Source organism: Oratosquilla oratoria, chromosome 13 (genome assembly GCF_046742065.1).
Source record: "Oratosquilla oratoria isolate Oo_2021 chromosome 13, ASM4674206v1, whole genome shotgun sequence".
Taxonomy (NCBI): Eukaryota; Metazoa; Arthropoda; class Malacostraca; order Stomatopoda; family Squillidae; genus Oratosquilla; species Oratosquilla oratoria.
This window is the reverse complement of record NC_134789.1, coordinates 44,008,625-44,131,411: the sequence shown is the minus strand read 5'-3', so window position 1 is coordinate 44,131,411 and position 122,787 is coordinate 44,008,625. Positions and strand designations below refer to the sequence as shown.

General features: G+C 40.3%; 3 protein-coding genes across 11 annotated transcripts in view; 1 reads left to right on the top strand and 2 right to left on the bottom strand.

The window, feature by feature from the left end:
- The first annotated feature begins 15,642 nt into the window (after positions 1-15,642).
- Positions 15,643-76,518, top strand: LOC143032419 (DNA repair and recombination protein RAD54B-like). Of its 5 annotated transcripts, none has more exons than XM_076197169.1 (18): positions 15,643-15,775; positions 19,455-19,562; positions 23,063-23,366; positions 26,431-26,530; positions 32,684-32,788; positions 35,687-35,929; positions 42,852-43,070; positions 48,780-48,920; positions 49,391-49,615; positions 51,486-51,615; positions 54,074-54,149; positions 55,070-55,340; positions 56,311-56,530; positions 60,018-60,177; positions 64,246-64,372; positions 66,353-66,476; positions 70,617-70,723; positions 76,384-76,518. In XM_076197169.1, exons 2-18 carry the CDS (start codon positions 19,457-19,459, stop codon positions 76,459-76,461), a joined length of 2,736 nt encoding a protein of 911 aa, XP_076053284.1. In that variant the 5' UTR covers positions 15,643-15,775; positions 19,455-19,456; the 3' UTR covers positions 76,462-76,518. The 5 variants fall into 5 exon arrangements, 4 of the variants coding, with proteins under 4 accessions (XP_076053284.1, XP_076053283.1, XP_076053285.1 ...); XM_076197168.1 differs by lacking the exon at positions 15,643-15,775 and adding an exon at positions 17,219-17,261; XM_076197170.1 differs by lacking the exon at positions 15,643-15,775 and adding an exon at positions 18,634-18,655.
- Positions 76,519-79,169: 2,651 nt separating this feature from the next.
- Positions 79,170-95,166, bottom strand: LOC143032420 (large ribosomal subunit protein P2-like). The gene is made up of 3 exons (XM_076197171.1): positions 95,031-95,166; positions 82,673-82,851; positions 79,170-79,370 (listed from the first exon to the last, which is right to left on the bottom strand). The coding sequence occupies exons 2-3, from the start codon at positions 82,839-82,841 to the stop codon at positions 79,210-79,212; spliced, it is 330 nt and encodes a 109-aa protein (XP_076053286.1). The 5' UTR covers positions 82,842-82,851; positions 95,031-95,166; the 3' UTR covers positions 79,170-79,209.
- A 15,094-nt stretch (positions 95,167-110,260) lies between these two features.
- LOC143032417 (uncharacterized) overlaps positions 110,261-122,787 on the bottom strand; it is a 229,565-nt gene continuing 217,038 nt past the window's right edge. For 4 of the 5 annotated variants that reach the window (XM_076197162.1, XM_076197164.1, XM_076197161.1 and 1 more), the window contains exons 2-7: positions 114,494-115,436; positions 114,220-114,376; positions 112,779-113,841; positions 112,103-112,240; positions 111,884-112,003; positions 110,261-111,769 (exon numbers count right to left, since the gene is read on the bottom strand). In XM_076197162.1, the coding sequence (XP_076053277.1) occupies positions 111,474-111,769; positions 111,884-112,003; positions 112,103-112,240; positions 112,779-113,841; positions 114,220-114,376; positions 114,494-115,436 (2,717 nt within the window). In that variant the 3' untranslated portion in view covers positions 110,261-111,473. Of the gene's footprint in view, positions 111,770-111,883; positions 112,004-112,102; positions 112,241-112,593; positions 112,631-112,778; positions 113,842-114,219; positions 114,377-114,493; positions 115,437-122,787 lie in introns of those variants that run through there. The other variant, XM_076197165.1, reaches the window with a different exon arrangement.

Sequence of the window (122,787 nt, the reverse complement as noted above, 5' to 3'; positions counted from 1 at the left end):
TCTTGATATTTGTGAGTTCTCAAAACACCCAGCCATGAGGTTTAGGATCTCCTCCCAAGAAGAAAAATTAACTGCTGCCACATCACCTTTTAATAATGTACCCTGGGCTCAACTCCTATCAGAGAAGTGTTATGGCTCAGGCTGGAAAGATATTTGTTAACCACAATGGCATACCGAGTGCCCAAGCCACAACAAAGTTAGAAGGGGGATATAGAACGTATCAGACATTTGGTGTGCCAAAAGACAGAGGACAGTATCAACCATTTAATATTTCAGTATGAAATATAATCAAACATACAACATAAATTAACAAAACGATAATAATATTAATCCTAACACACTATAAGAATAAACGGGGAATGAGATATGTAGAATGTTTGAGAAGGAGTAAGACTGAAACCTGGCATGTCGAGTCGTCGGCTGTCCAAGCAATGATTACTTCAATCCAGAGGGGGCGAAGCTGGCAGCTAGCTAGAAGCGAGTCTGTTGAGTGTGGGGAATGCCTAGCTTTATGTAGGGGAACTAGGCTGACGTCTTGGCCAGTGATTGGCTGAGGGCAGTCATTCAGACATAACTGCTGAACTACCGCTTGGCTGCGGAGCGAACGAAGTGGGGGGGTGGAGGAGGAGGCTGACTGCTTGTTTCTTCAGAGTAGGATGGCAGTGTAGTAGGAAGGGTGTCATTTAGGTAAATGGGTACTTTGACACCCGGATGGGGTACCATGTCACCTGGCTAGAGGTAATATCGTGACAGAAGTCATTGCAGTGTTACAAAAAAGATGTAGACACTATTTGCATGGAGCCTGGGCCTCATTTTTTATACTTGCCTATCCTTCAGCCCACACATCAAGAACCTACCAGTATATACATACATATACCAAAGGATTTTTTCCCCCATAGAAGGGAGGTAAAAAAAGAAAGAGAATAAGATAAATGACCATACTAAGCACAGGTTTTGTTCAACAAAAGGGAAGTCTAATCACAGTTTATAAACAGTTCTTAAGAACTATGCTCAACTACATTTCCACAGCACAGTTTCCTGGTGTTAAGAAAATGCATTGACACCTTACAAACTACATATATATATACCAAAGGCTTTTTCCCTCTTACAAGAAAGGTAGCCAAAAAACAAAGGCATAAAACCACTCCCACCCTTTCCATCCTCAACATACTCTACTCCCATCCACCCCCCTTCCCTCCCTCTTAGCACTTCCTGGATGACAGGTCATCCCTGCATCTCACCCACTGCCCTGAGTCAGAAGCACTGTTGCAAGACACAGCACATCCACAGCAAGGCTGCTTCATTGAATCAGTGACCCACCCTCCATCCCCTTATGCAGAAAAGAAGACAGGGAGAAATCCCTTCAGGCTGCATCAATTTATTTTTCACACTCCCTCACCCCCCATCCCCTACCCACTCCCTCTCATGCATCACAATATTATCCATACACAACCATTCTCCATTCACAACTAACTTCTGACCTATCCTGTCCTTCCTCAACAGGCATGCCCCTTTTACCCCATCCATCTCGTGTTCACTCCTTCCACACCTCTTTTACTAATCTTTCTTCATTCATTCTTTCCGTATGTCCAAACCATCCCAATACTCTTTCATCAACCCTATCTGCCAACCCCCTTTCCACCCCCATTCTCTTCCTCACCTCCTCATTTTTCACTCTGTCCAACCTAGTGACCTCTATCATACTTCTCAGGCACCTCATCTCAAACACATTCAAACTCCCCTCACTTCGCTTATGCTCCATGTTTCTGCCCCATACAGTGCTGTTGGCACAATCACCTCTTCATACAATCTTGTCTTGGCATCCATTCCCAAATGTCTATTTCTCATTACACTTTTTAATCCACCAAAGCATTTACTTGCTTCTCTCAATCTACATTCTACTTCCACTCCCTTTCCCACCACATTCCCACCCAAATATCTAAAACTATCCACTTCCTCCTGTCTCACTCCCTTAATACTCACTTCCAGTGTGCTGCCACTCCCCTTGTACACCTCATCACCTTACTTTTACCCACATTTATTTTCAACTTCCTTATTTCGCACACCTTTCTAAATTGCCACTAACTTCCTCAATCCCTCCTCTAATCCTGCTATAAGCAGTGTCATCAGCAAACAATAACTGGCTTTTCTCCCACTTTTCTCCATTTTCTTTAACCATCTCCAATCCCTAACCCACTACCCTTGAATTTACCTCTCACACCACCCCATCCATGTATAAATTGAACACATAACACATCCCTGTTGAAGTCCCACCTTTACCTCAAACCACTCTCCATTTCTAATCCTAACACAAGCTCTACTACTCTCATAAAAATTCTTGACTGCTCAGAAAAGCTTTTCTCCTATCCTATATATCTGCAATACCTCCAACAGTGCCTTCCTGTCTACCCTGTCCTAAGCCTTTTCCAAATCCATAAAAGCCCAAAAGACATCCCTACCTTTCTCTAAAGCTTTCTCACATATCTGTCTTACCACACAAATCTGATCTACACAACCCCTACCTGTCCTAAACCCACACTGTTCCTCATCAATTACTTTCTCTGTTCCTCTCCTAATTCCCTCAATCAAGACCCTTCCATAAGCCTTCCCAACTACACTTAATAAGCTTATCACTCTGAAACTACTATACTCACACTTGTCCCCTTTTCCCTTGTAAAGAGGAACTATACAGGCACTCCTCCAGTCATCTGGGACTCTACTCACTCCAAAAATGTTGAATAACCTCACCAGCCAGTCCACCATAACTGTACCTCATTTTTTTCAGACATTCTGCATGACATCCATCCAGACCAGCTGTCTTACCTGCTCTCATCATCTTAACAACTGCCTTCACTTCATCTTTCTTTATTTCTCCTCCATTTTCTTCACTCATCACAGTCATTTTCTTAGCGCTTCCCACTGCAACTACCTTTCCCTCCCTATCCTCCTTCACATTTAGCAACTCCCTAAAATACTCTGCCCATCTTCCTCTCACTGCCTTCTCTTCCATTATCATCTCTCCATCTGCACCTTTTACTTTTTCTTCTCTACTTGATTCACCTCCTCTTTCTTAATTTCCTTTCAAAACATCCCTACAACTAAAAAAAAGAATAAAAGCACCCCAATGGAACATCTATACATTGAAACCAAAATCCTCCCCATGGAACATCACAAGAAAATGATGAGTACACAGTACTTTTCTGTAACCCAGTATTTCACATCCATCACATTGCATAACACAAGGTCTACCTGCTGAATACTGACACTGGTGGCTTATTACTCAAATATAAACAGCCTTCCACAAGCCCCATTAAACACAACATTGTCATTTTCAATTAATATTGTAAATTAAACTTTAACTTACAATATTTTTGTAACAATTATTGTTACTCATTTACCAGGAAAACAAAAAGGCAAGTAGACAATATGAATAAGATTCAGTACTGATAACTAACCCATAGTTTTCCCTACAATCATATTTTCATCACCCATGTTCCTCTTGTTCATTTGGTTCTAGAACTGGACCACCTGTTGACTGAGAAGCAATTGGATGACACCAGGTGTGTACATATGTGGAGCACCACTCTAAAGATTTTCACTGTAGCAAAAAGTTTTTCATCCCTCCATCAGTTACAGATGTAGACACTATCTATATACCAAGAGTTTTTCCCCCTTATAAGGGAGGTAGCCAAGTCAAAGATGTGTGCCCATTCCACTCCCCTCCACCACCCTTTCCTCCCTCTCATCTTAGCTCCTCATGGATGATGGGTCATCCCTGTATCCTGCCCACTGCCCTGAGTCAGAAGCAATACAGCAAGACACAATATATCCATAGGAAGCCCACTTCCCTGAATCTGCAACTGCCCTCTCTGTCCCCTCATGTAGAAAAAGAGAAGATGGGGAGAAATCCTTTCAGGATGCATCAAAATATCATTCACATATAAGCACCCCATCCCCTGGCCCTCCCATCCTAAAAGTAGCATCTATACATAGCCACTCTCCATTTGTCCCCATCTCCTGCCTTCTCCCTTCCTTGCTTAATGCCCCACTCACCCCATCCATCCATCTCATCCTCGGTCGTCCCCTCAAGTTCACACCCTCTGCCTTCAACACCTATTTTACTAATCTTTCTTCGTTCATTCTTTTGATGTGTCCAAATCATCCCAATACTCTTTCATCAGCCATATCTGTTCTTGGTGTCATGAATCATCAACTCAAAGGTTGAATAAAGGAAACTCATAAGTTACTAGAATACACCAGGGAATTTTCTCTCATTATTGAATAACTAAATCTAAGAATAAAAAATAACACAAGGATGACTTAAATCACAACTGAACAAGAAAACTAGCTACGCACATGAAGAGGTGAAGCTATAGAGAGGGAGGGAGAGAACTTCAAATTGTAGAGAAAGAAAATGATTATGTGAAATCGCATTGTTGGGCAAAGGTGGGATTTTTAGCTCTGAAGTCTTCATCTTAACGAGTTAAGACTACAGGTGATTAGGGGAGAGGGGGAGTCAAAGAAGTTGTAACTACAGTCCTGGGGAGTGCAAGGAATTTTTCCCATGATGAATTGACTTTGTAATTACTCACTTGTGGAAGTCAAAGGTTAGTTGATGACGATACCAGCAATTTCTGTTACAATTCTCATGTACAGTCACCGACATCAATAAACAACCTTACCCCACTGTAGCCATTGCTATTTCGTGGTTATCCATCCGAGAATAAAGGGAAGCTCCATTGATATGCCTGTGATGTAAGGGTGTTTTTTACGGTGCCATGGTTCACAGAAGAGTTTTTTCCCACAGGCTTCATATAAGCCCGCCCTGTGTGCGTATGTGCATTTCCCTAACTAGTATACAGGAAAGGAGCATCGCTCTTTGGGTCCCAACTCCTATTCTCCAGTTTATTATAACTAGCCTCAAGTTCATGTTTGTGTGTGTGTGCGTTTACCTAATTGTAGTATACACTGAAGAAACAACGCTCGTTCAGTACCATTTCCTACATTCATCATACCTAGTTTCAAATTGAATCTCTTCTTTTGCGTGAACCTGCAGAGGGCCGCTCACAGGCGGCACTGAGCTCGGGAATTAGGGGTTGGGGACAGGATTTGGAATAGGAATGGGGTTAGGATAAGGGTTAAGGGTGGGATCAGAATTAGGGTCAGGACTGGGATTAGGATTGAGGAGAGGGAGGTAGTGATGGGTGATCTTTGGTCACACACTCCTTGTGGTGGAGAGAGGAATTCTGCGTGGTTAAGTGAAACACCAATAGTACGGTCGAGATATTTTCAGTTATTATGTTTAGTCTGAATACTACAGGAGTTGAACACCAACTGCTCTCAGGCATAAACCAGGGGCCTGGCATAGGGTAGGCATAACATACTGACCTACTTGGTAGAAAAATATAGAAAGGTATATATATATATATATATTTGTGTAGCCAGGTAGGATATTTTCTTGTAGGCAGACGAGGTTAAAAGCTATTGAAGATTCATTTTTTTATTATCTTCTTGTGTATAGTCTCTATACGGCGAATATTTGACTTATCATTTTCTGTAAGTCTGCTTAGGAGATCTCTTATATTGGCCGACGTTTCGGAACTCTCTTGTTCCATCTTCCAGGGCGAATTCTGGATTCTGGATTCCTAGGAAAGACCACCCGCTTGCGCGAGTTCGTTTTTTGTGGGAGGGGAAGAATGTCTGTAAGAAAATGAAAAGACAGTAGCGTATAAAAGAGGGCTATTGCCACCGGGCGACTTGCCACCAGGGCGAAATGTTGTGTCAAGTTTTCTGTGTAGATTATATATGTGATGTACGGATCATGGACACTGTATCGAGGAAAATTTGGATGCTTATTGGTGAATGGTAGCCAATGAGCGTGTGTTGTTTCCACTCGCGGGGGGGTCTCTCCCAGTGGGCGAGGCGATGGGGTTAGTTGACCGCTTAGCACTCATTCTTTTGACAGATGGCTGTTTTGCAGCTGCAATAGTGAGGAGTGTGGACCTCACTCTTATATTGGTATGACAACAACAAAGCTTACAAGACGCCTGACATGCCATTTGACTAACGGATCCATAAAATCCCACCACACTGGCAAACTTAACAGACCACTAACTAGAAAAGATTTGGATCACAACACAACAATCATTGACAGAGAAAGAGATCGCCGAAGGTTGCTACTCCTTGAAGCACTCTATATTCAAGCAAAGCAGCCATCAATTATTGTATTGCTTTACGAACCAATGTCCCTGGAGTAGCAAAAGAAGATCCCCCACATCAAATCGCCACCTGTACTCGAGAACTGCTGGTTAAGGAATACGCAGACGACTTCAAGATCTTCACAGACGGATCGGTACTCAGTGACGGCAGAACAGGAGCAGGACTGTTCTTCGAGACCACGCGAGAGCACTTCGAAGTGAAGCTCCCGCCCACCACCATCCTAACTGCCGAACTCGTCGCCATCAGAGAAGCTTTGAATAAAGTCAAAACTCTCCCCCGTTCCCCAACGCAAATAGTCATCCTATCGGACTCCCAGTCCAGCCTAAATGTAATACAGAGTGAGTACTGCAAAACAAGACCGGAAATCCTCAAGGAAATCCTAATCCTTTCAGAAGAAATCGCACGACGCTGACTCCGTCTTCGTTTCCAGTGGGTGCCCTCCCATGTAGGCATCCATGGAAACGAGATGGCCGACCGAGCCGCCAAACGAGGGGCCCTAACCTCTGAAGAGGATTGCATCTCGCTCTGCTTTTCAACAAGTGATGCCAACAAAAAAATTGACCAAGCAACATGGGAGCTCTGGTCAGAGGAATATGCCGGGACTGCCGCTACCCGAGGCTGGCCCATCAAGACATGCAATAAGGGAACCCTCTGGACCCACCCTCATCCACTTCCAACCCACATTCTTCACCTCATCTCAAGAATCCGTGTCAACCACTGGAAAACCCGCTATCTGAAGACCGTCTGTGCCTGCGGGACGGAGCTGATCTCTTTCCTCCACTGCCCCATCCTTCGTAACCACTTCCAACCGCTGCTGAACCTCCTTGGGAAGAACCCCCCAAGAATGTTATATTCAATCACCGACCACCACAGCATCATCATGGCAGCCCACCTAATCTCCACCTCACCAGTTGGACACTTATTATAGCGCCACTGGCGCTCGACATCTTCCCGGAGACGAATTAGATATACTAGATGTAGACACAGAGCTAATATTGAGAAACTAACAGACAGTCCCTAAATCGGATCCCTCCGCTGGGACTAATTTTTAAAGAAAAGAAAGAAATTGCTTTTCTGTACTTTTGAAAATGTCTTAACAGACGAAAACGTTCGTTATCTGTTTTTTTTTTTTCAATTTCCTGGTGGTTTCTGTAAAAATATTTGTATATGTCGTACTTAATCCCTATATAGTAATTGTTTTATGTATGTAGTCTGTATTAGCTTACGTAGTTACTAATACGTAGTCATCACGTAATCGATCTACGTGCGTCATTGGATCTACGTAGTTTAGCAGCAGTCCTAATGTACGCACCCATCATTGGCGCTTTTGCCATATTATATTTCATAAGCATTCATGTATTTTGAATAACGTAATCCCTAATCATTTTGCATGCAAATTCCTCATTTATAGGTAAATGTTTCCTTTACCTTATTATGTCTTTATGTTACAACACAGCATTAGCCACAGATTTGTCATGTATAAGCTTTGAGCTCTCTTCCGGGAGGAAAATAGCTGTCGATCACGAGTCCAACACGTGATCCAAGACTATGGTGAATCACACACACACACACAGCACACGACTCGGTGGCGCGGTTGTTAGAGTTCCCGACTGTCACTACGGCGGCCGGGTTCGAATCCTGAACAGAGCTGGTCATTTCAGTATCGCTGCGCTTCGAGTCGTTACTCCAACTCTCGTGGGCGAGGAATTTGGGGTGTGTGTGCATGTAAGGTCCCAGCACTACGCATAGATCGTTCATACGGGCTCTGCTCTCTCTGCCGGGAGGGAAATAGCTGTCGATCACGAGTTCAGCACGTGATCCAAAGCCCAATGTGAACACACACACACATGCACATATCTCGCCATATTTGGTTTGCTCTGAAGTTCGTGTGTTGTGTTTGCAAAAACAATACACGGATTGAGAAAGCTGGATATGGCGAGATTTTGAGACGAGACTCCACGAGCGTAGCTCCCCATACCGTAGTATACAACTAGGTTAATACAACTAGGTAAATACACACACACACATATTCTTTTTCTTTTCTTGTCTTTCCGTTCTTGTTTTGTTCTTTTTTATTATTATTATCATCATTCGATTTTTCTTCTCCATTTCTTCTTCGTCCTTTCTTCTTTCATCCTCCTTTACTCTATCGTGGGCTGCAATGTCGAGAAAATTACATTTCCAGACACAAAAAAAAAAACCTAAGCGTGTGTATAAAGATAAAGTTATCCCTTAAACAAGCTATGTTTTGTTTTCTTTTAAATAACAAGCACCCGGACCTGGCTTCGCCAGGTGTGCTTGGCCTACGGCGTAGCTCGCTTCGCTTCACTTGGCAATATTTCGTAAAGATTCTCTTAGCAATATTTCGTAAAGATTCTCTTGGTAATATTTTATCAAAATTCTCTTGTTAACATTTGGTAAAGATTTTCTTGGCAATATTTCGTAAATATTTTCTCATTAATATTTCATAAAGGTTCTTTTGTCAGAATTCCGTAAAGATTCTCTTTTTCTTGTTAGCACCACTTTCTTTTTCCATGGTAATATTATTAACGTATTAGAGAAATATTTATTTATGTTAGTGGAGTGGAGATTCTCTTGGCAATATTTCGTAAAGATTCTCTTAGCAATATTTCGTAAAGATTCTCTTGGTAATATTTCGTAAAGATCCTCTTGTTAACATTTGGTAAAGATTCTTTTGGCAATATTTCGTAAATATTTTCTCATTAATATTTCGTAAAGATTCTTTTGTCAGAATTCCGTAATTCCGTTTTTATGTATAAAGATTCTCTTGGCAATATTTCGTAAAGATTCTCTTAGCGTTATTTCGTAAAGATTCTCTTGGTAATATTTCGTAAAGATTCTCTGAGTCTGAGTGAGATGTGTCCCCGGGAGTTTGTATTTCCGGTGATGACTCATTTCCGGAGTAGGAGGTTGGAAGGTTTAATCTTCTTCACATCAGTAACCCACTTCCAGAAATGCCGATTTCTTCGTACCTTCTCCGCTGGTGCCTCACCCTTGGCCTGCGGCGCTGCGCCTTAGGCGCGGGCGCTGCGCGCCTTGGGCTACGCCCCTTTTTTGGAAAATAAAGTTCTTCTTCGAGTTCTTCTTCGAGTTCTTCTTCGAGTTCTTCGAGTTCTTTTTCGAGTTCTTCTTCGAGTTCTTCGAATTCTTCTTCGAGTTCTTCTTCGAGTTCTTCGAGTTCTTCTTCTTCGAGTTCTCCTTCTTCTTCGAGTTCTTCTTCGAGTTCTTCTTCGAGTTCTTCTCTTTCGAGTTCTTCGAGTTCTTCTTTTTCGAGTTCTTCGAGTTCTTCTTTTTCGAGTTCTTCGAGTTCTTCTTTTTCGAGTTCTTCGAGTTCTTCGAGTTCTTCTTCTTCGAGTTTTTCGATTTCTTCTTCGAGTTCTACTTCTTCTTCTTCTTCGAGTTCTTCTTCTTCCTCTTCTTCGAGTTCTTCTTCGAGTTCTTCTTCTTCTTCTTCTTCTTCTTCTTCTTCTTCTTCTTCTTCTTCGAGTTCTTCCTCTTCTTCTTCGATTTCTTCGAGTTCTTCTTCTTCTTCGAGTTCTTCTTCACCGTAGTTGGCGGTGTAACCGATTTACCACCAAACGCGAAGGTGTGACCGAATTACCACCGGACGGCGTAAGCAACCATTAAATTTTTTTATATTAGAATATACACCCATGTTGTTGTGTATAGTAACCGTATAAATCGTTTTCTTCCAGGTGTGCTTGGCCTACGGCGTAGCTCGCTTCGCTTCGCTTGGCAATATTTCGTAAAGATTCTCTTAGCAATATTTCGTAAAGATTCTCTTGGTAATATTTTGTAAAGATTCTCTTGTTAACATTTAATAAAGATTCTCTTGGCAATATTTCGTAAATATTTTCTCATTAATATTTCGTAAAGATTCTTTTGTCAAAATTCCGTAAAGATTCTCTTTTTCTTGTTAGCACCACTTTCTTTTTCCATGGTAATATTATTTACGTATTAGAGAAATATCTTTTTATGTTAGTGGAGTGGAGATTCTCTTGGCAATATTTCGTAAAGATTCTCTTAGCAATATTTCGTAAAGATTCTCTTGGTAATATTTCGTAAAGATTCTCTTGTTAACATTTGGTAAAGATTCTCTTGGCAATATTTCGCAAATATTTTCTCATTAATATTTCGTAAAGATTCTTTTGTCAGAATTCCGTAATTCCGTTTTTATGTATATAGATTCTCTTGACAATATTTCGTAAAGATTCTCTTAGCGTTATTTCGTAAAGATTCTTTTGGTAATATTTCGTAAAGATTCTCTTGTTAACATTTGGGAAAGATTCTCTTGGCAATATTTCGTAAATATTTTCGGAGTAGGAGGTTGGAAGGTTTAATCTTCTTCACATCAGTAACCCACTTCCAGAAATGCCGATTTCTTCGTACCTTCTCCGCTGGTGCCTCACCCTTGGCCTGCGGCGCTGAGCCTTAGGCGCGGGCGCTGCGCGCCTTGGGCTACGCCCCTTTTTTGGAAAATAAAGTTCTTCTTCGCGTTCTTCTTCGAGTTCTTCTTCGAGTTCTTCGAGTTCTTCTTCGAGTTCTTCGAGTTCTTTTTCGAGTTCTTCGAGTTCTTCTTCGAGTTCTTCGAATTCTTCTTCGAGTTCTTCTTCGAGTTCTTTGAATTCTTCTTCGAGTTCTTCTTCGAGTTCTTCTTCGAGTTCTTCGAGTTCTTCTTCGAGTTCTTCGAGTTCTTCTTCTTCGAGTTCTCCTTCTTCTTCGAGTTCTTCTTCTTCGAGTTCTTCTTCGAGTTCTTCTCTTTCGAGTTCTTCGAGTTCTTCTTTTTCGAGTTCTTCGAGTTCTTCTTTTTCGAGTTCTTCGAGTTCTTCGAGTTCTTCTTCTTCGAGTTTTTCGATTTCTTCTTCGAGTTCTACTTCTTCTTCTTCTTCGAGTTCTTCGAGTTCTTCTTCTTCCTCTTCTTCGAGTTCTTCGAGTTCTTCTTCTTCGAGTTCTTCTTCTTCTTCTTCTTCTTCTTCTTCTTCTTCTTCTTCTTCGAGTTCTTCCTCTTCTTCGATTTCTTCGAGTTCTTCTTCTTCTTCGAGTTCTTCTTCTTCACCGTAGTTGGCGGTGTAACCGATTTACCACCAAACGCGAAGGTGTGACCGAATTACCACCGGACGGCGTAAGCAACCATTAAATTTTTTTATATTAGAGAATACACCCAGGTGTGCTTCGCCAGGTGTGCTTAGCCTATGGCGTAGCTCGCTTCGCTCGCTCTTCATTAGAGTACATATAATTTTTGCTATTTCGTAACATATTACAAAGGAGTCTTCAAAATCTCCCGAAGGAGTCTCTAGTCTCCAGAAGTAGTCGTCAAAGTCTCCCGACGTCAAATTCTCCCGTCGTGTGTCTCTCTCTCTCTTTCTCTCTTTCTTTCTCGTTAGGTCAATCATAAAGGCAATACATTTTTTTAATCGTTTATGTTATGTCACATAGGACCCGCGGAAATTCCACGGTTATTCAACTTTGAAGTATTACGAAGGAGTCTTCAAAATCTCCTAAAGGAGCCTTCAGTCTCCAAAAGGAGTCGTCAAAGTCTCCCGACGGTGTCGTCAAATTCTCTCGCTCTTTCTCTCTCTCTCTCCTTCTCTTTTTCGTTAGGTCAATTATAAAGGCAAAAAAGATTTTTGAATCGTTTATGTCATGTCACAATAAACATTTATAGACGTTTGAATACTGTTTATTTATTTGTGTATTTATTTATTTATCTCCTTATTTTCGTGAAGTTCTGTTAGGAGCTCAGAAAGCAACGCGACATGACGTCACACGTTAAGCTTTGAATAAATGGAAATTCCACGGGATTTACGAAAGAGTCTTCAAAATCTCCCGAGGGAGTCTTCATGTTGTTGTGTATAGTAACCGTATAAATCGTTTTCTTCCAGACCGTCCCCGCGCCAGATCACTGTTAAAACACTCACCCCGGTCCACGACCCCCTGTTACCTTTTGTTCGGGTCACGCACTTTCGTTCAAAAATTTCAGTTTTGACCATTTTCATTTTTATATATATAAAATGTCTAAAAACGAATTATATAGAATATATATGTAAATAAAACATATATATATATAAATTTTAAAATAGATTTTGTTGCATGATAATATCATTGTTGTTTTTGCGTAATATTGTATTAAAATTGACTTATATGTGAAATGTGTTGATAAATTCTTATATAATGAAGGGAGTTTCTTATATCTATGCAAGTTCAAGATAACAAACAAGTTTGATTTTGGATAGGTGTATAATACACCTTATGATATAGGAACTGTTCAAAGGTGAATATATTGCGAGTTAGAAGGTATATTACAGGTACTAAATATTTGATTAGCTATGGTATCTGAACACTACTGTATGTACATGGAGTTACTTCTAGAAAGTTATCTTGAACTTTTCCATCACTTGAAACAAATCATTGGGGCACACGTACACCACGACTCGGTGGCGCAGTACCATAGCGGTCCGAGTTCGATTCCTGCCCAGAGTTGAAATACAGTATCGCTGCGCTGCGAGTCGTTAATTCAGCTTTCGCGGGCGGGGAGTTAGATGTGTGTATGCTTGAAAGGTTACAGCATTACCCATAGATCGGTCATATATGAGCTCTCTCCGGGAGGGAAATAGCTATCAATCACGAGTCCAACACGTGATCCAAGACCATGGTGGTGGTGAATCACACACACACAGATTTGTGTGTAATTGTCTCAAACGACTTGTCCAATGACAAACAGATAAACAAAATTGCCGGAGAATCCTACAGCATGCTAGGATCAATAAAAGTGCCATTTACATATTTGGACGAAGAAATTATTAAAAAAATATTGGTCACACTGATAAGTCCTAGACTAGAATATGTGGCGACATTGTGGTCACCCAGTACCAAAAAGAACATAAAGAAAATAGAAAGAATCCAGAGACCAGCAACAAAAATGGCACCTGCACTTGAAAATTTGTCATATGAGGAGAGATTGGCTAAACTGGATTTACCGACTCTGGAACAAAGAATAGAGAGAGGCGACCTACTGACCATCTAAAGAATCATGAAAGGTACAGAAATACTCGATAGAGAGGACTTGTTAAACTGGGACAGAAGCACAAGAGGACATGGAAAGAAAAAAAAACATAGCTACAGAAGAGATCTGAAGAAAAACAGTTTTCCACATAGAACGGTAGACACTTGGAAGAAACTGGACAATGAAATAGTGTGCGCAAAAACCATTCATGAGTTTAAGAGCAAACTCGACTCAGCGAGACACAAAGGCGGAACACCACGAACGTAGCTCCCCTTCCCGCAAAACACAACTAGGTAAATACACACACACACACACAAATAAATGTCGATCACGAGTGCAACACGTGATCCAGGACCATGGATCCCACACGCACATACGCTGTATATATATAAATACATACATACATACATACATATATATATATATATATATATATATATATATATATATGTAAGTCTAAATAGAAATATTCTTCTAAAAAACGCTGTGGAAGTCGGGGACAGGTGGTATTACGGTGACACTTTGTCCTAAAAATATTCTTGAAAAAGCGCTTGGGTAAGTCGGGGTCAGGTGGTATTCTTCTTCTTCTTCTTCTTCTTCGCGTTCCTCTTCTTCTTCTTCTTCTTCTTCTTCTTCTTCTTCTTCTTCTTCTTCTTCTTCCTCGCGTTTTTCTTCGCGTTCTTCTTCGAGTTCTTCTTCGCATTCTTCTTCGCGTTCTTCTTCGCGTTCTTCTTCCTCGCGTTCTTCTTCCTCGCGTTCTTCTTCGCATTCTACTTCGTGTTCTTCTTCGCGTTCTTCTTCCTCGCATTCTTCTTCGCGTTCTTCTTCGTGCTGGGGATCCCGTGTTGGGGTTCCGCCCCGAGGCCGAGGCCGAAGGGGAAAACGAGGGATTAGAGCGCGGAAAGCTGCGGCCGTAGGCCGCTGTTTGCGCAGCCAAGCTCCCGGCGAAGCCCGCGGCTTGTGTATATATATATATATACATATGTATATATATATATAATATATATATATATGTATATATGTATATATATGTATATACAAGTTTCACCTGGTAATAGGGTGCCAGAAGTAGGTCAATCATACCCCTACCCTGTGCCAGGCCCCTGGTTTACGCCCTCGGAGTAGGCGTTCACCTCTTCTAGCATGCAGACTGAAAAAAGTAAAATCCGTGATATCGCAGCAAACGATGTTTCACTACCACAAACACTCCTTTTGTAGCTTGTTCGGGAAATTGCCGCAACCTTAGAGGTTGGTGCTGTTATATGAAATTAAGATTAAATTAAGGCAAGGAATGTCTCCCGCTTACTCTTCTTGGGGGTATGAATTATACATTTTCGAATTCTATACTATTCTTATATATTAATCCGTTAATTTCCCTTTTTCTTTCTTTCGAGAGTTATGACGGCTTCTAAATTTTCCAGTCATGCCATATACCCTATAACACATCTCAGTGGAAGCTACGGCAAACCAGTCCCTACCGAAATTTGGATGTTTATGTAGTGACAGTACTGGGGTCAAATGAAGAATTGTCACCCCAGAGTGTCCACATGAAGAATCGTCACCCTATGAGATCCCACCTGAAGAATTATCACCCCAGTACGCCGAATATCAACAGTGGAATAAATATTAGGTTAGGTTGAATGAGGGTTATGCTTATGGTCATAAACTTTACAACCGAAGAATCGTAAACCCAGAATGAAGAAGTGTCACCCTAGGATAGCCCACATGAAGAACTGTCACCCTGTCGAAGTCTGGGGTGACGATTCTTCATGTCTGACATAACTAGGCTAATTCTCCCCTTGCCCCGTTTTGATTGAACATCAGACCCCATCCAAACTCGGAAAATTATTGAAACACGTCTACATTCACTCACTTTTTATTCTTAGATTTAATTTTCTTCTTCACGTTCTTCTTCCTCGCGTTCTCGTTCTTCTTCGCATTCTACTTCGTGTTCTTCTTCGTGCTGGGGATCCCGTGTTGGGGTTCCGCCCCGAGGCCGAGGCCGAAGGGGAAAACGAGGGATTAATCCTTGGGTGGGAGAAGGCTGAGGGCGGCTATAAGCCCATTTGCTTCCATTGATTTTTTTTATTGATAACTTGATGTTATACCCCGTAGACTTTAACAAAATATTGTTCGGTCAACGCCGTGTTTTCCTTTTTATGATGTAGCGATAGGGCAATTGACATTTCTGTGTGTTCTCCACCACTCATATTTATAAACACTAATTATAAATATTCAAAAAGTTAACTTTACACTAGTAAATCTTAGTATTGTAAAATAGCCTTGCTGAATTACAGAATGAAATCTAGATTAAAGAGAGCATGCACTGATAAAGATACCTGCTCATCCTTACAAAAAAATATTTAAGGGTCTGAGGTGAGGTTGTTTATACAATAATACAATTGTTAATACAAAGTCAAGAACTTGGGATATTAAACCGTAACCATTGCCAACAATTCGAACAAATCGCGCGGGTGTTTATCCAAAACTTTAGTAAGATGTGAAGTTGAACTTCGAAGTACAATTACCCAGGTATGTATGTTATGAGAAGAGTCAACGTTAAGCATGATATCAGTGAGTTAGATTAGCTTTAAACAACTTAATTCCAGTGTATAGTTGTGCAAGTTCCGTAATAAAATAGATGTACATGGTTGATTAATTTGTGCATCGTTCAAGACATGTACTGTAAATGTTACAAAATGTAATGTAAATGTTATCAGGGTCTGGGATTAAAATGAATTTTCCCGTGAAAAAGCTAATATTAACTATTAAGCATATTGTTGGTGGTGGCAGTTGTACGGTAGTCCCTGTTACATGAACCCTCATGCAAATTCTGTCACTGTTTTGACCAGCAGTCATGACATGTACATTGTATAGTAGACGTAATCTCTGATTGTATTATTATTGATAGTTACAGTGCAAGTTATAGGAATATTATAATAATCGAGAGATTGTGAACGGGATTGTCACTGTGGCCGAGAGTGCTCTCTCATATTTCTTTTCCAAAGATGAAGTAAATTTTATAGGATTAGGTTAGAATAGGAAGTAAGTGTAAAGTAAATATTAAATGTCACATGTGGTGGCTGGACGATAAGCAAGGCCAAGGCCAAGAGTAATACCCAATTGATTTATTCAAGCCATTGGCCCGGGTCCTCCAATCCATTCAAATTTCAATACCTAACCCCCATACAATACACGTTACCTCTTTTGTTCACAATTGTTTCATAAATAGTAACAATCCAGTGTAAGGTAATTGGTTCATTTATAACAGTTTAAATCAAATGTGTAAAATATATTAATATTACATGTATGATGTATTTTATTTTCATACAAACAATTAAGTTTGTATATCTTAGCATAGATCAGTAAATCAACTGATTGTAAACTTACAATTTCCTAAACAGGATTTCGCAAAAAATATATAAGACAAACGGCCATAAAGGGGGAGAATGGAATAAAATAATGTTTTGTTCAAGAATTACCACGAGGTCAAATTCAGAAATTATATATAATTTTGGTGGTTTTGGAATGGTGGCAGCAATTTTTACTAAAAATAATTAGAGTTAACATAGGGTTTTTCCAAATCACCATTATATAGATATATTTGACTAATTGTCATCATATATGATACTCTTGATGGAGCATCATTTTACGAAGGCATACTATAAATCTTGCCCATCCATTCATTGTTACAATTATAGTAGTCACTGTGGCACTACATATTCTGGTTGTCAGAGGTGGCACTACATAACGTTTAGAAATTTTAATGTACATAGAATGATTTTTTCTTTTCTTTTTTAGAAGTTGACACCTACATGATATAGAATTATGAAATTAAATATTAATTTTATAAATTATAATACATCAATGTAATAAATATTTTTCTTGGCAGAAATCAATAACAGAAAACTGCTAAAAGCTATGCACAAACGAATGAAGTCACTATGACTCATGTAGACGCCATCATTCTTTTGATAGATTCAGTGGTTGAAGACAATGATGACCCCTAGAATTACAGGTACCGCATTACTCAATGCAGGTTAGGTTAGAATAGATAAACTTATCATACTTTAATTACTTGGACCTCTGCATCTTCCAAAACAAAAATGACATCCCAAGCAGTCAAAGTGGCTACACTTGTTTGTGTATAGCTTTTAGTAACTTATTCTGACACTGATTTCTGCCACCAAGAAGTATACTACATTGATGTATTATGATTTACAAAATTATTATTTCATTTTCTATTACTATATCACATAGGTGTGCAGTTCTAAAAATTTACCAATTATTGTCCTAACATGATTGGTGTGATGGCAGCCTTTGCCAGTCATGTTCAACAGATTTCAGTCATAAATGGTAACAATTAAGTGAATGTTTACCCCCAGTGAATCTCGGATAAGCTTTGCTTTGGTCAACATTTGTTTTGATGAATATTTTTAAGTATGCAGTATGAGTACAGTATATATTGATTTGGCTAATTCCTTGTAATTTTATTTTAACTTCAGTGGACCTTTCAATGATACTGAACTCATATGTCTAGATCATCATCAGAGCTCAAAATAAGGCCACATAAAAAAAGTTGTTATTGACCTTGTTTCTGAGTGGAGGCAGGTAATTATTTTTTTTTTTTTTTTTTTTTTTTTTTTTTTTTTTTTTTTTTTTTCTCCCTCCCATACAGATACCTTGTTGTCTGCATCTCTCTCTATGTGGACAGGCACCTGTACAAACTGGATGAATGGCTCTAACAGACCCATCACAGATATTTTAACATTTGGTGAAAATTTAGTGAGAGCTGTCATGGTTGCCTCTGCAAATATACAAAGATGAAAAAGATATCAAATATATGTATTTTCCCATAGCAAAATTTTACTGTCTCAAAGAGCCTTCAAACCACTTTTTTATGTAAAAAAAAGAGTCTGTTTTGGGGTATATTAAAAAGTAACATCAAAACCACTGCATGATTTTGAAATGACATAGATATGGCAGTATTGTATAAACAAACCCAAGGAGTACATCAGCATCCAATCAGATCACCAGAAATTGGTCATGTGATATTGTTTATCAGTATCAGTATATGGGATGGTAGCAACAAATCTTTGATCATCGGCCCCACCAAAACCTCTAGTACAGATTTATCACAAGAAACATTGTGCACACAACCCACTAAATTATAGCTCAGTATCATTGACCAGCACAATAGTGTAATTATGTGAAAGGATTGTGAAAGATTGATGGGTCAAATATTGTAAAGAGATGAACATTTTGACAAACAGACAGTTTGATTTTAGATCTGGAAAGTTACATGTGTCTAACCTTTTAAACATTTACTCCGGAGTGATTGATGTGCTACAAGAGGAGGAGGACTGTGTGGACTCTGTGTACCTTGATAGGATAGATGAAAGATTTTTGAAGGTAAGATTAATGAGTACAGATAAAATGTCAGGATGGAGAACAGTGACCAGTGGAGTTCCTTATCTATGTCAATGACACAATGGAAGATACAAGAAGCTATACTAGTGTTTGCACATGATGCAAAAGTCATGAGAAGAGTCAAAAGCAAGGAGGACTGTCAACTATTACAAAAAGATATTCGCATGGCTGAAGAATGGGAAATTAATTCTAGTACCAAAAAATACAAAGTACTGGAAATGGGTAATAGTTGCAAAAGACCATTTTTGAAGTATTTCTCTTAAATATCTAGTTCTCACCTTACATGTCTTGTCATTTACATCAAATTCATTATACAGTGTGGAACCATTTCTCTCACAGTTTTATGGTAGAAATGATGTTGGGAATAATCACCAGTTCTCAGTCTTCCAATGAAAAGATGGAGGAAATATAAAATTAGTCAAAATATCTTGGGTTCAGCTAGAGACTCGGATGCACCTCCATATGGAGGTGCGAGTATTGATGGATTCAGAAAAACAGCAAGTCAATTCTCACATCCATTTGGTTGGTAGGTCTGCTATTTGCAGGTACCAGTTGTCAATCCTTATCTGTTATTTGATGTGAAGCATGTGTTTCAGTTAGTTTTCTCTTGTGGTACATATGTTTTTTTATTTTAGATAGAATGTATACTTTCAGCCAGAATAATACTGACAGTACCTTTGCCATGCTTTTTTATGATCTTTTTATATCTAATATACTTCTGATAGTAATAGTTTATCAGTCATGTAGACAGTTTTCATATAAAAACCTTTTATTTTTACAGTCATGCGTCGCTCAGCTGCACCATCTCAACTCCACAAGACCCAGCCTTTCAAAGCTCCATTTATTACAAATAAGATTTCCAAAGCAGTACATACTCCAGAATTACAAGGTGCTTCAAGTTCTTGAAGAAGACTATATCTGCTGTATTTTTTGTTTGTTTATTATTATTATTATTATTTTATTCTATATTTTAGTTATAATTATTTTTTGGTGCTGCTACAAAGTTTTTTATTTGCTTACAGTGTATATTATATATTAGTGAAAGGTGTATGGAAGGCAGAGGTGGAAGGAGTGAACATGAGGGGACAACCAAGGATGAGATGGATGGATGGGGTAAAAGTGGCATTGGGAAAGGGGAATATCTGTTGAGGAAGGAAGGGAGAAGACAGAAAATAGGGATGAATGGATAATGCTGTGATGCATAGGAGTAGGGTGGGGGATGGGGTGAAGGAGTATGTGTGAATGATGTTTTGATGCAGCCCAAAAGGATTTCTCCCCATTTTCTCTTTTTCTGCATGAGGGGATGAAGAAAAGGGGAGGGGGATCGGTGATTAAATGAGGCAGCCTTGCTGTGGATTTGCTGTGTCTTGCTACACTACTTCTAACCTAGGGCAGTGGGCAAGATACAGGGATGACCCATCATCCAGGAGGAGCCAAGATAAGAGGGAAGGAGGGGGTGAATGGGAGTGGAGTATGTGGAGATAGAATGGGTGGGAGTGGATCTTATGCCTTTGTTTTTTGGCCACCTCCCTTGTAAGGGGGAAATAGGCATTGGTTTATGTATGCATGAATATATTATATATTCATAGTTAAACCTTGATTTTTGCATGTCCAAGTTTTTGTGTGATTATTTTTTTTTTTTATTTTTTCACATTTTTTGTAAATTAACTCGGTTTTCAAAAACTGGGGAAAAATTAAACAAAAAAGACATCAAAACTAAATTGAAAGAAAATTAGGGTATACAAAAACAGGTTTGACAGTGTGTGTGTATGTATATATATATATATATATATATATATATATATATATATATATATATATATACTATATATATAAAGTTGGAGTCCGGGAACCATAATGATGGAAACATAGAAAACACCAGACTCAGTAGGTAATTTATTCCTGACATTTCGAGTCCTGTCTGGGACACATCCTCAAGGGATACAATGGAATACAGAAATCACATGGTCTAAATATACGAGTAGCCATGCCCACAGGAGGGACGTGGCAACCTGCACTGGGCAAGAGCACGTGGTGGTGGAGGTGGGGGGAGAGAAAGGGGATGCAGTAACCTGTGCCAGGCAAGAGCGTGTAGTGGTGGAGGGGGGGGGGTGGCATTTACCCCCCGCTATTGTTCGTGATACTTTTCCACCTCTCTCTTGCCCCTGCATATATGGGGTTGAGTGTTATGGACCTATTTATGCCTCCTTTCCTGTTGTTGTTGTTGTAGAGTACCTTTGTGCCCTGCCAGTCGAACTCGTGTTGGTGCTGGTCAGTATGTTTGTACACCAATGAACTCTGGTCTTTTCTATTTACTGCCCTTTGGTGCTCTTGTAGTCTTGTACAAGCCTTTTTTCCTGTTTCACCCACATAGCACGCTGTGCAATCAGAGCAACTGACATTGTACACCGATTTAGACCATGTGATTTCTTTATTCCATTGTATCCCCTGAGGACGGGTCCTGGACAGGACTCGAAACGTCGGGAATAAATTACCCACTTCTGAGTCTGGTGTTTTCTACATAGAATTTGATGAAGCGAGCAATCAGGTTATGGCTCTGATGTAAAATTCGCTTGAATAGAGCCAGGTAGATGGGTTGTTCAAGGCTGTTGTAGTGGAGAGTTTGTCTTCAGAGGGCACTTTGTAGGGGTTTTGTCTTCAGAAGGCACTTCATAGGTTCAGATCTGAGGTGCTGGCACCACTTTGTTGGATGCCCATTTCAGGATGGCCAAAGGTGGGTTGGTTTTTCCAGTTTAATTTTTAGTCCTGATCTGATACAAAGCTGTTGGAAAATTCAGAGGAAAACTCAGGAGGTTGCCATTCCTACCTAAAATTTACAGGAAGCAAAAAGGACTGTTCCCCATGAGGAGGGGTTGCCAGAAAAGTCATGTATGAAATGGTGGTACTATTGAGGGTTGCCAGTAAGAAATATATATATTGATGTGAAGATTGTTAGGTCCCAGTCCCACGGCAGCTTTCCCAGGCATCCACACGGCTGCCAACCACAAGTTTATTGGATTCTGGCCTGCACCTTGGTCCTTTCCTGATGTATGGCCAATAAAAGGGTACCTGGCAAGCGATGTCCTTAAGTGCCTGGCTGTAGGGACTTTGGAGAGTTGTTCCTTCATGCACGAAGTGAAGTGCCTGGCTGAAGGTCCTTTTGAGAGTTGTCCCTTCATGCCCAAGATGAAGGAAATCTCCTGGCATCTATCACAATGAGTAGTTGACCCTTGCACCTCGTGTATGAGGAGTAGTGAAGATCCTCATTCAGTGCTTTTTTCATAGTCGCCACTCCGATACCCATCTCTCTCACCAAGGTCTGCATTACCTTGCCTGGATCTTGCCACACCTTTTTTTTTAGCAGCTTCTTGACAAATTTCGTTGTGCAGACAAAGTCAGAATGCTGGTTATGATCCTTACTGCTAGCCACTGCTTCCACATTTCCATTGCAATTCTCCAGCTCACATCTCATGGCCTTCACAATATTCAAGGAGCTCTGAGCTGCAGCTAAGATTTCTGAATTTTTTATTCCAGCACGAATCATTGTGATGTAGGTCACTCTATTCCAATATTCTGGTGCTTTCCAGTTGTCCATGCTCTCTAGCTCTCACATCTACCAATAGTACACAGAATCAGCTATCCATTGCACTTTACTGCTATTTAATCCTTCAAGTGGTTCTGAAAAGACAGAAGATCAAAATATCAAATTTATCCCAAACACCATGTATATATATTTTTATTTTTTGTAATTGTACATGAGTTAACCTTGGGTTACGTGAACTGGTTTGATCATGTTTTCTGTGTGTGTTTTCATGGTAAAAGAGAATGAGTAATACAGCAGTGACTTTATATTTTATAATGCGAGTAGTGCTATGCAAATTACATAAGGCAGCTGATGCTGAGTGTGAGAATTTGAGTCATACTGAAGTAGTTGATAACTGCTTTCACCTCATCTTTATTTATTTCTCCTCTCTTTTCCTCATTCATCACTGTCATTTTCTTAGTGCTTCCCACTGCAACTACCTTTCCCTTCCTATTCTCCTTTGCATTTAGCAACTCTCTAAAATACTCTGCCCATCTTCCTCTTACTGTTGTTGTGTCTTATATTATCATCTTTCCATATGCACCTCTAACTTTTTCTTCTACTTGATTCACCTCCTCTTCCTTTTTTAATATCCTTCCAAAACATCTTTTTATTACTTTCAAAATTTTCTGTCATACTCTCACCCCATTTCACATCTGCTCTCCTCTTTGCCTACTTTATCTTATGCGTTACTTCTCTTTTCTTAACTTTAGTTGCAGTGCTAAGATTATTTTGCCCTGTCAGTCAGTTAGTCATTAAGTCATTCATGCTCATTCCTACTTAGATATCGTATGTTACCTCCTTAGATGGTGGTGCCACAGGGGAGGAAACATCTCAAGATACGAGTGTCAGAAGTGCAGCAAATGTTTTGTCTCTTATAAAGAAAAAGGATACTGTAGCAAGCCACCTTGAGAGAAATGAACAGTTACATTCATTGGAAGAGGAAGATGTCAAAAATATCAGAACTTCAACAGCAACCAATGCACAAAGACCTTTGCAATTAATGAAAGATACCTCAAACCTTCCTACCTCCAAAATGCCAATGCCTGAAACCTATGGCAAACGTAAAAGAGCATACCTAGAAGAAAACATGGAACCATCTAATTGCAAGTAATTTTTTTTTTTTTTTTTTTTTTTTTTTTTTTTTTTTCTCTCTCTTTCTCCATTTGTGATTGTGTCAACAGCACTGTATGGGTCAGGAACATGGAACATAAGAGAGAAGTGAATGTGTTTGAGATGAGGTGCCTGAGAAGTATGATAGGGGTTACTAGGCTGGATAGAGTGAGAAATGAGGAGGAGAATGGAGGTGGAAAGGGAGTTGGGAGATAAGGTTGATGAAAGAGTGATGGGATGGTTTGGACACATGGAAAGAATAAGTGAAGAAAGATTAGTAAAAGAGGTGTGGAAGGAGTGAACATGGGGAGGGCGACCAAGGATGAGATGGATAGATGGGGTAAAAGGGGCTTTGGGAAAGGGGAATGTCTGTTGAGGAAGGATGGGAGAGGACAGAAGATAGGGATGAATGGAGAATGATTGTATATGGATGATGATGTGATGCATGAGGGGGAGTGGTTAGGGGATGGGGGGTGAGGGAGTATGTGTGAAAAATAAATTGACACAGCCCGAAGGAATTTCTCCCCATCTTCTCCATTTCTGCATGAAGGGACAGAGAGGGGGGTCACCAATTTAATGAAGCAGCCTTGCTGTGGATGTGCTGTGTCTTGTGACACTGCTTCTGACCCAGGACAGTGGACAAGATGCAGGGATGACCCGTCACCCAGGAGCAGCCAAGATAAGAGGGAGGGATGGGAGTGGAGTATAGGGATGGAATGGGTGGGAGTGGTTTTTATGCCTTTGTTGTTTGGCTACCTCCCTTGTAAGGGGGAAAAAGCCTTTGGTATATGTATGCATTTATTTTATATACATGTGCAGGTTTTCATATATGTGTATGCAGTTAATGCAGAATACCCATTTAGGAAATGCATAGAGGCTTATTTCAATTGTCATGGCAAATATATGAGGAAAGATCAAAGATATTTGAAGTAATGGACAAAAAAATAAATGAGAATAAATCAAAAGACCAAGTAGGACAATAGAAGGGAAGGAACAAATTGCCACTGGAAGTAATAGGAGCCCAATATAATGGCAGTGAATCAAAAATGTTGTGGTTAGGGTTAAATTAATTATGAAAGTCATGAGACATGGAAAAAAAAAAAGTGTATTTACTTAGTTGTATTATATGGGAAAGGGACCTATGCTCATGTTGTATCTTACAACATCTAGTTTGTTTTTAAATTCATGTATGGTGTTTGCACACACTATTATTTCATCCAATTTGTTCCAAACATCCACCACTCTTTGTGTTTTTTTTTTTTTTTTTTTTTTTTTTTTTTTTTTTTTTTTCCTCCAGATATCTTCTATAACTGTCTTTTTTTAGTTTCTTTTCATGTCCCCTTGTTTTTCTTCTATCCCAATTCAATAAGTCTTCTCTATCAAGGACTCCCATGCCTTTCACCTCTTCCTCTTCTTTGTTCCAGGGTTGGTAGTTCTAGTTTAGACTATGTTTGCTCATATGTCAGTTTTGAAAGTGTTGAGGCCATTTTTGTTGTTGCTCTTTGGATTCTTTCTATTTTCCTTATACAGTAGAACCTCTACATACGAATTTAATTCGTTCCAGGACCTACTTCGTATGTTGAAATGGTCGTATGTTAAATATTCCCATAAGAATACACTGTAATTCGTTTAATTCGTCCCACAGCCCAAAAACCTATGATAACTCCTTAATAAATACTGTACTGCAGATAATTACACATAGCAATAAAACAAATGCATTACTGTATATAAGAGAGATGTAAAAAAATAATTTATAAGGAAATAATCAATAAAAAGGGGTTTTTATTGTCACTTTACCTTAGAGACAGGTGAACGGAGGTGTAGGCTTGGCGATGCAGGAGATGGTAGGTGTGGGTAGAGAGGTGGTGACTGAGATACGTATCGTAACTTAGGCTACTCTAACTTACACTAGGTGAACTTTAAACTAACTTAGCTTATATATGCGAAACTTTGACGACTTCGTATGTTGGAAATTACTTCGGGTGTAGAGTCAAATATTAGATCAAATTTCACATCGTATGTTGGAAAATTTGTATGTTTAGGCAATCGTAAGTAGAGGTTTCTACTGTATTCTATTTTGTAGTGTGCAATCCAGTCTTTGTTCATATGTCAATTTGGAGAGTGTTGGTGCCATCTTTGTTGTTGCTCTTTGTATTCTTTCTAATTTCTTTATATTCTTTTTAGTGTTAGGGTAAGGGTAGGCAACTGTGAGACGCTTCTTTTAAATTGATTCCCAACAAGCATCTCACATTTGCCTACCATTACCCTAACACTGTACATAAACAAATTGTTAATGTTCATCAAAGGTTAAAGAGAAATGAGGCCCTAGGAGTGTATAGCCTTCCTTGTAAAGATTGCGATTTAGTGTACCTTGGTCAGACCGGAAGGGATCTTAACACCAGGTTAACAGAGCACAAAAGATCCATTAGGTATGCCCAAGAAAATTCTGCTGTGTTCCAACAGTTCCAACACATCAGTACCAAAAATCACAGTCTTGACTGGGACAAGGCCAAAAATTTTGTTTAAGTCCAACTGTAGCTTTAGAATAAAAATTGTTGAATCAGCCTTAATTGAAGAATGTCCGAACTTGAACATCTTCAAAGGTCAGTGGTCCCCGGGCATAATCTCACAGCTAGTTGTGAGCCGCTTGATTAAGAATTATCACCCTCCTGACCCCACTCCCAGCCCACTTCTCTCCTGACCTCACACCTCCACCCACACATTCTCTCACCTCTGACTCTGCCCTGTTTGACGGATTGTCCTGTTTTAGCTCTGCGTGTTCCCCTTCTACTCACATCTCAATTGTACTTATGTCTCTGCAAATTCTTGTAATCTGTACTTTCCTGAAGAGGGCTATAGCTATTAGCCGAAATATAGAAGTTATACATTCTTCTAAGTTTCCTTTTATTCTGACTGTGAGTTCTTCGTGATTATATATGTATATATTATTTATTTTATTTATGTTTTTATTTTATTTTATTATTATTTTTTTTTTTTTTTATTCATTTATTATTTTTTTTTTTTATCTATTTATTTATTTTTTATTTTTTATTTTTTCCAGATACTATTCTGCTGTGTGGTGCAAATTATCCAAGAAAAAGCATAAAAATTGGGAAGGTGATGCTGTACTCATAGTCAAAACTAGATCAGTCATATTGAAGGTAATTCATACTACCCCATACTAATTCAACACAGACAACAGTCCAAATTTTCTTCCCAGAGTGATCTGTGGAAGAGCTTGTTGCCAGTCATTGGAACTGCAGAGTTCCAGTCAGTGAATCTCCAGGCAACAAATATTATTATTGTTATCCATTCTTTAATCCCCCTCAAATGTGTTGTGTGTGTTGGGGGGATGCTGCCATGTTCCATGTTCCAGTGCATATTGTAGAATGTAGAAGGCAACCAAATGGAACAGACAGGATGGGATTCCTGAATTTGTATTTTCTTCATATTAGATGTCAAAGCTGTCTGGAAGGAGGACTCAAAATAAAACCCTATTACTTGGGTGAATGAAATGACCATGAATGTGGTACAGATAAGAGTAAAAGGGAATAGATTGGGAGTAAGTTTGTGATAAGAAAGATAAATTAACTGAGTAAAACTGGAGTTGAAAGGAGAGATAAGTTTGAGTTTGGAAGCATTGTGGGTAGGGTGTCAGAAGTGATAGGGCAAAGGAATGGCTAGTATGTGATGAAATAGGCAAGTGCATGGTGGAGTAATGGGAAGTGTCTTAAGGATAATGTGGGAGATGGTGAAACAGGATGAAAGTTGAGTTTTTGTGAATGCATAAAGTCCTGTAATGAGGAATGTGAAGAGGAGAGGGAGGTTTCATGGATCGAATTAATCAAGTGAGTAGAGTTTTATGATGAATGTAAAATCTCAGTGTTAGAGAAAGAGGTGATCTGATAGTAGAGAAGTGGCAGGTTAGAACTATAGTGGTGAGATGTTGATATGTGTTTAGAAAGGGAGTTGATGATGGCAAGTACAATACAGTACTACCTCTCATTAACGGACTAAAAGGGGGTAACGGTGTCCGTTGATGTGAATAATCTGTTGATTTGGAGTGGTTTTTGGGTGGCATAGTGATTACACAGCACAAAACAACAGCATCAAAAACACCGAAAACACAGCAAAAACATTGCAAACACAGCTAATTAATGTCCGTTAATGAGAGGTAGTACTGCAAGAAGAGATAAATGCAGGTGTGTGTGGGAAAGGATGGTAGAGGGGAGAGTAGTTGAGAGGGCATTAGTGGACCATGTAGTGGTACCCAAAGATAGGATTAGAAGAGTTCTAGATGTAATTGTTTTCAAGAGAAAGAGCAGTGGATTGTGAGATCATTATCTGGTAGAAGGGAAATTGAGAGTAAATAAGTGGAGGATGAAGAAAAAGGAGTCAGAAAAGTGCTGAAAGTGAACAAATTAAATGAGGAGGTGAAAGAAGAAGCTAAGAGAATTATGGGAGGTAGTGAAGGATAGAAAATGAATTGGAAGTAGATTAATGGGTATGTTTCAAAAGGGAAATTATAAAGTGTGAAAGTTAATGAGATAAGGAGGATGGGAGTGAGCAGAGGAATATGCAGTGAATAGTGGGATGAAATAGTAGTAGTGGATGAAAAGAAGCAGATTTATGAGGATTGTTTAAGATCACTCTTTCTCTTTTGTCCTCTGTGTCTATTTTGCCTTCTCTCTTTTGTTCCCATTTATCTCTCTCTTTCTCTGTTTCTTTTGCTTTCCTTTCTCCCTCTCTTTTTCTCAGTCTTTATCTTCTTCTCTTTTCTCCCCTCTTTTCTTTCTTATCTTTTCTCCTGTCTCTTTTTCAGGATGTAAACTACAGTCTATAACAACCTCTCTCTCCACTCCCCTTTATCACTCTCTCCCTCTATCTCTCCATCTATATCTCCCTCCCTCCCTCTCTCTCCTTCTGTCTCTCTCTCTCCCTCCTTCCCTCCCTCCTTCCCTCTCTCCCTTACAAAGGATTACAAAGGCAGAGCATGCCGACAGGAGACCTTTTGATCCATAACTAGGTCGGATGCGAAAAAAAAAAACATATTAATAAAAAAAAAATGATAATGTAAATAACAAATAAAATACATAAATAAATGCATAGGTATAGCTAAATAATAAACAAACAGGTAAATAGTAAATAATAATGAATTGACATATAACTAATAATAAATAAAAATCAGACAGACAAATGATAACAAAACAAAAACAAATAATATAAGATAAATTATAATCATTACAGCATCTTACTTAGGTATTTATCTAAATTATTCTTAAAGCTTTGAACTGAACTACATTGCACTACCTGTGCAGGAAGTTTATTCCATTCATTAACTACACGGTTGGCAAAGTTGTTTCTACCTACTTCCAAATTGAATCTATTTCCGGACAGTTTGAGACCATTGTTTCTTGTCTGATTCTCATTCAATGTAAAAATTTGGTCACTTTCGATGTTGTCAATTCCCTTTAGAATTTTAAAGACCTGTATCAAGTCACCTCTGAGTCCACGCTTTTTTAGGGAAAACAGATTCATATGTTTTAGTCGATTTTCGTATGATTTATTTTTGATATTTGGAATCAGTTTTGTGGCTCGCCGTTGTACTCTTTCCAATCTGTCAATGTCTTTAATGAGATTCGGTGACCATACGGAAACAGCATATTCCAAATGTGGACGAACTAACGATTTATATAGCTTGTTAATGAGTGATGGACTTTTGAAATCAAAAGATCGCGCAATCAGTCCTAGAATCTTATTTGCTTTCTCAGAGGCTGAAATACACTGCTTGGATGATTTGAGGTCGTTACTGATAATTACGCCGAGATCTTTTTCACTATCCACTTTTGTTAACGAATTTCCAAATAACTTGTAATCGTACTTACTGTTATTTTTACCTATGTGCATTACCTTGCATTTACTTGTGTTAAATTTCATTAGCCACTTTTCAGACCATTGCTGTAATTGATCTAAATCTTCTTGAATATCTAATTGGTTTGAGTGATCATTTGCCACTCCGCACAGTTTTGTATCATCAGCAAATTTGGAAACAGTAGATTTTAGTCCATGGTCTATATCATTTATATATACTATGAATAGAAGTGGCCCAAGAACGGAACCCTGAGGAACTCCACTTGCAACACTTTTCCATCCAGAAGTTTGTCCATTTAAAACAACTCTCTGTTTTCGATCATTCAACCAATTACTAGTCCAACCTAATAGGCTACCACTTATTCCATGCAAAGCTAATTTAGTAAGTAGTCTTTCGTGTGGGACGGTATCAAAAGCTTTTGCAAAGTCTAGATATACTAAATCTATATTGTTTCTTTTGTCATAATTCGAGATAACTGTGTTGTAGAATTCGAGTAAGTTAGTCACGCAAGAACGTTTCCGTCTGAAACCATGTTGGCTATCATTTATCAAACGGTTACTTTCTAAATGATGTTCGATAGCATCTCTGATGATAGTTTCCATTATTTTTCCTACGATTGAAGTCAAACTTATAGGCCTATAGTTATTTGGTTTCTTTTTGTCACCTTTTTTGAATATGGGAGTAACGTTAGCTAGCTTCCATTCTCTTGGGACATCTCCGGATATGATTGATTTCTTGAAAATAATTTCTAATGGAACAACAATCTCATTTTTCATTTCCTTTAAGATTCTTGGATGCCAACCGTCAGGCCCTGGTGTTTTATTAACTTTGAGTTTGTCTATACACCTTTTGATTTTTTCTTTTGTTATATTTACCGTACCGAGTAAGTTTACCCTAGACTTTTCACAGGTTTCAGTTTGGAATTCACCTTGAGGTGTTTCGTTTACGAATACCGAGCTAAAATAATTGTTTAAGATATTACACATTCCTTCATTTGAATATTCAAGTTGACCGTCAGCAGATAATAGTGGACCAATGTGATTCCGAACAACCTTTTTATCTCTAATGTAACTATAGAATTCTTTGGGATTCTCTTTGGATTTCTCAGCGATGTTCATTTCGTATTGTCGTTTTCTTTTTCTTATTGTCTTTTTTAAATCTCTCTGTATTGATACATAACTTTCATAGTCATTAGATACACCCGAGCACTTATATTTCTTATAAGCCTGTCTCTTTTTAGCAATACTTTTTTCAGTTTCTTTGTCGAGCCCCTTTCTCTTTCTATCCATCTATCTCTCTCCCTTTATCTCTTTCTCTCCCTCTCTCCATCCCTCTCTCCCTCTTCCTAAATCTATTTCACTCACCCTTTCCTTCTATCTACCTCTCTCTCTCAATGTTTCCCTCATGTTGTATTTGCTATGTCACTTGTTAATTTCTTTGCTCCATATCTCCACCTACCTACAGAAACTTGATAATTTCTTTAAAAGATAATTTTTGACTTTCCTGTTCTACCCTCCACTGTTACTTTATTTCTTGGAAGTCATTTTCTTTGATCTTTTCTTCCACTTTCTCAGTCACTGCCTGTATTTGATCCTTCATCTCTTTCTTTAACCCCTTCCATACGGTGCCGCACACGTAGGCGTCATGGACTTAGATCTCGGTGGCAGCAACCAATGCCAGCCGTACGACGTGTCGTAATAATACTCGCATCATAAAATATAGTCACCGCTTATATCGATCGTTCTCTCTTCACCCGTGAATTTTGATAACCATAGAAAATGCGATTACAAAAGAATTAGAAAGAATGTCATTATGGAGGGGCGACTACAATAAATATAATCAAGACGCCGATATGGCAGCCTCGCGAATACACTCGCTCCCCATGACGCCTACGTGTGCGGCCCCGTATGGAAGGGGTTAATGCCTCATTCCTATTCATGTCTTCATTTTTCAATCTTTTATTTTCTCCCTATATCCTATTCAGTTCCATTTTCAATTCCTCTATTTCCCTATTATTTTCTTCATTGGCCTTTCTTAATAGGGCTACTTCTTTGTATATACTTTTGCATTCACTTTTCAGTTTGATTATTTCATCTAACAATTCATTGGGTTCCCTATTTCTTGTTATATTTTTAAACCTGGGTTCTCTATCTGTGTCTATCCCTCTATATATATTGCTATTGTCCCTGTTAAATCCCAAAAAGACATTTCTATTAAACCTTTGGTATGTCTTTGGGGTCTCGTTCAGACACTTTTTTAAATTACACCAAGTGGGGAATCAATTATACTTACGACAAGACATCTCTTTGCAGTTTCCTTTTCTCAAAATCCTTTGTTTATTTCATCCATTGTTGGCACTGATCATGCAAAAAGAATAATTGAATGAAGATACAAAGACTACATTTTCGGTCACATTAACTACGATATTCCCTTCCCGTTTGTAAACAATCAGGCAGCGGTGGATGGTTCCAAAATAGTATTGGCAACTCGCTAAATAGCAATTCGGAGCGTACTTTTGGTACGTCCTTCTTCGATCGCTGCTCGTTTGTGTGTGTGGAGTGATTGTGCCCACAGCACTATATGGGGCAGAAACATAGAAAATGAGAGAGGAAGAGAGGAGGAGTTTGAATGTGTTTTGAGATGAGGTGCCTGAGAAGTATGATAGGGGTTACTAGGGTGGACAGAGTGAGAAATGAGGAGGTGAGGAGAAAGAGAACAGGGGTAGAAAGGAAGTTGGGAGATAGGGTTGATGAAAGAGTATTGGGATGGTTTGGATACGTGGAAAGAATGAGTGAAGAAAGACTAGTAAAAGAGGTGTAGAAGGCAGAGGTGGACAGAGTGAACATGAGGGGTCAACCTAGGATGAGATGGATGGATGGGGTAAAAGGGGCTTTGGGAAAGAGGGGAATGTTTGTTGAGGAAGGACGGGAGAGGACAGAAGATAGGGGTGAATGGAGAATGGTTGTATATGGATGATGCTGTGATGCATGAGGTGGAATGGGTGGGGGATGGGGGGTGAGGGAGTATGTGTGAGAAATAATTTGATGCAGCCCAAAAGATTTTCTCCCCGTCTTCTCCTTTTCTGCATGAGAGGACGGAGAGGGGGGATTGCTGATCTAATGAAGCGGCCTTGCTGCAGATGTGCTGTGTCTTGTGACACTGCTTCAGACCCAGGGCAGTGGGCAAGATGCAGTGATGACCCGTCATCCAGGAGGTGCCAAGATAAGAGGAGGGAAGAGGGTGGAGGGTAGTGGAGTACGATAGGGATGGAATGGGTGGGAGTGGTTTTTATGCCTTTGTTTTTTGGCTACCTCCCTTATAAGGGGGGAAAAAGCCTTTGGTGTATGTATGTATGTACTTAGTTTCCATTCATTCCAATTCCACTCAGTGGACCAACCAAGTTATGTAAATTGAAATATAATAGATTTCATTTTCTTTTCAGGATATGGATGGCAAAGATATTGGCAAAGGGACTGGTTACAAACTAAAAGATCTGTCTTCATTGGAAGACGGTAACACTTTGATAGTTGGAGGAAAAGAAGTTGAGGTAATGCATATATTAGTTGTTTTAGTGATACAGTATTTAGGCAAACATGACAAGTTTTTGGCAAAAGTAAGGATATTTTTGGATGATTTTATGGATCTGGAGATGGCTTATTCCATGTACTGTGGTATTGACTGCATGATAACATGCACCCAGTGCATTAGGGACTATTTTGATGTACCCATACAGACTGGAGCCTGATATCACAAACACACAAAGGAAGAACAAACAACAGCAGGTCTACTGGCCCTAACAAGGTTGTTTGTATTAACTAAACTAAACTACAGTTAAGAAAACAGGGCAACTCTGTTAGAGTAAAATCTCTACTTCTAAAAGAATGCTGATACTTTTGTACTACAACTGTCCCTCCTTAATTGCTGTTCCCTTGGAACTGTCACTTACCCTTTTCTATGACTACCTCTTCCTAAGCCCTGTGGCAGTCGTGTTGGGAGGGGAGAGAGAAATCTGCCACTATTTTCCAATGTGTCATAAAAGGTGACTAAGTGGAATAGTCATGGGACTAGGGATCCTGCTCTCTGTATGTTCATCCTATGAGAAGTCAAGGCATAAGAGAGACTGGGAAGAGAGCTTCCAGGACCCTAAAACTTAGGTCATTAGATATGCATGGTTGTGGCACAGATGAGAGTAAAAGGGAAGAAATAGGCAGTATATTTGTGAGAGGGAAGATGGACAAGTTAGCATTAAATGAAACTAAGTTGAAGGGGAGTGGTAATTTTGAGTTTGGAAATGTGGTAGGGAGAGGGTTGGGAGTGATGAGGGGGGTGAGGGAGGGAAGGAGTGGCTCCTCTGGTAAGTGATGAGATAGGAAAGCAAATTGTAGTGAGCGCTGAAATAACTGGTTGTTTTAAGAGAAGATTAGATAACATTATGGATAGGGATGACAGGTGGAAAGGGACAGAGAACTAAAGTGTAGGCCTTATGATCTCTTGCAGTCTCCTCCATTGTTGAATTCTTATGTTCTTAACTGGGATGGAAGATGTGGGATTTTGTGACTGTATATACATGAAGAGAATGTTTACTGTTTGTCTAAGAGAGGGTAGAGTGCCAGAGGACAGGAGGAGTGCCTGTATAGTTCTGCTTTACAAAGGAAAAGGGTACAAATGTGAGTGTAGTAATTTCAAAGGGATCAGTTTGTTGAGTGTAGTTGGGAAGGCTTATGGGAGTTTTGATTGAGAAGATTAGGAGACGAACAGAGGGAGTAATTGGTGAGGAACAGTGTGGGTTTAGGACAAATAGGGGTTGTGTAGATCAGATTTTTGTGGTAAGACAGATATGTGAGAACGCTTTGGGAAAAGATAAGGATTTTTTTTTGGGGGTGGGCTATATGGATTTGGAAAAGGCTTATGACAAGGTAGACAGGAAGACAATGGGAGGTATTGCTGATATATGGGATAGGAGGAAAGCTGTTAAGAGCAGTCAGGAGTTTTTACAAGAGTAGTAGAACCTGTATTAGAAATGAAGAGAGTGGGTGGTTTGAAGTAAAGGTTGGACTTCACCAGAGATGTGACATGTTGCCCTGGCTATTCAATTTATACATGGATGGGGGTGGTGCAAGAGGTAAATGCAAGAGTAGTGGGCCTGGGATAGGAGATACATATACCAAAGGCTTTTTAACCCTTACAAGGGAGGTAGCCAAAAAGAAAAAGGCATAAAAACTTTCCCACCCATTCCATCCCTAATACACTCCACTCCCCTCCACCCTCTACCCTCCATTTTATCTTGGCACCTCCTGGATGACGGGTCATCCCTGCATCTTATCCACTGCCCTGGGTCAGAGGCAGTGTCGCAAGACACAGCACATCCACAGCAAGGCCACTAAATTAAACTGGCGACCCCCCCCCCCCCTCTGTCCCCTCATGCAGAAAAGGAGAAGAAAGGGAGAAATCCCTTCAGGCTGCATCAAATTTTTCTCACACATACTACATCACCCCATCCCCCCTCCCATTCCACCTCATGCATCACAACATCATCCATATACAACCATTCTTCATTCAACCATGTTTTCTGTCCTCTCCTGTCCTTCCTCAACAGACATTCCCCTCTTCCCCAAAGCCCCTTTCACCCCATCCATCCATCTCATCCTAGGTCACCCCCTCATGTTCTCTTCCCCCACATCTGCCTTCCATACCTCTTTTACTAGTCTTTCTTCACACATTCTTTCCATGTGTCCAAATCATCCCAATACTCTTTCATCCACCCTATCTCTGAACTCCCTTACCACCTCTGTTTTCTCCTCACCTCCTCATTTGTCACTCTATCCAGCCTAGTAACCCCCATCATACTTCTCAGACACCTCATCTCAAACACATTCAAACTCCTTCTCTCTTCCTCTCTTATGTTCCATGTTTATGCCCCATACACTGCTGTTGGCACAATCACTCCTTCATACAGTCTCCTCTTAGCATCCATTCCCAAATGTCTATTCCTCATTACACTTTTTAATCCACCAAGGCATTTACTCACTTCTCTCAATCTACATTCTACCTCCACCTCCACTCCACCTTTTCCTGCCACATTTGCACCCAAGTATCTAAAACTATCCACCTCCTCCAGTCACTCTCCCTTAATGCTCACTGTTTTACAGAAACAAATAAAACAGCTTGGTAGCAACTAGAATAAAAAGAAAAGTACCTCTCATTATGGAAGAGGTGAATGATCTTATGAAAAACCAGAAAAAATCCTTTCTATAGCCAGTTTATGCAGCTCAATTTTTTGTGAAATTGTCCCCACATACATACTGCATGAATGTTACCTGGCTGTCATTTACTGAATATGATTGTGTGATATCATGTATTTGTAAATCACAAAAGTATATGTAATATTATTTTATTCATGTTTGTGTATTTATATATTAATTTTTTGCATTCAAATTTTTCCCAGATCCAAGGTCCAATCACCCAAGAGGAATATGAGTCTGGAAGATGTTTTGAGGGCCACACAGCAGTGGAAGTGGAATCCACTACTAACACCATAGTAGCTCCTCCATATCCAAAACCCAAACCTTTCAGAGTGCCAATGAGAGGGTCAGTGCCAACCAAAGTAATTTCAAAAGAAGCCAGTTCTCTTTATGATGTGTCTGATCCCAATGCCCTTGTTATGCCAAGGCCATCAGCCCAGCACCAAGTAAGTCTATTTAATATGTCAGGTGAAGATTCTAATGTTTCGCATGCCTCCACACACACACACACACACATATATATATATATATATATGCAGAAAAAACCACTGGGAAATAAGAAGCTTAGTCCGAACGTTTTCGTCTATTTAAGACATTATCAAGGAATACACAGTTACAGAGACAAAGGTGGATATATATACATAAAGTAGAAGACAAGCTAGGAACATGGGAAGGACACACAAGATGCTTCACAATCAGGTAGAGCCGATGTTTACATATACGGACGTTTGGTCCATGACGTTAGACGTTACGTCACCCCAGCTTAGTAGCACTTGGAGAAGTTCTAACAATTTTATCAATAACAAAATCATCAAGCTTAAATAATCCTAAACTTAAATTGATATTATGGTCAAAGGTTTGTTTAATATGACTGGATTCAATAATGTTTCTTTCTAATAAGGATCTACAAGAAATTATTACATTAGAATTATCCCAGTCAGTAGGATGATTGTGGTCTCTTACATGGACAAAAAGGCCACTGGAACTTTGCCCACTCCTTACACTATATTTGTGCTGATTTATCCTAGTTTTTAAGTCTTTACCAGTTTGGCCGATATAAAATTTGTTACATTTAAGGCATGGAATAGAGTAAACACAACCCTCATTTACTTCAGGTGAATTTTTAATGAGCTTACTTTTTATAGTATTATTATTTTTGAAAACCAAGTTGATGTTGACCAACTAATTTTAAGCTTCTTATTTCCCAGTGGTTTTTTCTGCATATTATTTTCACGTGTGCCTTGTGAATTACTGCAATATATATATATATATATATATATATACACACACACACATTTTAACAAACACAATGCACTTAATTCTAAGCCATCAACATCGGGAGACCCAATGGAGGCTGACATGCAGAAATTGAAATGCAGTACTGCCAAGGACTCGACCCAGGCAATCACATGACAAGTGCTGTAGTGACTTACCAACTACGCTATCAAGAGATGGAATTGCAAATTGCATACTGAAAGAGTGTATAGACAAACTGATGGACAAATTATAAAAGATAATAGACTTTTCATTCAAAGAAGGAAAGGTACTGCAAGCTTGGAAAGATGCAAACATAGTACCAATATACAGTACTACCTCTCATTAACAGATGCTAGTTAGTGGTTTTGGTGTTTTTGATGCTGTTGTTTAGTGCTGTGCAATCACTATGCCACCCAAAAACCACTCCAAATCAACGGATTATATATTCACATCAATGGACACCGTTACCCCCCTTTTAGTCTGTTAATGAGAGGTAGTACTATATAAAGGAGGAAACAAAGAAGATCCTACAAAGCGCAGTAGCAAAAATATGCAAAAAGTTTATCAGAAACAAATGAATTGGAAGAGATTAAAATATTAAACCCTAAACAGTTTGGAAGATTGTGTACCACAAACTTAATATGCTTTTACTCGAGATTAATTGAGATAATACAAGAAAGAGATGGCTAGGCAGGTTGTGCCTTCTTGGACTTGCAGAAGGCTTTTGACAAAGTACCACATAAAAAGCTAAAAAGAAAAATTAAAATTAGAGGAGGAATACAAGGTAAGCTACTGGAATGGATGAAAGATTTCTTGAGTGGAAGAAGAACGAGAGTGGTACTTAACCCCTTCCATACGGTGATGCCTGCGTAGGCGTCATGAGCAAGTGGGTATGCGAGGATGCCGACGTCGACGTCTTGATTATATTTATTGTAGTTGTACCTGCGTGACCCCCATACTCTGTAAACTGGCTTCATCATATTTTCTATGGTTATCAAAATTCACGGGTGAAAGAGAATGAGCAATAGAGCAGTGACTTTATTTCTTATAATGCGAGTATTATGACGCAACAACACATGTCTGGCAGCATTAGCTGCCAGACGTGCGATGTGGCCCATATTGAAGGGGTTAAAGACAAGAACTCGAACTGGGAAGATATGATAAGTGGCATCCCACAAGTCTCTGTATTAGCTCCTTTAATGTTTGCCATATAGGCTATATATAAACAATATGGATGAAGGAGTGAAATGTTATATGAACTTCTTTGCTGATGATGCCAAACTACTTAAGATAGTAAGCACAGAAGAAGACTGCAGATCACTACAAGAAGATCCGGACAAAATATGGAAATGGAGTCAGAAGTGTGAAGTGAACCTTAAGAAAACCTTAAGAAATGCAGTATAATGGAATTTGGAAAAAGCAAAAATAGAATATCGGGTCAATATAAAATTAGTACCAAGGAAGTCAAAAAAGTTTACTCAGAAAGGGACCTTGGAGTAATTATCTCAAGTGACTTGACACCTGATAAACATGTCAACAAACTAATTGGAGAGACTTTTAACTTATTAAGATCAATGAAAGTGGCCTTCGACTACATGGATGAAGAAATGGTAAAAAAAATTGTGGTTGCACTAATGAGATCTAAATCGGAGTATGCTGCAACACTATGGGCACCTAGTAAAAAATAATAATAATAAATAAAGAAATTAGAAAAAATTCAGAGCAGTGACAAAAATGGCGCCTACACTCAAATTTGACATACAAACAAAGATTGGATAAATTACATCTATCAACACTGGAACAGAGAAGAGAAAGAGGTGATTTGCTGACTACAGAATTATAAAAGAGATGGAAGTTCTTGATAGAGATGACTTATTAAAATGGGACAGAAGAGAAACAAGAGGACACAAGAAGCTAAAGAAGGACAGTTACAGAAGAGATTTGAAAAAGAATAGCTTCCCACACATCTAGAACAAACTAAATGGGGAAACAGTGAGTGCCAAAACTATACAAGATTTTAAGAACAAACTAGGTGCGGAGAGATACAAAGATGGGTCACTAAGAGCATAGCTCTCATACCATTAAATACATACATACATACATATACCAAGGCTTTTTCCCCCTTTCAAGGGAGGTAACCAAGGGGGAAAAAGCCTTGGTATATGTATGTATGTATGTATTTTACGGGACGAGAGCTATGCTCATAGTGACCCACTTTTGTATTTCTCTGCATCCAGTTTGTTCTTAAAATTTTGTATAAAATACAACTAGCTAAATACACATGCACACACACACACACACACCATGTACTGTTGGAAAATACAAAATATGAACTAATTTACTGAAAGAGGAAATATAGTAATTATGGGTGATTTTAACTCAAAAGAAATATTTTGGGAAGAAATGACAGTGAAGGGTGGAGAAGACCTCTGGGGAAACACTACTTGATATGACTATTGAATACACAATGACTCAGTGGGTAAAGGAAAATGCCAGATACAGAAACAATGAGGAACCATTGAGACTAGATTTAGTGCTTATGTCAGAACATGAAATTGTGGACAGAATTGATTACAAAAGTCCAATAGGGAAGAGTGCCCATGTACTAATAGAATTCGAACTAAAAGAGCAAATGGACTTAAGAAGAAATGAGAAACATAGAAAAGGAAGACAAATGTTCAACAAAATGAAGTGAAGTGAAGGATAGAGTAGAACTGGGGATGGTTCAATGAGGGAGTCACAAGATGTGCAAAGATGGTATGTGGAACAAGGACAATGGGAGGAAATAGAAGGAAGGGTAGTGAGTGGTGGGATGAGGAAGTAGAGAAGGTTGTAGAAGAGAAAAATGGAGCTTTCACATATTGGTTACAAAATAGGATGAGGGAATCATGAGAGGTACAAAGAAAAGAGAAGAGAGGAAAAGGACAATAGGTAGGAAGGTGCTTAACCCCTTCACTCCGGGCCAAAATCTCATGGGCAGCATTAGCTGCCAGACGTGCGATGTTGCGTCATAATACTCGCATTATAAAAAATAAAGTAACCCCTGTATTGCTCGTTCTCTTTCACCCGTGAATTTTGATAACCATAGAAAATATGATGAAGCCAGTTTACAGAGTATGGGGGTCTTGCAGGTACAACTACAATAAATATGATCAAGACGCCGATATGGCAGCCTTGGGTACCCACTTGCTCCTCATGACGCCTACGTAGGCGTCACCGTATGGAAGGGGTTAAAGTGAACTGCTTAAATGAGAAAGAAAAGGAGGAGTACAAGAAGAAGCTGAGTGAGGAGTAGGAGGGAGTGAAGGATAGAGTAGAACTGGGACTGGATGGGGATGGTTCAACGAGGGAGTCACAAGATGTGCAAAGATGGTGTGTGGGACAAGGAGGATGGGAGGAAATAAAAGGAAGGGTAGTGAATGGTGGGATGAGGAAGCAAAGAAGGTTGTAGAAGAGAAGTGAGCTTTCATAGATTAGTTACAAAATAGGATGAGGGAATCATATGAGAGATACAAAGAAAAGAGAAGAGAAGTAAACCATAAGATAAAGGAGGCAAAGAGATCAGATGTGAAATGGGGTAAGAGTAGGACAGAAAATTTTGAAAGTAATAAAAAAGTGTTTTGGAAAGAAGAGAGGAAGAGGAGGCAAATCAAGTGGAGAAGAAAAGGTAAAGGTGCAGATGGAGAGATGATAATGGAAGAGAAGGCAGTAAGAGGAAGATGGGCAGAGTATTTGAGTTGCTAAATGTTAAGGAGGATAGGGAGGGAAAGGTAGCTGCAATGGGAAGCGCTAAGAAAATGACAATGATGAGTGAGAGAAATGGAGGGGAAATAAGGAAAGATGAAGTGAAGGTAGTTGTTAAGATGAGAGCAGGTAAGGCACCTAGGTTGGATGGATGTCATGGAGAATGTCTAAAAAAAAAATGGAGTTCCAGTGATGGTGGACTGGCTGGTGAGGTTATTTAATGTTTGTTTAAGAGAGGGTAGAATGCCAGATGACTGGAGTGCCTGTATAGTTCCACTTTACAAGGAAAAATGGGACAAGTGTGAGTGTAGTAGTTTCAGGGGGATCAGCTTGTTAGGTGTAGTTGGGAAGGCTTATGGGAGGGTCTTGATTGAGAGGATTAGGAGAGGAACAGAGGGAGTAATTGGTGAGGAACAGTGTGGGTTTAGGACAAGTAGGGGTTGTGTGGATCTGATTTTTGTAATAAGACAGATATGCAAGAAAGCTATAGGAAAAGGTAAGGATGTTTTTTTTGGCTTTTATGGATTTGAAAAAGGCTTATGACAAGGTAGAAAGGAAGGCACTGTTGGAGGTATTATAGGTATATGGGATAGGAGGAAAGCTGTTAAGAGAAGTCGAGAGTTTTTATGAGAGTAGTAGAACTTGTGTTATAATCAGAAATGGAGAGAGTAAGTGGTTTGAAGTAAAGTGGGGCTTCTTCAGAGATGTGTTATGTCACCATAGCTTTTCAATTTATACATGGATGGGGTAGTGCGAGAGGTAAATGCAAGGGTAATGGGTCAGAGATAGGAGATGGTTAAAGAGAATGGAGAAAAGTGGGAGATAAGCCAGTTGTTGTTTGCTGACGACACTGCACTTATAGCAGGATCAGAGAAGGGATAGAGGAAGTTAGTGACAGAGTTTGGGAAGATATTCAAGAGAAAGAAGTTGAAGATAAATGTGGGTAAAAGTAAGGTGATGAGATGTACAAGGGGAGAAAGTGGTAGCAGACTGGAAGTGAGTATTAAGGAAGAGAGACTGGAGGAAGTGGATAGTTTTAGATATTTGAGTGCGAATGTGGCAGGAAAGGGAGGAGTGGAGGTAGAGATAGAATATAGATTGAGAGAAGTGAGTAAATACCTTGGGGATTAAAAAGTGTAATGAGATATAAACATCTGGGAATGGATGCTAAGAGGAGATTGTATGAAGGAGTGATTGTGCCAACAGCACTGTACAGGGCAAAAACATGGAACATAAGAGAAAAAGATATTAGGAGTTTGAATGTGTTTGAGATGAGGTGCCTGAGAAGTATGGTAGGGGTTACTAGGCTAGATAGAGTGAGAAATGAGGTGAAGAGGAGAATGGAGGTGGAAAGGGAGTTGGGAGATAGGGTTGATGAAAGAGTATTGGGATGGTTTAGACACGTTGAAAGGAGGATTGAAGAAAGAATAGTAAAAGAGGTGTGGAAGGCAGAGTTGGAAGGATTGAACATGAAGGGTGGATAGATGGACAGGATAAGATAGAAGATAGGGGTGAATGGAGAATGATTGTATATGGATGATGCTGTGATGCATAAGGAGGAGTGGGTGGGGGATAAATTGACACAGCCCGAAGGGATTTCTCCCTGTGTTCTTTTCTGCATGAGGGGACAGAGAGGGGGTCACCAATTTAATGAAGCGGCCTTGCTGCAGATATGCTGTGTCCTGTGACACTGCTTCTGACCCAGGGCAGTGGGCGAGATGCAGGGATGACCCATCATCCAGGAGGTACCAAGATAAGAGGGAGGGAAGAGGATGGAGGGGAGTGGAGTATGTTAGGGATGGAATGGGTGGGAGTGGTTTTTATGCCTTTGTTTTTTGGCCTCCTCCCTTATAAGGGGGGGAAAAGCCTGTGGTATATGTATGTATTAAAATTAAGGTAGTTAATTAGATTAGCAAGTGTGAAAAATATGTACAGTTGACAATGCATAAATGTGGTGCTCTCTTTTGTGTTAATTATGAATAATACCAGCCAAACTTTTTTTTTTACTGATTCTAATCGCCAAAGCTTATGCCTTCATTTTTCTCATATATATGTGCCTCACGATGCCTACATAGGCATCATTGTATGGAAGAGGTTAGTATTGTTATATGTGATAAGACATTTTGAACAGATAATTTCTACCTTACCTTTAAAAGAAAAGATGTCATAATTTCTGCTTATTTCTGTTATTAACTCCTGAGATGTCTGATTATGTGTTTGGAAGTCAGAATAAGATAGATGTCATTCTAGTATCACCTGACAATGGTTATGTCAAGGAACTTTGCAGATTGTATTATTTTTAAAGCAATAAAACTGTATTTTAAATCTTCTTAATTTCCATACACTATAATCTATTTTCTTTTATAGTGGAGCCACAATCCAGATGGTCTTCCTGTTGTGGATGTGGTTGTGGAACCAAACTTGGGTATGCAGTTACGGCCACACCAGAAAGAAGGTGTTGTCTTTTTGTACAAGTGTATAACAGGGAGTCAGCTCAAAAATGGTTGTGGGGCAATTTTAGCTGATGAAATGGGTCTTGGAAAGACTCTTCAATGTATTGCCCTCATCTGGACAGTATTGAAACAGGTTTGTATTAATCTTTTTATTTTGTTTCCTTTGTCTATTTTGTTATTATTATTTTTATTGATTTATTTATTTATTTTCCCTCTCTGGAGTGTTGGCTTCAAGTTATTGTGGGGTTAAAAGCTGCTAAGTAATATGCAGCTGATACTTTAGGGTCTATATTGAGTGCCCCTATGGACCAAAGCCACACACAATTTTGCCAGTGGTAGAGGAAATCTATTCATAGAGAAATGATGATACTTTATTATACTGCAACTGTCCCTCCATTATGCTGCCCCCCCACTCTTGTTACTGTCCTGTACCATTTCTCTGAATATTTATTTCCTCATTTCGCTGAACCCTGTGGTGGGGGGAAAAGAATATGGCCACCAATCTTTCCACTTGAGTCGTTTGATGTGACGAAAACAGAATGGGGATATGACTAGTAGTAGAGTTTTTGTTAGAATCAGAAATAGAGAGAGTTAGTGGTTTGAAGTAAAGGTGGGACTTTGTCAGAGATGTGTTATGTCACCTTTGCTGTTCAATTTATGCATGGATGTGGTGGTGTGAGAGGTAAATGCAAGGGTAGTGGGTTGGGGATTGGCCTGAAGGTAAGCTGACTTCACATCCAGGCTGTGACTCCCAACCAAATGCAGAAGCCATTGCCAGAGCCAATCAGATGGATTCTTTAGAACAACCTGGGGAGTCCTTTATAAAGCTGGATGTGTCCTCCTCAAAACCCCTTGCTACAAGGCATGCATTGATTGTAGGGCTTCCATCTTTCACCTTTTCTGTGATAACCCACTGCACAGATATAAATTCCTGTCCTCCACCTCCTCATAAACATATATATATATATGTGAAGACATCCTGACAGGTTGTAAGAGGAGTAGAGGGAAACACACAAGTAGAACGGGAGTTTATTCCTTGACTAGTTTCGCACAGTGATGCTTCTTCAGAAAGAAGCATCACTGTGCGAAACTAATCAAGGAATAAACTCCTGTTCTACTTGTGTGTTTCCCTCTACTCCTCTTATATACATATATATATGTATATATATGTACATACATATATATATATATATATATATATATATATATATATATATATATATATATTGTAATTCCAGCTCCTTTGCTTTTATCACTTCATTTGAGTAAAACATGAATATCTCCACTTTATCAGGAATCGCTTCCAATTCTATAACTTCTGAAAAATCCACACTATACTCCCATCAGAATCTTTTTGGAAGTTGAAATTTTTTTTATATTTTCCTTTAGCTTTACCCCCTCTGTTCACTCTTCTTCCAGACATGTGCTCACCAGTTTTTTCATTCAGTCCTTGGATCCTTTGGCCCACTAACAGTTTTAAAGGTCTTGTTTCTCTTCGAGAGTTCTCTGGCAAATCAGAGTTGCTTACAATACCATTTTGTCCTTGTTGTACATCACCACTATCATTTACTTCCTCAGTGTTTTCAGATGTCGAACCCCTCTTGAATCCTCATCCACTTCTTGATTACATATGCCCTCCATATTTCTCATTGCCTCCTGAGTGCCAATGGATGATCCACCACAAGTTTGAGGACAATCTGTTTGAGATCTCAGGGAAAGTTTAGATATAATCAGCAAATATGGGCTCTGACGTAAACACCCCCATGACAAACCAGAACCTGCTTGCCATCCCTGCCAATAACTATGCCCAGACCATGCCATCGCTGATTATCATTACATTTAAAGTATGCCTCATCGCCATTGTGAAGGTTACTTATCTCTGTTGCGTGCACATTACAATGCAAGGCTCTATTGATCCTTTCACTAGATTCATTCTTGAGGTATTCCTTTCAAGCCAAGTGCAGAGCATTCAAGATTTGTTGCACAATATCTGCGCCAGAACCTGACTCTAGAGCAGGTGACAGATGGTATTGCAGGATTGACACCAAATACTAATTGGTTTGGGCTAAAGCCGGAATTGTTCGCTGATGCATTATGGGCTGACACCACCCAAGCCAAGGCTACATTGTTAACACACTTATTCTCAAACACTTTTAGCACTGTGTCACCAATTTTAGCATTCAATCGTTCACATGTGTCATTGCTCCACATACTTTCTGCAGCAGTGGTTAAAATTTTCACACCAAACATATCACGAAGCTCTCTCATATTATTATTATTAAATTCAAGTTCATTGTCAGAGAGAAGTATCCTCAGAGCACCAAACAATTAAATCCAATTTCTGAAAAAGCTGTCAACTACTGTCATACTAGACTTGTTGGTGATGGCTGATGCCACACAATATCTTGTAGCAAGATCTACTATGACAAGAAACAGATGTTGCCATACCTGTTTTAGAACTATTACAATTACTTCATTAAATTTTTCTGCTATCTGCACACTAACAACTGGTCTAGGTTTTGGGCTTTTATACTTTATACACACTTCACATCTTTCAGTAACACCTCTAATCTGTTTCTCCATGTCCCTCTCCAACACTTCAGTATTTCGCAGCATCCCTCTTAATCTCTCTACACCCGACTGGATGGCCAAATTGACAATGAAGTTTTAAAGCAGTTTACTGCTACCTGGTGAAGCCAGCAACACATTCTGGATCCCTGGTTCTAGTCGCAAAGACAGTGGCAACATGGTAGTGAGATGATGCAACCTTTAACTCCACCCACCTATTCATAATCTTCACTGAATCCCTACCAAAATCAATAACCATTTTCCCTTTTTCATTGACTGCTTACTAATCAGAGGTGGAAGATTACACTCAATAACATCAGTTGACAGCTCCAATCTCACACCTCCAATCCAACATGGAAGTAATACACTGAATGGATATCTAGGTTGAACCATCATCAAACATAAATGTACAGCTAGATTTTTCTTCTCTCACCATAGCCAACTCTTGATCACATAGGTTGTTCAAGTAACTATACAACCACTGTTGACTGGTAACTGTAGTTGAACAATCGGTATCCAAAATACCACAATTTTGAGACTCCTTAACCAAATGCATACTCTTAGTCTGACATTTTATCACTGGTATATCCAACAAATAATGACATTTGTATCATATGTTCCTCACTATTACCACCAGTATCTCATTCACCAATACCCCTGAATGACACCTCATTATTCTTGTATGAATACAGACAATATCAAGCCCAATGGTAATGTGAATCACATGTCACACATCATAAAACTTGGCCATCACGACCCAGAGGATTGAGTCTTCGATTAGTTCCTTGATCACTCAAGTCGAAATGTGTTGACATTGCTGTTCCTCTTCCTCTTCTTCGAAATCTGTATTTCTGTGATGATCTATGTGGTTGCTGTCCATAGATGGCATAATAGACCTCTTTATTATGGCCACAAAAAAAGGCTCAGCTTTAATGCTTCAGGGGCACTCTGCACCAATGTCCATATCTGACTCCTGAGTTGAGTGCACACTCAATTGCTGATCAAGGACATGTTTTAAAGTAGATTTCATATTAGTGTAGTTGTTGTTGTTGTTGTCGTTCCCTAGACTGTCTGTCCGAGCAGTCCCGTCTCCCCAAGGAAGGCCACAGCCGAAACTGGGTTTTCCCACAAATCCTTTATAGAGTGTATGTTGTGTTGTTTGCGTGCATGATTGTGTATAATGCAGTCTTCCATTATGTGTTGTATGGTATGGGGTGAAGTGTTACATCCTGGGCAGCTGTTCACAACACGGTCGTCCAGCCTCTTCTGGTAGCTTAGAAGTGCTGGGTGGTGACCGCATCGCAGTCTGGCCAAGTGGACTCTGTCCTTTTGTGGGAGAGAGGATTCAGAAGGGTGGATATCAGGGGGTCTGGCATGCAGCAGTGTGTTGTCTTTCAGTGTGTTAATGGAGCAGTGAGTGATATGATTATGAATATGTTTCCGGAGGCTGGTATTTGGTGGTTGTGGAGGAAGAGAAGAGAGTATCTGTGCGTAATAAAGGTCTTTGGGTGTAGTTTTAATGTTTCTTGGTGTGTGTGGGTGTTCTGCTATGTAGTGTAGCGGGTGTGATGTGTTTGTGGTGGCTGCAGCAAGTGTTTGTGTGCCTCTCATGTCGAGGTGGTCCTTGACTTTGAGGACTTTTGTTTCATAGTGTAAATGGTCTGTAGGTGATGTATTTGTGCAGCCTGTAATTGTTTTTAGGGCTTTGTTTTGTATGATTTGAAGGGTGTTGTGGTGTCTCACTGAGATTAGGAGCCCATGCAGGACTCGCATAATTCATCACTGAGCGTATGCATTGTTTGTATATTGTTATATTAGTTTCTTTGTTTTGTCCAAATGTTGTTCCAGTGATTGACTTAAGTGCGTTAAGTCTAGGTGTGCATTTGTTTTTTATGTTTGTGAGGTGTTGTTTGAAAGACATGGATGTATCGTATGTTACACCAAGAATTTTCGGTGTGTTTGTGTGTGGTATTAGAGTGTTGTTGATGTAGAGATGAGGTATGTATTTGTGTTCTTTTGTCCAGTTGGTGAGAAGTGTTGCTGTAGATTTGGTTGGAGCTATTTTGAGTCTGTTTGTGATGAACCATGTGTTGAGTGTGTCAAGGTAAGGCTGGATTATTTCTGCAGCTTTGTCTGTGTTACGATGTGTGCATGTGATTGTTATGTCGTCTGCGTAGGAAGAGATTTGTATTTCTGAGGTGTCTGGCGTGGGTAAGTCATGCATGTATAGATTAAATAATGTGGGGGATAGAACTGAGCCCTGTGGTACTCCGTTCTTAATGTTTCTGATGTGCGATGATTGGCCATTATATGACACATGAGCATTCCTGCCTGCCAGATAATTGGCCAGCCATCTTTTGGTGTTATTGTGCATGTCTGTGTTATATATTTTATTTGTTAGGTTGTGGCGGGGGATAGCATCAAAAGCTTTACTAATGTCCAATGTTATAAGAAGTGTTCTGTGGTGGGGCCTATCTGAATTGATGCCATCAAAAATTCTTTGTGTGAGGTTTGTCAGAAGAGTGTTTGTGGAGTGTAGTGGCCTAAAGCCGTGTTGTGAGTCAGCAAGGGGAATATATTAGTATAGTTGATTTCGGAGATGACTGACATCACAATTTGAGTCACACGCTCAGCCAAATTGCTTGAAGCAAGAAGCATAAAAGCCATCACAGAGTCCGGCAGTGTCATTCCCTCCTGTGTAAACTTAAAGTATCTATGTTCAAACTTACATTTTCATTAATATTCTTGTTATTTCTTCTGAAATTATACAAATTATGAAATGCTGCAAATTGACGTCGACCTTTATCAGGCAAGAACAATGTGTCCAGTTTCTCAATAATGCTCTTTACACCATCTTCACTCTTCAGAACTGTTAATTCAATTTCAGAAGACGCCATCCTAGCCCAGCCAGTTAATGATAAGTATATAGCCAATGCCTGCTCATCATTAGCTAAATCGAATAACTCACTCCATATGTTTATATCCTTTTTCCAATTTTCATGTTCAGGTTCATTATCAAACTTAGCAGGGCACTTAGAAGAGGCCATTAACTATGCTTTACTACCAGTATTAGCTCTAATCAGTCTTTTTCCAACCCTGCTCCAGTTACCTCTTCCTTTACACTAAAGACCCAGCACTTCACATAGCAGCTCAACAACACTGCCACTTGGTGTCTGTTTACTGAACCACACAAAATCCAGTATGGCTGTCCTCAGCCAAATGACAACAAATGAACACTCCAACAATTTGCTTACGCATTTATTATTTTTTTAAGGGTCCATATGGTCGCCAGCCTATAGTTAAAAGAGTACTTATAGTGACACCTTCAAGCCTCACTGTAAACTGGGGCAAGGAGTTCACTAAGTGGCTTGGCAAGAATCGCCTTCCTGTCTACATTGTGGATCTGAACAATAAGGTAGAATAATTGTATAAGATTTGCTCTCTGTAACTCTTTGTCTCTCTCTCTCTGTCTCCATCCCTTTTTTTCTATCTCTCTCTCTCTCTCTCTCTCTCTCTATATATATATATATATATATATATATATATATATATATATATATATATATATATATATATATCATTCATTTCCAATGTAAGCAAGCTTAAAATGAGCATATCAATTTGAGTTTATAAAGGTACTCATTAACCTGTCACTTCTCTTGGTCATCTCTTACAAGAGGGACCAATGAATGTTGCTCCTTTCCTGTGTACTACAGTTAAGTAAATTCAACAAGAACAGCAGTCCAGAGTTTCTTCTCAGAGACTGTGGGAGGGCCTAAGGACTGCTACCAGTCACTATGGGGCTGCAGGTTTCCATTCAGTGCAACTTTAGATTACATTGATTATCATTATTATTATTATTAACACAATATTTGTACCTTGCAGGTGGAGAATTTCAAGGAAGATTGTAGTTATCCGGTTTTAGTGGTTTCATATGAAATGTTGATAAGGTCAATTGAGGTGATCAACAGCATAACCTTTGACCTAATGGTGTGTGATGAAGGTCATCGGCTAAAGAATTCAAACATCAAAACCACATCGCTTTTGTCTAAATTGAGCTGTAAACGAAGAATATTACTAACAGGAACTCCAGTTCAAAATGATTTACAGGTAATGTTATGTTTTTCACTAATGTTTTCCAACTGTTTATGTGCTATTTAGTGTTTGTATGATATAATAATTGTTGCCTCAAGCACCATGACAGTTAGCAGGACCCCTTGGCTCTTCCCATATATCTCTATGGGAAGAAATGTTGGACTACTGTCTGTGTTTTTTAAGTGTCCTTATATAATTGTAGTGTACAGGAAGGGAGTTACATTTGTGAGGTCCTGTCTCTTAATCTCCAAATAAATGGTTTTGTGATGAGTGTAGGTTGTGTTTATACTCTGACTACCACTTTCCATGTAAGTGGGAAAAGGGTTTTTGGTGTGTGTGTGTTTGTGTGTATGTATACACTCCCACAACACAGTACTATTAAGGAAACTATCCCTCATATGAGTGGACATATAAATGTGTAGTGTGGACAGGCCTACTGCACTACCATGATATCCATCTATACATTCTGGGTTCCACCCACCTTTCAACTTTCATCCACCTTTCTCTACTGTTAATCCTATCAACTCTTGCAGTGCTTATAGATATAGTGCATCACATATTTTAGTTTGTAGGCCCTGTTGCCTCCAATCATTCCACTTTGTCAAGTTTTAGACTGTTACTTAGAGTCTTTTCGTTTCTAGTCTTATTTCTTTCACTTCACTATATTTTCTGTCTAGGAGAATGAAAATGTAAATCTTTTTCTCCTTTATCTTTCCTCAGTTACTTCTTATTCAGCATACTCCATGGGAATTCCCAGACAGCATGTATAAAAGATCCTACATGAGCTTTGTAGTGATGTAGTGATTTCTTTAGTCCAATGATCTTTAAGATCCTCCCCAAAGGGTGTGATCTTATCATCATGAACCAATTGAATTTTCTCCTCCACGCTTTCACCAATCAGATTCATTGTTACAAGTGTATATGGCAATATTGTTTACTTAATCTCGAATCTCTGCATATCTCAGGTTACAAATGATACTACATACATATACCAATGCTTTTTCCCCCATACAAGGGAGGTAGCCAAAAAGGAAAAGGCATAAAATCATTCCCACCCATTCCATCCCTAAATACACTCCACACCCCTCCACCCTCCCTCTTATCTTAGCACCTCCTGGATGACGGGTCATCCCTGCACCTTGTCCACTGCCCTGGGTCAGAGGCAGTGTCACAAGACACAGCACATCCATAGCAAGGCCGCTTCATTAAATCGGCGACCCCCCCTCTCCATCCACCCATGCATAAAAGGAGAAGATGGGGAGAAATCCCTTTGGGCTGCGTCAAATTTTGCTCACACATACTACCTCACCCCCCATCCCCCGCAGTTCATTCGGGTCCCTGGCCATTGTTTATAAACACAAAGAGGAGAGTGAACTTATGCAGCTCACTTACTTGCTGGCTATATTGTTTATAAACACCTAACTCATAAAATGTAATACCTGTCCTCTTCCCCTCTTCTACCAGCCTCTTACACTGGGCACAAAGGGGTTAAGTGTCCTTGAGCCTTTCCTACTATTTAGGAACAGCCCCACATTTGCAGAATATAGTGATATTTCCTTTTGGAATGATCTGTGTAAGATCTTAACCTCTTCAAAACAAGTCAAATTCTTGCGCACAGTATCAGATGTCTGAGGTACAATGATTGATGCATCACAATACTCACAAGGTGCTGATACCGGCATCTTCATATACCCACTCGCTCCTCATGATGCCTGCATAGGCATCTTTGTACGGAAGAGGTTAAGGACTAATGATATCTGCAATTGAGTTGCATGTTACCTGTAAGAGAAAGTATGCTACAATTGGTTGAGCAGGAATTGTAATAAGTGAAATATTTCTGTTTTTAGATATTGTCTTACTTATTCATAATCTTTCCCATTTTCAGGAACTTCTTGCATTAGTCATGTTTGTGAACCCAGGAGTTTTTGGCAATTCTGCAACATTTAGAAAAGTTTTTGAAGAACCTATACTTACTGGACAGCAACCAAATGCAACACAAGAAGAAAAACAACTTGGTAAGCTCAACAACATGAGTAGATGCTGAGATTTCAGCTCATTTTGGGCTAAGGCCATTAGGAAATCACCATAGACATTATACATACATACATATACCAAAGGCTCTATCCCCCATACAAGAGAGGTAGCCAAAAAACAAAGGCATAGAAACCACTCCCACCCATTCCATCCCCTACATACTCCACTCCCCTCTACCCTCTTCCCTCCCTCTTTTCATGACACCTCATGGATGATGGGTTATCCCTGCATCTTGTCCACTGCCCTGGGTCAGAAGCAGTATCACAAGACACAGCACATCCACAGTAAGGCAGCTTCATTAATTGCAGTGACTCCCACCCTCTCTGTCCCCTCATACAGAAAAGAAGACAGGGAGAAATCCCTTCAGGCTGCATCAATTTATTTCTCATACATATTCCTTCACCCCCATCCCCCACCCGCTCCCCTAATGCATCACAGGATCATCCATACACAACCATTCTCCATTCACCCCTATCTTCTGTCCTCTCCCATCCTTCCTCAACAGACATCCCACTCTTTCCCAATGCTTCTTTTACCCCATCCATCTCATCCTAGGTCGCTCCCTCATGTTCACTCCTTCCACTTCTGCCTTCCACACCTCTTTTACTAGTCTTTCTTTAATCCTTTCCATGTGTCTAAACCATCCCAACTTCTACATTAGAGTAAAATCTCTACTCCTAAAGGAATAACGCTATTTTTTGTACTATGCCTATCCCTCCTTTATGCTGCTCTCTTGAAACTGTCCTTTACCACTTCTTTTGCGTATACCTTTTCCCTTATGTCCCCTGTGTCCCCTTTGGTAGAGAGAGGAAGTATTTGCCACCATGATTCCCATGTGAGACATGAAAGGTGACAAAGTGGGGTGGAGTGATGAGACTAGTTTCCCTGCTCTCCACTTGTTCATCCTATGAGGAATCAAGGCGTAAGGGGGTCTGGAATAACTCCAACCAGAACCCTAAAATTTGGGTCATTAAACTGTGGTTGTGGCACTTATGAGAGTAAAAGGTAAGAGGTAGGCACTGAGTTTGTGAGAAGGAAGATGGATGTGTTAGCATTAAGTGAAATTAAGATGAAAGGTAGGGTAATTTTGAGTTTGAGAATGTGGTGGGGATAGTATCAGGAGTGATAGCCAAGTCAAAAGGCATAATTCCACTCCCACCCATTTCATCTCCACACATTCAACTTCCATTCACCACCCAGTAAATCGAGAGGACACGAAAAGAAACTAAAAAAAATAGTTACAGAAGAAATGTAAAAAGGAACAGCTTCCCACACAGAGTGATAGATACATGGAATAAATTAGACAATGAAACAGTGTGTGCAAACACTATACAATATTTTAAGAAAAAACTTGATGCTGAGAGATACAAAGATGGGTTACCACGAGCATAGTTCCCTTCCCGTATAATACAACTAGGTGAATACAACCCCTCCCTCCCTCTCATCTTAACTCCTCTTGAAGGAGGAAGTGGATAGTTTTAAATATTTAGGGTTGCATGTAGCAGGAAATGGAGGAGTAGGGGTGGAGGTAAACTGTTGATTAAAAAGAAGCTAGTAAATGTCTTGGGGAATTGAAAAGTGTCATAAGAAATTGGTATCTGGGGTGGATGTGAAGCGAAGACTGTATGAAGGGATAATTGTGTTTACAACACTGTGTGGGGTAGAGTCTTGGAATTTAAGAGAGGCAGAGTGGAGAAACTTAAATGCATTTAAGAAGTATGGTGGGTTTTACAAGGATGGATAGAGTAAGAAATGAGTGAGTGAGAGAGAGTGGGATGGAAAGAGACCTGTAAGATAGGACAGATAAAGAATAAGGGGATGGTTTGGGCACATAGAATGAATTAAGAAAGATTAGCAAAAAGAGTATGGAAGGCAGAGGTAGATGGAGTGGACCTGAGGGGTAGACTAAGAATAAAATGGATGGGGTGAAAGGAGCTTAGAGTTAAGGGGAATGCCTGTAGAGTGGGGAAGGGAGAAGGCAGGTGATAAGTGTGAGTGGAAAATGGTTGTGAATGGATAATAATTTGATGCGATCCAGAAGGATTTCTATTTGTCTTCTTTACTTCTGTGTGAAGTTATGTGGGAGGGTTGTCATGTAAATAAAGCAGCTGGCCCTGCTGTGGATGTGTTGTGTTTACCTGCATTGCTTCTGACCTTAGCAGTGGGCAGGGGACTGGGATGACTCTTCATCCATAAGGAGACAAAATGAAATGGAAATGATTGACAGGTGGGAGTGGGATGGGTAGGGGTAGGTTGCCTTGGTTGGCAACCTCCCTTGTAAGGGGAAGAAGTCTATTGGTATATATATATATATATATATATATATATATATATATATATATATATATATATATATGTGTATTAGATCCTCACTATCTACTAATACTTTGTTACTGCATGGCAACATTGTCACTCTTTGATACATTTACTCATTTGCAGGAGACAGAAGAGCAGCAGAATTAAACCGTTTAACATCACTTTTTATTCTTAGAAGAACTCAGGATATAATTAACAAGTGAGTGTGACTTTGAGAATCTATCTATATATCAAAGGCTTCTTTCCCATTAGAAGGGAGGTAGCCAGCCAAGATCACCCATCCCCACACCATCCTTTTCCCATCCATCACCCATTTGTTTCCCTTGTATCTTAGCTCCTCATTGATGAAGGGTCTTCCCTACTACAAATTTCAAACCCACAACTGCAAAAAATAGGTAAATGAATACATACATACATATACCAAGGCTTTTTCCCCCTTACAAGGGAGGTAGCCAAAAAGAAAAAGGCATAAAATCATTCCCACCCATTCCAAGATGCAGGGATGACCCGTCATCCAAGAGGTGCCAAGATAAGAGGGAGGGAAGAGGGTGGAGGGGAGTGGAGTATGTTAGGGATGGAATGGGTGGGAGTGGTTTTTATGCCTTTGTTTTTTGGCTACCTCCTTTATAGAGGGGGGTAAAGCCTTTGGTATATATGTATCTATGTATTTCTCGTGATTTAATTTGTGTTCAGGTTTATTTGGGAATGTGGTGTATATGTGCGTTGGAGGTATGTTTCTGGCTACTTAGCCATTATCACACACTGATCGTGTGATGGTTGCCCGCCTTAGGGCGTGGATGGGTGTTCATTTGTATATGTGTTGTAATGTAGTTTTCCATGGGTGATATTGTAATATGTAAGATTACAGGCAATGGTTACATACAGTAATTTACCAGATTTTGTATATGATTATTGTGTAGGTGTATGTTCAGAAAATCAGATTATTAATTAGATGTATGAAACTAAGGTCTTCAGGCAGGAATGCTATAACCTTCAGCCTTTTCCACAATGACATCTGACATCAGGAACTATAGTAACCTTCATAATCCATTCATTTTGTGTATTTGATCACTTACCTATATCCCGTAGACATATAGAAACCAGTATTTATATTTGCAGGTATTTACCCTCTAAGATTGAGATGGTGGTGTTCTGCCAGCCAACAGAATTACAGAGAAACTTGTATCTCAACTTGGTGTCTGGTAAATTTGTACAAAGATGTTTTTCTTCACGAGAAGCTGGGGATCACCTAGCAGCCATATCAACATTGAAGAAACTTTGCAATCATCCATCTTTGATACTTAAGTCTGAAGATGAGGGTTGCTCTGCTATTGTAGACGAAATCCAGCAGTTCTTCCCTAATGATATGGATCAAATGTCATTAGAAGAGGTAAGATAGATTTGAATTACAAAGTCTTATCTGTCTTACTTCAAGTTATTAGTTATGCATGGCAGCCAACAAAAGTTCAACTGGCTGAATCTGCTAAATACATAAAATAAAACATTAGGAATAATACATACATACATACATATACCAAGGCTTTTTCCCCCTTACAAGGGAGGTAGCCAAAAAGAAAAAGGCATAAAATTATTCCCACCCATTCCATCCCTGCATACACTCCACACCCCTCCACCCTCCCTCTTACCTTAGCACCTCCTGGATGACGGGTCATCCCTGCACCTTGTCCACTGCCCTGGGTCAGAAGCAGTGTCACAAGACACAGCACATCCACAGCAAGGCCGCTTCATTAAATCAGCAACCCCCCCTCTCCATCCCCCCATGCATAAAAGGAGAAGACGGGGAGAAATCCCCTCGGGCTGCGTCATATTTTGCTCACACATACTACCTCATCCCCCATTCCACCTCATGCATCACAACATCATCCATATACAACCATTTTCCATTCACCCCTGTCTTCTGTCATCTCCCGTCCTTCCTCAACAGACATTCCCCTCTTCCCCAAAGCCCCCTTCACCCCATCCATCCACCTCATCCCAGGACGTCCCCTCATGTTCACTCCCTCCACATCAGCCTTCCATACCTCTTTTACTAGTCTTTCTTCACTCATTCTTTCCATGTGTCCAAACCATCCTAATACTCTTTCATCAACCCTATCTCCCAACTCCCTTTCCACCCCTGTTAATGACAGAATAAATTGTTTATTGTACCTTCAGTGTTTGGATATGGTATATCCTTAGCTTAATTAGATTGTCTGGCATTATCCAGAGTAATATCTTTAAAGTATGCCAAAATGTCAAAGTGATTAATTTAAAGGGATAAATAGAATGAAAGTTGAAATATCTTGTTATTACACTTTACATGTATAGAATATATCTTAATGGTTCTCTGTATTTTGTAGAACAGTGGGAAACTATCAGTAGTCTCCTGCTTACTGTGGTCTTTAGCACAAGATGGAAGAGAAAAAATTGTACTGGTGTCCAACTACACAACTACTCTAGACATGCTAGCTACACTGTGCCATCATTACAATTATTCCTACCTTCGCTTAGATGGTTCTACACCAGCAGCCAAGAGGCAAAATCTTGTAGATCAGTTCAACAGCATCCACTCAACAAAGTGTAAGTTTGACTGTTGTTATGTATTGTTATTTGTGTGTTAATTGGAGAGAAAGTTGAGACAATCAGTTTAGAGAATAGAATGATCAGGAGGTTTAGCCCTGAGAGGCAGGCACTGGGTCTCTGAACCAGGCCCAAGAGCTCTATCTATCAACTTCAGCTGTATTTCTCAAATTTTCACTCATGGAGAGCTGACAGCTGATGACAGTTCTCCTCTCCCTACAAATTTCAGCCAGTAATATGGAAATGCTCCCACACAGATATAACTTCAGGTAGTCATTGATTGATTACTTTTAAGTTTTATTAAGCAGAAAACCCACTCCCCCACAGTGGCTGGTAATATTCATGGAGTCCTCCCACAGATCTCTCTGGAAAGAAACTTTGGATTGATATCTGTGTTTTAATGGTGTGGGACTTTCTGTGTCACCTGTTGAAAGTAGTAGAATGAGGGAGCAGTTACCAGTTGTCAGCTCATCATACGTGAAAGTTTGTAAGAAAAACAGTTGAATTTGATAGAGATTTTGAGCCTAATCCAAAGAACAAGTGTCAGTCCTTCATGGCTGCACCTCCTGTTGGAGGTGATGGGGTTGATAGATTTTGAAAACGGCCAGCTCAGCTGTCCATCTTGCAACACCACCACAAGCAGGTAGCTGCCATTGGTTTCAACATTACAGTCTTAGTACATACATACATGCATATACCATAGACATTTTCCCCCATACAAGGGAGGTAGCTAAAAAAACAAAGGCATAAAAAACACTCCCACCCATTCCATCCCCAACATACTCCACTTCTATCCACCCCCTTCCCTCCCTCATATCTTGGCACCTCCCAGATGATGGGTCATCCCTGCATCTTGCCCACTGCCCTGGGTCAGAAGCAGTGTCACAAGACACAGCACATCCACAGCAAGGCAGTTTCATTAAATACCCCCATCCCCTCATGCAGAAAAGGAGGAGACAGGGAGAAATCCCTCTGGGCTGCTTCAATTTATTTCTCACATACTCCCTCACCCCCCATCCCCCACCCACTCCCCCTCATGCATCACAGCATCATCCAAACACAACCATTCTCCACTCACCCCTATCTTCTGTCCACTCCCATCCTTCATCAACAGACATTCCCCTCTTTCCCAGTGCTCCTTTCACCCAATCCATCCATCTCATCTTAGGTCACCCCCTCATGTTCACTCCTTCCACCTCTGCCTTCCACACCTCTTTTACAAGTCTTTCTTCACTCATTCTTTCCATGTGTTCAAACTATCCCAATATTCTTTCATCAACCCTATCTCCCAACCCCCTTTCCACCCCTATTCTCCTCCTCATCTCATTTCTCATTCTATCCATCCTAGTATCTCCTATCATACTTCTCAGGCACCTCATCTCAAACACATTCAAACTTCTCTCTTATGTTCCATGTTTCTGCCCCCATACAGTGCTGGTGGCACAGTCACTCCGTACAATCTCTTCTTAGCATCCATTCCCATAATTGTCTATTTCTCATTACACTTTTTAGTCCCCCAAGGCATTTACTCGCTTCTCTCAATCTACATTCTACCTCCACCTCCACTCCTCTTTTTCCCACCACATTCGCACCCAAGTATCTAAAACTATCCACTTCCTCCAGTCTCTCTCCCTTAATACTCCCAGTCTGCTGCCACTTTCTCCCTTGTACATATCATCACTTTACTTATACCCACATCAATCTTGAACTTCCTCCTTTCGCACACCTTCGCAAATTCTGTCACAGTTTAAGTAATTAACATATTTAACATTCTTATTTTTCTATAAGAATCACCATCAATTGAGAGCATGTGCCAGAGAGTGCATTGCATCACCCACATGCCAGCCAGTCTCTGCAGTCTCCCTGAGAAGTACCCATGCTCATTCTTCCCACACTGAACAACTCCTGACAAGTTCAATCAACTTGGCCCAGCTATGATTGTGGGCATCCCCTTCATCTCCTCCATTGAGACGAGAATAAATAGTTTGAGGTGTCAGGGTTGTGTGATGTTGTCATGTTTATTCAATATACATGGATGGGGTGATAGTGAAATGTTACTTGTATCATTGCCAACAGTTTACAGGGGAGTACAACTGTGCCAGCCCCCCCACCCCCACCCCACTCCTAGAATTTTTCAGTTTTTTACCTTCCATATTTTCTGGAAAATACGCCACCAATTTGATGAGATAGCTACCAGAAAATATGGAATTAAAAAAATAAATGAATAAATAAAAAATACAGAGGGGGCAGTTGCCCTCCCTAGACCTCCCCCCCCCCAAGAGGGCACTGCCCTGGTTTATATGTTTCACCAACAGTGTTGAAACAATTATGGATGATAATTATTATACATACATATACCAAAGGCTTTTTCCTCTTTACAAGGGAGGTAGCCAAAAAACAAAGGTATAAAATCCACTCCCATTCCATCCCTAACATACTCCAATCCCATTCACCCCCCTCCCTCCCTCCTACCTTGGCTCCTCTTGGATGATGGGTCATCCCTGCATCTCACCCACTGCCCTGGGTCAGAAGCAGTGTCACAAAACACAGCACATCCACAGCAACGCAGCTTCATTAAATTGGCAACCCCCCTCTCCGTCCCCTCATGCAGAAAAAGAGAAGATGGGGAGAAATCCCTTCAGGCTGCATCAAATTATTTTTTCACACATACTCCCTCACCCCCATCCCCCACCCACTCCCTTTCATACATCACAGCATCATCCATACACAACCATTCTCCATTCACCCCTGTCTTCTGTCTTCTCTCCTTCCTCAACAGACATTCCCCTCTTTCCCAATGCCCCTTTTACCCCATCTATCTATCTCATCCTTGGTTGCCTTCTCATGTTCACTCCTACCTGTGCCTTCCACACCTCATTTACCTCTCGCACCACCCCATCCATGTATAACTCGAACAGTCAAGGTGACATAACACATCCCTAGCAGAGTCCCACCTTTACCTCAAACCACTCACTCTCTCCATTTCTAATTCTAACACAAGCTCTACTACTCTTGGAAAAACTCTTGACTGCTCTTAACAGCTTTCCTCCTATCCCATATATCTGCAGTACCTCCTACAGTGCCTTCCTGTCTACTGTCATAAGCCTTTTACAAATCCATAAATGTCCCCCAAAAAATCATTACCTTTTCCCAATGTTTTCTCACATATATGTCTTACCACAAAAATCTGATCCATGCAACCCCTACCTGTCCCAATCCCACACAGTTTCTCACTAGTTACTGATCCCTCTGAAAGTACTACACTCACACTTGTCCTCTTTTCCCTTATAAAGTAGAACTGTACAGGCACTCCTCCAGTCCTCCTGCACTCTACCCTCTCTTAAACAAACAACCTCACCAGCCAGTCCACCATCACTGTACCTCCTGAAGATTTTATTGTGGCATAACATGTTTGTTATTATGTGTAGTTATTTTGTTTCAGTTTGCAGGATTTTCATTTCTTTAAGGCTTTTGTTCATTGTTACAGTTGTCTTCCTATTGAGTGCAAAAGCTGGGGGGGTTGGCCTGAACTTGTCAGGAGCTTCACGCATTTTACTTTATGATATAGACTGGAACCCAGCTACTGATTTGCAAGCTATGTCAAGGGTATGGAGAGATGGTCAGACTAAGACTGTTTATATCTACAGGTAAGAAACATCTATGAACATGCCATGGAATAGTAGAGGGCAATACTGTATAACTATTATGGTAATAACTAAAACATATTGCATATGAGTTATATAATACATTGAAAGGGATAACCAGATATATGGACTATACCAGCAGGGACAAGACATTAGACAAAGTGGGATAGATAGGCAAAATATTTAGCACCCTCACCCTCAATGAAGGAGCTTTTACTTACAAGGCAAAATGGCTAAATATTGAAGAAGACATGCTATCATATGTGGCCCTTTTACTTCTTCCTATCTAAAACATCCAGAGTGTACCTTGACACTATCTCAGCTGGTGCATCCATCTCAAAGAACAAGCCACCTTGGTTTATGCATTCTTTTCCTACTCTTTCTTTCCTTCATGTGCATCTTGGAATATATCTATCTATATACCAAGGGCATTTTCTCCCTTTAAGGAAGGCAAAATGTTGCAAGAATGGATAGAGTGAGAAATATGGAGGTATTTACCTAGTTGTATTTTCTGGGGCGAGAGCTATGCTTGTAGTGACCTGTTTCGTATCTCCCTGAACCCAGTTTATTCTTAAAATCTTGTACAGTTTGGGCACTCACTGTTTCTCCATTTGGTTTGTTCCAGACATCACTCTATGTGGAAAGCTATTCTTTTTCAAATCTCTTCTGTAACTGTCCTTCTTTAGCTTCTTTTTGTGTCCTCTTGTTTCTCTTCTGTCCCATTTTAATAAGTCGTCTCTATCAAGAATTTCCATCCCTTTCATAATTCTGTAAATGGTCAACAAATCACCTCTTTCTCTACTCTGTTCCAGTGTTGATAGATCTAATTTTTCCAATTTTTGTTCAAATGTCAAATTTGACAGTGTAGGTACCATTTTTGTCACTGCTCTTTGGATTCTTTCCGATTTTTTTTTTTTTTTTTTTTTTTTTTGTGTATTTACCTAGTTGTATTTACCTAGTTGTATTTTGCGGGAAGGGGAGCTATGCTCGTGATGTCCCGCCTTTGTATCTTGCAGTGTCTAGTTTGTTTTTAAACTCATGAATGGTTTTTGCGCATACTATTTCATTGTCCAGTTTGTTCCAAGTGTCCAAAACTCTATGAGGAAAACTGTTTTTCTTCAGTTCTCTTCTATAGCTATGTTTTTTTATTTTCTTTCCATGTCCTCTTGTGTTTCTTTTGTCCCAGTTAAGTAAGTTCTCACTATCGAGTACCTCTGTGCCTTTCATGATTCTGTAGATGGTCAATAGGTCACCTCTCTCTCTTCTTTGCTCCAGTGTCGGTAACTCCAGTTTAGCCAATCTCTCCTCGTATGATAGGTTTGCAAGTGCAGGTGCCATTTTTGTAGCTGCTCTTTGGATTCTTTCTATTTTCTTTATATTCTTTTTGGTACTGGGGGACCACAATGTCGCTGCATACTCTAATCTAGGCCTTATCAATGTAACCAATATTTTTTTCATCATGTCTTCGTCCAAGTATGTAAACGCCACTTTTATTGATCTTAGCAAGTTGTAAGTCTCCCCGACAATTTTGTTAATCTGTATATCATAGGACAAGTCGTTCGTGATAATTACTCCCAAATCTTTTTCGGATCCTACTTTCTTTACTTCTTTGGTTCCAATTGTATATTTTCCTGATATTCTGTTTTTGCTTTTTCCAAACTCCATTATGCTACACTTCTTAGTATTAAAGTCCACTTCCCATTTCTGACTCCAGTTCCATACCCTATTTAGGTCTTCTTGCAGTGCTTCACAGTCCTCATCAGTTTCTATTTTCCTTAGCAGTTTGGCGTCATCGGCAAAGAAGCTCATGTAGCAGTTCACGTCCTCATCCATGTCATTCATATAGATAGCAAACATTATTGGTGCCAGCACAGATCCTTGCGGTACTCCACTGATCACCTCTTTCCAGTCTGAATATTTTTCTCTGAGCACTACTCTCATCTTTCTACCAGTCAGAAAGTCCTCTATCCATTTTAGTAGGTTTCCCTGTATTCCTCCTATGTGTCCCAGTTTTTTTAGTAGTTTTCTGTGTGGTACTTTGTCAAAGGCTTTTTGCAAGTCTAGGAATGCACAATCAGCCCATCCATTTCTTTCTTGCACTATGTCTATTAGTCTTGAGTAAAAGCATATTAAGTTTGTGGAGCATGATCTTCCTTGTCTGAATCCGAATTGTCTTGGGTTTAATATGTCATTGTCTTCCAGATGTTTTACCCATCTATTCTTGATTATTTTCTCACAAATTTTGGCAATGGTGCTTGTTAGTGATACTGGCCTATAGTTGGTGGGTTCTTCTTTGTTTCCTCCTTTGTGTATTGGTACAATGTTAGCGTTTTTCCAGTCCTCGGGTATCTTTCCTTCCTTGAGTGAGCTGTTTATTAAGATGTGTATTTTGTCTGTTAGTTCTTCTTTGCACTCCTTTAGAATCCAATTTGCAATACCGTCCGGGCCATGTGATTTTCTGACATCCAGCCTTGATAAATGTTCTGATATTTCCTTTAGTGATGCTGTAAACTCATTCATGAGGGGAGATTTCTTGTTTTTGTCTATGTCCCAATTCGGTATTTTCTCTCTGGTGAAAACAGATTTAAAGTGATTGTTCATGACTTCGGCCATCTCTAAATCTTCTGTGTATTCTATGTTTCCTTGGCATAGTTTCACCAATTCCTGTTTGTTTTTAAGTTTACCATTCACATACCGATAGAATAGTTTGGGTTGCTCTTTGCATTTGTCTATAATATCCTTCTCATGGTTCCTTTTCTCCTCTCTTCTCACATTAACATACTCATTTCTATAGTTAACATAAATTTGCCATTTGCTTTGTTTTTTGTCTTTTCTCCACTTTTTCCAAGCTTTGTCCCTTCTGTCTTTTGCCTCACTGCATCTTTTGTTGAACCAACATTTAATGTACTCTCTCTCTCGCTTTTGTCTTGGTACATGCCTGTTTACCCCTTCATTGTAGTTTTCCATCAATATATTGATATAGTGTGTGTGTGTGTGTGTGTGTGTGTATTTACCTAGTTGTATTTTGCGGGAAGGGGAGCTATGCTCGTGATGTCCCGCCTTTGTATCTTGCAGTGTCTAGTTTGTTTTTAAACTCATGAATGGTTTTTGTGCATACTATTCCATTGTCCAGTTTGTTCCAAGTGTCCAAAACTCTATGAGGAAAACTGTTTTTCTTCAGTTCTCTTCTATAGCTATGTTTTTTTATTTTCTTTCCATGTCCTCTTGTGTTTCTTTTGTCCCAGTTAAGTAAGTTCTCACTATCGAGTACCTCTGTGCCTTTCATGATTCTGTAGATGGTCAATAGGTCACCTCTCTCTCTTCTTTGCTCCAGTGTCGGTAACTCCAGTTTAGCCAATCTCTCCTCGTATGATAGGTTTGCAAGTGCAGGTGCCATTTTTGTAGCTGCTCTTTGGATTCTTTCTATTTTCTTTATATTCTTTTGTGTGTGTGTGTGCTAGGTGCCCATAGTTTAGGTCTTATTAGTGTAACCACTATTTTCTTTACCATTTCTTCATCCATGTAGTCAAAGGCCACTTTCATTGATCTTAATATATTAAAAGTCTCTCCAAATAATTTATTGACATGTTTATCAGGTGTCAAGTCACTTGAGACAATCACTCCCAGGTCCCTTTCTGAGGGAAAAACCATGCTAGAAAGAGAACTGTCAGATAGGGTAGATCAAAGGGTACTGAGGTGGAGAGAATGAATGAGGAAAGGGTAGCAAGAGAGTGTGATAATCAGAATGAAGTTGGAATAAACTTGAGAGAAAGGGTAACAATGAGGCAGCTAGAAGGGACATTAAAGTCATTTGCTCTGTAAAAGTATCAAGTGGATGAGGACGGAGATAACTATATAATCTACACCACCGTAGCAGTGCTCTGTCTTACTATATTGCCTTTGACCTTAGCAATTTGATGGAACGACAGGGAGATGATGAGATTGAAGGGGTGATGAGTAGGTTTTGGATGAGCATGTGAATTGATTTGGCCATCTTATAAAATGGGAAGCCCTTTTGGTACATAAATATGTATTATTATTATTCATTATTACAACAACTACTACTTTCAGGCTACTGCTGACAGGTTCCATTGAGGAGAAAATTTATCAGCGACAGGTTAGTAAGCAGGGACTTAGCGGAATTGTGGTAGATGCCCGACAGAGCTCTAGGACCCAGTTTTCAAGGGAGGAACTAAAGGTAAGATATTTTCATTTATTGTTTCTCATAACTATTGTTATTATATATACAGTGCTTGACAAGGATGTATGAACGGTTAGCGAGAATGAGTGATGAGGAGTGTTGAGGACTGTTTTTGCTGAAATGCACAATTTTATATAAAAAATTAGCATATGGTTGCATTATTTGACCTATTTTCCAGCTGCTGACTTTGCAGGATCGCAATCACTGGCAGATGTGCATTCATCTCCAAAAACATGTATCCTTCCTTTGCACTTCCCATTTACACAATGCCATGACTCTTTGCCACTCTTAAGCACTCTGTCGAGTCTGTAACAGTACCTTTCATGTAATATATTTTCTTTTCCTTTGGACGATGTTATCTTCTCTATTTCATGGGTTCTGTGAACTGAAATAAATGAATTATTTATAATTTATAATTATTTATGATTATTTACTTTTCATCATGTTTTACAATTAATAATTTATTCCACATACTCTTTTTATTCAACATTGAATACAAATGTGATTGGAAATTCCCACCTTATGTAGTTTAATAAAACGTGCAGGTACGTCTAACGTAGGCCGGGATTGAAATGAAACATGATTAATTTATTTGCTTTTCACACCTTTTGCTTCCCTGCTGTGGGAAAGTTTGAGTAAAGGCACAAACTATTCCATAGGTTCCATTTCATATATATATATATATATATATACAGTGGCCGCGAAAAGTTTGGGCGCAAAATTATAGGTGCCCCAACTTTCCCCTAAACTCAAAACATGAGAAAATTACAACTTTCCACCCAAACTTTTCGCTATTTTTCAATGCTAGCGTTTGTACCCGTATTTAGCCGAGACAATACACACTATTTGGCAACTCTGTTTAGGCGCACTCGATGTCACATGGAGTCACTTTCTAAACATCTCTCAAGGAGAGTAGTCTTTTTTTTGCGGTGGTCTCTGTTTTTGTGCCTTGATATCTCCGTAATGGGAAGTGGTAAAGAGCTGGAAAGAGACACAGTTGTTACAATCATAACCCTCTATAAGGAGGGTTATAAGTGTAAAGGGTTATTAGGAGGCAGTTAGAACCGTAGAAGTACGATTTGATATCTTCCTTGGCCGACCAGAGCGATGCTTTTGAGTAGGAATGATGTCACTTCCTTCGTCTCGAAATTTCTTGGTCCACTTTTGCACTTGACGCACTCCAATTCCCACACGAGTAGCAATATCTTTACACTTATAACCCTCCTTATAGAGGGTTATGATTGTAACAATTGTGTCTCTTTCCAGCTCTTTACCACTTCCCATTATGGAGATATCAAAGCACCAAACAGAGACCACCGCAAAAAAAAAGACTACTCTCCGTGAGAGATGTTTAGAAAGTATAGTGGGACAAGGTCTATACAACCACTGGGTGAAAATAGAACAGACAAGTAGGGAGGTGGTGTCATAATATTGACCGAAAAAGGTCTTAATGTGACAAAGATTAATGAAGGCCAAGGCAATGTAGAATTAATTATGATCAAAATTATAAACAAAAAGATGAAAAGCAGAAAATTTGTATGTACCATAAAAAACACAGGCTTGGTCGGACATGGATGTGCTATGTCTTGCAACACTGCTTCTGACCCAGGGCAGTGGATGAGATGCAGGGATGACCTGTCATCCAGGAGGAGCCAAGATAAGAGGGAGTGGGGTGGATGGGAGTGGAGTATATGGGGATGGAATGGGTGGGAGTGGTTTTTATGCCTTTGTTTATTGGCTACCTCCCTTATAAGGGGGAAAAAGACTGGTATATGTATGTATGTAACACAACAAAGGTTGGCATAGTTATGAGACTAATAGAATGATAATAGAAAGGCCTTTGTTCTGCAGTGGATTCAAAATGGCTGATTGATTGATCAGCAACCATTCACCTAATGGTGAAGAAGAACAAATTATATGAACAGTTTATGTGGATGTCAGTTATATCACCAAGTTGTCATTCATTATACTCCTCAGGACCTGTTCGGCTTCCATGTGGATACCACCTGCTTCACACATGACTTGATGGATTGCCAATGTGATATGATGGGTAGCTTGCCTCCAGCCAATGCCAGTGGCCCATCTCAACTGTCTTCAAGAGGTATGCCTTTGTCTTTACCAATATGATTATGAAAAGGACTTTTCTAGCTTTTTTTGTTTGTGTATTTTTCATTTGCTTTTCATTTACTTTTCAAAGTAATCTAGACATATGCATAGCACTTTCATATTTACCTCCCTTACCATCCCATCCATATACACTGAACAACCCTAATGAAGCTCCATTCATCCCCAAATACCTGTTTTTCATGACACTTTTATTCCTCCCTCAAGTTTATTTTCTTCCTGTACTCTATAATTTGTCTCCACCCCTAGTCCACCATCCCCTGTTATGTGTGACCCGAAATATTTAAGAATTCTTTAATTTCTCCAGCTTCTCTCATTTAAATTATCTTCCAAGTCACTGCCACCTTTTCCCATATACATCTGATCACCTTACTTTTACCTACATTTACTTTCAACTTTCTTCTCTTACGTACACTCCCAAACTCTGTCACAAGCTGCCTCAGTCCATCCTCTGACCCATCCACAAGTGCAATTTTATCCACAAACAGCAAGTGGCTCACCTCCCATTTCCACTCTCACCAGCTTCAAAGCCTCACCCATTATCCTCATGTTTACTTCCCTTATCACCCTCTCCATTGAACAACAGTGGTGACATTAAGGGGGTCCATTAGAAAATCGAACTTTAGTTTGGGGTGAAAGTGGCTGAGATTTTTTCCTAGTAATTTTCTTGTCTCAGAGAAGATACAACAGAGTTTTCAAGTCATTTATGCTTATACTTTTTTTATTGTTTTTTTTTTTTTTTTTTTTTTTTTTTCCGAGGGGTAATTTTTGAAAATTTTGAAATTGATTCAGGGGATAGACCTTTGACTGGATATTGATTATTTTTTGTGTTTATAATGGGCTAAGATAGATGAAGAAACAGAGGCAGAATTATGATGTGATCAGTCTGTTATGAGAAAAAACAATCCAAAGTTGATGGAAAAAAAAAAATGTATATATGAAAAAATCCTACTAGTCCTTGACAGAAGGACATAAATCTGCCTCCAAATGTTCTCCCAATTATGCTGAATCCGAAAAGGATTTGCAGTTGAAAATCAGTGAAGGCGTTTTGGATATGAATCAAGTTAAATGTGCAAAAATCAAGTTTTTCAGGAATGAGTGTCATAGTTTTTTTGTTCATGGTTACTGGTCCCCTTTCATTATTTAGGATGTTATGGTGTTGAAAGGGTATCATAGGCACCACCCTACTCTTTGTTGCCAGCTTTTGATTAATTACAGGTTTATATGATGAATCCAGTTAGTATCCACCAGGGTTATATTGCTCAGGTTCCAAGCGTGCACTTTTCCTTTTCTTGGCGCGATGCATCTTTGGCGACAGACGATCTTTATCTGCCATCCTAAGCTGTTTTATGGCATCACTGGTTGTTTTAGAGGAAATATTTTCAGAATTTAATTTTTTTTTTTTTTTTTTTTTTTTTTTTTTTTTTCATGATTTTCTGATGGACGATTCATACTGTATGGTATGCAGTCAGGTCCCTGTTGCCATATCGTATGCTATTATTTATCATACAAAAGCATAAATATTGTGCAAAATACACAGCTTCTTTTGTTAGCAAATATATGTACATACATACATACATATACCAAGGCCTTTTCCCCCTTACAAGGGAGGTAGCCAAAAAGGGAAAGGCATAAAAACACTCCCACCCATTTCATCCCTAAATACACTCCACACCCCTCCCACCCTTCCTCTCATCTGAGCACCTCCTGGATGACGGGTCATCCCTGCACCCTGCCCACCGCCCTGGGTCAGAAGCAGTGTCGCAAGACACAGTACATCCACAGCAAGGCCGCTTCATTTAATCGGCGACCCCCCCTCTCCGTCCCCCCTTGCATATAAGGAGAGGACGGGGAGAAATCCCTTCGGGCTGCGTCAAAATTTACTCACACATACTACCCCACCCCCCACCCCCCCGCCCATTCCTCCTCATGCAATCACACATCATCCATATACAACCATTCTCCACTCACCTCTGTCTTCCGTCCTCTCCCTTCCTTCCTCAACAGACATTCCCCTCTTCCCCAAAGCCCCCTAGGACATCCCCTCATGTTCACTCCCTCCACATCTGCCTTCCATACCTCTTTTACTAGTCTTTCTTCACTCATTCTTTCCATGTGTCCAAACCATCCTAATATTCTTTCATCAACCCTATCTCCCAGCTCCTTTTTCACCCCTGTTCTCCTCCTCACCTCCTCATTTCTCACTCTATCCAGCCTAGTAACCCCCACCATACTTCTCAGACACCTCATCTCAAACACATTCAAACTCCTTCTCTCTTCTTCTCTTATGTTCCACGTTTCTGCCCCATACAGTGCTGTTGGCACAATCACTCCTTCATACAGTCTCCTCTTCGCATCCATTCCTAAATGTCTATTCCTCATTACAATAATATATAATTCAGTATATGTATAAAGTATAATTGTAGCAGAAATATATTCAAGTAGAAATAGACGGTATAATAGGAAAACAAAATAATGAAACACTAAGTTGATGGGAAAATTCAAAATCAGTACGCGAGAGTAATCACCACGAAAAACACTTCTATAACAACGAACTACGTTTTCTGCAACAACACAACAATAACACTCACTATCCAAAAACCAACTGCCCAGTCCTATTAATCGCTAGAATTATGTACATCGAACCAAACACGAAGCTATGACTAATATTCCGCGAAATTCACAGACAGCTCATATCATTGTTACATCACACACACACACACACACACACATGTTGCAACAAATTACTGCACGTTGCTGTTCGTTTGCAATTCACGATTGTGCTGCCTATAATTCACTTATAATATATATACTGTATGTGTGTGTGTGTACACTAGGGAATTTTTAGGTACGTATCATTTTTATAATCCGCTCTGGCAACACTGTTACACCAACACTCACTCGCTCAATTTAACGGAAAATTTTAATATAGCGGACTGGACCTTGGCTGAATTAGTTTGTTAAATCGGGCTTCTACTGTACAAAGACAGGTCACCACGAGCATAGCTCCCTTCCCGTGCTCAGAGAAAAATATTCAGGTTGGAAAGAGGTGATCAGTGTAGTACCACAAGGATCTGTATTGGGCTCCAATAATGTTTGCTATTTATGTGAATGACATGGATGATGATGTGCAGTGTTACATGAGCTTCTTTGCAGATGATGCCAAACTGTTAAGGAAAGTAAAAACTGAAAAGGATTGCAAATCACTACAGGAAGACCTGAATAAGGTATGGAGTCAGAAATGGGAAGTGGACTTCAATATTAACAATTGTAGCATAATGGAGTTTGGAAAAAGTAAAAATAGAATATCAGGACAATATAAAATTAGAACTAAGGAGGTAAAGAAGGAGAGATCCAAAAAAAGATTTGGGTGTAATTATCTCAAACAACTTGTCCTATGATAAACAGATCAACAAAATTGTCGGAGAATCCTACAACTTGCTAAGATTAATAAAAGTGGCATTTACATATTTGGATAAAGAAATTATTAAAAAAAAAATTTGGTCACAATGATAAGGCTGAGACTAGAGTATGCAGCGACATTGTGGTCACCCAGTACCAAAAAGAATATAAAGAAAATAGAAAGAATCCAGAGAGCAGCCACAAAAATGGCACCTGCACTTGCAAACTTGTCATATGAGGAGAGATTGGCCAAACTGGAGTTACCAACTCTGGAGCAAAGAAGAGAGAGTGACCTACTGACCATCTACAGAATCATGAAGGGCACAGAAATACTTGATAGAGAGGACTTGTTAAACTGGGACAAGAGAAACACAAGAGGACATGGAAAGAAAATAAAAAAACATAGCTACAGAAGAGATCTGAAGAAAAACAGTTTTCCACATAGAGTGGTGGACACTTGGAACAAACTGGACAAAAAATAGTGTGCGCAAAAACCATTCATGAGTTTAAGAGCAAACTAGACATGTGAGACATAAAGGCGGGACACCATGAGCGTAGCTCCCCTTCCCACAAAATACAGCTAGGTAAATATAAAAAAATCTTTGGATCACCCTTGTGGACACCACATAATTCATTAATGCCTCTAAACTACCCTCCTATCAACCACCCTGGCCTATATGTACTTATGATTTTACAGTGTGTGTTTATTCCATAGCATGTCAGCTGGGAAGTGTTGCTAATACTATCAACCTAAATGCAACAATGGATCAGCTACAACAATGGCAGCATTTCCTAGCACCCTTCCCTTCAGGATGTATCAAGGTAGGTTGCAATGAGGTTTGTAATATTGTACAGTATATTTTCAGTGCAAGGGCATTTGGTATACATAGGTTATCTATATACTAAGGGCCTCTTCCTCATTATAAAGGATGTAGCAAACCAAGGCACACACCCACTCCCACCCATTGTTTCAATCTCCTCGTAGCTCTTCATGACACATACCAATAAATTGTGTCCATCATCTATATTCATTTTCTGAAATATTTCACTTCTCTACACAGCCAACCCAGAGGTGTTACTATGTCCTTGAGGCTATGGGTCTCCTACAATAGACCTGAGGTAATAGATTGATTTCACTATAAGCCAGTGGTGGATCATATAATTGGAAGGGTATACACTGTAAACATTTAAAAGAGTTCACAAGAAAGAAGTTTGAGACTAAATATGGCAAAAATAGAAGTATGGTATATAAAGAATTTGATAGTTTTGTACTTATTAGTTGCCTTGGTGTTTTTTCTGCAATAGACACATTACCCCAATGTAATATGGAATAGCTCCTTGGTTGGCCCATAGGTCACATGAGATATTTTGTACATTTATACATGCCAAAAGGCCTTTTTCCCTTACAAGAAAGGCAGCAGTCATGATATACAACACCTATCAAAAACCTATTCATTACCCCTGCCATCTTGACATAGCAACCATAACCAACCAACCAACTTCCAGTCCTCATGTTGGGCACCTAGTCCATTACAGCTCTCTCAACTATCCTCCCACTTAGCTACATATGCGTGCCTCTTTTTAAACATTATCTTTGTGAGGGGCACCATCCTAGCCTTCCAATAGGGGGGGGGGGGTTTGTTACGTTAAACCATATCATATCATTTATTACCATCATTGCTTACATCTGTCCTATATTTATTTCCTGCCACTCAATACCTCCTTACTACACACATCAATAAACTCTTCTCCTGTAGAATCAAGGTCACCAACACCACTATAATTGTGGTACTCCCCAAGGTAGGCGTAGCTCCTCTTGGGGATCGGTGCCACCTGCATAGAGCCGGTGGCCAGGGGTAGTTGCTGCCGTTTGGCCCCCAACTCTTGGGGTTGGGGGGTGGTCCCACGACGTAGACGATGCAGCCCCAGGACCAGAAATCCAAAGCCTCATCAGACAACGTGACACACTTAAACACGGTCCCCACACCTATCCCTCAAAACATAGCAGACCAAATACAAACACTAAACACTGTGATTGCCAATAAAATACATGAACAAAAAACACAAAATTGGCAAAACTTTATCAATACACTTGATCACAAAACAAACACCAGCAAATTGTACAAAACACTCAACAGCATTACACTATCCAACAGTAACACTACACGCTCTCACGCAGCAATAATCACAACAACAGATAATCTACCCTCAAACAGACAACAAGCAAACGCACTCATACGTCATTTTGCACAGACAAGCCATCTCACTTCTCACCCTGACGACCGACGCACCATTCGACGTAAGAAAGACTTTCCCACAGACTCAGACTATATACCCTTCATAGACAGTCAGACAAAACTCATAATACATAGTCTCAAGCACTCATCTGCCTGTGGCCCTGATAACATAAGCAACATCCACCTAAAACACATTGGACCACAAGGTATACACGCACTCACAAACATTGCAAACTACAGCTATTCACACAACACTATACCCGACATCTGGAAGCATGGTAAAATAATCACCATTCCAAAACCGAACAAAGACCCAACAATCCCAACATCGCACCGTCCAATCACACTTCTCTGCACCCCCTCTAAAGTCATTGAACGCCTAATACTTAAACTTGTCACACCACATATTCCCCTTGCTGACTCACAACACGGTTTTAGGCCACTACACTCCACAAACACTCTTCTGACAAACCTCACACAAAGAATTTTAGATGGCATCAATTCAGATAGGCCCCACCAAAGAACACTTCTTATAACTTTAGACATTAGTAAAGCTTTTGATGCTATCCCCCGCCACAACCTAACAAATAAAATATATAACACAGACATGCACAATAACACCAAAAGATGGCTGGCCAATTATCTGGCAGGTAGGAATGCTTACGTGTCATATAATGGCCAATCATCGCACATCAGAAACATTAAGAACGGAGTACCACAGGGCTCGGTTCTATCCCCCACACTATTTAATCTATACATGCATGACTTACCCACGCCAGACACCTCAGAAATACAAATCTCTTCCTACGCAGACGACATAACAATCACATGCACACATCGTAACACAGACAAAGCTGCAGAAATAATCCAGCCATACCTTGACACACTCAACACATGGTTCATCACAAACAGACTCAAAATAGCTCCAACCAAATCTACAGCAACACTTCTCACCAACTGAACAAAAGAACACAAATACATACCTCATCTCTACATCAACAACACTCTAATACCACACACAAACACACCAAAAATTCTTGGTGTAACATACGATACATCCATGTCTTTCAAACAACACATCACAAACATAAAAAACAAATGCACACCCAGACTTAACGCACTTAAGTCAATCACTGGAACAACATTTGGACAAAACAAAGAAACTAATATAACAATATACAAACAATGCATACGCTCAGTGTTGAATTATGCGAGTCCTGCATGGGCTCCTAATCTCAGTGAGACACACCACAACACCCTTCAAATCATACAAAACAAAGCCCTAAAAACAATTACAGGCTGCACAAATACAACACCTACAGACCATTTACACCATGAAACAAAAGTCCTCAAAGTCAAGGACCACCTCGACATGAGAGGCACACAAACACTTGCCGCAGCCACCACAAACACATTACACCCGCTACACTACATAGCAGAACACCCACACACACCAAGAAACATTAAAACAACACCCAAAGACCTTTATCACGCACAGATACTCTCTTCTCTTCCTCCACAACCACCAAATACCAGCCTCCGGAAACATATTCATAATCATATCACTCACCGCTCCATTAACACACTGAAAGACAACACACTGCTGCATGCACCCCCTGATATCCACCCTTCTGAATCCTCTCTCCCACGAAAGGCAGAGTCCACTTGGCCAGACTGCGGTGCGGTCACCACCCAGCACTTCTAGCTACCAGAAGAGGCTGGATGACCGCGTTGTGAACAGCTGCCCAGGATGTAACACTTCACCCCATACCGTACAACACATAATGGAAGACTGCATTATACACAATCATGCACGCAAACAACACAACTTACGCTCTATAAAGGATTTGTGGGAAAACCCAGTTTCAGCTATGGCATTCCTTGGGGAGACGGGACTGCTCGGACAGAGTCTAGGGAACGACAACAACAACAACACCACCACTATAATTTTCCTAAAACTTTGCACATCTAATCATTCCAAAACAGTACTCTCCTCATTACTTTTTTACTTCACCAAGGCACTCTCAGAGGCCTATATCTCCCATCCCAATTTAATTTTTGTGTACATGAATCTTCACCCTTCACCCCATGATGCACTTCTCATCACTTATATTAGGTCTGTTTGAAATATGTAAGGACACTTGAAACTGATAAAGGGACTGATTAATTGAACAATTGTAGCTGTTATTTATCTATGTGTGTGTCAAGGGCATCTTCCCCCTGACAATGAAGGTAGCCAGTCAAGGTACATAAGGTTATAACAAGGGTGATGCAAACAAGGTCATCATAATAAAACAACAGGGCAGGACTCTCAGTAATGGGAATAAACTGGACAAATTTAGATTTAAGAAGGAAATAGGCAAGAATTGGTTTACTAATAGGGTGGTCGATGAATGAAATAAACTTAGTAACCATGTAGTAAGCGCTGAAACTATCAGTTGTTTTAAAAAACGATTAGACAACTTTATGGATGGGGATGACAGGTGGTGATGGATATGGAGCTGCCTAGTGTAGGCCTTATGGTCTCTTGCAGTCTCCTTTATTCTTGTGTTCTTACACACTCACTCTCACCCATCCCATTCCCATCCACCACCCTTGTTTTTCTCTCATCTTAGCTCCTCATGGATGAAGGGTCATCCCTTACTCCTACCCACTGCCAGGATCAGAAGCAATGCATCAAGACACAGTACATCCACAGAAGGGACACTTCACTTACACAGCAACCCTCCCTACTCATGCAGAAAATTGAGGTTGGGAGAAATCCCTTCAGGCTGCATCAAAATATCATCCATACACAACCCGTCTTCACTCACCCATATCCCCTTTTTATTTTCCCAAAGCTCCTTTCACCCCATATATCCATCTCATCCTCTCAAGTTCATGCCATCCACACCTCTTTTACTAATCTTTTTTCACTCATCCTTTCCATGTCTCCAAACAGTCTCAATAATCTCTCATTGGCCGTCTGCCAGATCCTGTCCAACCCCTCTCCTCCTTACCTCATTTCTCACTCTATCCAACCTTGTAACTCCTACCACACTTCTCAAGGCACTTCACCTCAAGTTCACTTTTTTTGTTTCTTCTCCCCAAATTTTATAATCTTTTGATATTCTGTTCTTACTTTTCCAAACTCCATTATACTCCATTTCTTGATATTGAAGTTCACTTCCCACTTTTGAGTACATTTTTAGATTTTGTCCAGGTCTGATTGTAATGGTTCACAATCCTCCTCTGTTCTTACTTTCTTTAGTATTTTTGCATCATCTGCAAAGAAATTCATATAACACTCCACTCCTTCATCCATGTCATTTATATATATGGCAAACATGATTGGAGCCAGCACCAACCCTTGCGGGACACCACTTATCATTTCTTCCCATTTCAAGTATTTGTCTCTAATTACTACCCTCATTTTTCTCCCAGTCAGGAAGTCTTCTATCCATTCCAATAATTTACCTCCGATGCCACCCAGTGATTCTATTTTTCTTATTAATTTCTTGTGTTTGAAATGAAATACCTGAGAAGTATGGTAAGGGTTACTAGGCTGGATAAAGTGAGAAACAAGGAGATGAAGAAGTGAGTGGGGTGAAAAGGGAATTGGGAGATGGGGTTGATGAAAGAGTATTGGAATGGTTTGGACACATGAAAAGAACGAGTGAAGAAAGAATAGTAAAAGAGTGTGGAAGGCAAAGGTGGAAGTAGTGAACATGAAGGGGCAACCAAGGATGAGATGGGTGGATTGGGTAAAAGGGGCATTGGGAAAAAGAGAATGTCTGTTGGGGAAGGAAGGGAGAAGACAGAAGATAGGGGTGAGTGGAAAAGTTGTGTATGAATGATGTGATGCATGGGAGTGGGTGGGAGTATGTGAATTTTATTTTGTTGCAGCCCAAAGGGATTTCACCCATTCTTCTCTTTTCCTGCATGAGGGGACAAGAGAGTGGTTGCCAATTAAATGAAGCAGCCTTGCTGCATTGCTTCTGACCCGGGGCAGTGGACAAGATGTAGGGAAGACTGATCATCCAGGTGTAGTGAATGGGAGTGGAGTATGTGGAGATGAAATGTATACAGTAGTTTGTACATACATAAAGCAAAGGCTTTTTCCTTTACAAAGGAGGTAGCCAAAGTCAAAAGGCATAATTCTACTCCCATTCACCACCCCTCCCTCTTTTCTTGGCTCTTCGTGTAGTTTGTAAAATTGTATAGTCATGTGTATGTAAAAATTAAACTAGTTATTTTTATTTCCAGGACCCACATATGGAAGCAGCTGCCAGTTTTATTACATTTGTCTTTAGGAATGAAACTGGTGCTTATACACCTGTTTAATTTGTGGAGTTTTCCTGTATACCTATGTGCCTCTTCAGTAATAAATATATACATAACTGTCGATTTTTATTAACTTAAACCCCTCTTCCTTTTATTATAGCACCAAGAGCATATGTTGGTTCTATTGCAAAGCCATTAACAAAGTTGAATTAAAAAAGTAAATAGCCATGTATTTGAACATGAGCAACATCAAATTCATTTAACTTATTGAGATTATCCACATCATGCATATGATGTACTAATTGGAAAATTGAGATCCCTCAGCAACACTGGAAATGGTGACAGAAATAAATAATACAAACTTCAGCTCTTTCCAGAAACAAAATGAAAAGGAAATCAGGTGGGATTTGGTGCTATCTTAACCCCTTCAATACGATGACACCTACGTAGGCGTCAAGAGGAGCAAGTGGGTACACGAGGATGCCGATGTCTGCGTCTTGATTATATATATTGTAGTTGTACCTGTGTGACCCCCATACTCTGTAAACTGGCTTCATCATATTTTCTATGGTTATCAAAATTCATGGGTGAAAGAGAACGAGCAACACAGCGGTAACTTTTTTTTTTATAATGCGAGTATTATGACGCAACATCGCACATCTGGCAGCTAATGCTGCCCGCGAGATTTTGGCCCGTAGTGAAGGGGTTAACCCTTTCAGTACTGAATTATGAAAGGCTTAAATTTTCATTTCCATTTAAGGGATTTCTCCCCGTCTTCTTTTATGGAATGGGGGGACGGAGAGGGGGGGGGGTCGCCGATTTAATGAAGCGGCCTTGCTGTGTCTTGCGACACTGCTTCTGACCCAGGGCAGGGCAAGGTGCAGGGATGACCTGTCATCCAGGAGGTGCTAAGATATGAGGGAGGGTGGAGGGGTGTGGAGTGTATTCGGGGATGGAATGGGTGGGAATGATTTTATGCCTAGCTTTTTGGCTACCTCCCTTGTAAGGGGGAAAAAGCCTTGGTATATGTATGTATAAAAATGCATCAAGAAAAATAAAGTATGGGAGAAATAAATCATGAAACTTGCTGCTATTGCTAGATAATGCTTTGACACTTAGATAATACTGATCAATTATAGTCAAAACCACAAGAAAATATGCTTATTATTGTAATTCTACCACTTTCCCTAAATGGAATCTTGGTTCCTGTCGGGAATTAGAATACCCATCTATGTTTTGCATTGTAACACAAATCATTACTTATATTTGCAAAGTTTCACACACTGCGTTCTAGACACACTAAGGATAACATTGACAAAGTACCAAATTATAACTCGCCATTGAATGTGTGTAGCATGGGCACTTGACAAAATATTTTGTCTCCAAGCTTTGGCGTGTGGCAACACGCTGCAAAATTTGTCAGATTCACAACCTAGTCGGTCCCGAGAGGTAAGTGAAGTTCCCAACAGATCTCTCGCTGCTCCTTCCATAGCCAGTATATTGCTATAGCAATAAATATCAGGCAGGAACCTGAATTCCCGCCAGTCGTGAAAGGGTTAATGTAAACTAACCTAATCAACCTGTTAAGTCATTACATTAGGTGGCCTGCCTCATAACCATTTTTCTTTCAAGGCCTAATGGTCCTTTTACACAACAAGCGAAGAGCTCTGCACAACTGTATCCTAAACTCTTTTAACCTGCAGTCCTTCGTTGTATTAGGTTATTTTTAACTTTGGAGTACCAAGTATTTCTTCAATACTTGAACATCCTACTTCCCCTGCCAATTTCTTGGCCTAAATCCATATCCTCACTATTTCTTGGGCTTCAAATATATTCTTAATTTCAATCAAAATTTCTCCTTGTACAGGGTTTTTCTTCTTCAAAACTAGTTTATTTCTCTCAGTTCTGAAACTGGAGTTAGCTGTGAAACTTACCATTCTAATTCATGGCTAATTCTGTTGCTCTTATCTAATATTAAGTCCATTTCGTTCATCATTATTCCATTTGGAAGTGTTCATCATTCCACTAGTTCTCTGCAAATTCTACTAGAATCTCACTCCAAACTTTCCAGTACACAACTCGTCTCCCATCTTCTTCCCCTACTCTAGCATATATTTACCTTTTTCTTGCTCTATTATACTTCAACCATCATAGGCCCCAATTTCAACACCAGAACCGTGAAGTTGGTGCATGAACATTAAATTGCTTTTTTTGAACATCTTTTGCACAGCCTTATTACAGTCCATTACCAAACCACTATTTTATCAGCAACCTCTCAATCTACCAAGAATCCTACGCCACTAGATCTTTCCTTATTTCTATAACAGAACTGGTGGGTATTCTAGCTGTATCAGATCTTCCTCCCTATGGACTTCATTCACTTCCACATGTCCCATTTATTGTTCAAAAATTTTCATTAAATTTTCTAGTCCATGTTCTTCTAAGAGGGTTCTCATATAAGTGTATATTTATTTTCTTCATGTTATCAAATGCCCAAGACTTAGATCTGCTTGGACAGTGCTTACTCACATTTGGTGCCACACTGCCAGTAACCACACAAGGCAATGCAGTACAATTAGATGTTGATCCAATTTGGTTTTAGCTGTGCCAGTCATGTTTACTTTGATGGAATTGTGACAATAAGGTGGTTGGTTGATCTTTTTCACTCCAAGGATCTGGACTTTTGGGAGTTTCTCCTCTTTACATTACCTCAGTGATCTTGAAGGGGACAATTCTACAACACCAAAACACGTTAGGTTAAATAATCATTATTTTACAAATTAGCTATTTATTTCTCTTTAAAGAATGTTAGTCAAAGAGACCAAAGCCCATATCATCATCAGACTCTTCTTCTGGTTCTTCTTCCTTTGTCTCGGCTGCTGGAGCTTCAGTTTCTGCTGCCGCTGCTGCTGCTCCACCGCCACCGCCACCACCTCCAGTTGCAGGCATAGATCCAAGCTTCCCCATACCTGTAAATAATCCTTTTATTTTAACAATATATACATAAAGTATCTAGTTTTATGAGACGTACAAAGAAAAGAAAAGAGAAGTAAAGCAAAAGGTAAAGGAGGCAAAGAGGAGAGCAGATGTGAAATGGGGTATGAGTATGACAGAAAATTTTGAAAGTAATAAAAAGATGTTTTGGAAAGAAATTAAGAGAGGAAGAGGAGGCGAATCAAGTAGGGAAGAAAAGGTAAAAGGTACAGATGGAGAGATGATAATGGAAGAGATGGCAGTAAGGGGAAGATGGGCAGAATATTTTAGGGAGTTGCTAAATGTGAAGGAGGATAGGGAAGGAAAGATAGCTGCAGTGGGAAATGCGAAGAAAATGAGTGATGAGTGAGGAGAAATAGGGAAGGATGAGGTGAAGGCAGTTGTAAAGATGATGAAAGCAGGTAAGGCACCTGGTCTGGATGGATGCCATGCAGAATGTCTGAAAAAGGGAGGTTCAGTGATGGTGGACTGGTTGGTGAGGTTATTTAATGTTTGCTGGAGAGAGGGTAGAGTACCGGAGGACTGGAGAAGTGCCTGTATAGTTCCTCTTTACAAGGGAAAAGGGGACAAGTGTGAATGTAGTAGTTTCAGAGGGATTAGCCTGTTAAGTGTAGTAGGGAAGGCTTATGGGAGGATCTTAATTGAGAGGATTAGGAGAGGAACAGAAGGAGTAATTGGTGAGGAACAGTGTGGTTTTAGGACAGGTAGAGGTTGTGTGGATCAGATCTTTGTGGTAAGACAGATATGTGAGAAAGCTATAGGAAAGGGGAAGGATGTTTTTTGGGCTTTTATGGATCTGGAAAAGGCTTATGATAGGATAGACAGAAAGGCAGTGTGGGAGGTTATGCAGATTTATGGGATAGGAGGAAAGCTTTTGGGAGCTGTCAAGAGTTTTTATGAGAGTAGTAGAGCTTGTGTCAGGATTAGAAATGGAGAGAGTGAGTGGTTTGAAGTAAAGGTGGGACTTCGTCAAGGATGCGTTATGTCGCCCTGGCTGTTCAACTTATACATGGATGGGGTGGTGCGAGAGGCGAATGCTAGGGTAGTGGGTCAGGGATTGGAGATGGTTAAAGAAAATGGAGAAAAGTGGGAGGTGAGCCAGCTGTTGTTTGCGGACGACACTGCGCTTGTGGCAGGGTCAGAGGAGGGATTGAGGAAGCTGGTGGCAGAGTTTGGAAGAGTATGTGATAGAAGAAAGCTAAAGATAAATGTGGGTAAAAGTAAGGTGATGAGATGTACAAGGGGTGAAAGTGGCAGTAGACTGGAAGTGAACATTAAGGGAGAGCGACTGGAGGAAGTGGATAGTTTTAGATTCTTGGGTGCAAGTGTAGCAGGAAAAGGTGGAGTGAAGGTGGAGGTAGAATGTAGATTGAGAGAAGCGAGTAAATGCCTTGGTGGATTAAAGAGTGTAATGAGGAATAGACATTTGGGAATGGATGCGAAGAGGAGACTGTATGAACGAGTGATTGTGCCAACAGCACTGTATGGGGCAGAAACGTGGAACATAAGAGAAGAAGAGAGAAGGAGTTTGAATGTGTTTGAGATGAGGTGTCTGAGAAGTATGGTGGGGGTTACTAGGCTGGATAGAGTGAGAAATGAGGAGGTGAGGAGGAGAACAGGGGTGAAAAAGGAGCTGGGAGATAGGGTTGATGAAAGAATATTAGGATGGTTTGGACACATGGAAAGAATGAGTGAAGAAAGACTAGTAAAAGAGGTATGGAAGGCAGATGTGGAGGGAGTGAACATGAGGGGACGTCCTAGGATGAGGTGGATGGATGGGGTGAAGGGGGCTTTGGGGAAGAGGGGAATGTCTGTTGAGGAAGGAAGGGAGAGGACAGAAGACAGAGGTGAGTGGAGAATGGTTGTATATGGATGATGTTGTGATTGCATGAGGAGGAATGGGTGGGGGGGGGTAGTATGCATGAGTAAATTTTGACGCAGCCCGAAGGGATTTCTCCCCGTCCTCTCCTTATATGCAAGGGGGGACGGAGAGGGGGGGTCGCCGATTAAATGAAGCGGCCTTGCTGTGGATGTGCTGTGTCTTGCGACACTGCTTCTGACCCAGGGCGGTGGGCAGGGTGCAGGGATGACCCGTCATCCAGGAGGTGCTCAGATGAGAGGGAGGGTGGGAGGGGTGTGGAGTGTATTTAGGGATGAAATGGGTGGGAGTGTTTTTATGCCTTTCCCTTTTTGGCTACCTCCCTTGGAAGGGGGAAAAAGCCTTGGTATATGTATGTATGTATGTATCTAGTTTTATTAAAGTTTAGCACTTTCAAATCAGCACTGGACAATATCATGCTTAAGTGGAGTCATTGATATCACGGAGATTTACAGGAACCCCCTGTTGAACTCTTAGAGGGTACAATCATAAATTCCATATGCATTAGGTGATTAAAAAGTGTAATGAGAAATAGACATTTGGGAATTGATGCTAAAAAGAGATTGTATGAAGAAGTGATTGTGCCGACAGCACTGTATGGGGCAGAAACATGGAACACAAAAGAGTAAGAGAGGATGCTGAAGGTGTTCGGGATGAAATGCCTGAGAAGTATGGTAAGGATTACAAAGCTGGATAGAGTGCGAAACAAGAAGGTGAGGAGGAGAGCAGAGGCTGAAAGGGAGTTGGGTTGATGAAAGTATTAGGATGGTTTGGGCATGTAATGAATGAATGAAGAAAGATTAGTAAAAAGAGGTGTGGAAAGCAGAGGTTGAAGGAGTGAACATTGAGGGACAACCAAGGACAAGATGGATGGGATGGAGTAAAAGGGGCAATGGGAAAGAGGGGAAGTCTGTTGAGGAAGGGAGATGACAGAAGATAGAGGTGAGTGGAGAATGGTTGTGTATAGATGATGCTGTGATGCATGGAGGGGAGTGGGTGGGGGATGGGGGAAAGAAGGTATGTGTATGAATGATATTTTGACGCAGCTTAAAGGGTTTTCTCCCCGTATCCTTTCTCTGCATGAAGGGATGGAGAGGGGGTCGCCAATTAAATGAAGCAGCCTTGCTATGGATGTGCTGGGTCTTGCTACATTGCTTCTGGCCCATGGCAGTGGGTGAGATGCAGGGATGACGGTCATCCAGGAGCCAAAAGGGGAGGGGGGTGAATGGGAGTGGAGTATGCGGGGGTGGAATGGAGTGGATTTTATGCCAGTTTTCTGGCTACCTCCCTTGTAAGGAGGGAAACGTCATTGATATATGTACATATACAATACCTGCATAAGTTAACTACCATATACACATTGAGGAAATACAGAAAAGGACCCAAACTAATCTATACCTTCATTGATTAATTCCTCTAGGCTCTTTCCATCCAGTTCTGACACAACTTTTTCAGCTTGAGCAGAGTCACAGTCAACACCAACACTGTCCAAAACTTTTTTCAGATCCTTGGCAGAAGGAGTCTTACCACCCAGGGCAAGCAAACAATATGCAGCTACGTAACGCATGTTTGTAATGCTGTAAAGAAAAGGATATCATTACTTTTAAAATGCACAGGTCATCCAGAGTTGTAGTACAATTAAAACACTTTACTGTTTATAATTTTAGAGCAGTGGTGATGAAAGCTCATACGGCACTTGGGTGAGATGGACGTCATTTGATGTGTCTGACAAAGGGTGAAAATTGTTATAGTGGACTGGGAAGTAAGGTTTAATGTGTATCTAAGGAGCATGTTCCTGATAACTGGAAGTGTTTGTATTGTTCCACTTAAGGGGGTCGTCGCGCTCGAAAACGAACTTCGTAAATTATGATCGGAAGTTCGCGAATTGTTAATATGTTATATATACATATACTGAGATGTTCACCACCAATTTTCATATCATTTGGTTGAAAAACAATGAAGTTATTAGTAAAAAAACAGTTTTTGACCAATTACAAAAGTTCTATCTCCTCACTTATCCATTGACTGAGCATGCTGAAATAAATTCCACAAATGCTCCATAGCAATACCTAAAAAATCATTGTGGCGTTTTTGGAATTTCCTCTTAGTTTAGGAGAAAGAATTTTTTTTTTGAAACGTGTCATATTTTTTTTCAAAATGCAATATATCAACTTCTATCACGAAAAAAAAAAATCCCCACAATAAAAAGTTTGCAAATTTATTCAGCTTTCAAATGATCCAAACCCCATTAAAATCGCCCGAGTAGTTACGGAGGAGATAGAAAAAATGTAGAGAAAAGGGTAGTTTTGAGATATTGAGCTTTGAAGTTCAAAATACATTTCCTTGCATTTTTTTGTATTTTTCATTTCGATTTTTTTCTCTGCGCCAATCTTCATGAATTCTATGTCATTCACATGTTATTATAAAGTGTAGCTGGTACCTGATTCCCCGTTTTACGAGGTATCAGGAGGTCAGAAGGCGAGGGTTTCAGGAAGTGACGTATCTCATTGTCTCCAGGTTTGCTTAATAAAACCCCCCGGCTTGAAATCGGAGCTGAAAGATAGTTAGATAGAGATAGATAGACTTTATTTGGCAATGAATCAACGTTTTTGTCTTGTTCAAGTGCTTTTGTAATGATGGAATTGACTCTAACCATGTGAGAAAGAAGATTATGTGTCCTTCCAAAGTTATGATCAATGACAGTCGCTCTTGTGATGAAAAAAAAGCACACGGAGCGTCATTTGTAGTCTCGTGACGTATAACACGTATGCTAGATGGTTGCGGTGGCGTCGTGTGAGAAACGAGGATAAGGGGGGCGGAGGAAGGGTTAACACATGTCCCGCTTCGCGCGTCGCGGGCTGGCGCAGCAGCAGCACTGTTCAAGGTCACTGCTATGAGTCGTCACCAGTATCTCAATGATTTTATTCAGTTTCTTAGCTTTCATGAAACACACACGCTTCTTCTTCGAATGTTTAGGCATTCTTGAAATGATTATAGCTTCAAATAAAAGTAAATAAAAGTTCTATATATCTATCTATCTCCAAGGAACGAGAATTCGATTTCTCTCCACAATGATTCGCTCAACTTACGTACCGAGTGAACAGATCGCAGACTAGGATGTGTTTCCAAGTAGTGTATATTAGAAAATAACAAAATACAACGCATTTGTGCCATTTTTATTGCGATGAAATAACTTAATCGAACATTTGTGCAGCGAAAGTGTACTAGAAAGTGGGGGTGGGGGGCAGAAAAATAGCCATAACTCCTTTATTTTTTGGTATTTCGCTGAAATATTTCAGGACTGGCTTGCCAAAGGCCACTAGATGACAGGGAATTTTTTTCGAATATTTCGATTTTTTTTCGGACATTTATCGCGACGACCCCCTTAAAGGAATTGGAAGACATGAAGGTAGTAGTTCTAAAGCAGGGTTTCACACCAGGCGCCCCCCCCCCACCCACCCCAGGTGGGAGTGGGGGTGCATAGCCTTGCCAGTGGCTTGGAATAATATTAATTTCAACTCAATTAAATTTTTTCTTTTATTGGGAATGAAAAAAATATATATTTTAGCAGTTCAATGCCATTAGGTGATATTTTGTGGGTGTATGTCTGTACTAGTATTTACCTAGTTGTATTTTGCAGGAAGGGGAGTTACGCTCGTGGTGTCCCACCTTTGTATCTCAGTGTCTAGTTTACTCTTAACCCCTTCGTTACCGACCCGTCAACCTTATGTAAACAAACATTTCAAACCGTCCCACGAATGGCTGGAGCCTTGTTTGTAAACACAGACACTTGCCACCATGTGGGTAGAAATAACACAGACACCGAGGCCTTGACAGCCCTCAATACACACAGCTTATAACTGTGACACGTGCGTGTCACGGGGAGCACGCTCGGTTCCTGGCGGGTGCACTCAGCCATGACACGCAGGTGTCACAATACATTCTTCCGGTACTCAAGGGGTTAAACTCATGAATGGTTTTTGCGCACATTATTTCATTGTCCAGATTGTTCCAAGTGTCCACCACTCTAGGTGGACAACTTTTTCTTCATGTGATTGATAATTATAATTGCACTGCATTGCAGGCATTGCCATTTCCAAGTAGACTTTCAAATGATCATACATTAAAACTATGATGCCAATGATCATTCCTCAATTGTATCAGCACACATTATATTCACCAACCAGTTCACTGTCAACAATGGCATATCAACGGATATGACTAATTACCACACCAGGCTCCACCGGACTAAATCGGACCGCGCCGGACTAAATCAGACTGTACCAGGCCCAAATTTTACTGCACCGGGATCGACATCCAAGCTTTTAGTACAAAATTCAATGTTCAAATCTGTTTTAGTTATGCGTCATTTACCAACTCCTCTCAGTCACAAATATACTAGTAGTCCTCATACACTATGTATTCTTCTCTAAGAGACCATCTTGCAATGTCTGGGTCATTTTGAGTGTGATCATGATATCAAGGGCTTTGCCCTCCTAAATCTGAAGGTGTAATAACCCCCCTCAGGTGCAGTCTAAGACATTGTGGGTCTCTTAGGGGAGAATTTGAAGTACAAACATCCCCAACTTCTTCAAAATGTTCTTCAGTTCTACTTGAATGATCCATAAACCCAATTTCAAGCCCCCCCCTTCGCTAAGGGACAGAAGATTCACCCACACACGTCACTAGGAACTTTAAATAAAAATACTTTGGAATTTTTTTCCTATGGCAATATTTTCCTGGGGGATATTTTTCTAGGGTAGATTTATCCTAGGGAACTTTCTTCTGAGAACGGTCATTTACATAGTAGTTACAATGCAAAAAGCATCTCTTCAACCGACCCAATACATATTGCATCCTGCCATTCTGGGCTTGCTTCATCAGGCAGGACTGAGGACTTGAAATTAAAGGTTGATGCAAGATTACAAAACTAAAACACGTTTACTGGACGGTGTGAAAGTCTTGGCTGTCTTTTTTTCTTTTTCGCTGACCAGCTTCTTGCCTGCACTTGGCGTATGTGGTACCGCCAATAGTCCATTCGATGAAAGAATGGCTTTAGATTAAATTTTTTATTGCATGAACAGTTTTATTGCCTTTTCCTTTTGGTCTTCCGACATTTCAGTCCATCTTGAGTGAGGTACTTAGTGCAATTTGAATGCTTCTGCCAAACGGTAATCTCATTTTCCTATTGGTGCTCGTTTACCATCCGTATACATAGCCAAAATTAGATCATATAGGATTTCAATTAGTCTGTCAGCTGCCTGGGATCTCCAGTTAATCACGGTCTTCAGGATGTGATTTCCAGATTCAGCATTGTTGTTGGTCCACTTTAAGTCAGCATATTTACTCTTCGCTATGTTCCTACGATGTTCAACCAATAATGGATGGAGTCGTCTGTTCAAATAATTACTGAGTGTACTCGACTTCTGTTCTAGCTCGGCTTGAAATTCTGTGATGTTTGCTTCACATTCAATGTCATTGTTGAATAAAATCCCCTTTTTGCCATATACTTTGCTCAACAGCTCTAGCCTCTGCTTTCTGTCCATGCCTACTTTGTCTTAATATACTTGGAGAAATTTTCCTTAAGGTGTCGTGTACAGTAGATAAGCGTAGCCTCAGGGAACGCACACTTTAATGCGTTTCTAAGCGCTTTTTCGTCGTCGCTTCCTATCATTAGTTCCTCAAACCCAGAACTGACTAGTTCACACCGGATACGGGAGAAAAATTTGTGGTAGTCCTTTAGTGTAGATGTGCCATGTAACATCATAGGTCCGAAGAATACTGGGTGATTTTTCATATCTTTGCAAATAACGCTACGATTCTTGAACGTCGTCGTAGTCACAAATATTTCTCCTAAATTAAAAGCCCTATCTACTCCAACTACGTTTTCCCCAGAACAACAGAAGCATTTTAAATCATGAACTTGGTCTTCGGTGTAGAGTATAATGCTTGGTACCTTTTCTTTGCTGTATGAAACACCCTGCACAAATGGGTGATGCGTCATTTTTTCAGCTTTTATGAGATGGTCGGCAAAATTTCTTCAATGTTGTTTTTCTTCATCTTCCTGTGAAGCAAGTTTCTTTTTATTATTATTGTACTTCTTGTTACTAACTGTTTGGTGTCTCTTGGTGCATTATCAAATTATTTGTTCAATAGCTGATTATAAACATTCGTCGGTTGCTTAGATTTTGCCAATTCTCCAATCCTTTCTAGATGTCCTGATGTCCTTTGGTAGACATCATCTGTATCCTTCCTGTTTCCCTGTGGTTGGAGACCTGGGTGTTTTCAGACATATTCTAAAAGTGCGATTGGTTTTAAAACACAAAAACTAAGAGGAGACTTCGTAATAAAGGTGACTCTTCTCTTAAAACTAAGTGTCCCTCTTGAGTTTACTGTACAGGCGATACACTTCGAAAATGTTTTCGTGTCGGAACAACTTGTGAACTAAGGATACTGGAAATTTTGTCTCACTTTTTATCACATCCAAGGATTGCTGAATAGCATCTCAATCGAAACACCTAATTACTTATTCCAAATTAGCAATCACAATGATCAAGTAAAATGTTTTTGGACTAATTAGGCTGCTCGATAAATCATTAATTTTTGCGAGTGATATGGTGTTCAGGTTATTGAAAGAGTCACTAATTAGTGAGGAAATAATCATTAAAAATTTAAACAAAAGCATTTTCAAGTAGGCCTGAACTTATTTATTTGAAAAAAAATGAATAGCGTTCCATGTGACAAAGGCTAATTTTAATTTTTTTTTTTTTTGGCTGAATTCATGTATATGGAATCAATGTTTACATTTCAACCCTGTGTTTGGAATAGCCATAAGGGGTCATCAATTTTTATCATCATTTTCACAAGTCTACAAACCATACACTTTTTAGAAATAAAGCATTTTATTCAAGGGATACCATGAGAAGTTCAATTTAGTGAGGCTAAAATACTTTTGAATCAAAAATCAAATCTCAGTAATTATAGTGCTTCATTTTGATTGATTGAGATTAAATCATGTAGTTGCCAATTTCAAATAAAAGTAATAAAATATCAAAAATTTAAACAGCACAATGATTAAAACCGTGACCATGTATAGGGGAAGGGAGGGAGATTTGATACACCCCTCATGGGGGGCCACATTAATAAAGTTTTGGGGCAAGGAGATGTATTCATAGATGTCAAATAACCTGATGTATGACACTTTTTTTTTTTTTTTTTTACAATACGATGTACAGCTTAGAAAATGTAAAAATGCACCTCTGAGTGAAAACCTAGCATAAAAGAGTGATTCGTGGTTTCATGGTGAGAACAGTATTAGTCATTTTGTGGGGGAGCATCGGTAGCATTTTTTGCTTGGGGACACCATGAGCTAATCACATTTAGTTTCACGAACTAATCAGTTTAATTTTCAAACTTTCATGGATTTAAGAGAAATTGAGGGAAATGATGAAAAAAACAGGTGGGGAAATCTGATACATTCATTTTTTTTCACTTGAAAATTTGAAATCTGTTTTTGTTTTGTTTTTTCACATATCTCTTCAATGATCAATCGTATATGTAACAAATTAACAAAATTATTTATTTTAGGACATTTAATTTTGAAGTTTCAATTTTTATTTACTTTATTTGATACAAGATGGGAAATATTTGTAACAAACTCCCCATCTGTCTGTCAGGTCCATTGGAGTAAAAAGTAATGAAAAATCCCCCCCTTCCTCTACGTCGTATAAGGCATGCAAATTTAACTGAATTTCATAGTCTTCTTATTACTATAGAAACGCCACGATACAGATGACTTTAACCTCTTCGATACGATGATGCCTACGTAGGTGTCATGAGGACCAAATGGGTATGCGAGGATGCCGATGTCAGCGTCTTGATTATATTTTTTGTAGTTGTACCTGTGACCCCCATACTCTGTAAACCGGCTTCATCATATTTTCTATGGTTATCAAAATTCACGGGTGAAAGAACGAGCTATATAAGCGGTAACTATATTTTTTATAATGCGAGTATAATGACGCAACATCGCACGTCTGGCAGCTAATGCTGCCCGCGAGATTTTGGCCCGTATTGAAGGGGTTAAAGTCCCCGGTGCGGTAGTTTCATGTCCCGATGCGGTCCGATTCAGTCCAGTGCAGTATTTAGTTGTACTGCATATCAACCTACATTGAAATAATGTCTGCTACAAACAAGTACAAAGTTAGTAATACGATGCTACCTGTATTGTATGCTCAAACTAAGTAGCCAGCTGCTAATTGCGGTGGGCCATGCGGGCTTCTCTGCATGGGCCGAGTTGACATCTATGCATGGCCACGGGCCCAGCTGGCAAGGAGTCGAGTTGGCGATGGACCAAGTTGGCCAGCAACTTTCCCACTCCAATTTGCCAAAACTGGTCCAGTTCACTATTCTTACATAACCCATTTGAAAGGTCAATTTTTTCTGGTATGGGGTCAACTCGGCCCATTGCCAAGCTGGCCCATCTACTCAACCAGGTCAGCCCACCACAGCTAGGTTTGGGTTGAATAGACAAATTTATCATACTTTAATTTCTTTGACCTTCACATCTATCAAAACAAAGATGGAGTCTTAAGCAGCTGATTGGCTGAGCTTGCCTCCAAGCTTTTTTCCTATGGAATGGTTGTTATGTTATGCTATATCAGGCGAGCGGTAAAATTTTAGTTGTGCACAACTACGCGATATAGCAATAGAAAATTAATTATTTTGTTAAATTATATCAATGTAACATACAATTCTCTTGGCGGAAATGAAAACCAAAAAAGTTGCTAAAACAGGTTTTGTAACAAAGTCGGGCCGGACAAATGGTTTGCCATGTTTGTTTTGATAGATGTCAACGTTGAAGAAATGAAAAGGATGATAAATTCATCTATTTTAACCTAACCTGTATTTGGTAAATCGGTACCTGTAATCTAAAGGTCATCCAGATCATCGTCATCGTGATAGATGTTGGCGGCCTGTCCAATCACTCTCTGATTGCGGGGTATAAAGGTTTCTCATAGCATGCATGGATTTCAGCTCCATAGCATTCCTTCAAGAATATATACCTTGCGAGGTACTGGCAGAAGTACCGAGGGCGTACACCAGGCCTCAATACCCACTCTTTTACGCCATGCCAAAGCCGTTCAATAGTTTGAGTGTGTGCCTCCTGGTCCCCTGGCTCAACGAATTTTTTTGAGTGATTGATAGTGTGATGAGTATACCCAATGTCCCAGAATTTGTGGTGCACACACCAACAATTGCTGATGATTACAGACCCTAGCCTAATAAAGTGATGTCTATAATGTAACTGAAATTTCAACTGGACTGGGTAGATGACAAACGACAAGATTAGGTAGGTCAAACACCACCAGAGGCGCCACCGTCGATGACAAGCATAATAGCACGTCATTTTATGCGCACACCATTCAAACGGCCAAATTTACATACCGCGGGAAATTTAATTAATAAAAATGTTGTGCGAGTGTATTTACTACAATCGTAGTAAATTTCAAACATTCACATCATCAGTTACATGTCGGTCAATAAAAACATAAGATAAACATGGTGGCCTGCATTCAGCAGTAGATCGAAAATTGGTGTATGTTTCAACATAAAAAATGAGCTAACAAATTTATGGTGCGGGCAACTGACCATAATTAAACAAAACTACTAGTATCGCGGATTATTCTAATACCAAAATAAAGGCAATGTGTTACGGTAGAGCTGAGAAATCAGTGGTTTTAATTAGTTTTTTCTATCGGGTCGGATTATCGGATAACAACATCAATATCCATCCCGCCATCTTATCTATCACTGGTGGTATGTACCAAAATTCACTCTACTTTAAGTTTCTTACTATTATGTTATTAGTGTAATAGACTTATAGTTGAATTATTTGAAATATTTCCTTTAAAATGTGTGATTTTCATGTAATTTGATAAAAGAGAAGTTACGTTTTCATCCTCCGTAATATTACGGACCACAGCTACGATTCGTCCTGCTCGCTATCTATGATCACTGGTGGTATGGATCAAACTACACTATTAAGTTTGTTACTATTGGGTTATTAGTGTAATAGCTTGCATATAATTGAATTATTCAAACTATTTTCTTTAAAATGTGTGATTTTCATGTAATTTGACGGTATTCGAAGCTGTGGTGGGTAATTTTGCAGAGGATAAAAATGTAATTGATCAAATTACATGGAAATCACACATCTTATAGAAAATAGGTCAAATAATGCAACCATATGCTAATTTTTTATATAAAATTGTGCCTGTCAGTAAAAACCGTCATTGTTTACTTTTGATTGGCGATTAGTCAGACCGCACGTTTCGGCCCGATTTCCTCGGACAAAATAGGCCTGATTTAACTCCATTCAAAATGCAATATCTCGAGAACTAGGACAGCTAGATGGATAATTCAAATTGCATTATACTCATAGCAACTTTTTGCATCCCATGAGAACTACTTCAGCTCAAATATCAGGAATTCCATTTTCATATTGACCTAGCTAACAAGATGGGGTAAAATTTTACTTTCGACCATTGTAGGAATATAGCAATACAAAATTAAATAGTAATTTTGTAAATTAAAATGTATGAACGAAATATGCAATTTTGTGTGCGGAAATGAAAACAAAAAAGTTGCTAAAACAGATTTCTTAACCCCTTCCATACGGTGCCGCACACGTAGGCGTCATGGGGAGCGAGTGTATTCGCGAGGCTGCCATATCGGCGTCTTGATTATATTTATTGTAGTCGCCCCTCCATAATGACATTTTCTAATTCTTTTGTAATCGCATTTTCTATGGTTATCAAAATTCACGGGTGAAGAGAGAACGATCGATATAAGCGGTGACTATATTTTATGATGCGAGTATTATTACGACACGTCGTACGGCTGGCATTGGCTGCTGCCACCGAGATCTAATTCCATGACGCCTACGTGTGCGGCACCGTATGGAAGGGGTTAAGTAACGAAGTCGTGTACGACGAATGGTACGCCATGTTTGTTATGGTATATGCCGACGTCGGAGAAATGAAAGGACGATAAATTTGTCTAAACTAAACTAACCTATGTTTAATAAATCATTACCTGCAAATTAGATATCATCCGGCTGGTCCTCGTCGTCGTGAGAGACGTTGGCGGGCTTTTCAACCACTCTCTCAGCTTTTGTATGGCTATATTCCTCCAATGGTCGAAAGTAAAATTTTACCGGTTAGGTTAGGTTAGTTTACTTTAGTTTAGACAAATTTATCGTCCTTTCATTTCTCCGACGTCGGAATCTACCATAAACATGGCGTACCATTCGTAGTACACGACTTCGTTACTTAAGAAATCTGTTTTAGCAACTTTTTTTATTTTCATTTCCGCACACAAAATTGCATATTACGTTCATACATTTTAATTTACAAAATTACTATTTAATTTTGTATTGCTATATTCCAACAATGGTCGAAAGTAAATTTTATCCAAGATGGTGTCCCAATCCTATACATTTTTTATTAGTTTTGACCATGGGCGCAATATGGCAATAGAATATTAATTATTAATTTTTTAAATTAATATGTATCAACATAATATGCAATTTTGTGGGCAGAAATTAAAATAAAAAATACCTTGCTACAAGCAAATATGCTAATGAACGAGGTCAGTAGCATAGGATTGGGACACTATCTTGTCGTCTGTCAATTGACGGCCTCAGTACTTCCAACAGTACCTCGCCAGGTATATTTTCTTGATGGAATGTTATGGAGCGGAGATACATGCATTCCTTTGAGCTGCAAGAACTTTGCGTATCCCGCAAGTCGAGAGAGTGGTTGAAAAGCCTGCCAACGTCTCTCACCAAGATGACAACGAGGACGAGCCGGATGACATTTAATTAGCAGGTAATGATTTATTAAACACAGGTTAGGTTACATTAGGTTAGGTTAGACAAATTTATCCTTTCATTTCTTCGACGTCGGCATCTATCATAACATGGCGTATCATTTGTCCGACACAACTTCGTTACTTATGAAATCTGTTTTAGCACCTTTTGTTTTTTATTTATGTTCACAAAATTGCATATTACGTTGATACATTATAATTTACAAAGTTAATAATTAATTTTCTATTGCTATATTGCACCCATGGTCCAAACTAAAAACTTACCCAATCCTATGCTAGCGACTTTGTTCGTTATTATATTTGGTTGGGTCTCACTAAACGCCGACCAAAACCACACAATGATGGTTTTTGCTCAAATGCATAATTCATATATAAAAGATAGCATATGGTTGCATTATTTGACCTATTTTCTTTAAAATGTGTGATTTCCATGTAAAATGATCAAAGAGAAGGAAGTTACATTTTTATCCTCTGCAAAATTATCAACCGGCAACCAACGCCGACCAAACCCAAACAATGACTGCTTTTGCTCAAATGACAAAAACGTAACTTCTCTTTGATGATTTTACATGGAAATCACACATTTAAAAAAAATAGGTCAAATAATGCAACCATATGCTATTTTTTATATATAAATTATGCATTTGGGCAAAAACCGTCATTGTGTGGTTTTGGTCGGCTTTAGTCGACGTTGGTAATTTTGCAGAGGATAAAAACGTAACTTCTCTTTGATGATTTTACATGGAAATCACACATTTTAAAGAAAATAGGTCAAATAATACAACCATATGCTAATTTTTATTTAAAATTATACATTTGAGCAAAAGCCGTCATTGTTTGGGTTTGGTCGGCATTGGTTGCCGGTTGGTAATTTTGCAGAGGATAAAAACGTAACTTCTCTTTTATCATTTTACATGGAAATCACACATTTTAAAGAAAATAGGTCAAATAATGAAACCATATGCTATTTTTTATATATAAAGTATGCACTTGAGCAAAAACCGTCATTGTGTGGTTTTGGTCGGCTTTGGTCGGCGTTTAGGGAGACCGTATTTGGTTGCAGCAAGGATTTTTTTTTTTTTTTGCCAAGAAAATCACATATTACATTCTTGTATTATAATTCACAAAATTAATATTTATTTTTCTAATGCTATATCATGTAGTTGTGCACAACTAAAATAATACCTGAGGAGCTATTGGACAAGTTTTAGTTTAATGTTCCATATAGGTGTGTGAGTCTGGAATTGATTTAGGTTTAACTTATCTACATACCAATACTATAAAAATTCTATTGTACCATTTTGGAGGAAATCCCATAGGTACCAAGTATTCAATATATATTGCCTAAAGATTTACAAAAGTTACAATCATAATGCATTACTCTGGTTGAGGGACTGTAGCTTTACATAACCAATGAGTGACGAAATAAAATCACTATTTGTTTCTACACCTTGTAAGGATATTGTCAAAATGACTGACAAAAACATATTTTCGCACATATCAAACAAGTGATTATGATCATGGTTACGGTATTTAACACTGAAAATCCGCAACACTAATAGATAATCTGGCCATCCCTCCACAAATAATATTCAGCAGACGGACGTTTTGTATACTTAAATGGTGAAAACCGGGACAAACCTTCATTTATTTTCAAAAAGTCAATCTCTACCATGAATACTTCCAGTAGTGAGTTACAAACACCGAGTGTGAATGCCACATGGTAATGGTTAGTACACTATAAACAATGCACAAGTGTTAGTACAAACACTTCATCGACTCGCTGTAATGAAATTTCAAACCATTATAATCACAGCTTCAAACACATAATTCATATCTACATCCCAATCCTACTTTTACTTACTAAAATTTAGCAGAAGACGAGATGCGTCTGCTTGGGCTAACTGTTCACATGAAGGAAGGATGGTGGGTAGCGTTATCATAAATATGCTAAGTGTCGTATTGAAAACTGTCGTATAAATACCAACATCCTTTGTAATATTTGAAAAATGTAATGTAAGCATATTACTTACAATATACGATATTCCTATATACTTGAAAAAGAAACAGATGTAAATAACACTGTTCACATTGACTGAGAAAATGTTATATCTAATAATTCGCCCCCAAAAATTCCCGGTACAAGCATAAATGGATCTTAAACTAATAATCTAAGAATATTATGAATTGACACTGCGCAAAGACAAGAATTAAGAAAATATAAATATAATAGACAATAAATAAATATACATCTTAAGGCCCTCAGAGAAGTGACGATGCTTTAATAAAATGGCAAAGATGGATGGTAGAAGTTAAGTTATTTGCATCCTTCTTAGAGGTGAATCTGCTCTTGATCTTGATTTTCTGGATCTTTATATAGTTGAAATACAACAATGTCTTTCATGTAAGGAATGGTGACCCAGGAAAAACTAGGTTTTAACTTCTATTCCCTTCCCAGAAAAAAAAATATATATTCCACGGGATCGGGTGGTCTGACAGCAGTTCCTACCTAATCTTTCGCGTTGACAGAGCTCATCACCGGGGGAATCGTGCAGTCGCAAACCATGACTTGGTCTTGTAGTATAGCAGGAATAATCGCAGTGGCGTAGCAAAGGGAGGGGAGAGTCGACCCAGACGCTATTTGTGACCCTGAACGCTATTTTATATTGATTATAATTCTCAATTGAATAAACAATAAATAAAAATTAAAATATTCGTATACGAAGCAGTTCCCATTCTATCAAATTCTCTCACTTGTGATTTCGCGCTACTTTCTGAAATATTCGGAAAAACTCTTTTTATGTCTACATACTCTGTCAGTACCCTTCTACACTTTCCTACACGCAACAAGATAATCATGCCCATTAGGATATATTTAAGTTACCCCTGTACATGTAGTAACATACCCCGTCTGGGGTATTGACTGCATGTTATTGTGGCAAAGTAGCATGCAGTTAACACTTTAGGGTCTATATGGGGCGCCCCTACGGACCAGACCCACACATCATTTTGTCTGTGATAGAGGAAAACTCTGTTCATAGAGAAATTATGACATTTTATACTACGACTGTCCCTCCGTTATGCTGTCCCCCAACCCCTTGTTACTGTCCTGTACCATTTCTCTGAATATTCATTTCCTTTTTTTTTTCGCCTACCATGTGGTAGGGGAAAAGAATGCTACCACCAAGTATTTCCACTTGAGTCGTAATAGGCGAAAAAAAAAACCGGGACGGGGGATGGGATTAGGAGTCCTGCTACCTGTAGCCCCAAAGGGGACATTCCTAAAAAAAAAAAAAAAAAAGTGTATGAGAGTTTTCCAACCAGTATCCTAAGGTTTGGGTCTTTTAATGTGCGTGGGTGTGGTACAGATGAGAGTAAAAGGGAAGAGATAGGCATATGTTTGTGAGATGAAAGATGGATGTGCTGGCTTTGAGTGAAACTAAAATGAAAGGGAAGGGCGAGTGTGAGTTTGGGAGTGTAGTTGGGAGGTACTCAGGAGTGAAGAGGGGACGAGGGAGAAAAGGGGTGGCTATACTAGTAAGTGAAGAGATAGGTAAGCGTGAAATGAAGTGGAAGGAGGTTTCTTCAAGGTTAATGTGGATGAAGGTGAAGCTGGGAAGGGAGATGTGGGTTGTTGTAAGTGCGTATGGTCCTGGTAGTGAGAAGAGCGTAGAGGAAAAGGAGACTTTTTGGGTAGATTCAAATGAGTGCATAGAGGGATTAGGGAGAAATGTCAATGTAGTTGTATTGGGACACCTTAATGCTAGGGTAGGAAACGAACCAATAGACGGAGTGATTGGGAAGTATGGAGTTTCAAGTAGAAATCGCAGTGGAGAATTGATGGTGGATATGTGTCTTGAAAGAGAGTTGATGGTAGCAAATACAGTGTTTAGGAAGAAAGTCAAGCATAAGTACACATGAGAGAGGGTGGTGGATGGAAAGGTGGCAGATAGAGCGTTAATGGACTATATAGTGGTGGCCAGGAGTATGGTAGGAAGAGTTAAAGATGCACATGTCCTAAGGGGGGAGAGTGGAAGGTAAATTGAGAGTGGAGAATAGGTGGAGAAGGAGGAAAAGGGCAGAAGGTAGGGAGGTACTTAGAGTGAATTGCTTAAATGAGATTGAAAAGGAGAAGGAGTATAAGAAGAAGTTGAGAGAGGAGTGGGAGGTAGTGAAGGATAGAGTAGAACTAGGAGTGGAGGAGGAATGGGGATGGTTCAAGGAAGGAGTCATAAGGTGCGCAAGGATGGTGTGTGGAACAAGGAGGGCGGGAGGAAATAGAAGGAAAGGTAGCGAGTGGTGGGATGAGGAAGCAAAGGAGGGTTTAGAAGAGAAGAAGCAGGCTTTCATAGATTGGCTACAAATTAGGACGAGGGAATCGTATGAGAGGTACAAAGTAAAGAGAAGGGAAGTTAAGCATCAGATAAAGGAAGCAAAGAGGAGAGCAGATGTGAAATGGGGTAAGAGTATGACAGAAAATTTTGAAAGTAATAAAAAGATGGTTGGAAAGAAATTAAAAGAGGAAGAGGAGATTAATCAAATAGAGAAGAAAAGGTAAAAGGTGCAGATGGAGAGATAATAATGGAAGAGAAGGCAGTGAGAGGAAGGTGGGCAGAGTATTTTAGGGAGTTGCTAAATGTGAAGGAGGATAGGGAGGGAAAGGTAGTTGCAATGGGAAGCGCTAAGAAAATGAGAGTGATGAGTGAGGAAAATGGAGGAGAAATAGAGAAAGATGAAGTGAAAGCAGCTGTTAAGATGATGAGAGCAGGTAAGGCACCTGGGTTGGATGGATGCCATGCAGAATGTCTGAAGAAAGGAGGTACAGTTATGGTGGACTGGCTGGTGAGGTTATTTAATGTTTGTTTAAGAGAGGGTAGAGTGCCGGAGGACTGGAGGAGTGCCTGTATCGTTCCGCTTTACAAGGGAAAGGGGGACAAGTGTGAGTGTAGTAGTTTCAGAGGGATCAGCTTGTTGAGTGTAGTTGGGAAGGCTTATGGGAGGATCTTGATTGAGAGGATTAGGAGAGGAAGAGAGGGAGTAATTGGTGAGGAACAGTGTGGGTTTAGGACAGGTAGGGGTTGTGTAGATCAGATTTTTGTGGTAAGACAGATATGTGAGAAAGCTATAGGAAAAGGTAAGGATGTTTTTTGGGCTTTTATGGATTTGGAAAAGGCTTACGACATGGTAGACAGGAAGGCACTGTGGGAGGTACTGCAGATATATGGGATAGGAGGAAAGCTGTTAGGAGCAGTCAGGAGTTTTTACGAGAGTCGTAGAGCTTGTGTTAGGATTAGAAATGGAGAGAGTGAGTGGCTTGAGGTAAAGGTGGGACTTCGTCAGGGATGTGTTATGTCGCCCTGGCTGTTCAATCTATACATGGATGGGGTGGTGCGAGAGGTAGCGGGTCAGGGGTTGGAGATGGTTAAAGAAAATGGAGAAAAGTGGGAAATAAGCCAGTTGTTGTTTGCTGACGACACTACGCATGTAGCAGGATCAGAGGAAGGATTGAGGAAGTTAGTGACAGAGTTTGAGAAGGTGTGTGAAAGAAGAAAACTGAAGATAAATGTGGGTAAAAGTAAGGTGATGGGATGTACAAGGGGAGAGTGACAGCAGGCTGGAAGTGAGCATTAAGGAAGAGACTGGAGGAAGTAGATATTTTTAGATACTTGGGTGCGAATGTGACAGGAAAGGGAGGAGTGGGGATGGAGGTAGAATGTAGATTGAGAGAAGCGAGTAAATGCCTTGGTGGATTAAAAAGTGTAATGAGAAATAGGCATCTGGGAATGGATGCTAAGAGGTTATATGAAGGAGTGATTGTGCCAACAGCATTGTACGGGGCAGAAACATAGAACATAAGAGAGGAAGAGAGGAGTCTGAATGTGTTTGAGATTAAATATCTAAGAAGTATGATAGGGGTTACTAGGCTGGATAGAGTGAGAAATGAGGAGGTGAGGAGGAGAACAGGGGTGGAAAGGGAGTTGGGAGATAGGGTTGATGAAACAGTATTAGGATGGTTTGGACACATGGAAAGAATGAGTGAAAAAAAGATTAGTAAAAGAGGTGTGGAAGGCAGAGGTGGAAGGAGTAAATATGAGAGGGCGTCCTAGGATGAGATGGATGGATGAGGGTAAAAGGGGCATTACAAAAGAGAGGAATGTCTGTTGAGAAAGGACGGGAGAGGACAGAAGATAGGGGTGAATGGAGAAGGGTTGTGTATAGATGATGCTGTGATGCATGAGGTGGAGTGGGTGGGGGATGGGGGGTGAGGAAGTATGTATGAGAAATTTGACGCAGCCCGAGGGGATTTCTCCCCGTCTTCTCCTTTCCTGCATGAGGGGACGGAGAGAGTGGGGGGTCACCCAATTAATGAAGCGGTCTTGCTGTGGATGTGCTGTGTCTTGCGACACTGCTTCTGACCCAGGGCAGTGGACAGGATGCAGGGATGACCCGTCATCCAGGAGGTGCCAAGATGAGAGGGAGGGAGGAGGGTGGAAGGGAGTGGAATATGTAGGGGATGGAATGGGTGGGAGTGGTTTTTATGCCTTTTTCTTTTTGGCTATCCCCGTGTAAGGGGAAAACCTTTGGCATATGTATGTCTTATGTAAATATACTATGTTTAAGTAATTTATATAAATATTATGTATTTATAGATAATTTGTTGTAATTATATAAAAACATTATTTGCCATTTTATGATTTTCAACCGGTTTCTTTAGCCTATTTCTACAACAATGATGTCTAGATTTTCATTTAAAATAACCACATTGGCAAACAAACGTCAGCAGCAATTGGCAGCAGACACTCGGTACTTGTACTAGAACAGTCATACTAGCTAGGGCTACTCTCTAGAGTTGACTAGTTCTTATAATCCAACGCAACGTTGGATAGCTTCCATCTTGGCAGTTAACGCTGCCACCCACTTCCGGGCATTTCCCAGCTCTTTCTCTCCTTGACCTTTCCGTCTCTTCGTAGCTCTCCGGGATCCGCACGAGTCCTTGCTGACTCGTGAGACTCCTCGGTCGTCCGGCCCAGCGAAATCTAATATAAATCTGTCTAGTTTAGAGTAATGTAGACCCCGTCCCCTCTGGGCACACAACGTGTCATTCCAAGCGGCTGTCGCCAGTCGCCAAGGAATTGTGTGACCCCTATAGTTTGTCCCTTTGGCTCTTCTGAGCACATTTCTTGTGTAGCAGGGGGCTTGTCCCCCACCCCGACGTGCAGAATGGAGTCTCCAACTCCACCTCTGCAAACGAAAAACACTTCCCCTGACGACCCTGTTATTGACTCGGATAAGGCCAGGCATAAAGACTTTGACGATAGGAACTGTATTTACTGATACGCCCATCACAAACATAATAGTAGATACATTAACACAAACAAGCAATACAGATAACTATTCGCCAACATTCCTACAGCATAAACAAGACTGGAAACAGAGCCACTGGTCTTCTGTACACATATACACCACGAATACAACACTCCCTCTCAACTACACGAGTTTAAACAGGCTTTAAGCTCGTGTAGAGGGACCTCTGCTGGACCTGATGAGATCAGGTATGAGATGCTGCAACATCTAAATTCAATATCGCTCAACAAATTACTGGAACTGTACAACAAAAGTTGAATTAAACATGACTTCCCAGAAACATGGAGACATGCCCACGTCATACCTATTCTCAAAAAGGGAAATAACCCAAAGAGTCCTTCCTCTTATCGCCCTATAGCGCTTACCAACTGCTTATGCAAAGTATTAGAACGTATGGTCAATAACAGATTATAATTCATTCTCGAATCTCAAGATTTAATAGTTCCTGCCCAATGTGGTTTCAGAAAAAATCGAAGTAGTCTCGACCATTTGGTCAACTTAAAACATGATATCCTTTCAAGTTTCGAGAGGAAAGATTTCCTTGTAGCTTGTTTTCTAGATTTAGAAACAGCCTGCGACATGGCATGGCGACGTGGTACCCTCGAAAAACTCTATGCACTTGGACTAAGAGGGAATCTCCCTATTTTTTATCAAAAACTTTTTACTAGAGCAAACATTCTCTGTCAAAATTCAAGATTATTTTTTATCAGTACGCATACAAGAAAATGGCGTACCACAGGGAAGTGTGTTGAGCCCCACATTATTTATGTTACTTATTAACGATATTCTACCTACTCCACCTCGGAACCTTAAATACTCATTATACGCTGACGACGTCGGAATCTGGCATTCCTCATCGAACGCTAGTTTTTCCGGCTCTCGCGTACAACTTGCCCTGGACTCGCTCCAGGAATGGTCTGACGAATGGGGATTTAAGTTTTCGGAAGTAAAGTCAACAGTGGTTGTATTTTCACGCAGAGCCCAGGCAGAAATCAATCTGCAATTACATGGAAATCCCATTTCAGTACAAAATTCAACATTTTTCCTTGGCCTGAAACTAGACTCCAGGCTAAACTGGAAGGCCCATGTAAAGTACCTAGTTGATGCGTGCAACAAGAGACTTAATTTGCTACGCAAACTAACGGGCACAAATTGGGGAGCAGATAGGAAATCTTTGCTAATGATTTATGAGTCCCTAATTAGATCTAAATTAGACTATGGGTGTCAGATTTATGGCTTGGCAACAACAACCACGTTACAGCCCCTGAGCATCATCCAAAACAAAGGACCACGACTTGCACTTGGAGCATTACGCTGCACAAGAATAGAGAGGCTGGAAGTTGAAGCCAGTGCCCCCCCGCCTCCACTACAGGCGTGATCTTCTCACACTCCGCTACGTCGCCAAAGTGCTCCGTATCCCACGACATCCCTGCAAGCGGGCGGCGTCCCAATACGAGCACTTTACCAACTCCAGCCTTAATCCCTTTTCTATCAGAACCCGATCCTTGTGCGAGCAGTATTCAGTGCCACTGTGGTCTATGGAAAATTGAAGACGTTCCACTTATCACCGTGGGAAAAGGTCACCCTGAACGTCAACATCAACGAAGACCTCCAGGAGAAATTGTACTCGGTAGAAGAACTCCGACAGAAGACCCTACAAGTCATCAACGAGTACACTGGCCACAGGGCACTGCATACGGATGGTTCCAAGTGTGGCCGTAAGACAGGGACAGGGTTATATAGCTCCACAACCCAGATGATGTTCAGATTGCCGGACCATACGAGCATTTATATTGCCGAACTCTTCGGAATATCCAAAGCGATAGAAAATGCTCAATCTGGCACACATAGTATCTGTTATTTTCTCAGATTACACAGGATTACAAAGGCGGAGCATGCCGACAGGAGACCTTTTGGTCCATATCTAGGTCGGATACAAAAAAAATCATAATGATAAACAGATAAATGAATAAATAAAAAAATAATAATGTAAATAATAAATAAAATTAATAAATGCATAGGTATAGTTAGATAATAAACAGGTGAATAGTAAATAATAATGAATTGACATAACTAATAATAAATGAGAACCAAACAAATAATAATAAACAAACGGACAAATGATAACAAAACAAATAAACAAATAATATAAAATAAATTATAATCATTACAGCATCTTGCTTAGGTGTTTATCTAAATGATTCTTAAAGCTTCGAACTGAACTACATTGCACTGCCTCTGCAGGAAGTGGATTCCATTCATTAACTACACGGTTGGCGAAGTTGTTTCTACCCACTTCCAAATTAAATTTATTTCCGGACAGTTTGAGACCATTGTTTCTTGTCGGATTTTCATTCAGTGTGAAAATTTTGTCACTTTTGATGTCAATTCCCTTTATAATCTTAAAGACCTGTATTAAGTCACCTCTGAGTCTACGCTTTTTTAAGGAAAACAGATTCATATGTTTTAGTCGATTTTCGTATGATTTATTTTTGATATTTGGAATCAGTTTTGTAGCTCGCCGTTGTACTTTTTGCAATCTGTCAATGTCTTTAATGAGATTCGGTGAGTGCATTGCAGTCAATTAAGTCAGGAAATGGGGAATTCTCTCCTGGGCAAAATCATTAGCGCACTTTCGACGACCATCAAGTCCATTACTCTCTCTTGGGTTCTCAGCCACATAGGGATTTCCGGGAACGAGAAAGCGGACACGCTGGCCAAATCTGCGTTAGAAAAGGACTGTATTACAAACATACCCATAGACATAGACACTTTCAATTCTATCGTGAGGAAAAAAATTACACGCCCACTAGCAACACCAGTGGGACAATCACATCACACACAAACAAAAGGAACATATAACAGACTGGCCACCATCATACAGAACCAATAGACAGGAGAAAATCGCAATAGCAAGGCTGAGGATGAATTCCACCTACATCACCCACCTAGATCCTTACATCACTGTCGTATTTCCTCCTCAATGCAACACCTGCAACACTACACTATCTATAAGACACATACTCATACACTGCATGTAATATAACACACAGCGGCAGGCGCTTATACATCACTGCAGACTCAAGAACATTAAGTTAAACGTGACAAATCTTTTGGCCAATGACTGTATCCTTATTGACAAAGTGGTGTTTTATTTGCGCACAACAGGACTGTTGTGGAAATTGTAATGGTAAATTAAACCGGATCGCAGGTCAAATAATAATAATAATAATAATAATAATAATAATAATAATAATAATAATAATAATAATAATAATAATAATAATAATAATAATAATAATAATAATAATAATAATAATAATAAAAAAACACGGGCATCAGACGTCAGCAGCAATTGGCAGCAGACAGTCGGTACTTGCACGAGGACAGTCATACTTGCTAGGGCTACTCTCTAGAGTTGACTAGTTCTTATAATCCAACGTTACGTTGGATGGCTTTCATCTTGGCAGTTAACACTGCCACCCACTTCTGGGCATTTCCCAGCTCTTTCTCTCCTTGACCTTTCCGTCTCTTCGTAGCTCTCCGGGATCCGCACGAGTCCTTGCTGGCTCGTGAGACTCCTCGGTCGTCCCAAGATCTAAGGATATAAGGTCTAACCACTTCCGACCGAATTTCGAGGGAGTTGGCGCAGCGGGCCCGTGAACGTCACCTGGCTGTTCAAAGTGGGGTTCTCGGGTCCTATAGCTGTCAGTTGAAGCTGGTCCGTCGTTCGGGAATGACGTTGCCTTCGCTCGCACCGCTCCACGCAATTAGTTATATTCTGACAAATATTATATAAAATATATATATAGATATATATATATAATATAGTTCCTGTCTATATATATGAATATATAATATATATGATATATATATATATATCATATATTATATATGATATATAATATATATGAATATATAATATATATGATATATATATATATATCATATAAAATATTATAGTTCCTGTCTTCCTTGGCGTTTCACAGTTTTCTTCAGTGTTTCACAAAGAGAAAACGGACCCAGCCTAATGACGTCAGAAGCTGCGAAATCTAGTAAAAACTGTCGTAGTGTTGAGTAGTGTAGACCCCGTCTCCACTGGGCACACAACGTGTCATTCCAAACGGCTGTCGCCAGTCGCCAAGGAATTGTGTGACCCCTATAGTATTGTCCCCTTTGGCTCTGCTGAGCACATTTCTTGTGTTACAGGGGGCTTGTCCCCCACTCCGACATGCAGAATGGAGTCTTCAACTCCACCTCTGCAAACGAAAAACACCTCCCCTAACGACCCATATATCGACCCGGATAAGACTAGGCACGTTTTTCTCCACTCTGACCAAATCCGATTAGCTGAACTCAGTCCTTTTCTTCTGAAGAAATGTCTGTCTTCCCATACTGATGATATCAACCAGGTTAGGAAACTTAGAAGCGGAGATCTCCAAGTTACCACCAACTCTGGGAAAACTACACGCGACTTACTTAAGGCCAAAAAGTTTCATACCTTCGATGTTGTTGCCTCCCTCTCTAGGTCACTCAATTCCTGCAGAGGAGTAACACTGCAGAGACTTGATGATCATGGACGAGTCTGACATCCTCGAAGAAATGAAAAACGAAGAGATTCTACTGGACCAGGAAAAGAAAATGCGAGTGAACACGCCCCTTATTATCCTTTCTTTCAACTCCACAACCCTCCCGACCATGTCAAAGTACGACCATATGTCCCCAACCCTTTGCGCTGTAACAAGTGTTTTAAATATGGTCACCTTGCTAAGTTTTATGCGGTAAGTGTGCAGGCGAACATCCTACAGATGCCTGCTCTGCAAATGTGTTTCAATGTGTCAACTGCCCCTCTAACAACAAGCATGCATCCACCTCCTGAGATTGTCCCACCTTCAAAATAGAAAAAGAAATTAGTACCGAGAAAGCAACTTGTGACATCTCTACGAAGCACGGAATCGTGTGATGGAAAGACAAGTTATCCCAACTAATTCCTCCGGAGTAACTTCCTATGCTTCTGCGGTTAAGAAAACGTACAGAACCTTTGAAACACAAACTGTAAGCAAACACTCGGATAAGGACAAAAATCTCTGCCCACGTACCAAACAAACCGCGCACTCGCAACTTCCTTCCCCGACTATCCCAGAGCTTCCACTACGTGTGCCTACACATGTGGAAGAGGATGTCCCCATGGAGATCGCATGTCGTAGGCTGTTTCTAAATCTAGGAAACAAGCTACAAGGAAATCTTTCCTCTCGAAACTTGAAAGGATATCATGTTCTAAGCTGACCAAATGGTCGAGACTACTTCGATTTCTCCTGAAACCACATTGGGCAGGAACTATTAAATCTTGAGATTCGAAAATGAATTTAAATCTGTTATTGACCATACGTTCTAATACTTTGCATAAGCAGTTGGTAAGCGCTATAGGGCGATAAGAGGAAGGACTCTGGGTTATTTCCCTTTTTGAGAATAGGTATGACGTGGGCATGCCTCCATGTTTCTGGGAAGTTATGTTTAATCCAACTTTTGTTGTACAGTTCCAGTAATTTGTTGAGCGATATTGAATTTAGATGTTGCAGCATCTCATACCTGCAACATACGAGCTTAAAGCCTGTTTAAAACTCGTGTAGTTGGAAGGGAGTGTTGAATTCGTGGTGTATATGTGTACAGAAAACCAGTGGCTGTCCAGTCTTTGTTTACGGTGTAGGAATGTTGCTTGTTTGTGTAAATGTATCTGCTATTATGTTTGTGATGTCGGTGGGTGTATCTACAAATGTGGTTCCTATGGTCTAAGTCTTTATGGTAGGTGCATGTTTGCCGTCAATTCTTCGGAAGGCTGACCAAATCTGCGTTAGAGGGGTGTGCATGTTAATTGTCGAAATAAAATCACGCCAAGACTTTCGCTTGGATTGTTTAATGGAATTTACGGGCCTCTGATTGCGCCTCGGCAATTGCACTGGATGATTTTCATTATTTTTATTATTTATTTATTTATTTATTTATTTATTTTAATATCTTATTTGCTTCGATTTCTTCCTTTCTTGGCCTTAGTGGAAGAGATGTGTTTTGCCCCCGATGTTCGGTCTGCCTTTCAACGTTTATTGTCCATCCAAAAGCTCATATTGGAAACCAAGTTTCCAATATTGCCATTCTTCTCAGCATTTGTTTGACTGTTCCTCTAAGTGTTGATATAAGAAAAAAATTAAACTTATAAAGTACTACTTGAGATCTATAATAAGCACCTTTCGTTGAGAAATTTGGCCTGACTGAAGAAATTAAATTTTGTGCTTCAGATATTTGCAAGAATAAATATGTAAGTGAATAGAAGAAAGAAGAGGAATATTTTTCATTGTCTAGACGGCTTATTCTATTTTGCTTTTTATAACTAAATTATGATCTGAATAGAAAAAATACTTGTATTTCATGCTTTAGATTTTTCAGTCCCAATAAGACACAACTAAGTCTTCTAACAAGATATTATTTTTTTAATAACCGTCACTACTTACATCCTAACACGTTCCTCCTGTTTTAGCCTAAGTTTCATCCTGGTAAATTTCTTTAATGAGGTTACATACCTTAATGCAGTGGTTCCTTAAGTTTTTTTCAGCCCAGATACCCTAGAGTTCAACTCCAGGTTAAACTGATAACCCCTCTCCATTATTACACTACTGCTCTCGACTTTCAACTTTTGATTTCTTTAGAAAAAAAGAGAGAGAGAGAGAAACACTGTAAAAAAAAACAGCTGAAATATCGGGACTTTTTTCTTTTAATTTTCAGTGAAAAGATAACTAAAGCATAATTATAAATGAAATAATTGATTTAATATTTCCTCTGTAATATCTTTATAGATACCCCGAAGAACGGGATTCGATACCCCCTATGGGTATTGAGGCACTACTTTAGGAACACGTGCCTAAATGGGTGAAAATCCTTCTAAATTAGCCATGTTATGTAAAAATAATACTTGGTAATGTAAACACTTTCAGATACCACACTTCTTTGATTTCTTATCCTGAGCGATACGAAACACACACACACACACACACATATATATATATATATATATATATATATATATATGTATATATATATATATATATACGTATATATATGAATATATATATATATATATATATACACAATTTTTTTCCCCAGACTTCTCCAAGTTGGAATCATCAATTTCATGCTTCAACAATGATCCACAGCTCTGTTGCGTACCAACTATCAACTCAGTTAGTGTCATTTAATTCTTTTTTAAACATGAGGGGACGTCCTAGGATGAGGTGGATGGATGGGGTGAAGGGGGCTTTGGGGAAGAGGGGAATGTCTGTTGAGGAAGGACGGGAGAGGACAGAAGACAGGGGTGAATGGAGAATGGTTGTATACGGATGATGTTGTGATAGCATGAGGTGGAATGGGCGGGTGGAGGTAGTATGTGTGAGCAAAATTTGACGCAGCCTGAAGGGATTTCTCCCCGTCCTCTCATTTTATGCAATGGGGGGACGGAGAGGGGGGGTCGCCGATTTAATGAAGCGGCCTAGCTGTGGATGTGCTGTGTCTTGCGACACTGCTTCTGACCCAGGGCAGTGGACAAGGTGCAGGGATGACCCGTCATTCAGGAGGTACTAAGATAAGAGGGAGGGTGGAGGGGTGTGGAGTGTATTCAGGGGTGGAATGGGTGGGATTGATTTTGTGCCTTTTTCTTTTTGGCTACCCCCCTTGTATGTTAAACTTAGAATGTTGTTCTATTTGATGGTTGTATCTAAGGTAGGTTGTTTCTGTAGTCAGACCTACGCTGTTGGTATTGTTTTAGTAATCCTTCCCCATCAGCATGCTGAAACCAAAATCCTCCCCATAGAACATCTTATGAAAATGATAGATACACAGTTCTATGCAAGGATCCTCAACCCAACTCATTCATTTCATTACATCACACAAGTGCAACCAATTGTATACAAGAAAAAAATCAACATTTTGCTTGAACACTCATAACTTTCACCTGAACCACACAACATATCAATACAAGCAATCAGGCCCAGCTGTTATGTAACTTTGAACTCAGGTCCCTCTGAATGTGATTGTTTGAATTACATCACTGGTACTAGCAATTTGTTGTATAAACACACAAATCAAAGTTGTCAAGCTAGAACTATGGCCAAGACTAAAGATGCCAGCTTCCTCCTAGAGATCATCAGCAGAAATGCTTTCCTTGAGCTACCACAAATCAAAGAGGCAGCCAACAGTCACATTAAATGGTTGGTCTCTCCCACTTGATAGGAACCCTAGAATACTGGACCACACTTTTGATACATATGATTTTCAGCCAACACATTAGAGGCCTTATAGAAACATAAGGCACAGATCACTTTAAAGGACATAGTCCTACACTCACTCTTTCCATATAGCAACACAAAATCTTTTCACTGAGTAATTTGTGGGTACAACCAGTGGCTGTGTCTTCTCTCCTGGGGGGCCATGTGTCTCCGACCAAAAAGAAAACTTATTGACCAATTGTTGCAAGTGGCCAAAAGCTCAAAATTATCATACAAATATTCTTTTCTCTTCATTTAGTGGTGGTGTGAATAAGTTATCATATGCTGCTAATTACAATAACCGATATAAATTACTGGTCTAGTGTGCCGGGCTCGCAATATGAAAATTGTGTTGTTTTTTAGTTTTTTAAAAGTATGTACAGTGCACACAAATTTTAACAGTCATTGCTTTCAATTCATATAGTTAGGGCATAAAGGGCTTCACATATTCATTTGTACATATATACATATACCAAGGGCTTTTTCCCCTGTACAAGGGAGGTAGACAAAGTCAAAAGGCTTATTTCCACCCCTCCCTCCCTCTAATCTTGGCTCCTAGATGACAAGCCATCACTGTTTCTCATCCATTGCCCTGTGTCAGAAGTAATGTAGAAAGACACAGCATGTCCACAGCAAGGCCTCTTCATTTCATCAGTGACCACCCCTCATGCAGGAACATTGGAAAGGGGGAGAAATCCCTTCAGGCTGCATCAAAATATCATTCATACATAACCACTCCCTAACCCCCTCATCCTTCACCCATTCCCTTCTGTGCATCACATCATCATCCATACACAACCATTCTCCACTCACTTCTGCCTTCTCCCTTCCTTCCTCAACAAACATCACCCTCTTCTTCATTCCTTCTTTTCATGTATCCAAACCACCCGTTACTTTCATCAACCCAATCTCCCATCTCCTTCTCACTTATCCAACCTTATAACCCCTACCATACTTCTTAGACATTTCATCTCAAACACATTTAAACTCTTCCTCTTTTATGTTCCATGTCTCTGACCCATACAGTGCTGCACCCATTCCCAAATGTCTTTATCTCATTACACTTTTTAATCTCCCAAGGCTTTTCTCTCAATCTACACTCCTCCATTTCCTGCCACATGCAACCCCAAGTACCTAAAGATCCACTTTCTCCAGCCTCTCTCCTTTAATACTCACTTCCAAATATCTGCCATCCTCTCTCCTTGCACATCTCATCACTTTATTTTTACCCACCTTTACCTTCAACTTTCTCCTCTTGCACAGTGCCTCACCGTCTACCCTGTCATAAGCCTTTTCCATTTTTTTTATTCAAATTTTTACTCATAATAGTTATGGCTCTACTAAAATTTGTTTTCTAGTTTGTACTTGTACTCTGAACAAGGGTGTATGAAGGAGGTAAAAAGTACAAAGAAATACATAACTTGAACATGTTTATTAATGGTGAACGGGCTGGTGTAGCTGGTTTTGCACTGCGGTGTGTATCAAGACAGAGGCTCTGTCTTGACACATCCATCCTGAGATCTGAACCAAGCCACCATGCAGGTCAGGCTTGGCTACACATAGCTCACATTACTAATCAATGTAATGCAAGGTACCTGGCAAGACCATGAGGACCACGCCCTGCTTGTTTCATGGACCTGATGTTGGCGGGTCAATGCTTCAACACTCCCATATGGAGCGACAATTTAACCTTGTATTCATAAAAAGCATACTACGTATGCAAACACCTAATTCATATACACATACATAGACTTTAAAGGGATCATATGGTCATGAATGCATACATACACAGGACAAGCATCATAGATATACAACAATTATAACAACAACACCAACAACATGTTAGCAAGACATATATGTACAGTTTGTTCTGAGCGCAACACTGATATGGTGGTGACACCGTGTTGAGCAGGGCAGCTTAGGGCAGCTTTGTGCCACACACTACTTTATGCAGTTGTGGCTTCACACTACAACAATGACCAACTGCTGCTTGGCGAGGCCAGCCTCCACCTTGCCTTGCTAAGCCTTCATGATGCCTGTCAGTAGTAGGGCGGTACAAGGCACAGCATGAGGGCTAGGGGAAGGAGATAGCTTGCAGTAGCCACCGCCTCGCAGCTTATCACAGAAGTGGATGGGATGACCCACCACGCATATTTCTCTCCATGAAAAGTTTATGATGAGCCTTAAGCATAAAGGCTGATTGCTTCTCAATAAATTATTTGATAAAAACAAGGCTAAAACTCTGTTCCTTGTTACAAAGACATCAATGCTCACTAACAGTTCACTGATACAGTTACACTATACAGAAGTAACATCAAAGGTAAATCATAAAACACCTCTTGAATGAAAATATACAATGAATTAGTTCATGAAATGCTTTGTAACAAGACTGAGCATACAGCTATTTTCCTCCACACCCACACCTGTCATGCCCACCATGGGTATCATGCCTATGGCAGACATCATGCTCATTTACCACCTGGTGCCTTTGGTGGTGACATGGCTGCTGCTATGGGAAGTGCAAACTTTGGTAGCAGTGATGTATGATGAGTAGCAGTAGCAACACGGGGCAGGGTAAGGCTTGTACTCTGAAGGGATTGTCAGGGCACAAAGGCCGAAGGGCTTGACCATCACGGTTTGGCACCTGATGACACTGGGACGGCCTGGGCCGCTGCTGCTGCAGACACCATGACAACAGGCTTAACAAGGCTACCAAGAGATGTGGCATAGTGAGCTGGCACAAGTGAGGCCTTCATCACCTTTCCACTTCCTCCCATTGCTGATGCACAAGTAGCCACACTTGGCACCACCACACGCTGAGCCTGTGACACCACCAGAGGTGCTGCCATCAAAGAACCCCCAATTCCTGATACGAGAGCTGTGGTGCCACCCACACCCCCAAGTCCAGAAACCAGCTGGGTCACACCTAGAAAAGAAATAGAATAAATGTCACAGAGACTGTGAAATAGTAGTAAAACACTATCGTCTTTTAATATATGAGCAGACAAGTTAAAACACTATCACAACAAGCCAAACTCACCATTGGCATGTGTAGTTGGTATATACGAGGGCAAGATTGATGCACCCTGTGTTGCTTTCACACTGCCTGGTGTTGCACTGCCTACACTAAGATTGAGGGGAATGCTTGTCACTCCTGTACCTGCACAAAAATCAAAACATTGACAATCGGTACATGGATGCACAAACTTTTCATATCAACTGGAGATTTCAACTGAATTTTTTTCCCCCCTATATTTACCTTGTGGCTGTGGCAATGTCCTTGCAGTAGAGGGAACAGCAAGATGTAGTGCAGATACACCATTTTTGACCATCAGCATGTGTGTACCTCCTCCAACTTTTCCCTCTTCACCATCACCTCCACTGCTGTCAACAGCTTCTATAATACAAGAATAAGCCATTGAACTCTAACTCAATAAACCATATTCATGCAACAGTCTTATGCTAATCTCTAGAAATAATATTTCATCATTAAATCTGAAGGTAAATATGTGTTTATCTACAGTGGATTTCCACATGAAGGCAATCACTAACTCAAGTCATCATTAGCAGGTTATCCAGTACCCAAAACCTAAGGAATGGGGAGGGTGGGACTAATTTCAAAGGATGGTTGTTTGTGGGAAAGATTATACAGTAAAATGTGAAGAATAGAAAAGAGTAAGGGGAAGGAAAGGAAGGAGAGGTGGGAGAGAGGGAGGGAGGGAGAGTACCGGATTGTTATATATCACTGACTTATAAGAAGAAGAAGAGAAGAGCAGTTGCTGGTTGTCTGCTCCCATTGTGAGAATAGGGGAAGAAAATACATCTACTCATTCACTTGTGACTTTAATATCCTATGAAATAAAATGTTAAGGAAGTTACAATTCATAAAAATGAACATGATTCCACATCAGAATATCAGTGAATCATTAACATACCTGGCTGTGCTAGGGTAATGGTTACAGGCTTGGATGTCGTGTTGGTATGGTCTGCCGGTAGGAGCTTGTAACCCTCTGGAGTAATAACATGAATAGCTGGCTGACCAAGTAAACCTCCTGGGGCACCATTCAGGTGTACACCTCCTGCAACCAATTGTGCTGGAAGCTGCAAACTACTTGTTGTGCCAATCAGTGGTCCTGCTTCTCCTGAGGTTGCAGGTGCAACAACAGATTGTGGATGATCCACGGTGGTTTGGAGAATGCGGCGTGAGACTGGAGCCACAGCAGCAGTGGTGGAAGTAGGTGTAGTAGTGGATGTGCTAGCCATGGCCACAGAAGACCAAGTCTCATCCTGGTCCACATGTGGACTGGATGCATATGAGCTATAATGTGGAGAAGCATGCAGGGATGCATTACCATTCTCATGTCGTGGGGATGTAGTACCAGGTGAGGCACGATGAAGTGTGGTGGGCCGTGGTGATGAACGTGGCGTGGTGGTGGCTGTTGTCAGCTCACACATTGTTGAGGTGGACAAGTTGAGAGGTTGGTTTGGGTCAGGGAAAGCCCTGGGTGCTGTAACTGGAGCAATGGATACTGCAGCCATTCCAGGTGCACCCAGGCTACTGAGACTGCTACTACTACAACTATTACTGCTACTCATACTGGTGGCAATGCTGCTGCTGTAGATACCACGATCTGGTGTGTGGTCGCGGACGGCAGTATGGTGATGGGTGCTCCGCACTTCTGTAACTAGCGGTTGCTGCTGAAGGAGTTGGTGTTGATGATGTGAGGGAGTGGGGGGTGCAGGAGGTGAAGCATCACGTGTGTCTTCATCATCCATGTACAGATCAGGCTGTTCTGAAGCTGTGGTTGTGGATTTTGTCTCTTTATCACGCTGCTGTTCCAAGGCTGCCATGTCTGGCAGTAGAGCATTAAAGTCAATGTGGTCCCAACGAGCAGACAGCTCTTTCTTTAGTGCTGATAATTGTTGCTGGTGGGCAATCTTTTCTCGTGCTAGTCGCTCCATCTCATGTTCATATTCGCGCTCTTTCCGCTTCAGTGTCTGAAGATTAAAAAATATTTTAGTATACATCAACTTAATTTCTAGCACATATTGACTCCAATTACATATAAAACATGTTGTATGTGCACCTGCTGATACCTCAGCTATGATGACATCCTCCACGTCAATAATACTCTGTGATATTACAATGCAAAAGGTCAATGATAAAAAAGTTAGGGGGATATCATGAATCTCAAAATTATAGTTTTCAAACTAGTACACCTTTTACACCAAAAGTAGATGTTCAAATCATTTTTTGGAAAGATTAAGACATGTTGAGGAACAGTAAAAATAAAATTGAAATATCAAAACTTGTATATAAAAGAATATAAAAATAATAACATTGACAATATGGTCAACCGAATGTGGATAAGTTACCTGTATGTAGCGATGTGCTGCCTTAAGGATAGTTTGGTTGGAAATTTTCTTATCGTCCATACTTGGCAACTGCCGACGCAGTGTCTCAAAGCATTCCTTCAGGTGTGCTCTTCGATGTTTCTCTAACTTGTTGTGCACCTCCCTGGACGGTGTATTTCTGCAAGACAATGGTGTAACCGTGACCAAATAGATGCAATAAGCAGCTACAAGCACAGTGTAGTACACAAAGTTGACTGTAATCAACATTACACTTCAAGATTCATGGGTGTCTTACCCAGATCGCTTCTTGTTGGCGTCGTCAAGTTTAAGAGCACAGTCATGCGGCGAAGGAGAAGATGAACCTGACACCATTCCTCCCCCATGGGTAAACCCTTTACTCGATCCGTTCAGACGAGCTAAACCACTGGACAGGTGCTGTTGTTGTTGCTGCTGCTGCTGCACTCCAGCAGCCGTTGTAGCTGCTGTAAGGGAGTCAAAGGTGTGCCTTGGCGTGCCAGGCGAAGCCGTGGTGATTAAGCCTTCCGGTGAAGAACGCACGCCGCCATACGGAGGTGATGGCGGTGAAAACGTTGCTCCTTGGAAAGCGCTCACGAGCCCCAAGGGTGACACGCTTCCTTTGGCCTGAACGGTCCTACTGCTGTTACTGCTGCTGCTACTACTACTACTGCTACTGCTGCTGCCTTCGCTGTGTCCCGGGGGCGGCGGCGATCTTGACTGTGGCGAGGAGGGTAACGATATGGATGGGGTAGTTGTAGTCGTCGGGGAACGCATTCCTCGAGGTGATATGTGATGATGACTTGTATTATGATACGGATGCGGCTGATTGGTATGGTGAATGCCGATCCGTCTGGTTGGTTCATGATGGTTAACATTGCTGGTAATGGCGGCGGAGGGGATTGCTGTGGTCGTGGCCGGTGGGGCAACGGCTCCACGGACCAATCCCCCTCGAAGATCCGGCGGTACTGGTGCAGCATTGCGTGGAGGTGGTTGGCTCGGTTGCACCTGCTGGGGTGATTGTTGTTGCTGTTGTTGTTGTTGATGATGATGATGTTGATGATGTTGGTGATGATTATGGTGATGATGTTGATGGTTGGGGGCGGGGGGCAGATGCGACACCAATGGCTTGGGATGGAAGGGGTCGCCGCCCCCCGCCTTAGACCGTTGCGTGTAGCCAAACTCCTCTTGGGTACCGTTCACGCCATCGCCCTTTTCGCCACCTGTAACATAAAAACAACACATTAGTTTCATCCTCGTTTCAGTCACTATCATCTTCAACTAATGACAAATACCCCTCCCTTCTGACCTTATTTCATACAATATCCCTGCATCAGTTCCTTCTCATTACACTCTGGGTATTACAAAGACTTTTGCCAGCACCCACCCGTGTTTTACTTCACATTCCTCATAGTAAGCACACACTTAGAAAAAAAAAATACTGAAACAATAACAACAACAATTGTTGCTTCGAATTTCAATACTGGGAACCTGCAGCCCCACAGTCTGGCAAAGGTACTTGTGCCCTCCCATAGATCGAAAGATATGTTGGATTTGTCTGTGTTAGCGTGGGATAAGCAGCAGTCGCTAGCTCTAGTAAAATGGTGGAGGAAATTGAAATTAACAGAAAAAGACTTTTGGCTTAGTTTGGAGACCGTGCGTCAGCCCCTCGGGGCTGTGGATATCGATGGGTTGGTTGAAAGAATATTTCCAACTAACGTTTGTCTTGCAAATAGATTTACATTGTCCCCTTTGAAATGGCGACATGAAAGAAACAGAAATGGGATTTTTCTTTCCACTGGTATACGTAATAAATGAGTAAGAGATAATTTCGAATCAAAGACTGGTTAAACACCTATAAGGCATGAAAAAATATTGAGCATAATCGATTTCATTAGCATAACCAGTGATTGGTAATTTGCGTATATTCTCTGTAATCAATCAATTCAAATTGCTGTTTTAGTTTAAACCAATGGAAAAGATAAGAGCAGATTCCAAATTGCTCTTGTAACTAGTTAAACACTCATGCACAAATACACATACGCGGTTACATGTACACAAATACATTCTCATGCAGAACTATGAAGACAAATATGGAGTTCGACCAAATTAGATAAAAAAAAAAAAGTTAAGTAAAAATAGACTGGGTCTCGTCGCGTTCGTCCAAGATGTACATTTACTGACCCATGTTCAAATCCAGTGCCTGCTCGTGATTTTTACTAGTGCAAGAAGTCCAGGCACATCGGGCAATGGTGACGACTTTGGTCTTTATTAAGCGCCTCCTAAGTGAGCTCACCTCACATTGAGTGAATATTCATTTATGACTGATGACTTCGAAAAATAACTTCCTTTCATTAACGTAATATTTTTCCGTTACATATTCCTCGCATTCTATACATAGCAACAACAGCAATAATCAATAACCCGTCAAGATAAGGCGAATGGAATAATTGTATGTCAATAACTATTGTAAATCAAGACAAGCTTTGGGTTGTTTCCTCGGCTGGCGACATTTAAGGCCACGCAAATATTTAATCAAACCCGCCAGGACGCCACAATGACATGAATAATAGATAATTAAGTAAATAGCATTTCACTTGTACTGAGAGTATTTGCACCTCGAGCCTTCAAACTTATGTTCTTGTTCTGCGCACTTACGAGAAGGATACGGAGCTCCCGGCAATGCATTTTATTTACCTAACAATAGTCACATTACCACAACAACAGCGAACTACTACCAAAAGAAAAAACATAACCATGATAACGAGTAATACATGTGTGACTTTGTAAAGGGGTCGAAGCGGAGGCGCGCCACGGCTCTGTACCAGATACAGCAAGTGCTACAAGCGAGACACCTTCCGTCCATTCTTTTTTATTACTTTAATCTTCGTACCACCGACCTCGTTTCTGCACACCGCTTGGGATGCACAGGTGGAAGAATATGAAGTTGAAATGAGGGCATGGATGAGTGATGATGCGAGGGGAAGGGATAAACAGGGATTGGGGGTGGGGGTCGTCAGTGTGTGTGTGTGTGTGATTCACAAGTCTTGATCACGTGTTGGACTCGTGATCGACAGTTATTAACCTCCCGGATGAGAGCTCAGAGCTCGTATGACCTTACACGCACACATACATCTCCCCGCCCACGAGTTGGAGTAACAACCCGCAGCGCAGCGTTACTGAAATTATTTCAGCCCTAGGCGGGATTCGAACCCGGACCGCCGGAGTGGCAGGCGAGAACTCTAACCCCTGCACCAGGTGTGTGTACGTGTATGTGAGAGAGAGAGAGAGAGAGAGAGAGAGAGAGAGAGAGAGAGAGAGAGAGAGAGAGAGAGAGAGAGAGAGAGAGAGAGAGAGAGAGAGAGAGAGAGAGAGAGAGAGGGGGGGGGGTAGGGGGAGGGGAAGGAAGCGTGTAGGTTGTTGGGTGGAGAGACTGTGACGTGTGCACCAGGGGGCGGGGCGAACAGCGTGGAGGTGAGCGCGCAGTCCTTTTATGTAACCTGCACACGTGGAGACGTTGCCACATCTACAACGGCATCACAACTCGACCCCACACGTCCCTCTAATCATTTTCTCAGCCTGCCATGAAACGTAACATTCACACTTACGTGTTGTGTTTGTCAATACCCTTTCCTATTCTGAGAACATAACGGATAGATACCTTTTCGCTACCAATATCTGTAAACTTAGCCCGTAACAATATACGTTTTTACATTTAGTTCCTACTCGTTTTCGATGGAACACAGCTGCAAGTCATATTTGTCAAGCTTCTATGAGTGGGTGAGGTGGTAATAAGTGGCTTTAGGCTAACGCACTAGAAGTAGTCGTGAAACAGTATCCGTAAGCCAGGCGTTTAAATGTGATCAGTTTGGTTGCCAAGCAGGATTTCAGAAATGAACTTAGATGACGTACACCAAAGGAGTGCACGGAAATTAAATTAATTTCGTATTTGCCCCCCCCCTTTTTTTTTTAATTCCCACGGTATGCTAGACGTCACGTCTACGTATGTACCAAAACTAATGCTCGGCTGACTGGTCGAGAGCTAAACATGTACGGTGGGGCGGGTGAAGGGTAGCAGGAGCAGGAGGGTGGGGTTGGGCGTTAGGGGGGAGCAGACGGCCACAGCCACCGGCCCACCACCAGGCACTCGTCGCGTCGAGTTGGACGGGTAGTGGTTGCACACGGGTGCGAGGGTGTAGAGAATACATTAAATTTTTCTAGTACGATACACATGAGTATGGTGAGACTGCTGTGGACATGCATAAAGTGATGGGTGCAGTCTTGGGATAGTTGGCTACCGGTTTCTTTAGCTAGATGGTGGGGATAAGTCTCCAAAATGACGCACGAGAGGGAGGGTACATGGTGGGTTGGGGGTGGGAGTGGTTCCATGGGCAAACTTTGCCTAACGAATGGTGAACAGATTCACTTTATATAGAGGTGTTCATGCATACAACAGAAAATATATTTTGATCCCTCCGCAATGATACGAGGATATCTAAATTTCAATACATGAAAACGAATTAATACCTTGCTGGCAACCAGAATAAATTATATACTACACGGTTATGAAAGGCCCGAGCGAAACTGGTTATGGACAGCATTGCGAAAGGCTTCGAGGACAGAGAGGCCAAGAAGTGAACTTACTTAGGCCATGTGGCCAACTTAAGTAACAGAGATGATGGACCGCAGTAGAGTGCCATGAAGCAAAACACAGGCCCTCATTGTATGACGTCAGAACCAGCGTCTCGCCTTTCAAGGAGAAATTCTTCAGTATCAGCATCATCACCGTTAGCGCCAATCAAATCCTGGCTTCATGGTTGTTGCCATTTCGTCAACAACCGTGATGCGAATACATGAATAATAAGAGGTTGTTAATACCCCCCCCCTTAACCCTGGTCGTACCAGACAAAGATGTTGCATGCGCGTGTGGACCAAACACGTGTAACCTGGCGTGCGCTGTGTATGCAGACATATTTGTACATGTGCGTGTGAGACCTTCAAGCCCAGCGCCGTGACGCGGCACCACAAGACCTCCTCTCCCCTCCTCTTCCTCCACACGTTCATTTGTCTGCTTGGCCGTCAAGTTTTTATCACCATCCTCACCGTTCTATTCAGCGTTATCTAATACTCTTGCTTCACAGATTTCTAATGAACACCCTGTTATTCGAAGCAGACACGACGAAATGCCTTTTCCACCAGCAGACGCCCCCAACACTCCCATTCCCTTCTGACGTCATTGGCTGTCAATAAGAAAGGGGGGGAGGGTCATAACAGTGACGTAGGAAACGAAGACACTACACCGTAAAAAAGAAAGCATACAACCCACACACAAAAAAAATAACAATTGTCGATCTTAACGCCACTTCTAGCACTGAATTCTGTTCAGGCCAGCAAAACAGATTAGTGATGGGGTAAAATACAACCTTCTCTTGCAATTGAGCGTTAAATTCAGTGGCTGTCGGAACCCACTGGAACGCCGTGTTCCACCACCTCGTAGAAGTAACATTGGTCATCACTTCCACATTTAAATCATTCATGTGGCGGCAGTGATTTATTTCAAGGTAGATCGTCCGACTTATTTTATATGTGCAGGTTAAGCAGAGTTCGGTCGGACTAGCCCAATGCGCCCTCCCCCCTAAAAATCGTAATCTTCGTGCACGTCTTGGCTTCCCAACCACTAACGGACAAAAATTGCGTCCATCTTGAGTCGAGCTTGCATGACATGTGAAGCAACCCCATCAGTGTGTTGACGTAACCGAGACTTTGTCCCTACAAGCGAGACTTATCAACAGAGCACGTGAATATCAGCTTGTAAATGCTTGGTGGTAGTAGCAACGGATATCAAACACACACACTCAATCATTACAATATCTGCCTCCGTATTCATGGAAACCGAGTAAAAAGTATAGGATATCGCAAACAAATAAATCATATCAATGTAACTTGTACACGATTAAAATTAATTTAATCTCGTCTGTCAGAAGTCCTAGCACGACTTTCATGAAACACGTACGAAACAATAACTTTGATAGCACTTTAATATTCATGTGTAACATTTTGACCTTAAGGGTGTCTATGGATGCAGGCTCACATTCTGTCCCCAACAAGTAAAGCTCTATCTTTATACGTTTCTATGAAGTACTGAGTAGCATAGCTCCTGCAGCACACAGGTATGCAATACCACCTGTCCTTGGCCTTGCAAGGCTTCCGAGCAGCCAGAGTATACGTCAGAACACCACAACGTCGGTGCCCCTTGAGCCCCTTCTCTCTCATAGAATAAATAATAAATACACGAATAAACGTATCATTTATATAATAAGTAAAGAAAATACATTAAACAACTAGACCCTCTGGAGTTTATGCAGCAGAAGTCGACACAGTCTATTCGCACAACACCGTCCATAGTGTAAATTTGGGATCAGCCAAGCGCCCAAGACTTTCCAACACCATGTATTCAAATTATTCCTAGTTTAACACTAGGTTAATGGTAACCTACAAGATTCAAAGGTAATATATATATATATATATATATATATATATATATATATATATATATAAACGAAAAAAGATCTACAACGAGGAGCTATACTTGCAACAATTGAAAAATATATTATGCAAGTATTTTCCACAAAGGGGAGGGGGGGGGTCCAGAGCAGTTGGCCCGTATCAGGTTTGCAGGTCCAAGTACTCTCAGGCGAATATACATATACAAGGAAGACATTCATCCTTGAGAGTTCTCTCGAATAGTTTTCAATGTTTTCGTAATAGCATGTAATGGAGACAAACCTAATGGCACATGTACACCCTTCGCATTAACGGCTATGCCAATGACACTGCATTGTGGTCTGGTCGCCAACCTCTTCATCCATTCCACCTATTGTCTATTCCACGTTACAAAAATGGCAACTGTCGCATGCTCACTTCATGTGCACTCTATAGTCGTGAAGGATCTTACGTAAACACTAGCAAGCACTAACCCAGCCTTTACCTAATTATTAACGTATGCCCCTCCCCCTGCATTTAACTTCAATTCGTACACAGAGCGCGTGTGCACGCACGCATGCATGCGAAGGCGTCTGGACCTTTGCAATCTTCATGAAACCGATAAGAAAATGTGTGTAGCCAGTCAAGTCAGAGATCATTGCGAATACTAGCACAGCTTTCCAACATCACCGTGGCAGCCAAAGTGGGTGGGTTAGGAAGGACGAGACGTGCAGCTTGGGAGGGAGGAAGGGAGGGAGGGTAAGGGGTCACGCCACACACCACGTACAAGCAGGTAGTAGTACTGACGAGCAGGTGGCTAGCCCTCAGGCTCTCGGCTTGGTCAGAACTATGTCGGACCGGCCGCGCGCCACACCAGGATTTTTTTTTTTTTTTTTTGTGGGGGGGGGCATGGAAAAGGTGAGCTGCCTATGCCAGGTGGCACGTAGTTACGGCCGAATACGTCATCTATGCCGTATGTGCATGGAATCTCGAGGTAGGTAACAGGACTGCTGGGAATCGGAGAGAAATTCGGGATTAAAAAGTCTTTACAATAGTTTGTGTACTGCTGAAACAATTCGTGATTATAGACAATGCTACTCTTCCAAATGTTGTGTTAGTAAAGTTATCATGAATATTACATAGGGCTGGGTGTGTCAAGCTGAGAGGCTGTACACAACCTAACTGGCGTATGTTTAGATGTAAATACAAACAAAATACAACAGGTACCCTGAGTTCTAAATATTGTATGCATTTGTCAATGAAGGTGAGTGTCGGGCTGGTCAACTACCAGACCAAATGCTACACCAAAAGACAGAGACAGACAGAGCAAGAAAAAGCGAATGCGACACGGAACCCGTAGAGGCAAGTCAATGCACTTGGTACCAGCTAAGTGCACTTCACAAACCCCATCACAGTCAAATCATCGCTAAGGGAGAGTAGACATCCAAGCTTAAGGAAACGTGCAAGGTGAAGGCAGCACCGACGCTCCTTCGGTTGTTTACCTTGGCGGGCGGACGTGAGCAAGTGTGTGAACACGTCGATGCACACGCTCAATTACAACGGATTCATTATGGGGCGGCGATGCCAGATGTACGACTGCTGTTGAACATCAGCTGCATTATACAGTGTGAGAAAAAGAAAACATTGCAGGTTCCACTATACGGCTTATGCGGATTCAACAAAAACGAACCAAAGCAACCATTCAAGTATGTTGATTAGCGGTAAGCAGGGCTACCTTAGGCTATGACGTCATGGTATCGTAGTCTACTCCGGACCTGTTTTAAAATGTTACGTATAAACCCAAAGCACGATTTAATTTATAATATCAAGAAAACCAATGTTAATACAGTTAACCTACCAACAGCGTTACATGATCTGGATGCATTTACATGTATCCTTTTTTCTAGTGATACATTGTACGTTTTCATTTATACACAACATGCAATTTTGATTATGTTGGGCATACTTTTGCTATTAAAATTATTCAAACTTCTACAACACCTAGCCCAACATTATCTAGTACATGTTCCTGGAACCAATAGAAAACAATCTTGAAACGAATTCAAATCTATAATATACACTTAAATAAAC

Coding starts and splice junctions, on each gene's coding strand:
- LOC143032419 (XM_076197167.1), top strand. CDS start 19,124: ATGCACCTCCATATGGAGGTGCGAGTATTGATGGATTCAGAAAAACAG. Junction 51,616..54,073: donor ACAAGAAGAAAAACAACTTG/GTAAGCTCAACA, acceptor ACTCATTTGCAG/GAGACAGAAGAGCAGCAGAA. Junction 60,178..64,245: donor AAGACTGTTTATATCTACAG/GTAAGAAACATC, acceptor TACTACTTTCAG/GCTACTGCTGACAGGTTCCA.
- LOC143032420 (XM_076197171.1), bottom strand. CDS start 82,841: ATGCGTTACGTAGCTGCATATTGTTTGCTTGCCCTGGGTGGTAAGACT. Junction 79,371..82,672: donor AGAGGAATTAATCAATGAAG/GTATAGATTAGT, acceptor GATTATTTACAG/GTATGGGGAAGCTTGGATCT.